Genomic DNA, 140,921 nt, shown 5'->3' with positions numbered 1-140,921 from the left:
ATTCCTGGATCTGTCTGAAACCACATCAGGTGAATGCTCCAAATCAAACCACAGTACAGGCAGCGCTCTGCTATTCCAGGCATGCAAGGTAGGGAAGTTTGGAATGGATTTTTCCTTGCTTTTTCCTCATGGGCAGTGGTGCTGGGTTGATTCCAGGACATCAGAGACCCGTGGGGCTTCCAGCACCTCCTCACCTTTCCAAAGAGAGGGAGCAAAGGCAGATTTGGCAGATTCAGCATGGGGTGAATGTGGTGTCTGTGCCTTCAGTTCAGAGCACAGGCAGTTTCCAGCTCTGTGGTAAGCAGGAAGTACCCAAGGTGTGTTGGGGAGAAAACCAGAGAGAAAAACGCATTTTCTGAACCGAGACACGGAGCACTGGAGTCCTTTGGCGTGAGGGAATGACCGGCTGAATCCTCTGGAGACTGGCAGAGGAAATGTGAATACCAACGATTCCAGAAAGGTTTGCATCAGCCAGGGCTGGCAGGCTGGGATTGAAAAGCTGTGGGGAGTGCTCTAAGGCAGTGTCCTGGTGATACTCCCCTGATCCTTTGGGAACCAGGGTGCTCCATGCACCAGCACGTGGCAGAGCTGCTGCTGCCCATTCCAGCTTGGCCAAAAAATGCACCAAAAATTCCCCTTCATCCACTCCTCAGCCAGCCAGGCACCCCCAGCTCGCTCAGCTGATGCACCCACCTGTCAGTTATGAAAACACCTCTCCAGGTGCAGCAATTCCCCCCACAAACCTTGTCCTGGTGACCAGCCACCGTCCTGGCTCGAGCACAGAGTGGCAGCGTGCACTGGGGAAGGGCTGGGAAGAGCCAGGGCTGGTTTTTTGCCATTCAGGGGGATCCATGCCCATGGTGCCATCCCCCACAGGGCTGTTCTGCCCCACTGAGCAGGGTACAGACTCCTCTGCCACATCCCCGTGGGTTTGTCAGCCTGCAGGGAGCCCACGATGGGGAGGAGGAGGGACAGGCAGGGTGAGGGGACGGGGACACAGCAGGGACAGAGAGCAAGCAGAGCTGCTGAGATCCAGATGGACAAAACCAAAGGGGTTCCTCAGTGAGGGAGGCTGGGCTGGGACATCTGTGTGGCCACAGCTCCTCTGGCAGGAGCTGGCACCTGCTGGCAGGTTCATTTCTCACCTGTACGAGCAGCACTGCCGGGTTTTGTGTGCATGGGCAGCAGGATAAGGGCGTGGTGCCCACCTCTCCCTCCCATGTGCCCTCAGCTCAAGCATCCTCACGTTTTCCAGAGGGATTTTAGTGTCTGCACAATGCCAAATTCCCAAAGTGAGCCAAAGGAAATGCCCTCTGGCCACAAAGCTTTATCCCCTTGTTCAGAACCATCCCAGCTGTCACCTCTTCCATGCCATGGGTGAAACAGATGGAAGTTATCCCTGAAACCAAGCTCTTAGGCAGGATGTTCATTCCTTGGCCTCCTCTTCCTCTTCTTTGCTTTTATATACATTGAAGTGTATATCGATATTTATATTTTTTCCTCTAATACAAGTGAACACAAATGTGATGTGGAGATAAATTCCCTTCTCTAAAATACTTTGTGGTCACAGGGATGCACACGTTTGGATTTACACACCCACAAACATTCCAATATCAAAAAAAGGTGTAGTCCCAAAACTAAGATGCTTTTATAAAAGTTAAAAGGCCAAATTCCTCTATTGGCTTTTATCCTTCTTTAAGAGCAAGGAGATTACCTGAAATCTTGATTTATTTTTTGTATTCTGCCTGAGTTAATTTTAAAATTCCAATCAACAGATGTGAGGAAGAGAGGGGGGAAAAGCTCGTGGGGGGCCAGGTTAGGCTTTGAAAGGAAAATTAGAGAGAATGTTTTCCTTTATAATTATTTTCTCCTTTGGGTTTCAGGTTATCAGACCTGTTATTTAAAGGCTGCTTTCTCCAAATATGTTGACTCCAAAATATGTCCCCTTTAAAAGAGTCAATCCAAGAGATTGGGAGTGGGAGCAGGAAGGGAAAAGGACAGAAACAAACCGCCTAAACCAAGTCCTGATCTCTATTTTTGGGTTGGTTTTGAGCATCTTTCATTATAAGCATCTTATGATTTGGTTCAGCAATCTTGGCTGTTTAGCTCTTCACAAACGGGGATTTGCTGTCCCCACTTCCGAGGGGGAAAAGGAGCAGGGGGTGAAAAAAAAAAAAAAAAAAAAAGAAGAAGAAGAAGAAATAAAAATCCACAGCCTCAGATGTGAGCACTGGCTGTGCTGTAAAACCTCACACAAGCTGCAGCCAGGGCTGTGAATAATCCACACCCGGCCACCGCGGTGCAGAGAGTGCGGGAATCGACACGGGGGAGAACCGACGGACACTGGACTGGGTTGGGCACATCCCATCCACCACAGGGCAGCTGTCACCCACAGACACATGCACACACAGAGCCAGGAGCAGAAAAGAAAGATGCAGGTTCTGGAGAGGACGTGGGAGAAGGCAGAGTGTTCCCTTAAGCATTAGCAAGCCAGGCAGACACTTGGAACTAATCATGGCAATTGCACCCGGATTTAAAAATCAATCAATAAAATGAGCGATGGCAAAGGGAGGAGGGGCTGAAAGGCCTTGGTTGTTGGGCAACAGGAGAGGTGAAAACCATGAGTTTCTTCCTTTTTTTTTTTTTTTTTTTTTTTTTCTGTGTTGACACTTTAAACATACTGTTCCTTAGGACAGATGTAAGGAGCCCGGGAGCCAGGAGGTGGGCAGCAGAAGGAGATGTCGGAATGGTGAGGATAAAGATCTTGTGGGAGGTCTGACAAGGGGGCATAGACATGAGGGATCTTCTCCAGATATCGATCTTCATGTGAGTAACAGCGGGTCAGGTAATCACTCGCATTCGATATCTCTGAGTGACACTTTCCAAAGTTCTGCAAGTAGAGACAAAAGTCAACGGGTGAAAACTCCGGGATCGTCGGCCAGAAAACACACACAGCTCTTCAGTTCCTTGCTGAGACACACAGAGAGCAAGCAGGATGGAATATTAACCAGTTTACCAAGCTCGCTGCTTCAGGAATTGGAAACCCAGGTGATAAATCCTCACACTGCAAAGTTTTTGTCTCACTCCCTGAAATACACAGATCGTTGATGAATATGTATGGATTGGGCACGGTTTGTCCCTTGTCTGTAAATTCTCTGCTCTCTGGACAAAACAAGCAGCCAGCCAAAGGAAGGGCAGTTTATTTTCACGCTTTCTAACTCCTTCCACAACTGAGTTGTGGAAAAGCAGCGCTTGAAGGCATCATTAATCTAAGCCACACCCGTGCTCTTCCGTTTAAAGGGCACATGTGTCCTACCGGGGGCTTGGAATGTAAAATAAGCTTATTTTGCCCGGTGTTTACGTGGCAGACAGGAGTGCTGGGCTTCACCTGTGTGAACAGTTCCCCGGGAAGCCTCGGGGCCGGGTCTGTGAGTCAAATCAACTACAGAGAACAAGAAAACCTCTCTGAAACCCGAGGCTGCTCTGTCCCTCCCGCGGTTTTCCTTCTGCCGGGAGTGTGTGGACGCTTTGCTCTCCTGGGCTTGAGGGAGCATCTCTCCCACAGCCCAGGCCTCCCAGAGGGTGGCAGCAGATGGGAAGGATTCCTCCCTGCTCCCAGAGCCTTTCCTGCTTTGGAAACCCAGCAGGATGGCCCAAGCAGGGTGGACATTTAGCCAGGATGTTTTAAAAAGCGACCTGCGCTCAGGGGCGCTCACCAGGAGAAAATTCCATCTCCAAGAGGGAGCAAACAGCGCTGGAAAATGCTTTGATGCTTGTGGTTTGAGCGGGGGCTGTTTGAAGGAACTTGCCCTTGAGTCCTTCTGTGTTCCCTTTCAAAATCCCAGGAACAGTCAGTTTAGTGGAAAGGACAAGGGTTTGACCCTCAGGAGAAAATGCCTGAAGGAACAGAGCAATCGGCTCAGCTCATCTGCTGCCAGCTCCTGGATGAATATTTCACCAGGATGCTTTTAAAAAAAAAAAATCCTATAGAAAACAAGGTGTCAACAATAATTTATTGATGGCTCAGACAGCTGGGAGAGGCACAAAGGCAATTTTGGGAACAGTCTGGCTGAGCCCAGGGAGGGAATGTTTGCCTGAGCCCCAGGAAAACAGCAGCAATGCTCAGGCCAAACTCATTTTCATTTCCCTTCCACTGGCAAAACTGTTTATCCTACAGATTAAACTTTTAAAAGTCAGTAGTGGAGTTGCTGTGCTGGGATCCTAAATTTGGGTGTGCCATTCCCACAGTTTTTGTCCACTTTAGGCTTTTAATTGCCAAGTGAAAATGTGGGTGAGTGCAGCATTAGAGCTCTTTAACTGGAGGAACCCAAGCCAGGGGCCATGAAAAAACCTCACTAACTCAACCTTAAATAAATATTTGCTGTTCTTCTGACAGCCCCAGCTGATAAAAAAAGAGATAAAAAGGGGGCTCCCAGATAGGGAAAATGGGATGTACAAAGTCCTCTCCTAATACAATCTACTCTCAAGAACTGTCACACTCAACAGAGCCCCTTTCCACACCTGCAAGGGGGAAAAAATCTGTATTTAGCTATGCTCTCCTCCTGCTTTGTAGAGATCATTAATTTTCTGGGTTAAGCTAACTTGAAAGGGAAGTTGTCTTAATTACAGAAATTTAGTGAGACAAAGCAGGCAAGGGGGTTTCTTGTAATTTGTTATCAATTAAGTGGGAGGGGAAGTTTATGTGCTTTTTGAGGACGCAAGAGAAAAGCAGAGGATTTTCCAGTGCTGTGAGCAGGTCTGGCAGGCAGAAAGGTCTCCTTGGAGAGATCCTCAGTTAACACAAGTGGAAGTTGAGCTGGGTGTGATCAGGTGGCAACAAAAGGGGCTGTAAGACACTCTTTTATGGTCTGTCTGTGACAATATACTGGGTCAGGAAAGCGTTTTTCTTCCTGCTTATCTCCCAGTTAATGTGGCCACCAGACAGGTGCCCACAAAACATTGCCAAAGACACCAAGTGCAGCTCTGTCAGCACTTCTGTTTGCACAGGTGAGTGCAAACAAATCCTCCTTTTCTTGCTGGCCCCTGTTTTGTGCTCCTCATAGGCAGGGCAGGGGAGCTGGAGAATGTCAGGGCCAAAGGAAGAGAATTCCCTGTCTCCTTTTACCTTTCCTCAGCACCTGAACTGAGTTGCTTTGCTCCTGCTTTGTTCCCTGAACTCATTTGTAGAGCGGCAAAAGGGAGGAGAACAAAACCAGCCTGGTGTTTTTTAACATATTTAGCAGCCGGTGCCCTTTGACTTCCTTCCCCAGTCCCACTGTGACTTTTCCCCAATCCAATTTATCTTTAACGAAGTTTGAAATTAAATTAGGGATAATGAACTAATTAAATTGAACTGGCACACGATTCCACCACCTTCCCCCACCTGACTTCTCCCACTTGCCTTTGTCTCCAGCATGCCTCCATGCAATTCCTCATTATCTGGGTTACATCCTCCCCTCTCAGTTTTATTTCCAAGAGCTTGATTAAAGGGGATGTCAGCAATCTATCCATTTCAGACAGCCTGGCAGATTACCTTTAAACAGGCTTTATTTGATTGAATTAGGGAGCTTTCATTTCTGCCATGACTTTAACTCAACCCTTCTCCATCCCTCCATTCCCAATTCCATCTTTTCTTCTATTTGCAGAACATCTCTTTGGGTAGCAGGAGGTGTGAGGCAGCTGACCATGTCTTGTACTTTTAATCATCTTGGAATAATGAGTTCTTACTGGTCTGAAAGTGAAAAACTCCTTCTCAGTGACCTGAGGATTTCTTTCCCATAGTTTTTGGGAAATCTGAAGATTTTACAGGTGGGAGTTGGACGGGTAATAGTTTTCTCTGCTTGGCCAAACTCATGGCAAACACATTTTTGCACTTATGGAATGTGTTCACCTGTGTTTTCCTGGCTGGGAAAAACCCCCTGTTGCTCAAAACTCCTGAAATTTTGGGCTGCTGCTACCCTGTTTGTTTTCAATTTTGGGCTGCAGCACAGGCTGATGGCCAGGAAGAAGCAGCTCTGTTGAGTGCCAGCATGACAAAGCCACTGTCACGCTGTGACCAGCCAGGGCAGAGGGTGTTGGGAGACAGAAAATACACCGGGAGCCAAAAGAAGTATTTCCTCCTGGTGTTGGGAGCCTCACATCCTCTCCTCCCCCGGGTCTGAACTCCCTGCTCGGGTATTCCAGCTGTTTTTCCACTTCCTGCTGTGTTTGATGCTTTATCTGTGAGGGAGCTCTTGGATAATCCCTGTCCTGAGTAAAGAACAAGCACTGATGTGTCAGGGATGAGCAGGAACCTGTGGTCCTGAGCTTGGGCTTCTGTGAGGACAAAACTGAGGGCAAGTGGGACAGAGGGACTCGCCCCTGGGTTCAGGAAATAAAAAGATTGAGCTGAAATTCCCAAAATCCAGAGCAAGGACCTATGGTGAGGGATGCATTCAGACACATGCAAGTATTACTTATGCAGAAAACTTGCTCAGAACATCGCATTCCTTCTCACAGCATGCTTTTCTCTTCCCCTGCTGCCTCTGGTACGTACCTGGACGGTGTTCCTACAGCACCTCACTCCATCAATCATCCCAAACATTTTCCTCCTTGCTGTTCCTCTCCCAAATCCTCCTCTCCACCCTTTTGGAGTCAAGGCAGAGCTGATATCCTCATTTAAAAATGGGAAACTAATGAGGAACCACCTCTTTTATTTCTCCTGTAATTTGGAAATGGGAATCTGAACCCTGGTCACTGATTTGTTGTGTTCTTGATCCGAGTCTGAAGGTTTCCAGCTATTGCTGCAACAGGGACAAGAAATTCCCAAGCAAAACTGAGAGCCGGAGTGTGGGGAGATGAAGGGGGAGGAAATAATTAAAAAAGCATAAAAAAAAATTAAATTGCCCTGATCTGTGGTGTGTCTTAGCAGGGAGATTACACCTTCAAAGCGCCATATGACTGGCTTTATTTTTACTTCAGAGAGACTGGGAGGATTTCCAAATTTGGATTTGGAGGATTACTGTCCTTTTGCTGACAATAAAATTCCCCACCCTGGGGAGGACGAGGAGAGACCTCCCAAGATGGATTAGGGAGCTCTTGCCTTGTTTGGAACAGTGGGAGCAGCCCAGGAATCTGTTGGGAATGGGAGGTGAAGACACGAGGGAGATTGGTGGTTTCAACCACCCTTTCCTCAGGGCTGGAATTCTCATCCCAGAGAGGATGCAGGAGGCTGGAAGTTGCTGGGACTCCAGTGACAAACAGCCCCCCACAAGCAAATGGAGAAAAGGAAAAACCAAACCCATCCAAAACTTACTGTCCACTCTCGCTCGTTACGTCTACGAAGACCTTGATCCTCATTCTGGGAGCAGGAGTGGGTGAGACACCGCAAGAGAGAGAGGTTACGGATCTGCTCCGGCCCGGGGCTGCTGCAGACACTCACCTAGGAGGGCTCTGCTACGGCAGGGGAGCTACAGGGCTGCTTCCAGCACGGGAAAACCAGGGAGCACAGGGATAGAGGCAAACCAGAGCAGCCCCCTGCACACCTCGGCCCCAGGTGTGTGTGCTGCACCCTCACCCACAGAGCTCCTCATCCCAGGGAGGCACTAAACAGGATTGCCCAGGGGGGCTTCACCAAAATGCCATTTTCCTCCTGCTTATCCTCCTTTCCTTCCTTCCCAATGCTCCAATGTCCTTCATCTTCTCCAAGCTGTCCCTTTCTGTCCCCAAGCTGCCGCTTCTCTTGAGCCTCCTCTGATCTACCTGGGGTGACCAGGAGGGATTCAAGGACCTGCAAAGCACCTCTCCATTTGCTCTCTGCCTTTTCTTCTCTCCCTTCCCTCTCTCTAAACCCACAGGTCCTCCCTGCTGCTGGAAAGGCAGCAAAATAAAGGGGAAGGAGCAAGGCAGGACCTGGAGTCACCACAACCTCAGGAATACACAGGAGTGAGGGAGAGCTGGAGCCAAGGGGAGGGGCACCAGTGGCATTTCCTTGGCCCAAAACTCTTGGAATCATCCAGCAAAGGTGGGAAAGGAGAGATGTCTCCCTTCCAGGAACCTGGTGGCTTTAATAACTGAGAAAAAGCTGTGATTTATGAGGCAAAGGAACATAGGAAGAGCAGAAGTCACCCCAGTTTTAGTGTTTTTCCACTAAAAAATCACCATTCAAAGGGTTACTGGAGTTGTCCAGAACAACTGAGTCCAAATCACTCCCTGCCACAGCTTGAAAGAGTTTGAAAAAGTCAGGAGAACAGGGCTCAGTCTGTGTCTAGTTTTGAGAAGGAGAACACCAAGGCAAATAATCTCTCCCTCTCTCCCAAGCATCCAAACTTGCCACCTGCCCCAGCCTCACACCACGCCAGCCCTGTCATTGTCACATGCACAGTCCCTGTCTGCCTGTCTCTTATCCACGGAGTCTTTCAGCTGCAGGAACCTTTAGGTGTTCCCATATTCTCTCACATCCTCTCCCACCTTGTTCTTTCACACATGCACATATGCTCCATCTTCTCTAGAGTTACTTCCACATGCACACAAAGCCCTTCTCTTTTTTTTTTTTTAATTTTTCCTTTCAATCATTCCCTTTTCCTTTCCCTCCCCTCCTTGTCCTGGCCTGGAAAAGCCCTCTTAGCATCTCTGACTTCCGATTCCTCACAGGTGCTGCAGAAATTCCCTGAACCGGAGCGGGAACTCCAGACCCACCTGGAGCAGGGGGGACAAACCCCTGCTCTGCCACGAAGCCATGAACCCTCTCCCCTCTCCCACATGCCTGGCTGCAGGAAGCAAAGGGAAACACAGCAAAAAGAGCATGCAGAGAGGCAAGGCAAGGCGAAAGCATTCTGGGCAGCACCCCCAAAAACCAGGGCAGCGGAGAGACAGAGAGAGAGCAGGCAGGGAGGGACAGACGGGACGCAGAGGGAGCGCTGCACAGGGAGGGAGGGATCCAGGGAGGGGAGAGCGGTGCCTTTGAGGGGTGCAGTGAGGAGGAAGGCAGAGTGCCATGTGTACCTTGAGGCCAGAATCTGAGGGGAAAGGGCCTAGAGTGACATGCGCTAGCGTAAGTTGGGCTGGATGGTTGCATACTCGACTAGGTCTCCGCCAGCATGGATGGAGGTCCGAGGGCTGGGTGACGCGGCCAGAGCCGACGTGTCCAGCTCTGCATACTGGACATCACAGTCCTTGTTGCCAGGGTTCTGGAGAGAAGAGAGCAGCAAGGCGGTGGGGGACACGAGGGAGGAGTCGGGAGGAGGTGGGGAGTGAGGACAGAGGGTCCGTGCAGATGGTGAGAGGTGAGACAGGACACGGAGGGGGGGTGTGAAGGGGAAGAAAGAAGAAAAGGGTGAGGAGGGAGGGGAGGAGGAAGAAAAAACAGTTAAAAAAGAGGGAGGTAGGGAGGTAATGAATAATCAGTCAGGTAGAATCCCAAATCAAAGCAAAAGTCCCAAAGGCGCTGCTCCCCCAAATGCAGAGCTGAGTGACCCAGTACTCCCCGCCACTGCCCCTTCCACTGGGGCTGCTCCCAGCAGCATCTCACTGCTCTGATCTTCCACTGAACCCCTCTGGGAGCAGCACTTTCCTTAGCTGGGGCTGGATCAGTGCATTCAATCCTTATTGTGCACTTGAGCTGACTGTTTTAACCCAAGAACTTGGGATTCTTTGCAAACTCAGGTTTTTGGGGAACATGAGTGAAAATCATTGGTTTGAAATTTGGGAAGGAAATACCCAGAGGGAATGGCTTTAATGCCAACACTCCAAAGGCATGGCCACAGGGGAATGACACTGCTTGGCCACCACTGCTGCTCTGCCCCAGTGTGGGGACTGTGGAGTTCTGAAGTGCCTCGTTTAACACAAGGCTTGGCTGCACAGCTTGGCACTGCAGATTAACTCTGCAGCACGATTTTGTCATTGTGGCACGGTCTAAGAGATGCTAAAAGCATCCTCCTTTGGCATGGAAATATTTATGGGTATTTCTCCACTAAGCAGGCTTATCAGCAAGGGCTGCATGAATGGAATATTATCCAATTTGTCTGATCATTCCTACCCAGACATCTTTCATGCAGATAATAATGGGAGAAGCCTGGAAGGCAGGATAGCCCCCAGAGCTTGTGGCTCAGTGGGGAATGTGGATCACCAGCAGGAGCCTTGGTGCCAGCAACCACTGTGTGAGGGGGATCCTGATTTCTTGCCCCGTGGAGTTCCTTTAATCCTCACTTTTGGGGCTGGTTTCAGTGCCAGCATTAGCCAGGCATCTGCAGAGCCTCCCTGAGAGGAGAGAGTTGTCTCTTCCAAACAAAACAGCTTCCAGTCTCTGTCTATCCCCTTTCCAAAATGGCTGCACTGCGTGGCGATGGTGCAAAAGGTGTTTAATTTGGAAGTGCTCCTCTCTTCTCTGTTTGGAAGTGTCCTCAGCCACCGACCAGCTGTGGCTGAGCCATTTTCAGGAGTTGATAGCCCTGTAATGAGCTGGTTGAGTGCCTGTTGCTGGAAGGGGCTGTTCACTCAGTGATTATCTCTGCCTGCTGCGCTGGCCTGTGCCAGGGCTTGGCTCCCTGATCCTGCCCCTCGGCCACAGGGATGAGGGGAATGACGGGGAACGGGGCTGCAGCAGCAATTCCAGTGCTCAGCAAAGCTGGAGGCTGGAGGAGCAGAGGGCTGTAGGTCACCTCTGTCCTGCCCTCGGTGGCCAGATGGCAGTGGCGAGTTGTTGGCATGAAAGCTGCACATCCTACGGAGCCTCTGCTTCGTGTCTGGACCCAGAGTTTGGACATTTCGGAAAATTAGCCATGCCAGCTCCAATCTCAGACCTAAATCTAGGCCTTGCAGAGCTCTTTCCCCCTGAATTTTGTGTCTCAGTACGTCCCCTACCCCTGGAGGAAGCCAGACTAAGTTTTACCTCCTTATTCCTATTCTGTCTACTTTGCCTCACTCCTCTCCTGCTTCCTTCCCACAGGAGGTGTTTTCTCCATGGATTTCCCTTGCTTTCTCCCACTCCTGGGCTCTCTCCTGCTCCTTGCTGCCTGTTTGGAGCAGAATTTATTACAATATCAATAATGTGCTTTGTATACAAGGCCCAGCACTGCCTCACGCAAGCGCTCGGTGTAAATCATCACCATCGGCACCCCGGTAATTGCCCTGCAAACCCAGAGAAATTATTTTGCTGTCTGCAGCAATGAAACTTCCCCTTCTACCTGTGCAAATGGGCCCTGCTGACACGGACACTAATCACAGCTCTGCTCCTACACCCGCTCCTGCCTCCACCTCTCTCTGGCTCCTGCTGCCTCTCACACACACACGGAGCATCCACCTGACACAAAAGCACTGCCAGGGCACACCTGCCTTCACCCACACACCTGAAACACACTCTCCATCCCCTTCCTGCTTTGATATCCTCACTGTTACCCCAGAATTGCTCAGGGAGAAACACTGCAGGCAGCCCCACACCCCTACAGCCACCCCTGCAGCCTCAAGTGTCCACGCTGCTCTCCTTGGGCATTTCGGGGCTGTCAGCTCTGTGTTGGCTTTCCCACAGCCTGCAACACCTAAAAATACACATTTGAATGAAAATACATTCATTCATACTTCTGCTCCCTCCTGCAGGTATCCTGACCCTGCAGACATGCCCCAGCCTCTCCCCTTGTCCTGCTCCCCTGCCAGCACACGTCCCTGCACACCCTCTTGGAGGTTCCTCCTCCACCTGCCTCTTTTATTTTTTCCTGGCACCTCTCCCATTCCCCCCTCCCTCACTCTTTGCCATCTCTAATCGCTCCCTGACTCCCATTCTAGTGCTGTGAAATCGTCAACCCCAGGCAGTGGCTTTCATGCTGCCTCGTGATAAATCTGCTTTATCCCAAATTATGAGGTTTTGCACAATTCATTTAAAGCCGAATGCACCCGCCCCATTTTCCTGCTCCCTTCCACTCTCATCTTCTTCACTGCCCTCCCAAGCCAAATCTGCAGATGAAGTACAGGCAGAACAAGAATATCCTGCCTTTCTGCTGTGCCTTTCCCTCTCAAGGATCCCAGAACCCTGCAGCAGCCGCCTGCATCTGCATTTTGAGCATGGTGGGAGCAAGGCTGTGCCAAAGTGAAGCTGGCAGGGACCAGGGATGTGCTTCCCTCCTCATCCTCCAGCTGACCCAGCCCTCAGGTGAAGGATTGGGCAGGTCTTGCTCCATCCCATGGTGGTTTTGGCAAGCACTGCTGTTCCCTGAGGGTTCCCACTCCTCAGAATCCCACTGTGACATGAAAAGGAGGTTTCTGCAGTGCTTTAAAAGCGCAAAAATAAAGTGATGCAAGTCACTTTTCTCCCCTGCAGGGAGGAAGGCAAAGCTCGTTCCTTTGCAAAGCGTGGCCAGACAACACAACCCACCCCTGGCCTGGCTGTGGCAGCACGTCCTGCCTGTGTGATCTGGGAAAAATCCAGCACAATCAGCACAGCCAAGGACACCCTTCTCTCCCTTGCCAGTCCCAAACTCGAGCAGCCAGCTGCCTGCCCGAAGGATGCAGCGATTTCACAGGGGATGGGAGCAGGCTGCGTCCTGCTGCTGGGGCACAGAGCCAGAGCACGGCGCAGGTCCGTGCTGGCCGCGCCTGGAGCCGCTCCCAGGAGAGCTGAGCCGGGACAGGGAGCAGCCCCAGCTGTGCCAGGCCCCTGCCAAGAGCTGTGGCAGCAGCTGGAGTGCCCCAGACACCAGGTCCCTGCTGCAGAGCCGGTTCTCTGTGAGCCAGGGGAAATGAGAGCTCCACAGCCCATCACCTCCTGGCTGAATCCACGGCGAGGAGCAGCCGGTGCCAGGCGTGGGACATGGAAATGCATCTTCTCCGGCCAGGATTGAGAGCAGCAAACTCTGTTCCCATGGTTACGGAGCAGCAACCCATCAGGCCGCATCTCACATCACTAACTCTGCCACTTAATTAACTGACTGCTCGTTATTTCCCAAAATGAGCTCCTCCATCCTCTTGCTTGCCTGAAATTTAGCTTTCAGATGCTTTTCAAGCAGGGGTCTGGCTCCAACATCCTGTGTTTCATTTAAAACTCAGCAAGGATTAGGAAGAGCTGGGGACCAGCCCCAGGACTGAGGGAGGGCTCCAAGGGGAAGTTTTCCTTTAGGGATGAAGTAAATAGGATCACATCCACCTGGCTCGGCACAGAACTGTGGCTTTTGATTTCCAACGCCCTTGGTGTCTGCCTTGCTTCAGACTGTGCCAGCTAAAGGTCACTGGGCCCTGTCCTTCCATTATCTGCACAGGAACACACATGGCAGGGTCCCAGCGGGATGAACTGGGTTATAATTAGTGGTGTTCATAAAAAATTACTCCAGTCTGGGCTGATATTTGTACACCTATCTCCAGCCAGGGAGTTCACTCTGCTGAAACACCGGGCTGGCTCTGCAGTGCTCTGAACTCCTTGTGAGGAGGAGTCTGGGAGAGACCTGAAGGATTTACATTGGGATATCTTGTCTCCTGTGGATAAAAAACCAGAGCATCCCCAAGCCATGGGGTGAGGGAGGGAAAGGACGCTCTCCCAGGCCTGGGAGGAGGATGGTTTTCTGTTTTCTCATCAAAAACCCACTCTAAACTTACCTGTTTTCTGCTCCCTCTGCATCTAACATTTCCTCACTCCTCGCAAAGCAGCCTTTCCCATGTGACTGCCAGCATCTCCTCCTGACCCTTAAATCTCTCCCCGCTGCTGCTGCCTCACATTAACATCTCCCCATCTGAGGCTGCACAAATCCACACACCAGAAAAAAAAAAAAACCTAACAACAAAAAAAAGGGTTTAAAGAACTTGCTGTTGTCAACTGAGAGTCAAACGCTGGCACGCTCTGCCCTGCAGATAATTGCTTTGTGAAGCTCTCACTGCTGCTTCCCTCTGCTCAACAGGGAGGAGGTGAGGAGCGGCCAGGGTGGGGTAGGTGCAGGGCAGGTAGAGAATTTGGGGTGGGCAGGGCATTCTACCCATAAAGGCCCAGCTCTGGAGCCAACAGACAGCTGAATTAGGGTGAGATCAGAGTGTGGAGGCTGCTTTCCTCCAGGATGGGATAATCCCAGACTGTAAAGACTAAAAAAACTTGCTTTTTTAGGTCCTGTGTGCCGGGTGAGGCTGGGCTGAGGTGCCAGGCAGTGCCACTGTCACCCTGTGCCCCTTACCAGTTTGTCACTGTAGGGAGAGGGCTCAGGGGCTGCCATGTCGTAGTAGGGAGTCTGCAGAGGGAACTTCTGGATCTCCTCCTCGTGTTTCATGTTGTCCAAGTGAACAACCTGGAGTAGAGGGCAGAGAAGAGGGATGGGAAGAGCAAGGATTATCCTCTGGCACAGCTTGGGGCAAGCTCTGCCTCAGGTGACACCACAGCCAAACACCAACTCCTTCAGACTTCAATATCCACCAGAGGGACAGAGCAGAATCCAAATTACTGCTTTTAATTAGTGCCAGACTCTGGGAGTTCTGGGGGGAGAAGTCACAGGGTCATGGAATCATAGAGTCAGAACAGTTTGGGTTGGAAGAGACCTTAAAGACAATTTAATTTGAATCTCCCACCAGTCCAAGTTGCTCAGAGCCTCATCCAACCTTGAAAAATCCTTACTTTCTACTCCTCAAACTCAAGCCATGGACTTCTTTGCCCTTGCAACTGCCATTTCCCAAAATCCAGGCACTGTGGACACTGCTTGGAATCAGTTTTCCATGCCAGAGGCAGGAATTTTTACCTGGATGTCTTCTGGAGTCAGGTGGCTTTTCATGTCCTGTTTCCTCTTTGGTGGAGGGGCAGGTTTGTGGGATGGAGGGAGGTCAATCCTGCAGGGAAAGAAGAGGCTGCTGAGTAGAAAGCAGGAGAAAAAGCTCTGCTGCCTTGATATGCCCAAGGATTTGATTGTGTTTGTCACCAAGCTGCCAATACAATCACATAGATTATCCTCAGGAACTCCCCTCGTGCCCTTTGCCTCTCCCCAGTTATGATTGTTAATGGAAATAAACTCCCTGCTAGCATTCTGTCCCTACTCCAGGCAAATCCCCGTGTCAGATCCCGAGGCTGCAGCTGGGATACCTGCTGGGGAATGGCTGCAGATCCTCCCTTGGGAGGTGGTTTGTGTTTTGGCTGTGAGTTATCACTGTCACCACAAAGTGATAACGAGGTGATGCCCGGCAGCTCCTCTGGGATTGTAGCTCTGCCACGGCTTCCCAGGAGGAATTTGAATCCTCCTCATGGACGTGCTCTGCCAGGCAGGGACATTTATCCCTGACCCTTGCCAAGGATCAGCTTTTACCCCAGAGCACAGGGATTGGCAGCCACGATAATCCAGCCTAGAGACTGTCTCTGCACATTCTGTTCACATGCACAGATGTGTCTAATCCTTTTACAAAACTTATTAAAACTCTGATCCACTAATTAGCTGGCTCCCCCCCTCCCTTCTCTGGGTGCAGACTCCACCAGATCTGACGGAGATGAGCTCCTTCCCTTGGATTCCAGCGTGGGACCGGAATGTGCTGGTGGCAGGGAGGGCAGAACAGGTCCCCGGGGCTCTGTAAAACATTGACTTCATGGCTCTATAGAAAAGAAATGCTATTACCTTCGGGATCAGCCTCCACAATAGAGGCAGCACCTCTGCAGAGCTGGGCATGGTTGTTTTTCTATTCTCAGCTAAAGTGGCTCTTCCCTGAGCCTGGTGGAGGGCCATTGTGGGAAGTGGATTGTCAGAATGCATCTCGATCACAGGCCCGCTGCTGTTGATGCAATTTCACCTTGTGGTGCTGGGTTTTTTTGTTTGTGTGCCTTTCTGCCTCCCCTGCCGCTTCCCCCGCTCCTCTCCCCTGCCTCTCCTGCTATCCTCCAGTGCCCTCTCCCAAATGGGATTAAATGGAGCACAAAATGTGCCCAAGGTGTAATAACAATGAGGTGGGGTGGGTGAACATGAAAGCAACCTCTGGGTGCTGGCCTTTCCGTGCCTCCCTGGCGAGGTGGGAAGGGAGGGAGGGAGGGGGTGAAGAGCTGGTGACAAGATAGAGCTGTTCAGCAGAGCCCGGGGTAAATTCTCCTCAAGAGGTTCCTGCTGCTTAAAGTGACCTCCACACCACTCAGGTCCCTGCCTGGCATCCCTGCTGCCCTGTGCTGGGCAGAGCAGAGCAAGTCCCTGCCCCGTGGTGGCCTCTGTCCCTGCTGTTGACAGAGTTTATGTCACCCCTGGGTGCAAAACTGTGATGCTGGTGGATGTGAAGCCTTTCCAGACTCTTTGGGATGCATTCAAAGGTGCTCAGGGTCTGTCAGAAACCCCTCCCTGATGGCAGGATGTGACTCAGCCTCATTCAGGAGCCTGAAGCCATTGAGAAAGGAGGAGCAGGATCCTCTTTTACCCACAGAGGGGGACAGTGGCGCTGAGCCTGTGCCCCAAGGACGTGCCACAGCAAACCCAGCCCTTGGGGGAGCACCCCTGTGCTCCAGCTTCCACTTCAGGCTTGTGCTAAGAGCTCAGAAACAGCAGAGAGCAGGATGGGAAGCACCAGGAAGCCCCAAGAAAGGGAAGCAGATCAGAGGAACAAGCCAGAAACATCAGGTAAACATTTTGCCTCCAAGTTTTCCCGTTGTGCAGGTGGAGGGAGGGCCAGGGGCGCTGTCCCCCATCCCCAGTGGGGCTGATCCTGCTACTCACAGGTCGGTGTCGGTGTCGGAGCGGTTCTTCTGCTGCCGCCTGTAGACGATGATGACGGTGACGGCCACGCCGATGATGAAGACGGCGGCGATGACGCCTCCCACGATCCCAATGATGCCTCCAGGGGCACTCTGAGGTAGTGGCTTGTCTGCAACACACAGGGAAGCACAGGGGAGAGGGTTAAAACACCAGCAGTGCGGCTGGGGAGGCGCTGGTACCACCAGGAGAAAAGGTCAGGATGAATTCGGCAGCTTTCCCAGGTGTTCCTGTCCAGCAGCTCCATGAAGGGAGCCAGAAATTTGATTGAATATTGAATATCAAATATTGAATATTGAATATTCAGTATTCAATATTGAAATTCACTGCTCAGAGCTCAAGAGGAGCAGAAACTGTGGCCACAGCTGTGTCTCCAAGAATGAAACGCGCCCTCGCTCCGCTGTGCAGTTTCATCTCCAGGTGTTTATTCCTGGATCCGCTTTTCTGCCTTTGTTCAGGCCTCAAAGGAAGAAGGGTTTAGGGAATAGAAGTGCTTCCAGGCATTCATGTGGACCTGCTGCTTGATACTGTTGAAGAATTTTGAAAGCCTTCTGCTGGGCTTTGTCACAGCATCCTCCCTGAATTCCTGGTGCTGCTGGAATGTTCTTAAAACCAGCTAAAGGAGCAATGCTCAGTTGATTGAGGTGGAGCAGAGGTTTTTGCACCCCAAATCATTCCAAAAAAAAGGTGTCCTGACTGCAGGATTTAGGGGAAGGAGGGAGATAGACCCAGTCTTGCATTTCACCCCCTGCTCTGTGACCTGGGCCAGCTCCTTGGTGACAAACACGGGCCTCATCCAAAGGAAACCCATCCCGATGGGAAAGCGCTTTGAAACCTGCGATAAAAGGATTTAATTTGCTCTACCTTCCAACCTAATTAAACTTGAAAACTAGCTAATTGGTACTTTGTACTTACAACTCCGGCAGTGATGAAAGGAGGAGATAATTGGGATGGAGGAAGGAGGAGGAGGAGGAGGAAAAGATATTCAGGGGAGGGGGAAAACAGGGATGAGGGAACAAGGGGCTTTGTAGAATTTGTCTGTCACATCTAATTTTTGTACTTTTCTTAATGCCCTGGCTACTGGCTGCTCCTAGAGACCAGATGGGGCTAATGGATCTTATTCTGCAACAATTTTGGCTTTGGGTACCAGTATCTCCTCTAAACTACCCATCCCCAAGGCCTCGGAATTAGGCCCAATTTCCATGTGCAAAGTAATAAAAGGAAATGTATGTGGCTATAAAACATCTGCACACATTCCCAAACCACACAGGATGACAAATCCAGGACTTTTCAGGGTGAAAAATCTGCTTTTTCCTCCCACCTCACCTCCATGGATCCAGCATTTGCTTATCCTGAAACCCCCCGTGCCAGGTGCAGTCACAAAAGGGCTGCGCTGGATCATTTCCAAGAGAGTATTCCCAGCTCTCCCCTCCCAGCCAGCCTTCCCCAGCTCTCAGATTTGCTGCTGTCATCCAGGAGTGAACTGAGGTGTGCAAACATCTCCCTGGGAGCCCCTCCCTGCTCTGGTCGATCCCAAATTGCACAAAGCACTTGAGCTCCCAGCCCCACGCTGAGGAATTGCTCTGACACCGATGGCCCATTCCCTTTCCCACAAAACTCTGCTTTTCTCCTGCCTGACTTTGACACCCCGGAGCATCCCTGAGTCAGCATCCCACCTTCCCCCTGCCTTCCCCTGCTCCTGAATGAAGAGCTCCGAGCTGTGTGTCGTTGGTGGCAGGATGCTGCAGTCATCAGAACCCGCGGTGGCAGCCACTTCTCTTCCTCATCCCTCCTCCATAAGCCACAACACCTTGTAAATAATATTTGTGCCTCCAGACATCTCTCTCACAGCTGACATCTCGCCATCCAAACCATCCCCCCCAGCCCAGCATTCGGGATTGTGGCTGTGAAGAATGTCCCAGTCGCTTTGGCTGGGGCATTTCCGTGATGAATCGGCCCCTAATGGCTCTGGGGATGGCAGAGAACATCAGCCTCCTGCTGCCGCTGTAAATCAGGTGTGTGTTTTTGGGGGGGAGAAGAGGGTGGAAGGAGAAAGAGGGAAAGGAAATAAATAAAATGGATCTCCAGGAGCTCAGGTGAGGCTGGGTAATAGCAGGAAGGGGCTGAGAAAATTCAGAGAGGGGGAGAAATACAGCAGAAGAGGAAGAGGTGAATACAGAGCGGTGGGTGAAAGCAGTAAGGGGAGGAGGGGAATGCAAGAATTAATAAGCATAAGGAGAATTGCAGATATTTGGGGTGATTATGAGAGTCCCCCCCTCCTTTCCAGGCTCTCTGTGTGAACACCCCGGTGTCAGAGCCCACCCCAGGGCTGTGTGGCCTTGTAGGGACAAGCAGCAGAGCATGGCACAGCCCTGTGACAGCAAACCCTGCCCTGACACGTGCAGCTCTCCTTGCTGAGGACAGTCACAAAGTGTTGGTCGTGTCTTCACAGGGATTCAGGCAGGGAGATGACAGAGGTGACAACACTAATTGCTGGCAAGTGGAGGAAACCCGAGGAGGTGAGGAACATAAATGAGAGAAGAAGGTCCTGAGAGAGCAGGAAAGCACCCAGGATAGAAGAAAATGAGAATTAGTGAGAAACCTTCCTTTATGCTTGCTCTTCCCACTTTCTTTTTTTTCCCCTTTTAAATATATCCACTGTTGATTTCCCCCTGGGGAAGTTGGTACGGTTTGGAGGGCACCACCAGGGCTTTTCTGGAGAGGAGGGTGGCTGCAGAGAGGGGCATTTCAAGTCAAAAAGAACACCAGAAAAGCCTCAGGAGATGCCCAGAAGTGGCAGATGAGGATTCAGTTCCACTGACAGGGTTTTTGGGCAGCCCTGGGAAGATGTTTGCAAGGCTTGTGAATCAGGATCAGAATAAATTGGCAGGACAGCTCAGGGGCCTCCAGACAGGAGTGGGAAAAGGCTTTGCCAATTAAGAATGCAAACCCCCGTGCTCTGTGTCACGCTTGAATAATTTAAAACTCTCCAAAAAAAACCCCAACCAAACCAAAAAAAGAAAAAGTTTGTGTGAAGCAGTTGGCAGTGAGGCAGGTACCAGAGAACCCAGAGGGGCTCAACAAACAGCTCAGCCTTATCTGGATGTCTGAGGGCTGCTGGGAAACTCCTCGTTCCTGCTGGAAGCTGAATTAATTCACAGTATTACAATTAAGGAGAAAAGAAGGGCGTCCCACCCCCAGTCTCTTTCAGAGCTGTTTTGTTCATTACTTTGTTCTCCCACGGCTCTTCTGGAGATGGAGGCAGAAGCAGGAAAGGGAGGGAAGCAGTTATCTCTCCATAAAGCATCATTCCCAGGCACCTGATGCCGCACGCCTTTCCGAAGGGAGCCGCCAGCAGAGGAAGATCTTTGCACCAAGCAGCCCAATTAAACCGTTCTGCGAGGTGCTGATACCGCCATCCAGCAGCCCCAGAGCTCAGCTAAGCCACTTCCAACGCTGCCAGTCACTCCCAGCTCCCAGAGAAGCGAGGGATGCCCGCTGGACACGGCTGTGTGTCCCGGCGGGATGCGCCAGCCTCGGTCGTGCCACCGACCTAATGGCACTGGCCATGACAAACCCTTTGTCCCAACAGCCCAAAGAGCCCCGGGGCTGGTGGCTCTGTCTGTGGCTTGCTGCCAAGAGCCAGGCCAGCCTTTCCCAGCGAGGGACAAAGGGACAGAGCCACCCCGGCGGTGACACAGTGCAGCTGCCGGAGCAGCAGTCAATAATCACCGAGGCACAGCGGGACGAGCAGCTTGCAGGAGAGCAAGAAAGATGTTCCCCACGGCAGCGTGCAGCCAGGCAGAGATGGATCCACTGGAAAGCATCCAGGGAAGGCTATGGCAGAGCGGGAATGACTCACTGGCTCTTGGTGTGGAGGGAGTGATGTGGAGGAATTTGTGAAAGGAGCGGGGAGATGGGCGTCTGTCACACTTCTGGAAGTGAGGTCTTTTTCCTCAGAGTGGCTGGGACATATACTGGGACATTTACAGGGTCATTTACTGGGACATTCACAGGGTCATTTAATGGGACATTTACAGGGTCATTTGGATCATGAAGCAGCCTGGCTGTTCTTGGGATCAGGACTTGAGAGTCGGATATGTTGTATCCCCACCAAGGGTATGGGACTGTCTGGGACTGGCTTTGTAAAGCCGGGCCCCGGCTCATTCTGCACTTTGTGCATCCACAGTGACATCCTGAGCAGGAGGGGAGCAGCAGAGCTGGGCAGGCAGGAGGGCTTCCTCTGGGGGACACAACTGGGTCTCTCACACTGGTATTTTTTCTCTTCTGACTGTGTGCCCTGAATTCAGCTGCCCCAAGGAGAGGCTGAGCCCCATCTCATTGCTGAGGCACTGACCTGCATCCCCCAGGTGAATCTGGGCTGGTTTACAGCAGATCTGAGCACAGCTCACTTGTTCCAAGAGAGCTGCACACCCTTCTCCTGTCTTTGCCTCCTCCTAAATCCAACGTGATCCCTCTGCTTCCCAGCAAGCCACCACTACAACACAGCACCTCTGATCAACCCTCTGCTCCAAGATCTGCCTGCACCCATTGCCAATTCCAAATCAGGGTTCCCTTTACATTTATCACCTCCCCACAGCCAGCAAATCCCCACCTATTTCATGGCTGGCTGGCCAAGGCCCTCAGCACGGGGCTGCCTTGCCCACAGCCATGGGAAGGGGTTGGGATCCTTCTCTTTCCTGCTGAAGCTCCTGTAGCAGCTGGATTTGAGGTAACCTCAGTGCTCACAGCATTTACAGCAAAGCACCCTGTCCCCAGCCAGTGCCAGCCCAAACTGAGCCTGTCCCTGGCCTGGATTGTCACCCTGACCTGCTGGAAAGAGACATTTGCTGGACTCTTTCTGCCTGCTGGTCCTTCAGAGCACGACAATGAGCTCAGATGATGCATATTTATAATACACCCCACCTGACACATTCCAGTGAGCCTGAGACAAGTTCACAGAGCTAAATTAAACCGAGTTGAAAAGCTTGGCAGAACAAATACTTCCCCGGTTTGGTTCTGAAGGCAGGAGCAGGATTGGCTAATTTGAGACACGCTCCAGTAGAACACACACCCCCAGGCACAAGCTGCTTCCCAGCCTTGTTGTGATGCCTTTTGTTTGCAAAGGGTTAATGGGGAGCTGCTCCCAGGAGAGCCTGAGCAGAGCAGGTGGAGCTGACAGGGCAAAGGGGAGGATAAACAGGAGCTTGCAAAGCACTGGGGGTGTTAAAGGGATCTGGAGCCAGGGGGAGGAGAGCCGGGGAGGGTTTCTCCGGGCTGTGTGCTCTCAGTGAATCCCTTCCACGGACAGCCGAGCATCCAGAGGATGAAGGGGATTAAGGAGGGCAAGAAAATGCTGGGAAAGCAGCACCAGTGGCACTGGACCATGAGTGTGTGAGGTTGAAGTGCCTTCAGCGCTTCATCCCCTGAGTCCAAAACCTTCACAGCCCTTGCTTTGGTCCTGGTTTGGAGGGGAGAGGAGAATGGAGCACAGCAGCTCGTTCTGCTCCCACCAAGGCCCCCTCAGGCCCTGCTCCAGATCAGATCCCTCCCTCACTGCAGGTGGAGGTGACCAGGCTGTGCTTCACAGTGAAATCCTGTCCTGTGCCAACACAAACCCACATTCCACATCAATTCGTGGTTTGCAGCACCACTTAACCCCTGGCAGGATCCAGACCCAGCTCTGTCACCAAGTGCTGCTCATCTGGTGGCAGAAAGAGGGGCAGCTGGACCTCAGCTCGGGGAACAGGAGTGATTTGGTTAGGAAAGGTGGCTGGCAGGGTTTTCTGAGCAGGAAGAGTGTCTGGGCTTCACTTGGAGTCAAAAGCATCATGTTAGCAATTTCCATGTGACTTATGTAACCCCAGCAAACTTCTGCACATGCTCAGGGGAGGAGTTTTCACCTGCACAGGGTGTTTTTGATGTGATTTTCAATATTACGATGGAGCTAGCTCAGCTACAGGGTGCATTGAATGCACCTTGAGTGTTTTGCCAAGTTAGCAATGCACACATAGACATCCATCAGCATCTTGATTTAACTCATCCTTAAGGCTTGTTAGTTCCAGGAGGTCCTGGAGTAAGGGATGCTATCTGCTCTCTGTTCTTCTGATAGACAACAACATCTTCATTTACCACATCCTTAAAACTTGTTAGTTCCAGGATGTCCTTGGCTGAGGAATGCTGCCTGTTCCTCTGATTAGGTCTCCTTTCTTCCTGATTAGGCTTGAAAGCCTACAAAGATCAGACAGCAGGGAACATCCTGGCTCGAGATAATCTTGACCTATTCCACATTTTTCAGAACAGTCAGCTAAAGGTTAAACACCAAAATGAAGGCAGAGCTGCTCTTCTGCCGCTGTGCCCTGATACAAGTCAGATGGAATTTTCAGAGTCGTCACAGCCTCTCCCATCGGGGTTTTTGTTGATGTAACTCTCACTTACACAATCAGCCACCACACAGGCGAGTGCCAAGGCATGGCTGAGATCCTGACAATGCCTCATTTCCCTGGAAATCCCCCTCTGCACAGGCTGGGCCCCCAAAATGTGCTGCTCACCTCCCACACTGCGCTGCTGGGCCCTGCAAAGGGGTGCTGGGAGTGTCCTGGTTTGGTCGTGTGTGTGATGGGGGAAAACCAGAGTCCCCAAGGCTGCTTAAACAAACAAATTTCCCGAGCCCTCTGCATTGTCCTTTCTCTCCCTCCCACAAGTGGGAATCCCTCTTTCTCCTCTCTAATTTCCCTCCACTGAAGCCCAGGAATCTGGCTATTCCCTGGGTGCTCAGCTCATTCCCAGGACGGCCATTCCCCTGTCTGGGTACTGACCACAGCACCCCTTGAAGATCCCTGACCACTCTCCTTCCCTCTGTCATTTTTGCCAGCCCAACTGGCACTTTGAGGCTTTTCAAGCCTCTCTCCAGCTTCTGATGCGGTTTTGGGAGAGCCTGGAAGTGCAATGTGTGGATCCAGCCCTCCCTGGGGTGCCGGCTTTGAAGTGGACGCTGGGATGTGCTTGGCTTTTGCGGGGATTTCACACACATTCCAGCCAGGGAATGGCTTTGCCATGCAAGGACCAGTTTGTGCCTCTCCTCCCCTCCCCTGCAGGAGGTTATTTAACCCATCCTTTGTTAAATAACATCTGGTTCAAGAGCTGCTGGCCGCAAAAACATGTCTGGAATGTGGCCCTAGCCCTGATGACCTCTCTTTTTATGCTGCCAGTGGCCACTAACAAGGATGGGGTTTGGATGCAGCAGTGGGAGCAGGGTGCTAACCCCAAGGGATCCAGCAGGGATGAGGATTCTGCAGAACTCTGGTGGGAACTCCAGCACAGATTCCTCTTCCTGGGCTGGTTTTTCTTCTTTGTGCCACTAGCAAAGACGGGGCAAACACGACCTGGCTGCCACTAATCCACCCTAAACTCACCTGCCCTCTCCCCACCTTGCTTGGCCAACCCCACAGACTCCCCCTTCCTCCCACAACCCAGGACCTGCACCACCAGGCACCCCAGCCTGTTTTGGGGGAGAAGATGAGCCCTGGAGAAGAAGGGAAATGTTCTCTGGCATTTCCTCTGCCTTGCAGCCCTTAATTTTAGTTCTGCTTCATTTCCTTGCAGCTTGGCAGAGTAATGAACAATCAAATCCCTTTAGTAATTTATTTCTTCTGCCGCACAGTTTCGAGGAGGTGATGACACTTGAAATTGCCTCTCCTGGAGGGATGGAAGGGCCAGATCCTGCAGCCCATTACACCAGAGTGTGTCTGTCCTGCTCTCAGCAGCCTGCCCAGAGCACAGCGTGCTCCTGAGCCCGTGTTCAGCCAGAGACTCAGCCCTGCTCCCTTGATGAGTCCATTAAGGTCACGCTATTACAAGCAGCCACCAGATGAATTCTGTCAGATAGAAGGCCCAGGAACTGCAGCTCAGACTCTCATCATTTGTGTTAATAGAGTTAATTTGCTCAGCAATCCCCAGCAGCGCTCCTGGGAACGTCTCACTCTGCCTGGCCGTGTGCCCCGGGCCGTGTTTGTCTCCTGTTGCCGGTGGGATGTTTATGGCTGTGTCCTGGATGGCTCCAGAGGATGAGCTCAGCTCCCGTTTGCATCCCTGGGCAGGCACGGCAGGGTGAGGAGGAGCTGCTCTGTTTCCCTGTCACCTGGGCAGAAGTGCATGGGCAGGGAAAAGGGGACAGTGCTCTCGTGTCCCCGGGCAACTGCAGCAGCGAGGAGGGCTCCAGGCTGCTCCTCACACCCCCTTCCTTCTCTCCTCTCCCAAAAACCCCTGAGAGCCACAGCAATCCAGACCAAAAAGTGACTCTCCAGCCTCCTGGAGCAGGGAGGGAGCTGCCAGGTGTGTGAGGATGGAGTTGCTGGATGCTCCCGTGGCTCTGCTGCCTCCCCTCCTGTCCCTCACACACCTTCCAGGACTGTCCCTGTCCCTGTCCTGCTGTCCCCACCTGCCCCCACCCAATCCTGCTCCAGGAGAGGCACCTGGTGCAGAAAACAACTCAGACTTCACATTCCCGACCCTTTTCCTGATTTCTCCCTCCCCTTAAGGGCATTGAAAGGCTTCTGACACACCTTCCCACCTAACTTGTGCCATGGTGGAAGCACCAAGAATCAGCCATGCAGCCTCGTTCAGCCAGGTGCTCCTCACCTTGCACAGGGAGCTTCCCCCTCCTCCAGTATGGATCAAATGGAAAAGCAGGAAAGGGAGCAATCAGTCAGCAGGACAGAGAAGCTGAAGGACAGGCCATGGAGACAAAAGCCAGGCTTACCCTGGGGATACAACAGGAGTAAACAACATCCCTGCACTGCTCCATAGGCACTGCAGCAGGTGGATGTGGTCAAGAGGCCTGTAATGATTCAGAAAAGGCAGAAGATTTGAAAAACTGCTCATGATTTGTCTCTGGAGACTGGCACACATTTGTTTGTGGCTTCTGAAATGACAAAACAATTTCCCTGTGTTTGAGGATGACAAGGCTGAGGAGTTTGCTGGACAGCATCTCCTTGGATACTCCAATTATTATAAGCAAACAGAGGGGTTGAAAGACTCAGCTGAGGAGATTCCTAACTCACTGCTGTTGGTTTTTTACTATTTGTTAAAATAGTTAAATTTGAGAAGGTTAAATTCCAGCAGAATGGAGGAGGGCACAGAGAATGACTCGAATCCCACAGGGTGATTTCCTGGCACCACAGAAAAAGCAAACACAGGCTCCAGTTAATAAAGAATTAAAAGGCAGGAATATAATCAATGCCAGCCTGTGAGGTTCATGGGAAATGGGCCTTGTCAGTCAAACACAATGTCATTTTTTTGCCTGCTAAACCAGTCATGTCATCAAAGCAAGTGTAGAGACGGGATGGAAAATAGATTTAGAGTGTCTGACAGGATTTGGGAGTTGAACACAGAGGCTGCCAGAGCTGGTCAGTCACAAGGTCACCCCCTAACCCAGAACAAACCCTCCTCATCTGTAAATCTCCTTGTCCCCACCCCAATCCCCTGCTGGGTGTCAGCCTCTGGGCTCAGCTGGATGCCAGGAGAGCAGAGGTGACCCCTCTGTGACACAGGGCCTTGAGGAAAGGAGATTCTGGGGATGGGACAGGGGTCTCAGAGCCTCAGTGGAGTGCAGAGCTGCCTCTGCATGTCCCTCCTTTTGGGGACAGGCTCCAACATCCTCCTCTTCGCCTCCCCCCGCTCTGTTGCTCAGGTAACACTTTCAAGGCAGGTCCTCCAAGCAAATTTTTAGGTCAGTTATAATTGGAGAAGCTCACATGGAGCTATAAAACATCAGTTAATATGCTGGAACTATCTAGTTAAATGCCAATTATAAAACCCCATAAGCTCCTCAACTCAAATATATTAATAACATAATTAAACATTTATTGCTTATGCAAATTAAAAGTTCAGTTAATCGGACGTCAACGCAACCCCAGGAAGTGACCATTTAAGTAACTAATTTCTATTTAATTACAATTCCTCCCCTTTGCAAAGCCCCCCATGCCATTATTCCTGGGCAGTGTTTACTCGAGTCACTCTGCCTTGGCATTCCCACCCCATTCCAGATCCATTCATAACCCCAGACAGCTGCAGCATTCAGAGCACAGCTGGCAGCAGCTGGGCTGGGCACACTGGGGCAATTATGGACCTTGGGACGAGCATTTCGGGGTGGGATCAGCTCCCTGGGTGGACAGATCTGTGTGCCAGCAGAAAGCCACTGTCCATTGTTGTGGTCAGTGGGAGGACTGGGAGCTGCAGCAGTGGGAAGAGGCTGGAAATGAAACATTTATTCACCGGGGAATGGAGGGATTTCTGCTGATGAGCAGAGCCATAGGGATGGATTCCCTCCTCCCCTCCCTCCCTCCACGCCACAGGCAATCAGTTAAACCTGACAGGTGTGAAGTTGGCAAATTTCTTTTCCAAACTGTGAGGAAAGCAGGCTGGCAGGAGTTTGGGGGGGACAGGGAGATGAGGGAGAGATGGAAACCTTCCCACACCCTCTCTCAGTGGGATGAGCTGTGGCTCAGGGTGGAGGGAGGGAAGGTGCATCTGGGACTCAGAGGTGAGGCTGGAAAATGACTTGAAACAGGAAAATCAGAATGCCCCTCCTCTCACAGTTCCCTTTGCTCCCTTAGGGTTTGATCCCTAATCACCTCCCAGGATTTAGCCAGCACTGAGTTCCCCAGCAAACCACAGGACAGTGTCTTCTGCACAGAGGCAGAAAAAGACCATTTGCTGTTCACACTCAAACCATTTTCCTCCCAAAATTCCCAGGCAAAACCCTCTGCCTGCTTCCTCCCAGGACCTGGGAAACCAAACCTGTGTTTGGTCCAGCAGTTGTGAAATCTGCGGAGGACGGAGCATCCCTAACTCACCTTGAGCCTGGCTCAGTCAGATGATGCTACATTCACCTCAGCTGCTGAGGTGAAGGGAGCAGCTCGGATGGCAGCTATCCATAAATCACTGCCTTTCAATAATTCAGCCCCTGGAGGGTGATACAACATTTTTAACCCACATTTCAGGTGAAAATATCAGCCTGGCTCTCTGATTTCTGCTGGCTAGGATGTGAGATTCCAGCAGTGCGACACGCATCCATTTTTTTATTCTGCTTTTTTACAGGCTGAGCCTTGTGCTGCAAATATTCTCTAAAGCCAGGCTTCATCTAAACACGTCTGGGAAGGCTGTGAAATGCCTTGTTTGGAGGAGGAGGAGGAGGAGGAGGAGAGAACCAGCCCCCTCCTCCTCCTGCCAGGCACCACTGAGGGCATCTGAGGCTCAACAGCACTTTTGGTGTCACAGGTCCCTCAGCTGGAATCCATTTGCATAAAGCAATTTCCTCCAACAAATATGTTCATACAAATCAAACTCGAGATTGCAAATCATTTGAAAGTGAAAAAAAAACCAAAAAACAAAACCCAGCCCTAATCAAACATATTTGTTGCTACAAGTAATTCATCCTGCACCGTGGGTTTCTCTTGGTTCCATTTATCCAGCAGTAGCTGGAGGAGATTTAATGGGCTGTGTGTGACCTTGGGTGCTCTGAGCTGAGCTGGAGCAGGACTTGCCTCTCACCTCACAAGGAATTTGGGATTGAAGGAACATATTTCAGCGACCTGACCTGTTTCCAGTGCCCCTCACTGGTTTAACATCTCCCAGTCTCTGCCCTCTCCTCTGTCTGCTGCAGCCCTTTGGCTCCTGCACTTCCAGTTCTGATTCTGTGGATCCCTGGGAGATCCCCCTGGGTTTGGGTGTTGTGCAAGGTGTTAATTCCAGGAGCCTGCTGCAGGGATATGGGGCAGCTTCCCTGGAAATTCCCTGATTACCCTGGGCTGTATCTCACCACAAATCCTACTCCAACTCGTTTGTTTGAGCAGAAATAAAACCCCATTGGAGCCAGGAAAGCTGATCTGGGATGCACAGGATGGGAATCTGGCTCTGCACCTCCACCAGGGACAAGGGATCCAAGGGAGAAAGGATCCAAGATCTGTGCCTTGGGGAAGGGATCCAAGATCTGTGACTGGGAGAAGAGATCTGAGCCACGCTGCCATTTTTCCATGGGCTGCAGGCACAATCCCACCCCCAACGTGTTTCTGTTTGGTTCCAAAGAAACCCAATCCTTGTGGGCACTGCATGGGGGGCTGTTCCTGCTGCCTTCAGCCCTCTGCAACCCGAGCTGCTGAGGAGAGGCCCCAGGCCGTGGGTTTTATCCATCATCGCTGAACTCTTAAGGCCTGGCCCAGGAAACCAGAGCAGCATTTCCCAGGGGTTCATCCCAGCCAAGACAGCCCCTGCTGTCCTTCTTCCCAACTCTCCAGTGCTCCTTTTGTCCCTCCCCACCCCCAGACTTGGCTGAAGTGGCTGAGGCAGCTGCTGGGAGCTGGTGCTGTAGGAGCCGTGGTCGCTGCTGAAGGAAAGCTGCTCTTCCAGCAGCTGCCGTGGCCAGCAGGGGAAATGAGAGTGAAAATGAGATAGACACAGCCCAGAGAGTGGTCACAAGTCCCCTTGGTCACCTTGAAGTCTGGCTTCTCTTTCACGAGGAAAGTGTTCCCTGGGCTGTCTGTAATCCCTCCCAAAGCAGAACGACTGAGACCTGGCCCTGTGAGCACAGGAGCTGGGAGGATTCTCCTGCCTGGTACCAGCCTCCTGCTGCCCTGCCACAAGCCCCAGGGTCCAAACCACACCTTCCCAGCCTAATCCTGAGCATCCCCCTCACCCTCCAGCTCAGGGAGAACGGCTCAAATCCGAATTTGGGTCAGCTTCCCTCTCCCTCTGTGCTGGGGAGCACTGGAGTTTGGGTCAGATTTAGGTTCTGGCCTCCAGCTCATCACCCACGTGCTGAATTTGGGTGCAAAAACCCCTTCCCAGGGAGCATCCCACTTTCCCAGAGGAACTGCTGCTATCAGTGCAAGGACAGCACGAACCTTCCCTCTGATCTCCTGCCTGCCTTGTCTCTCCCTCCCTGGCAAAAGCCTGGCCTTGATCTTTGGGAACAAGGCTTCCTCTGTTTGCAGCCAGGAGCTGGGGAAAGGAGAGACAAAGTGTCCTTGCCAAGGCAGGGACAGGGACAGGAACAGGGACAGGGACAGGGCCATGGGGATACACCCTGAGCTCACCCTGAGCCCACAGAGGCTTTTGAAGCACCATTGCCATGGCAGGCACGTGTGGCACTATAAAACATCCTCCAGTGTCCCTGTGTGCTGGCCCTGACACCAGCTAATTCCACATTTCTAGGGAAATATTGACATTTTTCCAATAGCCTGTCCCATCTGCTGCAGCCAGCAGTGAGAACTTCCTCAGCCACAGGCACTTGTCCTAACTTTTCACAGATTTTTTGGATGGATTTTCTGCCCTGTGTTTTTCTAGCCATTTATTTTTAAGCTCAGGTTGACTTTGGGCCTCAGCCAAGGAATTTCACTGTTTACATCAACAAAGGGAAGCGCTCCCAGCCTCCTTTAGCCTGTTCTGGATCTGCTGTCCAAGAATTCCACACAAAACCACGATGCCAGTGGCAAACCCAGTCATTCCCGATCCACCTTCTCCAGCCCGTTGCTGTTTTGGAGAGCTTTTAACCCTTCACCTTCAGCCTTCACCTGCAAGCAGCTGCCAAAATACAAATAATTGGAATTTCTGAAAGATACTGCTTATCCTGGGATATTTCTAACCATTGGAAAACAGGTGCCATTCCTGCTGCTGGGACTCCCCTCACAGCTCCCAGTCACTGAGTGCACGACGACGCAGTTTGGATGCACCAAAAAGAAAGAGAAAGTCTCTTTTTTTTTAAAATTCTTTATTTATAAAAAAGTACATTTTTTTTTTTCCACAGCTCAGCCACTATCGTTTTTTTATACAAGTAAAAGGAAGGGTGATGCAACACCCCACCCACACAAATTATAACCATGAAAATACCTCCCCCACCCCAGGACTCAAAATGAACAAATTACCAAGGATGGAAAACAAACCAAAACAAAATAAAAAATAAAAAATAAAAAAACCAAAATCATAAAAGTCCATTACATTATTTTTATTTTTTATTTTTTACAAAAGCACTTACAACACAGATTACAAAATAAGAAAGAAAAAAAGCAAAGAAATAAAAAAAAAGTGGGGTTGGGGTTGTTTGTTTGTTTGTTCGTCTGCAGTTTTAATTCCACAATTATCATTACAGCCAGAGGACGAAGAAAAAGAGAGATAAAATCACTGGAGCTGAGGAATCATGTTTTAAAAAAAGAGAAAGGCCAAAGAAAAGGAAATCCAGATGCTCAACGAGAGTCCCTCCACCAACAGCAGCGTCTGCCAGCGGAGGATGTGACTCGGTGAGCTCCTTCCATTCACCCCAGGGAATTCCACACGGACCATCCCCTGCTCCCAAAGCCAAGCTCAGCCTCTCGCTGGGGCTTGCCTTTCCTTCCCTTGCTGATGGGCTGAGCCCCCCTGCCCTCGCTCCCCACTCCGGGGTGAGTTTGGGACTGATGGGAGGGACCCAAGGGCTTCACAGCCTCCCCTGTCCCAGGGATCCCCCTGCTCATCCCAAGGAAAAGCCCAAAGTGGCAGCAGTTTCCCTGGGGATGAGGGGGTGGAAGGAGGGCAGGGCGGGCAGGCCGAGGTGTTGTTTCACACCTCATCAATAAAGAACAGGCTGGCAGTGTCCCCTGTCCTCACAGCCTGCATAGACCCACAGTGGAAACTTAAAAGTGGATTTTAACCCTCTGGCAGCCTGGGATCCTCCTGTTCCCACAGTGGGAAATCTCAGAGCCTGCAGGAATGACACATCTGACCCCCACAAGGGCAATGGGGTCTTCCCCTCCATCTACTCTGGTACCCAGACCCCAAAGATGTTTGTGTGTGTGTGTGTGTGTGTGTGCAGAGGGAAGCACTCAGCAGAGCAGCAGCCTCCCTTCCAATCACACTCCCTTCTCTAATTGCCTCAAAATCAATCTTTGGAATCTCTCTCTCCCTAACCCTCCGCGATTTTTGCTGAACTGTTGTTGTGTTTCTTTTTGACTCAACATCAGGAAAATGGTTCCCTTTGTCCCTCATGTCTTTGCAATCAATTTGGTGCAACCATCTCAGTTCGTTGATTTATTTCATGAGGAAATCTTCAGGTTGTTTGTTTCTTTTTTTTTTTTTTTTTTTTTTCCTCCCCTGCTTGAATGAAAATTATTTAACTGGGGAAAAAAAACCCCAACAAACCTGGTAATTAAATAAGGGAAAATAACATCACTAGGGTGAATTGCAATGAATAAAACTAGAGAAAAGCCCCAGCAGGGTGTCTTTGTGCATAAAGCACAGGCTCGTTGTGGGTTGTGATCTGTTTGCTTGCACAGCTCCCTGAATTCACACCGGGAAGGAAACGGGGGATTGGCCCAAATTCACCTGAATTTTGAGTCACTGACCTCTCTCTCACTGCTTCCCCACCCACCCTGAGGTAGCACAAGCTTTGCCATCCAGGATGAGGGTTTGGGAAAGGGAAAAGCACCAGGCTGGTGTCTCTGCTCCCTGGCAAAGCCCAGCTCAGGGATCCCCATGGACAAAAATCCCTGCCAAGGGAGGTGATGAGGCACTGCCAGCCAGGGGGGCACAGCAGTTCGGGACTGGTGTGAGATGGGACATTTCCTGGAGAGCAGCAGCAGCTCACTAGCACCGAGCTGGAAGGGAGGAGAGGGGACAGCTTCCCTCTCCCAACTGGGAGCTGCCACTGCCTCTTTGCCGGGTCCCGGGGGCATTTCCCACCTCCTCAGCACCTCTGATGGAAGCGGGGTGGGAGAAGCGGGGGATTTTTCACTTGAGGCAGCCTGAGGGTCCCAGCCTGTGAGCTGATGTGTGACCCAGAACCTGCCCACTGCGGGAAACTGAGGCACCAAGGGACAGGTGACACCATCAGCTGAGCCAAGAGCTGCCCTGGCAGGCCCTGCACGTGGTTCCTCCCTTTGGCCTCTCTCTTTCTGCTTGATGGTGCTGGAAAAACTCATTAATTCCCTCCAAGGGTTCCCCTCAGAGCAGTTTAACCCAGAGAAGGCAGGGATGCTATTACTGGACCAAACCAGCTCTCGGATGAAGCATCAATCTGATTTTCTTCCCCCACACTTCTTTTTCCTTCCACCTTGCTATGGATTTATGGCTAATCACTTGGCTAATCACCACCCCAGGAGTCTCTTGGCCATCTAGCTGACCCTGCAAGGGACAGCAAGGAGCAAATGACAGCACAGAGGTGGCATTTCTCCGTGGCTTTGGTGATAATTGCACCAGGGGAGCAATGCTGAAGAGCTCAAGGATGAGAGAAATGCAGCACTGAACCTTGAACTCGCAGGGTGCCTCGCTGCTGTGCCGGGCAATGCTGGCTAAGGATCTTCCACTCCAGGTTCTGGATGAAAAATGATCATTTGACCCCTTTTCTGAACCACTCTGAGGAGGTAAGTGGCTGAGCTAAGTCCTAAATTTGGGCTGGTGCAAAAAGGGCAGGAAAAAGTGCTGCAGCCGGAAGGGAATGGTGTACAGGGTCTAGCTTGGAAATTCCACATTGCTCCAGTCTCTCCTTTCCTTTCCCTGGGTTTTTGAGCCCTCACTCAGTGGACAGTGTGTGAATGGGCAATAAATAATCCAAGGAGGCTGCAGCTCCAAAAATGACACCTTCAGAGGCAAACTGATAACTCCCAAAGCAGATTTCTTGGGGTTCCTTTGGTCATCCCCAAACTTGGGAACAGCCCTGATGTCCCCCAGGCCCTTCTGCCCCACTTGCCAGGCTTTGCTCCTTTAGGACACAGAGCTGTGGTGTCAGGGTGGTGGGAATTTGCCAGACCTGAAGGTGCTGAATCACTGCTGGACCCTGCAGATTTTATGGAAGATTGTTTTCCAAAGGCACCTCCTGACAGGGTGTACCTGTGCTGGGGGAAATCTGCAGGGCAGGGTCAGTGCCACTGATCTCACTCGGTGCCTGCTGATGCCTCCCCAGAGTTTGGTGTTGGAGGCACTGTCACCACCCTGTTCCCAGCCTGGCTGTGGCATTCAGATCAAAAGGATTGTTCACTCCAGAGATGGACTTTGTTGGGAATTCTCCCTGCACCACACACTGTGCCCTGATCCAGATTACAGGCTCTCCCTTCGGGGGAATCAAAGCCCTGTGTGTGCTGCTCTCCCGAGGCACTGGAGGGAAGTCATTCCCACCCCTAATCATCGGTAATCTGAGATTTGGAGAGATGTTAAGAGGTTTCATTTCCTTTGTTGGGGCTTTCTTGCTAGCAGGGTGCTCCTGGTGGCAGTGGACAGAGCTGGGATGGTTGAGCCTGAGGGATCCCGAGGGAATCTCTGCCTGCCCTGGCTCTGAGAGGACACAAAGCAGCTTTCCTGGGGCGTGTGGCTGTCGTGCCAGAAGCCAGGAAGCCTGAGGGGCTGGCAGGAACAGCAGAGAGATTACAGCCCTACAATTGGATTGTACCCCACTAATGCAATCAGAGCACACTGGGGATGGCTCAGGCTGAGCTCCCTGTGGTCTGCACCGAGCACCTCGAGGGAAAGGAAAGCTTTGGAGGCCGCCTGGATCAGAGCTCTGACCTTGACTCATCTGCATGGCTCTGCCTCTCCACCCTCCTCCCTTTTTGCAGCAGGATAACCGCTGTGGAACAAAACCCAGCAGGTAAGGCAGGAGGAGAATTAGTCCTGCTATTTTTAGATGTGCATGATAATACAGCTCAGAAAACTGGGGATTTCTTTTCAAACAAAAGATTTATTTATACATCAAATTAAAAAAAAAAAAAATTATAACCCACAAGAAGAAAAATAAGCCCCAACCCAGTGAACCTAATCTGGAGATGGTCGGTGTGAGACAGAGGGCCCTGAAGTCTGGAATCCCATTTATTCACAGAGCAGAGATAGCAGCAATCCAAACCTCCCCAGCACACCGCCGTGGCTCAAGGCAAGGAGGGCGAGATCAATACCCCAGGCTCAATCCCTCCTACCCTGTCTGCCAAGCCTGTGCTCAGGAGAGGATGTGATATCGGAAAAGTGGCAATCAATGCCAGCTACGTGGTGCAGCCACGGGGTTGTTGCTAGGAGAGAGAGAGAGAGAGAGAGAGAAAAGCACCCCCCTGCTCTGACCAGAATAAAAAATAAAGTGTAAACACATGACAATTAAGTCTTAGTGGTATAATAAAATAAAACTCAGGGGCTGGTCCTGCCCTGCCTGGGTGTGCAGAGCAGAGCTGAAGGCAGTGAATGTGTGGAAGCAAAGTGTCCTCAGTTGGTCCCTTCCCCAGTGGATGTGCCCCAGTGAACTGCTCTGTGGCTGGTACCAGTGACAACAACAGCAACAAGAACAAAAAGAGCCAGCCTTTCTCTGAGCCATCACAGGGGGAAAAATGTCACCAATAAATACTCCTTTTCTTTCTTTTAAAAGAACACTCAAACAAAGACAGAAAAATGAAAAGCCAGGCAATAATAAATTGTGGGAGGAAAATGGCAGTTTTGTTTCCCTGCTCTGCTATCAGCCCCTGCACCTGGGGTTTGGTTTAGGGCTTTTTTTTCCCCCCTTTCTCCTCATTTTCCTTTTACTGAGTCATTAAAAACTGTGTGTGGTTCTCTCCAGGTGTGCAGCAGGCAATGGGAATGTCACCCAGACCCCACCAAAAAAGATTAAAAAAAAAAAAAAAAAATTATTGGGGGAAAAAAAACCCCAAAATCCATTCACCTGATAATGGCACCTATGTTTCCATTGCCATAAAACTCTCCTGGCCTCTGTCCTACGGACAGCCCACCTGCCCCCCTCCCAGGGTTAAAAAACAAACAAAGAAGACAACATACAAACAAATTTCCAGTGTTTCAGGGGGAGTGGGAGTGGGAGGAGGAAGCCTCGGGGAGGGAAGGGCACTCTGAGACATGAAGACACAAACAGAGTGTAATATACAGGCTGGGCAACAGTCGTTAAAGCAAAGAGTAAAACACCTAAGCCACCGACCAATACGAACACCACAGAAGGGGACGAAAGTCGTCGAAGAGAGAAATTAAAAAGCCAAACCAAAACCGAGAGAAAATAATTACCCGACCTCCCACCCTCCCGCACGAGCCCCGCCTCCCCCCCCCAGAAAAAACAAAAAACAAAGGATCCGTAAGCAAAGCCGCCCTCCCTCCCCGCCTGCCCCCAGCCCCATCCTGCTGGGAGCATCCAAAAAGTCTGTGCGGGGCCGGGGCGTGCGTGGGTGTGCTCGGAGGGATGCAGGGGAGGGAGGGCATCGCTCGCCAGCGTGTTTGTGTGTGTGTTTGTGTGTGTGTGTGTGTGTGAGTGTGTGAGTGTAGCACGGGGGCGTGGAGCTACACGTACCACTCCTTTTTGGAAATAAAAGACCCGTCGTTCTGCGACACCATGTTCTCGGCCAGGTCGAGCTGCTCGGGGTCGTACTGGAAGCCGAGTGTCCTCTCGTCGTAAGGTTCGGGGTGGGCCTCGCCCTCGTCGACGGTGAAGTAAGGCCTCTTGGCATCCTCCTCGTAGGCTTTGGGGCCGCCCAGCTTGCGCTCTCCTCCTGCATCCTCATCCTCGTCCTCGTAGGTGCTGCCGCCCAAGGGGCCCGGCTTCTTCTCGTCGTCCGAGTCGTCGGGGTACTGCAGGTTCTGGGCCATGGGGGGGTGGTGCTGAGGGATGCCGGCCTTGCTGTAGCCGTTGCCGTACACGTGCTTCTTTGTGCTGTAGTCACCCTTGAAGGTGTGCCGCCGGCGCCGGAGCACCACAAAGAGCACCACGGCCACCAGCAGGACCAGCGAGACGCCTCCCACTATGCCCCCAATCACCGGTGTGGGGATGTTCGGCTGCACCATGGATTTGTGATCATCGATTGGAGACGGGGTGTAGGGAAATTCTGGGTAGGAAAAGACAGATGGAAGGGGGAACAGTGTCAAACCATGCGGAAACGCGCCCTCCCTCCATGCTCTCATTGCCAGTTTGGGGCGGGGGGTGAGGGGGTGGGAAGATGAGGGTAAGGAACAGGGAAGGGAAAAACTGGGGAAAGGGGAAGAGGGGCGTCCTCACAGGGGTCAGCTCTGCCTCAGCAAGGGGAAGGTGCCGTGCCAAGCTGGCCAAGCCTCATGCAGGAGCCCAGCAGGCTGGAAGCAGTGATTTCCCCTCCCCAGCCCTCCAGGTGTCCTCCAGGCGCGCTCAGATCCCACCAGCCCCGTGTCTTGAGTCCGGATGCGCTCCGTTTTACCGGCTGACAGAATTCCAGTTCCAGTTTCCCAGAGAGTGCTCCAGGCAGGGAGCGAGAGCCCAGACCCCGGCTGAGGGTGAGTACTGAGCTGCTCAGAGGTGCCACGCTGCACCCAGCAGCTCTGCAGCCCTGGATCAGAAGCAGTAGAGCCTTGTGATCCCCCACCCAGCCACCCACAGCTGCCCTGTGGCTGCTCAGAGCTGCTCAGAGCCCTGCTGGCTCCTGACCCCTTGTGCTGACCCTGCAGCACAAGGACACAGCCCTCCCACTGCTTCTTTCCCTTCCCTGGCCAGCACAGTGCCACTCCTCCTGCTAATCGCGCTCCTACGCTTACCCTGACCTATTTAAAAAAAAATAAAATAACTCAAAAAGAGGCAGAGGAAAGAGATGAGAAAGCAGCTCTCTTCTCTTTCATGCAGTTCAACACCTACACTTTGGCACAGATAAAGTTTGAGCCAGGACTTCAATCAATCTTCCTGGGCTCAGTTACAGCCCTTGGCCAAGCTCAGAGCCTGTTGAACCCCTGTGTCCAGCAGGCATTAAACACCACATGGGTGTCCCAGCCCTTCACCTGCCCCCAGTTTAGGCAGCAGGCACCTGGTTAATGCCCCTTGTCTTTGCACATGAGGCCTCTCCCAGTGCTTTTCCCATCCCCAAGGCCTTCGTGCCAACCCTGGAGCCTCCTGGCCTTCGCTTTTTTACCCCAGCAGCCAAGGAGAGGTGCAGACCCAGCAGCAAACTCAGCATCCCTGAGCACAGCCAGGGTGGGGTGGTGGGGAAAGAGGGGCTCAAGGGCAGCAGATTCCAAAGGGATGCGAGGCAGTGACTGCTGCCTACCCTCCCTCAATCCCTGCTTAGCCCAGCCACTGAGGGAGAGGGGAGAAAAGTGAAGGCACTGCAACAGCTGCAGGTTTTGGACAAGGGCACTGAATTCGAGCAATTTCTGGCCTGAGCCATAAATGTTTTGGGTTTTTTTTTTTGTGCCTGGAAGATGATTAATCCCTGCCTCTCCTGAAACATCAACCCGACAACAGTGTCTTGCTTTCTGCACTGCTGACTCGCCTGGAGCGAAGCCTCCTGGGGCTGAACCCACACAGAGAGCAGCCCACGGGGCAGAGTGGGCTGGGGGACAGATGGAGGGTCCCTGCTGCAGCCAGGATGAGGAGCAAGATGCCGTGCAGGCAGGAGGGAGGGTTTTTTTTCCCAAAAACACCCTTAGAGAAGCAGCAAGGCCATGTCTGGCAGCACGGGGAGCCGGGGTTGGGTTGCAGAAAGCCAAAGCCACATGTTGCATCAAGAGAAAGCCTGTCCCAGCCAGCTGGTTAATGCAGAACCTCTCTGCAGGGACAGTCACGTCCATCCCCTCGTGGTGCTGCCTGCTGGGGGCTCAGCTTCAACCACACAACATCCAGACCATTCCCTCCACCCCTGCCCAAGCCACCACCCCAGGGCTGCTCCTCGCTGTGCCAGCCTCTGTGGTGCCCAATTCCCAAAGCTGTGCACGAAGCAGGGGAGCACCTGGAGGCTGAGTGGGAGCAGGGGAAGCCCAGAAAGCTGGCTCAGGCCCCAGGAGCTTGATCCTTAATATTCTCACAGCTCTGAAGCCTCCCCACACCCTGCTGTTCCCTACAGCGAGGCTGACTCTGTGCGTGGCCCCACAGTTCCCAAATGCCACCCTGAAAAGCCCCAGACGTGGTGTGCAGCTCCCTCAGACCACACTGATCCCTCTGCCCCCAGCTCTGGAGAGCAGATCTGAGAGGGGAAGTCTGTGCCTGATTTCTAAAGGAGCTTGGCCCACTTTCCTGTTAAAAGCCTCATTAGCAGTCCAGGTTGGATGTGTGAAGAGAAAGAGGGGATCTTTTCCTACCTTTCTCAGGAGATAATTTATTTTTTCCCTGCCCTTTGTGCTGGCCAACCCTGATGTAGCACTCGCCACCCCCGTGCCACCCCCCCAGTACTGCCAACGCCATGGATACGAGTAGGAAAACATCATCCATCCATCCATCCATCCATCCATCCATCCATCCATCCATCCATCCATCCATCATCCATCCATCACTGGTGGACTTCACACCTTGCTCAGACAAGGAACTATTTTCTCCCCTCATCCCATCCCCATCCTCCTCGCTGTGGCCCCGTTCCCCTGCCAGAGAGGACAAACCCAGACTGTGGAAAGGGAGAAAGGAAGAAAGACAGGAGGGAGATCACCCACCAGCAGCCCCAAATCACCCTCAGAGCTTCCTCCCTCCTCATCCTCCCTCCGGAGCCGGACAAGGGGGGCTCTGGGGTGTGGGGGGTGACCCTGGGGTGGGTCAGTGTCCGGGGAGGAGGGGTCCAGCCACCCCAGAGCCCGGCACTGCCACTGGATGGCGGCACAGACCGGCTCTGATGCAGCAGGGTGGGCACTGACCCTCCCTGGGATGGGAGCGCTGCTCCGGGGCAGGGCCGTGCCCTGTGACAGTGCCTCGGTGTCACCTCACTGTCACCTGGCCCCACATCCAGCCCCATTAACCACCCCTGCCAATCCCACTGACTGGGATCCAGCCCTCTGCCCAGCCCATTCTGCATCCGGGGTGCAAGCAGAGCAGCACCAAGGAGAGCTGGGGAAGTGTGGGAAAAGGATCCCCTGTTTTTTGTGTCCAAGGGGGGCGTGAAATCTCTGGAAACCGGTGCGATGGCTGAGCGTGCTCGGGGCCCCCGTGTGAAAAATCCATTAGGAAGAGTCTGGAGAGAATTAAAGGCGCTGTGAAAAGCGGCCTGGAGAAACAGGAGACAGCGGAGCCGAGGGAGGGGGAACAAGCCAGGCTTTAATGCCAGCATGAAAAGCCTCCCCCCGCCTGCCACCCCCCAGCCCTTATAAAAAGAGGGAGTGCTGTATGAATAGGAATTAAAGCAGCAACACTATCTGCCCGTGCCCGGCTCTGCCAGCTGTTACATTCAGCCCAGCTTCCTGTCCCTGTGCCAGCAGCCAGACCTCTGGGACAGCAGCTGGGAGAGCAGGGGGACAGGAGGTCACCCCGGGCACCTGGCCCAGCCCACAGGTTCTCTTTGATCCCTTTGAGAGGCTCCAGGCATCTCCTGCCCTCTTCCTGCAGCACCCCAGGGCTCAGCTGTGAGGCCACAAACTTCCCCAAACCTTCCCCATTGCAGGAGTGGCTTCAAAAGCACAGGTTTTTGAAAATTCACATCTTAATGGCCGTTTTCCAGTAAAAATGAGGCGCATGCAAATCATCTCACCTGTCCATCAATCCTTTATCTGCTGCTTTTTTGAACCTGCTGGCCAATTTTAGTGCTATGCAACAGAAAGAGCTGAAATTATCCCTATCAGAAAGCTCCTGGAGACGGCTGGAGTGGGATCCTTGGCAGAGGTGGGAGCTAAACCTCATTAGACATCAGAGAGCCCAGAGGAACAGGAGGCTGCTCCCAGGGGAGGAAGGGCCCAGATCAGAAAAAGGGTATTTTTAGATGCCCAGTAATTCTTCTGTGATATGCAGATCCAGGGGAAATCAGCTTTCAAAAGCTCTTCTGCTCATCTGCTGGGATATTTTAAAAGACTACTTCCTGTGGACATGTTTTTCCTTTAAGGCCCTTTACCCTCCTTTTCCCCTCAATCCTAAGGACCAAGGGAAAAGCCAGCACCAGCCCAAATTCTCCCTGTAGCCACGGGCACTGAAGAAAATGTCAAACTCCATGAGGAATTAGTTGTTGGACATGTGTCAGCCCAAGCTCTTCCAGAGGAAGAATCTGGATTTCCTTCTACCTTGGAAAAGCTAAACATCCACACAATGTGAACAGCAGCTCCGGGGAGGAACAGGAACCTGAATTCCAACGGATTCATGGGGCTTCCCAGTTCACAGATGGCCTCAGCAAATACAGAAATGACCCTGCAGGGTTTGCTCAGGAGCCAGATTGCTGATGGCAAACTTTCCCTGCCGGAACAGCCCACGCCAAATTGTCCCAGGACTTTGTTCCCGTGTTAAGTTATGTACACGAGGGAAGATAAGGAGAAACCTCGGGACAAAGCCGCAATTTGAGAAGCCCAGAGCACTGCTGACCTTCTCCCTCCCCCCTGCACCTCTGCATGTCCATCTCCAGCTTTCCAAGGGATCCTGCTTTCCTCTCCCTCCCAGGGGTTCCTGCGGGGAGGGTGGGGGTGGAAAAACCACTGGCAACTAATCCAGCAGTTCAGCAGCTGCCACTGGCGTTTCAGAGCGTGACGGCTTTCAGGCCAGATGCCAAACGTGTCTTAGGTTTTAATCTCTCTCTCAGGTCACCTATCCCCTGTCAGTCAAGCCCTGCTCCCGCACAGATGCCACCAGACAGGACGCACAGACAGGACGCACAGCCACTCCGGAAGATTAGCATCAGCCAGACCCCCCCTCGGGGCTTGCTCCTCTTTGCTCCCCCCCAGCCCTGCATCCTCCCACCTAAATCTGCCTGGCTTTGGGAGCACCTGCTGCAGGGCTTGGGATTTAGGACTTCCCAGGAAGGGCTTTCCCGAGTGTGGTGCTGCATGGCAGCGGCTCCAGCGAGCCCCAGGGGCTGTTTGCAGTGACCTTGCCGGGACGAGAGCGCTGCTGGTGTGTAAATAACTCCCTGCTGGAAGCCAAGCAGGGGGGGGTCAGCAACCCCTGCCAGCTTTTCCTCCCCCCCAGCCTGTAGCACATCCAAGGCCAGGGCTGCAAAGCTGCTGGCACAGGCTCTCCCTGCTCCCCCAGCTCTGCCAGTCCCCTTCAAAGGCCCATTTGCCTTTTTTTTCCCTTTCTCCTTCTGCTTCCTCTGGCTGGAGCCAGTGCACGAGTGGCTGAATGTCTCCTGCACAGGGCATGCCCGTGCTCTGCTGCACCCAGAAAATCCATGGGCATTCCCACATGGAAATTCCTGCCCTGTGCAGCAGGCCATCCCTGTGCATGCAGGTTTGGGAAAAACATTTCCACGGCCAGGGTGAAAACTGGGAGTCACAGGTGTGAATATCCATGGATAAAAACAGGATCACACAGGTGAGTGTCCATGGGCAGGATACAAATGGGATCACAGAGGTGTGAATGTCCATGGGCAGGATACAAATGGGATCACAGAGGTGTGAATGTCCATCGGGATCACACACCTGAATGTCCATGGCCAGCTCTCTGTGCAGGAGCACCACACACCTGCAGTCCCTAAGCACAGCTTTTCATTCTGTCACCCACCCGCCCGTAATAAATAGTTACATGTCACACTACATGGCTTGCCTGCGACTGACAAAGGTCCTGCAAGGCAGGAGAAGCTATTATGGGAACAGATTGCCGGAATAAAATATTAAATTTTCACTTATCAATCTCTATAATGCACCATAACTCTCATAGAAGCATTCAGCCTTCTCCCTCTGAACAAATTGCCCTCCCCATCAGGGGGCTGAACCAGCCCTGCACTCTTCCTCTCTGGGGCCTGGAGGGAAGATTTTGGGTGGCAAAAGGGAGGAGAACAGGGAGACAGAAGGGGAAAAAGCTGCTGCAGGGTTTTCTCTGCATCAGTGTTGTGATTTTTTTCTCCCAAGGCTGGCTGCTCACTAGATTGAACTCCATTTATTGCATGCAGCTCTTGAAAGAGGTTTCGTGGTCCACTGACAATCCCTAAATTGCCTGCAAGACCCAAACAAATGTACCTGTAATAGCTGAGCGAGGAGGGCTGAGCCCTCCCCAGCACCAGCCTAATCGCTCCTTAGGGAGAGCTGGATAAACATATTCAGATCCCATGAATTCTTAAAGGATTCTTATTTTTTTTTAAAATGTGGTGCAGGCCTGGCCTGTGGGGTTGGCTGATAATCCCTCCTGGTGGGGCAGCTGTGGGTGTGCTCTTCATTCCCTCTCATTTAACCTCAACCCCACAACCAGCACCTTTGGGAACCAGCTGAGATTACAGGCGGGCAGACACCAACCCTGACCCCAGAAATCCTGCCAGCCCCCACTTCCTCTACCCAGTCCTCTGAAAAAACACCAGGAAAAGAGACGATCCCAAATCCCTGAGCTGGAGCTGCCCAGAAGAGCCTGTGCAGGTGAGCTGGTGCAGCCACCTTCAGTGCCACTGAGGCACATCAAAAACGGGCAGGGAACATGAAGAGAGGGCTGTGCCTGGTGTCCTGACACCTCGAGTGATGTGGGGTGGTTGGACAGACAGAATGACAGCAAGAACCAGACACGGGGGCTATGGAGGGATGGAAAGAGAGAGCCTCTTACTCTCAAAGTCTTCTTCAGTCCCTATTCCACCTCATTCTCTGTGTGTGAGGGCTGAGCTTGGAGGTTTTTAAGCTCTGCTCACTGTTTCAGACGTTCTGGACACTGTTCTGGACACTGCGTGGGATGGATTTCTCTTGCCAAAGGGAGTCAGCTCCGTTTGTACCAGGCACTGCCCCGGGGACACTGAGGTGACAACTCCCCTGGAATGGCCAGCAGCTGATCCTGGCCATGACCTTGCCCTGGTTTTGGGTGGTTGGGCAGGGCTGGGAACAAAGGGCTTTGTTCTTCCAGTGCCTTTGGCTGGCAAAAGAAACAGCCCCCAGAGAAATGCCTGTACCAGGAACAACTCAGCAGGCAGGGATCCAGGACAGGAGGTGTGAATTAAAGGCCTGCTACAGTGATAATGATCATAAATAAATACCGGGTAATTAGCATCTAATTAGCACATCCCATCCATTGACCTCGAAGCACTTGGATAGGGGAAGATTAGCCTGCTTTGCCCACGTTACAGAGAGGGGAGCTGAGGTGCTGAGGGTGCCAAACACAGAGCTGCTGCTAATTTTAGCTGCCCCAGACTCGCCTCTACGCTTGCTCAGCGTTTCCCACCAGAGAAAGCTGATGGAGGGGGCTGGGGTTTCATCACTCTCAGGTCAGAAAATTCCCAAGAACTGAGGCGGCAGGAGAGGCTCTGACTGCCTCGGGCTGGACAGAAGTAGAGGTAACAGCCCTGGGAGCCTGTCCTGTGTTCCCCATGCCTTGGAAGCCCCCAGTGAACCTCATCCAGCTCGCTGCCCATCCTGTCCCGGGCTGTTTGCAGCCCAGAGCTCGCTGCAGTGTGGCTGTGCTCCACCTCACTGCTCCAGGGGGCACTTCCAGCCCTCCTGAGACCCACCAGTCACTGCCTGATAACCCATATTGCTCCTTTTACCCTGAAGGAATGGGTTAAATGCTCCTTTCCTGCTCTCAAAGCACCCACAGGCACTTTTCCCCCTTGGTGATGCCTCACAATGTCGCTCTGGCTTTCAGAAATCAGGCTATTGCCATATGTTATTTCTTCTCTTGAAGCTATTTCTTGACATGACTTTCTCTCCCTGCCACTACCTAGGCTTGCCCACATGTCTTTCCCTCCCTCCTGTGGACACACTGCTTTGCAGGCCGTCAGATTCCTTCTGTCTCCTGTGACATGACAGCACCACTTCCCACTGCCTGCATCCTGGGGTGGGATTCCTTCCTGGAGCCAACAAAGCTCCCCAAGCGCTCCCAGGAATCCGTGGCTGGCAGGTGAGCTGAGTTCACAGAGCCACACTGGAAGGAGCTCAAGTGAAGAATCATGAGAGTTGCCCAACACCAGAAGCAACAAACACCATCCTGAACAAGTGACTCATCCATCTCCTGCCTTTCTGGCAGTCCACATCCTCATCCTAGCCCTTGTTCTGATCAATATCTCCCTGACGTGTCTTTGCTGTTAACACGTGCAACCATCTCTCTAAACCCAAAGCACGAGACAAGGGGGGAACAAATTGAATTGGTGCAAGAAAGGAAAAGACCACGAGAGGAAAGGAGAAAAAACAGTCCAGAGCAAACCAGTACAAAGCCAAGAACTCCGCTGCCCCGTTTGCATCATGAGATTCCCACCTTTGGAAGGAGGCACTGATGACTGAGGACATGGAAGTGGTAGATGCCAACTGCTCACACCTTTGTGTCCCTCCCCACCTCCTTTTCCATGTTCCAGAGCAGCCCAGGTGCTGTCCTACCTGTGACATTGACTTCCACCAAGCCCGAGCGTGTCCCGATGGCGTTGGTGGCCTCGCAGACGTAGGTGCCGGCCACGCTGTAGGACACGGGCCCTTTGAAGTAGATGGTGTTGTTCTGGATCTCCACGCTCCCTGGCAGGGTCCCGTTTGGCCTGGGGGGGACAGAGACCATGGTTGACCCCAGAGGTGACACCCAGCAGCGTGGCAGAGGTGACACCAACGTTCTGGGTCTTGCCCTTGGGCAGGTGCAGGAGCTGGAGGTGCTGGCTGGAAAATCCCGGTTAATGCAGGCAGGAAAGGGACACAGCCTGACCCTGTTCTACCCCAATTTCCTGCCCACTGAACTCTCCTGATCAGCCAGTGTTCATTTCAACTCAAGGAGCTCAAGGACAGCACTGCTGGTTTAGAGCCCTGCCCACGTCAGAACAGTCAGGTAAGTGTGAAACTGGAATAATGCAAAACTAAACCCAGAGATACAGAAAATAAATGAACAAAGGCAGATGAAAAAAAATAAAATAATAATAAAAAAAAGAAGCCCCTGTGTGCTAGGAAAATACACACATGGCCTGGTTATTCTTAATTACTGAAGCAAAGTAAAGTAATTACTTCTCTTAGGCAATTAAAAATTACTCAAGTAATTCCTTCCCCTCCTCCCAACCCAAATGTGCACATATTGTCAGCAATTTATAAGAAACAAAAGGGAATAACGGGGGTATAATTAGGATTGTAAAGTGCCTAAATGCATGTATTTTGCATGTCTACATATGCACATATGTCCAGAAAACACAGTTTTTTCCAGCTCCATCAAGGCAATGATCCCAAAGCTGATGGAAAAACATTTTAACTGTGGTCCTATAGAGCCCTGAGCTGACAAACCCAAGAGCACAGCTCCAAAGGGTGGTGTGGGATGCTCCAGGAGGCTGCTGCCTCCTCTGACAGCTCCCCTGACTGCTGCTCATCACCACCCAAATGGGAGGAGAGGAAAAGCACTGCTGGGTTTTACATTCCAGGCAGGAGCAAAACAGCAGCAGACCCCCAGGAAGGGGAGGAGGCATAGAAATAGCCACAAGTGGCATCTCTTCTGCCTTGGGTGCATTTTTGCCTCTGAGGCTTTCCTGGAAATGTTGTGAGGAACCCAGAGAGCCCCTCAGAGTTTAAGTCAGACTGGCAGAACCAACAGATGGAGAGAGCTGGGGATGGAGAACCAGGAAAAAAGGCAAGAAAAACAATCCTCTTCAGACTTTCACTTTGAACAGTTTGATCTAGGAAGTGGAATGAGACAGAATGTGCTCCTTGCAAAGCCATGTTGAGAGCCTCTCTCCTGATGACAAATGCCAGCTGAAAAGAAGAAAGGATCCATTTGATCTTCCTCTTTTAAAGCTACATGAGTGCATACAGAGAAGAAAGAGCGACAGAGAGAACCACATCAGGTTGTATCAATTCCCACCTGACTGCCCAGACACCCCTCACTCACTTTTCAAGTCCCTTTAGTGTGTTCAGCCAAAAGCTGGAAACCTGAGGACAAGGAATAGCTGCTGTTTAATGTCAGTCACGTGAGGGGCTCCTGGAGCTGATTCCAGGGAAAGGTTGTTCACACACAGACAAATTTTGTGTTATTTGTGCCCCTTCAAAGCAGGGAAATCCTGGGTTCTTTCCCAGCTCTGCTACTGAGGCACTTGGTGGTGCTGGGCACATTAATCACCTTGTCACATCTCAGCTGCCTCACGTCACCAGGGCAGAATATTATCCCAGTGAGGTGAGAAGGGGAAGTTTTCCCTGGATATTGAGGCTGCACTGTGCTGGCAGCCACCTTCACCACAGGCACAGGTTGTACCTTGGAGTGCCACCGCTGACACCAACGGCCCCGAGTGACCAGAGGGTGAGCGAGGTGTCTGCAGAGACTCCCTGTCCCTGCTGGGAGGTGACATTTGCTGCTGGCAGCAGGGGACACTTACAGCTTCCACTCGTAGGTGTGAGCTGGGGGGTTGGCATCAGATTTGCAGATCAGCTTCACATCCTTGCGGTTCAGGAACCAGTTGCCATCAAAGCCCTCGATGGTGACTTCTGGCTCATCTGCAGGGGTGGGGGGAAAGGGAGGAGAGCAGGAGGGGAAAAGGAGAGAGGAAAGGGTTGTGGGAAAGGAAAGGGGAGGAAAAGAAAAGGGAAGAGATGAGGGGGCACGGGTAGGAAAAGGAGAGAGATTAAAAGGAAAGGATTGTGGGAACGGGGAGAAAATGAAATAGGAAGAGATGAGTGGGCAGGAGAAGGAGATATAACATGAGGAGGGAAAGATGATGGGACAAGGAACGTGAGGGAGTGCACAAGAGACACAGTAGGGGAGCAAAAGGGACATGGCAGAGGCAGAGAAAGAAGGTAAGAGAAAACCCACCATTAGTCCAAAGGATCTTTTCACCCTCAAAAACAAGACAGCAGCCCAGCAGCAGCTCCCCTCACAAACCCCTCTTCTCCCAGAGCGTATCCCCCAGCCAGCCCTGAGCAGGGAGCCCTCCCAGCTGTGCCCAGGCCCCCTTACACTGCACGTTGAGGGTGATGCTGTCGGTGAACCTCTCCAGCTGGTAGTTGACCACGCACATGAGCTGCTGGCGGTGCGCCTCGCGGCTGGGCACCAGCCGGTACCGGCTGATCACCGTGATGGTGCCGTTGCTGTTCCGGATCTCCTGGAACTCCGCTTCCCCCTTCAGCTTGGTGTCCCAGGTGACGGTGCTGGGGGGTTTCCCGTTGGAGGAGGTGCAGGTGGCTACCAAGATCTTTTCTGTCCTGCCAGACTTGGCAATTAGCGGCCTCTTGGTGCCCTCCATCCAATTTGTGGGCTTGGCTGCAGGGGAGTGCAGGAAGGAGGAGGAGGAGGAGGAGAAAAGGGTGCAAAGGGATGGTTAGAAAAACGATGCTGCTCTGTTTGCTACATCCCAAGAGCCATCTAACACCACTGAGGCTGAGACAGAGCTTGTGGTGATTGTGCAAATTGCCAGCAATAATTCCCGTGTAATAATTGCTTTATGGCAGTGCCTATGCATCTTGCACCATCTCCCTGCATCATTTATGGGGAAACAATAGTGGAGGTGCCCTAAATGCACAGATATATGAGAAGTCAATACTTTCCTCCCAGTTTCCATCCCTGTGTTAGAAAGGAACTGATATTGGAGAGAAAATGAATCATATAGACCTTGGGTGGGGTCTGTTCCCTCACAGCCCCGAGCTCCAGGGACAAGCTCTGGTTGAGTTTAGGATCAATCTGTTGTTTCTTCTCTCCTGACAGCCCCCAGCTCATTAAAACTCACCACTCCCACAGGGATCTGGTCACTGTTACTGCACCTGCATTAGGAGTGCAGGTGGAGGGAAAAGGGGAACTGAGACCTGGGAAGAAGAAGAGGTGTGACAGCTCAGCTGTCTCAGAACCACCTGCTCTGTGCTCCCTGCTCTTCACCTCTTCCCAGTCAGCTTAAAAATCCACCACAGGTAAAACTTTCACCCCGAATTCACCTTTGCCCTGAGCTCCCAGGACATGAATCTCAGGTTCCTCCAGCTCTGTTGGACTGGAGGTTCACCCTACAGAGCCTGCCCAGAGCCTTACCCAGCACGGTGAGGTTCAGCTGCCCTTCCCGGTTGCCGGTTGGGAAAGTGGCAAACTCACAGATGTAAACCCCCTCATCCTCCAGCTCCAGCCGGGACAGCTGGATGGTGCCATCCTTGAAGGAAGGGTTCCGGAAAGTCACCCTCTCCTTGTAGGGAGACAGGATGGACACACCCATGGCGGGGTTGTAGATGGCCACATTCTGCTTGGTGCCGTTGGTGGCCTTCTGCCACGTCACCTGCGTGATCTTCACATTGGGCAGCGGGTTGGTGAAGCTGCAGTGCAGCACCACGTCGGTGCCGATGAACCCCGAGACGCTGTCATTGACCAAGACAGTCTGAGCTTGCAGCCCTGCAACAAAACAGCAGCAGGTGAGTGTTTGGGTACTGCCCAGCAGCTCCTCTATTTATTGCACTTGTTTCTTATCGGCATGGCTGATACAAGAGCAGTTTGTGGCTACAGGCACCTCCTGCATCCACCTGCAGCTTCATTCTTAGTCATAAACACCTTCCTCCCGCTATGACCAGCCCAGCCTAAGGCTCATCATCATCATCACCCAAAGGCATAGGGCTGGATCAATAACACCTTCCTCCCTTTTGTCTTCAGCTCTGGGTGACACTGAATTGGTTCTGGTAAGTATGCAGGGTGTGTGTGTGTCTGCAGGCATGTGAAAGCCCTGATGTTTATCAGCACAGCAGATCCCAACATATGCTAACACACACTCAGACATCCATTTAATCCCATTGGAGCTGCAGCAGTAATTAAAGGAGCTGCAAAGACTCAGCCCTCATTTCAGGGCAGAAATAATTCCCGTATGAGAACGGCTTTAAGGCACTGCCTCTACACCTTGCACGATCCTCCTGTATCATCCAGATCATTTCTGTGGCCTTTTTATAACCCCAGAAGTAGCTGAATTTAGGAACCTTCCACCTTGATTCTGTGGAAGGTGCTCCTGAGAAGTGGGAGCTGCAGTTCATGACAGCTCTTCTGTCTCAGTTGATTCCTCCCCTGACAGATGGAGAAAAATATCTCCCACCAGACTGACCCTGAAATTCATCTTTTCTGCCACTGTGTCTTTTCCTAATCTGTGTGTTTAGAGATAATGCTCTGGTAATTATACAGCCGGTATTTGTATGATAAATACAATAGAGAGGCAAGGTGGTAAGAACGAGAAAAGCGGGTTTTGCTCCCTGCTTCTGGGAGAATCTGCAATTGGATGGATTCTGGGAGCTGGGGAGGAAAGAAAGGGATAATAAAAAAAAAAGGAAGATGCACAGAGAGTGAAGAACATGAAAGAGTAATGGAACAGAGAGAGGGGCTGGGGAAAGAAAAATGCAGAGCAAGAGAAACAAGACAGCACCTCCTAACAGAAATGTCACCCTACTCTGTTCTTCCAGGGATGAATGGCTCCCTGTCCAAGGCTAAAATAAACTCCTGTGTTGGTCCCCGTGGCAGATGTGCCCTGGGACTTCTCCAAGAGTCTCCTTCCTGCAGTTTCACACACACACAAGTGCAGGCAGACAAAACTCTCCTCCACCCACCCACACTCCACACTGCCCCCTCACTCCCTGCCTGTTGTTCCCAGCCTTATCCTAATCCCCACATCTCATCCACGCCTCTTCTTGCTCCCTTCTCCTTCCTGTGACCCCGAGGACAAGCCCCAACAACCCAGCCCGGCCACGAGACGCCACCAGCTGACCACAGCCATCAGCAGTTCTGACCGAAACTCGGGCTCCAGAGCTTTGTGTGAACTTGCCCCCTGTTCCCCGAGCCAAGCCCCACACCCCAGCACTGCAGCTGGGTGCTCAGGAATGTTTTCCAGAGCTTCTTACAGCCACAGCAAAGCGCTGGTGCCCTCATGTGCCTGCACGCACCGAGCCACCGTGTCCTCTGGGGCTGGCAGGGTGCACCCTTCCCCTCCCAGCACAGCCAGCACCATTTTCCCCACGGTTTTCCCTCCCCAAAGCAGAGGGTAGGCATGTGGAGAGGCATGAGGCTCGGAGAGAGCCACATGTGGACCATGTTTGCCCTCTGGAGAAGGATGTCCCAGCAGCAGGACACAGCGAAGGACTTTTCTGCGGCCTGTGCCCACAACATCCTCCCTGATGAAACGAGGGCACGGGCTGGGTTTAGATGAGGCCACACTGGATCTGAGGGAAGAATGGGTGGACAGGGGAGGGGGGAGATGTCTCCACCACACTGTGCAGCATATGCTGCTCCTTCCACCCCGGAGGTGAGCGAGCCTCTCGCAGCATTGCCCACACCCGCCGAGGTGAGGAACAGCTTTGCCAAGCAGTCTGGCTCAGAAGGCTCCAGAGCCTCCCAGAGCGTGTGGGAGCTTGCTGGGGAGACTTCAATCACGTAGCCAGGGCCTTGGGAACGGCCCAGCTGGGTGGGTGTGCTCAGCACTCCCTCCTTCTCCCAGGGCCGGGGGAGCGCGGAGTCATCAGCGCCTCTTCCACCGAGGGCTCGTGTCCCCAGCGGGGCCTGCCCGGGGCTGGGGCGCTGGCACAGCTGGCTCTGCTCCCCACAACAGCTGGCTCTGCTCCCCACAACAGCTGGCTCTGCTCCCCACAAGCTCCCTGACCCCCCGTGGGGCCCTTTGAAGCAGGATTTCCACACCCCAACAAAGCGGCCCCGTCCGCCACCGCAGGAAGTCACGGCTCAGCGGTGCCAGGGCGGCAGCAGAGGAGCCCAGCTGCAGGGAGGAGAGGGTGCAAGGCCACCAGAGTCACCCCTGCAGGGCTGGCAGTCCCTTGTGGCACCTCTGGATGAGCACTGCCAGCCTGAAGGCCGCCACTGATGGGCAACCAAGATGTGCCCCTTCAATGAAGATAAAGTCAATCAAGCTAGAGCCATTCCAGCAGGGAATGTGATGGATAGCACAGGGGAGGTCAGTCCAGTCCCTCACTCCATCCATCATTACTGTGCCCTTGCCTTACGCTGTGATTTCCCTGCAAATTAATGAACTCACTCTTTTAAAAATCAAGTTATTTATCTTGACCTTGAGCAGCAGCAACAACTCCCAGTTCCACCCTCCCCCTGCCATGGGTTCCGTGTATCAATACAGGCTGGGTGTGGACGTAAACTGGATAAAAAGTGGATTTTGGAACTGATAAACCTGATCCTGATCCTGAATGGTCCTGCAGAACCTTCCTGTGCCCAGGCATAAAGAGCCAGATTTTTTGGCCAGGGAAAAAGCTGGTGCCAGTTGAGTGAGGACAGCTTGCCAAAAGCCAAATGCTGCCAAAGCTGGGATTCAGGCCCTTACACGCAGCAGCTTTGACAAAAACACATTCCAAACTTTCTCAAGGCTCCAGGTGAAAAGGGAAAACAAAAAAATAACACCCAGCAGAAGAAATAACAAAACAAAACAAACAAAAAAATACTCTGAAAAACCCCAAACACAGCGCGGAAATCGCGTTTCCTTTCCAGGTGCCTGAACAACTCTTTTGCAAGACAGGAAAAACTCTTTCTGTTCCACTCACCCAAGCCTTAAATCAGGAAAATAACGCACCTGTTCTGCTCCAGGAGCACCCACACCTCAATGCAGTGATGAGGAAAGGGGACAGATGGAAGAAAGGGGTTTGGGAAGTTGCTGGATCAGCTTCCCATCCTAAATCAGAAGCCAGAGGGCAAATTTGGCTGCTGCCACGCTCTGGGGAGTGCTTGTTTGCAAGGTGACTGAGCTGGGCTGGCGGGCCTTCCCTCACCCCGTTACACACTCAATAATTCATCAGGGCAAATGCATAGATAATTGATGGCAATGAGCACGCACGGCCGGCAGAGGAGGAGAAAATAAAATCACTAATCAGCCTCTGGAGGGGTTTGAACATATTCAACTGGATGTGTGTGTGTGTGAAGTGCTGGGATTCGCCGCGTTTCTCCTTTGCTGAACCATCCGTGCGGTTGGTAGGGCAGGGAAAAAGCTTGGGATGGATCCTGCTGTTTTTACACCCCGTGCCAGATCTCCCAGTGCCCACCAATCCATGCTGACACCTCCCAGGGGCAGCCAGCACCCGGGCAAGGATTAGCTGGATAGGTTGCAGCTTGCCCACTTGCGTTTTATTCATTAGTTTTGTGGTGTTATTTTTTGTCAGGGACCAAAAAGGGCCCAGCCGTGCGCCAAAGACATGTTGGTGCCAGGACCTCATTAGTGCAGACCTTGAAGGTCCTACTCCTCCACCTGGGCCTCTGAAGTGGTTTGTGTTGATGCCTTTCCCCACGATCCCAAGCCCAGATATTCACCGAGGCCTCGGGGGCACAGCTCGGGGTGCCCTGGGGCACACGGGCTGGGAAGGAAGGCCTGCCCTCCCTGGGTGTCAGGGGCATCGGGGACGGAGCACAAGTGCCAGGTGGTGGCTCTTGGGCCAGAAAATCCTTTCTCCTAAAAGCCCAGCAGGTGCTGTTCCAGCGAGGCTCCCACACTCGCAAATCAGGTTCTTGCTCCCCCACACAGAAAGCTCTGGAAATGATCTCCAGGCTCTGGGTGAGCTCTGTCACAACCTCACTCAATGCCTCTTTGTTAAGAGCCATGTGAACTCCACTCTGCTTTGCACAACTTTGCTTCTGCTGAGCCTCTCACCAATTTCTCTCCCTCCTGTTCTCTGATACTCATCTCCCCCCAAGGGCACTGAAACAGCCCTTGGCAGGAGTGTGATGAGCCACTCTTCGGTGTGGCAATATCATGACTGATGCAGATGTCACAGGGATCGCTCCCGATAGTCTCAGTCCCAGCAGCTTTGTCCCAGAAGGACAAATCAATGCATCACACTTCAACCTGCACAAACTGCCACAAAAAGCTCCTGGTTTTGTGACAGCACCGTGGCCACGGGCAGTGATGTCCCATCCATGGTCCCGTGTCTCTCACAGACACTGCAGATTTTCCATGAGGGAAAAGTGGGATGGAACAGGAACCCAAAACCTTCCACTTGGCGGCACTTAAAAATTTCTCTCCTGGTGTTTCTGAACTCACCTTCCCAAAGGAAAACAAGAAACACAACTCTTGTGGGGCAGAGCCTCCAACAGCCCAAAGAAACATCCCAGGTGTGTCAGGCAGGGTGGGAAACACGGGAAAGAGGATCTCAAACCCCAGCAGGGGAATTTCAGGTGGCAAGAAGCAAAGGTGTGAGGTGGCGCTTGGCCAGGAGGTTGGGGTTAGTACCTCTGCTCTTGCCAGGGAGGCTTTGCATTGATTGCCAGGCATTTAAATCAGGATTCTGCTGCTCTTCCAAGAGCACAGGGCCTGCCTCGCCCTGCTGGGAGCCCATTGCAATGAAGGAGTGGGTTCCAGTGAGTCAGTGGGCTCCACTGAGTCACCCCCAGGCCCTTCCTGTGGCAGCAGACTTTCACTGGAGGTGTCCCTGTCATCCAGTGATTCACTCCTGCACAGCCTGAGCACCACAGGGATTGTAAAACTTGAGTTTCCAACACAAGGGGAGGGGGAGCCTTAGAAGGAAGATGAGAGAGATGTGGCAAGATTATAGCTCCAGGTGACATGGCTGCACATGAAAGGCCTGAGATAACACTGGGATGGGGTGGGGGCACCCCAAGAGAGAAACTGCACGCCCAGACATCCCTTCCCCCTTCCCAGTGGGAGCTGGGAGAGATTTATGGGAGCTGCCGGGAAATGGCAGCGTTGTACAATGGCCCGCCTGGCCCTCAGCCAAATAAATCCCTCTCAAACAAGAAAGGACTGGGCTGGGCTGTGGATTGCACATGGGAAACACGGGGCCCTCTCCTCGAGGTCACTGGTTCAGACCCAGATCCAGCCCATGGCAGCAGAGCAGGGATGGTTTTATCCCAGGACCAGTCAATGGCTTGTATCGAGTGAGGTCTCCAGCCAGGCCACCATTGGCTGCCTTTGGGTAAAGCCTTCTCCTGCCTGTGCAGGATTTCCTCTCTGGATAAATGGAGCACAAAGCAGCCTCAGGAGCCCCTTGAATGAAAGCTCTTCCCCAAAGGGCCTGATCCATCAATGCTCCACTTATTCCCTGTTACAGTTTGGGAAATCTGGTCACTGAGCCACCGCTGGGGCTCACACACAGGCCCCGAGCAAGAGCAAGGCCGTGCTCTTGTCCCAGTGCTCCTGGAGCAAGAGATGAAAGAAAAGCAGAGGCCAGGGTGGGATGGGCCACAGATTGGTGACCACTGGACCAGACCATGAGTTTCTCAACTTTGCAAACATCCCCAGCTGCATCCAGCCAGGAAAAGGGCTGCAGAGCAGAGGAATGGGATGGGAACAGCAGCCTGCCTCTGCTCCCAGCTCTCACTCCCTCCTGTTCCTTCCCTGCCTTTCTCACAGCTGCTTTGCTTCACCCCCCAAGTCACGGGGAGGGGAACATGCCCCATGGCAAAAGCAGGGAGGCTGGCAGAGCAGGGCTCCTGCAGAAAGAGCTGACACAGCACTGGGAAAGGCCTTCCTGCAATAAAGCTGGGAAAGCCCATGCTCAGCAACAAAGCACAAAGGCTGCCGTCCCCGCCGCACTCAGCTAATCCTGGCACCCAGCTCCAGTTCCCACACACCTGAGCACACGCCAGGCTGCCCCGTGCCCCTGCCTGGCCTGCCCCAGTGCACTTGGCCCATTTCCCCCTCTCCTTTTGGGCTGGACGTGACTCCAGCTCCTTCCTCAGCTCTTTTCCTCCTGTGTGCTCTCGCTCCCACCTGTCCAGCGCCCTGTTTCACAACTCCAATCTCCTTTCTCCTGCAGTTTCCATGTCACATCTCCTTCTCTCCCCACTGCCTGTCTCCAGGATTTCCTGTCCAGCTGGTCAATGCTTGTGCCTTTCTTTGATTTGCCCTCCTTCCCTTGTAGCCTTAAAAATCTTCCCACCCTTCTTGTGTCTCTACCACCTCACTCCAGCCCAGTCACTCGCCTCTTCTCATCCCCAGCCACTATTCCACCAGTGGATATGTCCAGGATGACATTCTGCACTAGGAAAAGCAGGCATGTGGCCAGGCAAAGACAAAGAACCAAAAATCCAAGACTCTTCTCTCCAGAATCATCTCGTTGCCTGCCAGCAAAGAAAAAAACAAGGTCTTTTTGCTTACCAATTCTAACCTGTAAGCAAAAGAAAAGGGACCACAAGCAGAGCCAATGCTTATTTGGTGGTTGGGTGGGGAAGAAAAGCTGGAAAATCAAGTGTGGAGGAAGGGAAAGAAGCTGGAGCTTTGAGAAGATGGAAGCTAATTAAGCTGAGACTGTCCTGAGACCTTATCTTGATGGGCTGAGTCCCCAAATGCACAGGAGTGTTTGCTCTGCTCTGCCTCTTTCCTGGACTTCCTTGTTGCCTTGGATGTTGTACAAGGAGTTCTGGTCCAGTGCTAAATCTCCTCGCTATTAGAGCTCTCCAGGTGCTAAGGAGGGATTTAATGAGGAGCTGTGAAGAGGGGATCAAGATAGTAACCCATGGAGAGCCTCATTTCCGAACCGAGGGAGCTTGAGACTGAAGAGATTCGACAAAAACAAAAATAAACTTGATGGCACAGAAAAAAAAAATGAGAGAACATCAGATCCTTCCTTCCCTGGCTGGTCTGTGGGCTCGGAGCTGGAGCAGGAAATGGGGGAGCTCTCAGGGCTGGAGTAGGGATTGACTCACTCACCTCCACAATGGGAACGGGACAAAGCCGAAACTCTGCTGACTCAGGCGTGACTTCAGCGCCAGGGTTAATAACTGGCAGCCTCCTCTGGCTGGCCCCAGCAGCCAATTCCCTCTGTCCCCACTCAAACCAAGCCTCTTTCATCAGGAGAGATGCCCGGTCACAGGAAATTATCAAAGATCCAAACGCTGGTCTTCTGTCCAAAACGTGGTGAAAAATGCATCCCTGCCAAACCACGCTGGTGCTGGCCAGCCCTGTAATTTTCATGGAGAAGATCAAAACTCCGGCTTTCCTATAGCTGAAATGCATGTTTAACAGTCACAGCTTTCTGCCTGTGGTTTTGCTCTCCTCCCATTATCTCTCAGGATATAACATATTGCTGATATCTCACTATCTCCTGAAGTTAAAAAGAAATGTTTCCTCCTCTTGCAAGCAGGAATGCCACGCTCTGTTCTTCTGTAATTTGTTTCGAAAGATAGAAACAAGCAAGTTTTTTTGTAACCAGGAGAATGTGATATATGTTCTGGTGGCTGACAAGTAGGGAAAAGCTTTGCAAACAAGACAAATGCAAACATGGCACCAACAGATGCAATGGACAGACACCCTTCGCTGGCTCCCTGCCTGTGATTTCTCTTTTAATGTGTTTTTATCTTGCCCCAGAGATATCTCTGCAGGGAAGTGGGAAAGGCTCAGACCTCCCAACTTTCTCTGGGTTGTTTAAGGATTCCTGCCCGTGAACAACAGCCCAGAAAGAACAGTGAGTACAAATAACCCTAGATTCACTGCTCTGATGGATTTCCAGCCTGCTGCTGCTCAGCTTTCTTATCATCAGGCCCCAGTGCAAGGAATTTCTACAAATTTCACTTCTGCCCGGGTTTAGGATCTCCACAGAGCAGAGGCAGACACAGCTCTGGTCCTACCCGGGCCCCATCTGCGGGAATCACTCTGCATATTTATGGCAAAAGCTTTGCATCTTCAAAAGGCTCTTCAAACAGCAACTAATTAATCCTCCAACACCCTGAGAGGCAGGAAAGCTTTATTACCCCTGCTTTCAGGGGTGGGGAAACCAGAGGTGCTGAATGACAAAGAGATGTGCCCAAGGCCACCCAGACAAGCACCGGCAATCTCAGCTGGTTGGAGGCGGGGATCTGCAGAGGATGGTGGCAATTCTCACCTGAGGAAGGAGGGATGGAGGCATTTGTGGGGAGGCCCTGCAGCCCCACCCACCACAATGCAAATGGCAAAGTCACCCTCGTTTCCACGGCTGAGGAAACCGAGGGAAATGAAGTGCAAAATCCATTTAACAGGCAGAGGGTGGAAACCTAAACATTGCCCAGCCAAGAGCTCCACTAAAGGTCCCCAAAATGTGGCTTAAATTTTCCCCAACCATGAGCAAACTGCTTGCAACCAAATCTCTGAGATTTTGTGCTAAAAACATGCCAGAAATTAGGAAAGACTTTGAGGCTGGGGGTGAGTGTCCCACTCACCCTCTGAGCAAAGCCAGCCCCACATTTCTGAAATATTCCACATACTGAAAAAGAGCGGGGTTAGATTAGATTTTAGGAAGAAATTCTTTACTCTGAGAGACTGGCACAGGTTTCCCAGAGAAGCTGTGGCTGCCCCATCCCTGGAATTACCAAGGACAGGTTGGACAGGACTTGGAGCAACCTGGAATTGTGAAAAGTGTCCCTGCCCATGCAACGGGATGAGCTTTGAGGTCCTTTTAACCCAAACCGTTCTGTGACCCCCACGGGTGGAGATGCAGCTCTCCCATCCATTCAGTTCCCAGCCTCCATCCAGGCTGTCTGAGGAATGATTGCTGAGCTTAGAGGGGCCTGCAAGAGCCAGCACTGTAAACAAGTGACAAGACCACCCATTAAAGGCAGGCTGAGCATGGGAAGGGGGGAGGAAAGCAGGGAGGGAGGGTCAGAGCCCAGCAGGGAGACCTCCCAGCACGGGTCACACTCCCCAGCCCGTCCTCTGGGGTGCCTGGGCTTTGCTTTCCTGGGAGACCAACACAGGCACAGCCACTCCTGCCTGCCCAGAAAGGTGAGGGCAACCAGCAAGGGCTCAGAGAGACAGAGAGCTTCAGCCCAGAGCAGAGGGCAGGAGGAGCAGGGAATTCTGCAGATAAAAAGATGATTTGTCCTGCAGAGAAGGGTTCACAAATTCCCATAACCCTTTGGACACCTCTCAGTGGGAACATTACTCCTTCTGCTGAGTTCACTGGGGACTTTGAAGCTGTATCTCCTTAGTGATTGTAATGCACTCAGGGACAGGGGTGAGCTTCCAGGAAGAGAAATTAAAGATTTCTCCATGCCTGATTATCCCATTCTCCAGCCAGGTGGCTTTGTGCTTCCAGGTAGCCCCAGGGAGGAGCTGGGCTGTGCTACAACACTTCAGGGGAATTTGATGACAAATGTCCCTCGGGAGGTGGAGTGACACCAGTGCTGAGAGCCTCAGTGCCCAGGGACAAAGGTGGCCCTTCAAACACTGGGCTGCTTTTGGGGGCCTCTCTCAGGATGTTTCACTTTTATCCCAGACCTGCCCGAGCAGGAAGCTTGGGATGCCAGCAGCTCTGACAGGCCTGAATCCCTGTGGAATCACACATCTGCCCTAAAACTCTTCCCCAAGTCTTGATTCACGAGAGACAAGCCAGGACCAAAAAGCAATCAGCTCCCCATGGAGATCCATGAGCAGGCAGCAGGATGGAGCAAGCCAAGAGCCAACACCCCATTCCCAGCCCTGTGCCAGAGAAACCAGGCCTGGATTCTCAGGGTTAAACAGCTCAGTTGGCCTTAATTGACAGATTTTATTGACTTTCACGGTGATTTCATTGACTTTTGCCCAACTACATCAGCACCAGGCTCCCTGTTTCTTTCTCAGGGAGCAACAAGCCACGTGCAGAAGGATGTGGATGCCAGATGGATTTTCCTGTGCCACTGGGGAGAACTCCAGGGATTCATCCTGGTCTTCCAAAGACCAGGAGGTCAACTGCTCTCAGGGGACTCTTGTGTGCTTTGTCCCAGCTCAAACTGGGGGCTGCCACAAAAATGGAAAGCATGTTATGAAAAAATAACCTAAGCTGGTGGAAAATTTTCCAGCACAGCATATTTTTCTGATGGAAAGTGTCACTTAGCCCAAGCCAAAACCATCTACTGGAACATGCTGATTTTGGCAAAATCTGATTAAAAAAAAACAACAAAAAAAAACCACACCAAAAAAAAGCGCCCTTTTGATAAGTTTGAAATGTTTTTTCCTTGTGGACTTTCCATTTCTTTTAAATGGCATTATGGTAAAACACCAACCAGGAGTGCAGCCAGGATGGGATGCTTTGGTTGCCATGGAATGGGGACATTTTTGCATGAAGCCAGGCCAAAGTTTTCTTTTGAAATTTCCTTTCTGTGGAAGTTTTCAAATGACAGCCTCAAAGCAGAAGGAGAACTGCCTCTGAAACGCCCAACATCCCCACTCTGCCAGCCCATCCCGCGTTAGTCATCCCCACAGCTGACCTTTCCAACAGCTCTCACCCCCAAACACAAATCACCTCCCTGTGTCTCTCCCCACCTTCACTTTCCACAGCCCACTCCGGGCTCTGATCCATCTGGATTCATCCTCTCCTGGGTTTCATCCCACCCTGTCCCTGGGTTAGGAGTTTTCTGGGGGCTTGGGCCAGCCCTCCAAGCTGTGTGGGACCCACAGCCCCGCTCCAGCACCTCTCCCTCTGGATTCCCTGTCTATTCCTCCTTCCTGACAGACGGATTTGCTCCCACCCTGCACCTGCCTGGTGTGCCCACCTCCTCCTCCTCCGTCTGCTGCTTGTGCCTTTCCACTCTCTAACAACTCCAGGGGAGGCTGGCTGAGAGAACTCCTGTTCCTTTCAGATTTGGGGGCAAAAAAGAGGGAGAGACGGGGAGAGAGAGAGAGCACAAACCAGACTATTACATTTTTTAGCAGACATGACAATATGGACACAGTTCCTCCAGAACATTGTGCATATTTTAAGACAAACTTTACCCCAAAAATGTCAGGCAGCTCTCCTGGTGGGAGGAAGAATGAAGGAATGAAAGGGTCCTCCAGGTTTCCAGCAGAACTTTTATCTTGGAAAAGCTGGAAACTCCTGAGCACCTTCCCCAGCACAGCAAGCCGCTTGCCTGCTGCCTCCCCCAAGGGCTGGAGCGAGGATGGATGCTCCAAAATATCACATTTCCCACAGAAACAGTTCTGTCCTCCATCCAGAGTGCCCAGGGTGGGGGAAATGGCTCTGGAGACAAAACACTGGAGGCAGAAGGAGGGAGGCTTGGAAGGGAGATGGGCTGGGCTTTGCAAGGAGTGATTGTGGACTCTCCATCCCTGGAAATGTCCAAGGTGAGGTTGGATGGGACTTAGGGGAAGCTGTTCCTGCCTGTGACAGGGTATGGAATTAAATGGTTTTTAAGGTCCTTTCCAACCCAGAGCATGCTGTGACTCCATGTCTTGACCTCCCATGCCAGGACCATCACTCAGGTGAGGATAGAAAGGAGGAACTGTGCAGAAAGAATCCCTGGGAGACAAAAACTCCTCCCTGTGGTCCTGATGCTCCACAGAAGGATGGGACCAGCCTGGCTGTGGCTCCCCTTGGTGCTCCACCACCTCTGGACTTGGCAGCTGGGCTGGGGGTGCTCCCAGGCTGCACAGCAGCTCGAGTGTCACTTGTTTGTCACCCCTGCTCAAACTAAGAACTGCTCAGAACCATCTTTACTTGTTGCTTAGGGACCAGAGTGACAGAGAGAACACAGCTGGATACTTGGCTACCTAGGGAGATGGATGGGAGGTTATAAATAGCTAATGGCAAAAGGAAAGAGGACAAAAAGTCCCATTTCCAATCTGGTAAAAAACTGACCAGAATAGTAGTGGAGGAAGACTTCCAGAAATAAGCACATGGGTATTAAACAAATGAAAAATGAATTAAAAGAGAAGAGATGGAAAAGAGACTAAAAGGAAATTTTGAAACTGTATGAACAGTGATTGTCCCATCCTGGAAAAAGAGTTGATGTCACCTGGGTGCCACAAAACGTTACTGGAGGGTCACTGGAGGTAACTTCAGCGTGACAAGAGGCAGGGGAGAAGGAAGATAAGTATGCAGATAAATGTCATTAACCCCTGTTAGTGCAGGGCTTAGAGGCTTCAAAGGCTCAGTCTGCAGTGAAGGGTGGCGATCTCAGGGACTGTGAATGGTTTGTCTGTAAAAACTCTGAGAGGAGCCATATATAACAAAACAAAAGTTTGCTCCAGGATTGAGAACCTCCTGTTTGTGATGCTGTCACAACACCAGGGCTGCGACAGCCACAGGGAACACTCAGCAGATCAGGAAGGGGGAGAGGAGATCAGTCCAAGTGTGCCAAGATGGGTTCTGCATCTGAGGTCATCCTGTGCCCTGACCCACGGGGATGGAGCAAACAGAGCAGGGAGGATGAGAAGGATGTGCCCCAAAGGGAAAGGAAGAGCCTCCATTTAGGGGAGGGACACACCTTCCTCAGGACAGATCCCATCAGAGAGAAACAACAGCCCTGAAAAGGAAAAGAACAGGCTCTTGTCGGGGTGAGCTGAGAGGCTGTTCCCAGCCCTGTGGGCTATCCAGGCTCGACAAACACCGACACAGGGACTGGCATATTTCACTGTGGATGTCCCCAAGAGAGGGACTCAGACAGGGAAGCAACACAAAGCCCAAGAGGAAGAGGAAGTTTACAGCTGTCCTCAGAAAAGTCAGCGTGGCCTTTCCTCTCAGAGCTTCCACATCCCTTGGGAAAGCACAACTCATCTGCAAGTCTGCACAGCGCCCTGTGGGAGTTGGAACCTCGGGCCTGACAACTCAGTGGCAAAGTGTGAATCCAAAGTAATTGCACTGTTTGCTCTGGGAATACTCCAGATCCACTTGGCATAACAGAGAGACACTCAGAATTCTCTCCTTGTAGGATCTACAAACTCCCTGTTCTTTCACATCCCTAGGATTTTCTCTTCTCCCATGCCTTCCTTCTTTCCATTGCCCTGATTATAGAAAAAGACATTTGAGTTTCTGCCTGTGTAATGAAACCTTTTTATGCTCCAAACCTGCCTTGCAGAGAGGGGATTCTCTGGAGCAGACAGTGAGGGCAGGGCCCCCTGGGCATAAAGAAAACGATCTGCAGGCAGCTGCTGGGGCTGCAGGGTTAAGCCATTTTAATTACCTGCAAGCCCAGCACCAGCCAAGGAATGGCCAATGTGCAAAGCAAGCCCTGCTGTCCCAGCAGGGCTGGGATGCCTCACCAGGCTCCTGCTGATCCTCTGTTAGATTAAATTCTTTGGTGAGAGCTGCCCTACAGTTTTATGGCAGTGGGGATAACTTCCCTGCACCCACGTTTGGGTGTTTGGTTGGGGCAATTGCAAACCTCCCACCTGGATGACATCACTGAGAAATGCAAGGGACTTCAGCAAGGTTCGAAGCTGTTGCTTTTCCATTCCTACCACAGCAGAGAGGCAGATCCCTTGTCTCCATCTGTCCCCATCCTACCAAGCCCTTCCCAACTCCCAGCAGTTCTCCTCCTATCCCTACATCTTCCCCAGATGCCCACAGCAAACCCAAGGGAAGTAAAATGGTGTTTGGGTGTGTTTAAATGTGGGCAGAGGGAAGGGAAGGAACAGATCTTTCCCAAGGGACTCAGATGGGAGTCAGGGCTGAGCAGCAGCTCTTCCCAAGCAGGGACAGCCATTTGGGTCACCCTGGCTTTGTGTGAAGGCATCTGAGGCTATGGCAGGGCTCCTTCCCACCAGGAATGTGGCAAACTGTGCTGTCAGAAACTGCTGCATGTGCCCAACTCCCCTCTGCCTCTTTCCCAAGCACTCCACAGGGCAGCTCAAGGTGATCCAGGGAATCCTGTCCCATCCCAGCTGGCAGTGGCTCTGCTGCACAGACCTTGGTTCCCTGCCTCCATCCCTTCTCCCCCACGCCTGCAGGTACTGGGAAAGCCACAGCTGGGTCCCACGGGACTCAGGGTCCCCATTCCTCCCATTTCCCTTGCCCTGGTGCATGGGAAGCCGCACCCTGACCTCCTCCAGCTCCAACTTGCTCTCTCAAATTGGGCCGGTTTTGGGCAGGACGTGCCGGGACCTGCCGCCTCCTCCCCAAGCCTTTGAAGGCAGCCACGTAGGCAGCTGCACCCGCAGACTTTCGTGTGGAAAAGCCACAAACCCGTGAGTCACCTGGCTCCAGCCCGTGAAGGTTCCTGTTCCCTCTCTCGGTGGGACAGACGGGCCCAGGACAACAGGACTCCCTTCTCAGTAATCCTGGGAAGGCAGGCTGCTGTGCCAGGCTCGGGAGCAGGATTTTGGACCTCAGGGTGGGAGAAGGGGAGGCTTTTGTGCAGCCTGCTGTGAGAAGGGGACGAGGGACAGGCATTCCTGGTGCCACAGCAGATAACCAGAGCAGACAACTCCCTGCAGGGCAAGCCCCAAGTCAGGGGGGTCTGGGGTTCTTCAGCCTCAGCAAAGGAATCTGCCTGGTTGGGGGATTCTCCATGCTCAGCACTGACCCATTTCCCCTTTCCCCTCTGCCCCTCAAATCCATTTCCATCCCATTGAGATGCTCTCCACGGAGGGCTGAGGGTGAGCTGGGTGTGGGAAGGAGCCACCTGGCAGGCAGGGCCCCGAGCAGGGTGTGGGCACAGGGAACATTTCGGGGAAGAGGAAACACGTGCTGCACTCCGAGCACACACGGCCGCTTCCAGGGCTCGGAACAAAACGCTCCTGGATTTCCGCAGCCCCGGCTCCCAATCCCCCACCAAGGCCATTTTCTCAGCCAAAGGGACAATGGAGACCTGACATAAACAATCCCATAGGATCAGCATATGGATAGCCAGCCCGCCCCCACTGCTGCCTCGCCTTCCCCTCAGCCGAGCTGAGGCCAGCAAGACACAATGTGTAATTAGGTTAATGAGCTAAGCACGGATTTTAATTGGGATTCCCCGATTTACTGGTCTATCTCCTCCTTTTGTTTTATTGCTGGTGCAGGTTCCTAAAAGCTGCCCTTCCTAAAGGCCCTGATATTAGAAAGGTCTTACGGGTCTTTAATTGTATTTAATCATTGAGGTAATTAATGATCCTTGAGCAAAATGAAGATTGCATCTAGAGTAGTTCCAGTCTTGCCCTTCAGCATCTGTTGTGTCTGGGCACAGGAATTCTGCAGGCATGCAGGAGAGGGGTTCACACAGAGCGAGACAAAAGGATGGAAGAGAGAGGAGGGCGGTGGGAAGAGAAGGGATTGGGGGAGAAAAAGCACATTTGAAATGGAGAAGAAGCTGAGTAGAAGAGAGGGAAGCGGGGAAAGGGAAACAATGCCATTCCTTCTCCTCACAGACAGGAGCCATTCAATTCCAGAGCCCAGAGTGCTGGCTCAGGGGGGATCGCTGGTTGTTCCATGGCCCCACACTGGACAGCCTTGACCAGCACTCTGTGCTCAGACAACTCCCATGAGACAAACACCTACTCCTGCTGCTCCCCTTTTCCATTCCTTGCTTCCCTCTGGCACCGTTTCACACCCCTTTTTTCTCAGGGAGACATTCTCAAAGTTCAAAACCTTGAGCTGGAACAGGGGAGAGGGGGAGTGATGGGCAGCAAGTCCCAGCACGTCCCCTCTCTCCCAGGCCACAAACCGTGCACCTCCCATCCCTGCTCCCAACCCCTCCGCTTCTCCCCGAGCACAAACAAAGCCTGTCCAACCAGAACCGGGGCTGCCTGCTCCAGCTTGCCCCAGAAAAGCAGATTTAGTGAGAAATGTCACAGGCAAAGCAGCAGGGACGTGGAATCAGCCCCTGCATCTTGGGACGTATCAGAGCTGTCCTGGACAAGGGGATGTGTGAGCGGGGAGCTGGAGGGGGCTGTGCTGGCTTGTTGAGGAATGTCCCCTGGCTCCCAGCCCCAGTGACAAGGGAAGGTTCAGCTCAGGAAAAGCACTGCCCTCCCCTCCTCCAGCCCCAGCACAATTGCACATGAAGCAGCCTGGTAGTGGGGTGATATTTGGGACTGCACGTGTCCTCCCCAAAGGAAAAACCCAGCTGCCGCAGCAGATCCACTCTTCTCATTCCTATTCTGGTGGGCTCTCTGTGCTAGAGCAGGAGTGAAAGGTCCTGGCATGGTGCTGGAATGAGCCTGCTTTTATTCTGTCATTGAAAATGAGCCCCAGCGTGGCTCCAGATAGGGTTCTGATAAGCTCTGTGAGCTGGGACTTGCACAGAGGAGTTGTTGGGCTGGGCTGGCATTTCCAGCTGCCCATAAACTGAGCTCCTCCAGCTTCGGGCAGCCTGGAGTCAGGGCTAAGGGTTGGGGGCAGAGTTCCTCTCCAGATACCGAAGGGCCAGTTTTTCCTGGAAACCTGGGGCTCTGTCACCATGGGAAAGGCCCTGCACAGAGCCAGTCCTGCCTGGGAACCTGCCCCTTCCCACTCTGGAACAAGCTGCCTCCCCAGGCAGGTTTCAGCTTGCTTGGGCCGTCAGCTTGGCGGATCTCATTTCTGGTGTTTTCTTCTCCTTTATTGCCTCCTTATCTGCCCCAGGGCAGAGAAGGCTGCCTCCTCCTTTAGAGCATTAGCAGCCCTGCCAATTTTCCCCACTTGGAATATTTCATGCACAGGCCCTTCTTTCTCCCACGCTGCCTCCCCATCCACCTTCCCCATCCCATGTCCGGCTGTGGCTCCTGTGGCAGTGGGTGCCTCCAGGTGCTGGCACAGCTCAGGTGCTGCCCCTGAAGCTCCCTGGGCTTCACCCACAGCACAGCAGAGCAAATGGGAACACGAGATGGGAGCCACAGGGAGAGTGACACCCCAAAAATGGGGGACACGGAGCGAGCCAGCACAGAGGGGACAGGAGGGGAGGAAGTCACAGGCCTGTCCACAGGGATGGGCCTGGAAAAGGGGCATTGCAGTGGGGAATAAAGGGCTGGAAGATTGGGAAAGCCTGGCTAGAGATGCTGGGTTTGGTCCTGCTGCCACAAAACCCTCATGCTGGCAGAGCAGGGTCCAGCCTCCCTCCCAAGGCTGATCTCCACAGCCCCCGATCCTGGGAATGGCTAAGCTGATTGCAACAGCCCCAGAGATCTGCATCGAGCCTCTCCTCCCTCCCAGCACACCAGATCAGGCCCTCTGATTGTGTCATTTATTCCCCCATAAACAAAGCAGCCAAAGGAGAAACCCAGCCCAGAAATGAGAAACCTTCCTGGAGACGCAGCTGGGCTGGGCAGGAGGAGCAGAGCAGGGATGAGGCTCCCCAGCCTGACCTCGCTTGAGCTGGAGCTGCCTTGGGCTGGGGGCACAGCAGCATCATCTACAGCCAGTGCCTGGGTGGCAAAGACCCCTGGAGGGTCCATCCTGCCCCACAGGTCCTTAGAAAAGCACCTGGAAGAGAACACAGCCAGCCCTCGTGTTCAGGGCAGGAGCTGATCCTGTCTTGCCACAGCAGGGAGCAGCTGCCCCTTCCAGGCACGTTCCCTGCTGTCCATTCTTCCCTGCTGCCACTACCAAGAACTTCTCCTGGGCAGGCCCGAGGTCCAAACCCAAAATCTGCAGCAGTGGGGCTCAAATCCTGCTGCCTGCTCTCAGGGGTTGTGTTCTATCCCATCAGGGAGCAACTTCCAACAGCTCACACCCTCCCGTGGGGATGCTGCTGGGCTCCAAGATTCCCGCCGGTCCCTTCCAGCTCAGGATATGCTGTGATTCCACGAGTGCTGTGACTCGATGAGCAGCCACAGCTGGGATCCCCCAGAGGCACTGAAAACTGTCCCCTGCCCCAAGGGGAGCCTGGAGCTGTCCCTGGAGCTGCTCAGCCTGGCTCTGGTGCCTTCTCCCCAGGGCTGGAGCGTGAGGGTGATTTCCCTCTCGCGTGTCCCAGCAAAGCACTGGCTCCTCTGTCTCTCAGCTCTGCCTTCCCAGGAGGAAGGGGAAGAGGCAGAGTGGCAGGCTCAGAGACAGCACAGACAGACTCGCACTTCCCATCTCTTTTCCCTTTCTCCCACCCTCCACACCACCTCTGGCTCTGCCTTTCTGGCACCTCTGCACGCAACAGCATTGCTCTGCCGTGCCAGGGAGAGCAGCCTGACAAATTCACAGCAGCGAAATTCAGTGTACAGGGAGCCAGGGCTGTGGGAAGGGGAGGGCAGGGGGGACTCACTTGGCCCTGTCACACTGCAGAAACACTTCCCTGTCACCCTTGCCTCGAAAGCTCTGCACTTCACAAACATGAATGCAAAGACATCTAGCGACTGGAAGCACCACAACAGGAATTTTTAGCTACAAAACAGCAAAAAAGCCCCAACTGTCCTTGCTTGGAGCTGCCAGATGAGGAAGAATCAGGCCAAAGCATTCACAGAAACTGTTTGAAAACTCCTCTTGATCCACTGCCTTTGTTTATTTACAGAGGTGGAAACAGAGCAAAGGATCTTGAGGGAGGCAGAGAAGTCACTGGCTGAATGCACAGCCTATGAAACCTCGCCAAGTCACTGAGAAACCTCTGAACCGCCACTCAGATAGATTTTAAATGGAGTCCCAGGCCTTCCTACACTGAGGATGATGAAGAATAAAATGAACTGAGAGCTTTTCAACGCACACACTGAGGACAAATGGCTTTTTAATTGATAATGCCAGGAGCTGGAGCCAGGGGATTCATCAGCATGCTTTGGCACCTCTCAGGACTGCAGGATTCCACCCATACTTGTGCTAAATGACACATTAACAGGAGCAGGAGTGCAAGAGGAGTGCAAGGACTCACAGCAGCTCAAAGAACTCCAGAAGCTGCTGCCAGAATTCATCTCTCAGAGTCCACCTACAGAGAGCAAGTCCTGCAGTGCAGACAGCAGCTCTCAGCCAGGTTGTTTGGCTTGGATTGTCCCCTGCAACACCAGGGCTGCTGTCCCAGGGGCAGGGATTACCTGCAGTGAGGACAGGAGATGATGGTTCAGCTTCAGCCCCATCCTCCTGCCCTGTCTCGTGCCCAGATCTGGGAGGCTGTGATGCCCTTGTGCCCTGTCCAGCCTGGCTCTGCTCTCCATCCCCCTCAGGAAGCTCTTCCCAGCCTTGCTCTCACAGTTATGTGGCTCCTGGGACCATGTGGGAGCCCAGGCAAGGAGATGAATCTTGGAGAGACAGTAATTACTTCTGTCAGATTAATAAATTAACAGATCTCCCATTTATTCTCCAAATTTAATTTCCAATCCTTGCGTTTTCTCTTCCTGTCATGCAAACTCACCATGAAAAAATACGGGAAGGCACAAGAGAAGCAGGAAAGGGGAGAAGGAGGCTTCAAGAAAGGGCCACCTTCCCCACTGTGAAGGTGTTAAGCATCTCCAAGCCACTGAAACAGCTCCTAAAGTTGCAGAAAGGTGAGAGGAGGAGGAGAAACTCTGCCTGCACAATGAGCAGCCCCCCTTGGTGGAAAAATCCAGCTCACAGTGCAGACATCTTCATCTTGGCTCTCTGCAGTCACTGCAAAGTCAATGAAGAGAAATTCCTAATTCAGGCACTCTGCATAAGAAATCCACCTTGGGCTGGATAATTCTGGAAGTGCCTATTTTTTCCCTCGGACACGAGGGAGTCTGGATGATTTGCTGCATTTTCTTCCTTTGTTTCAAAGCAGGGTCTTGCAGGGAACTCTCTCAGTGAAATCAAATTCTCACTGACCTGGACAAGAGGGAGAGCTCTGCTCATCCAGAGACTTCCCCAACCACTGCTAAAATCTCTTGTACAGAAGACCTCAGCCTCTGTTTTCTCAAAGAGCTGCTGAGCTGGAGAACTCATTTCAGGAGAGCCTTTTCTCTTCAGAAATGACTTCTGAAGTGCTGCTCTCCGTTAGTGGGTCTTACCCAGGACAGGCACAAGGGAAACATCAGCTGAGCCTGCCTCCTCCTCCTTGGCACCACTGGTTCTTGCCCAAATTTCTGAGCAGGACTTGTCTTTCCCCTTCTCCCTTTGCAAATTCCCCCCTCTGAGAGAAAAGTGACACCGGCTGCAGATCGGATTTCGGGCTCATCACTTAAAGATGATGCGTTTTGGCCCAATGCTCAGCCCAGCCTTGGTAAAATGATGCTTGGTCCCACCTCCTCCTGCCCTCCTGGACCTGTCTGAGGCAGAGGCAGTGGAAACCCAGCTGGGTTTGTTGCAGGGGAGGAGGCACTGCAAGGACCTGCCCCTGTTTCCCAGCTCAGCAGAGCTCAAGTGGAGCATCCATGTAGAAATAATAGGAAGGAGAGGAAAATTAGGATCCTACTGTGGGCCATCAGGTCTTTTCCACTCCTTTCCCACTCATACATCCCTGGATGACCCTGGATTCCCTGCCTCGCTTGCAATTTCTTGCTGGCAAACACACAGGCAGGAGGATGAGAGGCTTCTTGCCAAGAAATAGGTGTTCAGAGCAGGAACAGGAGCAGAGACATCAGAGAAGCCAATAGAATCAACCTCTCCTTCCCAAAGCATTCCTCTCCTGCACATCCCAGACAGCAGGATGCTCACCTGTGCAGGTGCAGTGCTAAGCCAGCGTTTTTCCTTGTTATTTTGGGGAGCCAGAAGGCAAATCCCCCAAGGATGGCCGCAACCCACGGCCACATTCCGGGCACAGAAGGTAAAAAAAAAAAAAAAAAAAAAAAGAAGCCAGAACAAAAGGCAGCAGCGGCTCCCTGCCCCCTCCCTGCAGATGTCCTCTGGCTGCTGCCTAATCCGGCCGGGCAGCCAGGCAGCAGTGTCACCCCGCGGGGGGACAGCGCTGTCCCCTCCCCAGCGCCCCGCACCGAGGGGGGGTCAGCGGGGCCGGGGGCGGCTCATCCCCGCTCCGCCGAGAGCAGGAACAAAGCGCCGGGGCCGGGAATTCAGCGCAACCAACAGCATTTCCATGCTAATGAGCGCTCCCGGTTCCATCCTGCCGCCCGTGGCAAATTGGAGCGAAAATCCAGGCTTGAGAGGATGCAACTTTTATGTCCGATGAGCGTCGCTGGGCTCCAACACCAATCCTCTCCCTCGGTTTATTTTTAATTGACTCCTACTAAGCCGGAGTGCATTTTCATCCGTTCCAAATGGAGCAGCTGTTGAAACTGAAAATCAGCAGCAGAAAGTGCGGACGTTTCTATTTTGCGGTGTTCACTCCTCAGCGCTCCATTTCCAAACCTCAGCAGCCTGCCCAGAACAAAGGATGCCTTGGTGCAGAGCATTAACCCCCTCCTGAAACCTCTGAATCCCCATCCTGCAACCCCTACATCCCCAAACTGCAACCTCTGCACCCCAGTCCTGCATCCCTCACCTCCCCATCCTGCATTCCTCACGTCCTCATCATCCTGTACCATTCACATCCCCATCCTATCCACTCTTATATCCCTACCCTGCACCCCCAACACCCCATCCTGCATCTCAAATATCCCCATTTTGCAGAATCTGTATCCCCATCTTGCATTCCTCACATCCCCACCCTTCATTCTTCGTATCCTCATCCTGCACCCCTCAAATCCCCATCCTGCATCCCTATCCTGCAGCCCCTGCATCCCCATCTCGCACCCCGTCCATCCTCATCCTCTAAAACCTGCATCCCCAGCCTGTTTCCTTCACATCTCCATCCTGCAGTGCCAGGTCTGTGGATTATTACCCCTCCCTGGATCCTGCACCAAGTGTCACCAGCACAGTGGAAAAGCTCTGTCCCCCAGGCAGGGAGTGCTTCAATCCACAGGGTCAGTGCAGTTATCCTGTGCACAACACAAACCCCAGCACCTCAGAGACAAGCCCTGGCAAGGCTCTGGCCCCTGGAGTGGACAGCTGGACTCCAGGAGCTCATCCCAAGGCTGGGATTTAGCAGGCAGGATGTTGGGATCAGGCACTAGAGTTGACAAGCTGGAGCTTGGTGCTGCTCACGAATAAGCTGTGCCCTCCTCCACGAGGCAAACACCAGCTGGCCAAGTCCTGGCCATCCCAGGGCTCAGTCCCAAGGGATAATAATCCACAGACCTGGCACTAGAGAATACACTGGAGAGCCCTGGACATTGCCAAATCCCTGCACCGAGCCAGAGTCAACATGGAAATGCTGCAAATGGGAGCACCTGGGACGCAGCCTGGGAGCTGGGACAGGGTTCCTCAAGCAGGGATTGAGCTCTGGGGTCTGGCTGGCTCTGAGGACACTCAGAATTCACTCCCAGCAAAGAGGGGAACAGCCAGTTCCTAGGGGTGTGTGCCAGTGTTTCTGCAGGTAGCCTGGCCATGGCATCCAGCTGCAGGTGCCTGCTGGAGAGGCTTCCGTATGTGGCAAGATAAGGAAATAAAAGCTCAACTTCCCTCCCTCAGGAGTTTGCAACAGGGTTTCTACAGGAGCAGGTGTCCAGGGCTGGATCCCTAATCCCACCAAAGCCAGAGGTGTAGGAAGGATATCCTTCTCTCCTTGTTTTCCTTGGAGAGCAGAATCCAAACCCCAAGAAAAGGAGCAGGAGGAGGGGGAGTGGATGCAGGTAACACTTTGCTGGCACATGTCAGCAGGGCTTCCTCTGAAAATAACATTTCACACCAGGGCCATGCTGAGTGCCAGTCAGTTCAGGTGCTTTGCCATGTATCAGGATTGCTGGGAGCTGAGGTGTTCAGAAAATCTGTCTCTGACCAGTGTGCTCCAATCTTAAAATAATTGATTAATTAAAAGCTGACCCTGAGCATTTTTTTCAAGGTCTGTCCCGAGCTCTAAACCTCGAAAAAGCCATTTTTATCTTTTGCCAACCAAACAAATCCAGTTCAGACCTCTGATTAAATATTAACAACTTTGCACAGACCACAAGCAAGCTCCACAGCTATTTATTGCTCCAAAGGCAGCTGCAGCAAGAAACACAGAACAAAACAAACAAAAACCAGCCAGGAACGAACGGTGTCATCCACATCAACAAGCTCCCCTTGTGTGCTTGAGTCAGCTCGGAGCCAGGGGGCATTTCAAGCACGTTTCACTGGGCTCAGAGCTCGAGGACCTGGTGCTGTTGGAGCTCTCCCAGCTCCAGATGCCTCCCAGCACCCCTTTCTGGAGTGCTCCATGTGCTGCTGATGTCAGTGGTCCTCACTTTGGATCTCACTGCAAAACCCCTGTGACGCCTGAAGAGCTGGGTGAGGGGGAACTGGTGACGGGCTGGATTTGTCACCCTTTCATGCCCAGTTTGGGGCTGGCAGAGGCCTGGCAGTGACATTTAGGGACACAGAGATGGGATGAGGGTGTGCAGGAGGCACTGAGGCCACCAGCAACCACAGGGGTCAATGTTTGTCCCTGTGCAGTCACAGCCAGGTGTGGGACAGCACTGGAACCAAGGTCAAAACAACATCCCCAATGTGACCCCACCTTTGTACACCCCCTACATCCATCAAGGCTTTTCCCCAGCATCATTCCATCCCCTGGAGCAACAGGACAAAAGGGGATTGTTCCCCATCGTACTCCTAATCATTATTGGAAATAAAAAAGCAGCTGTGCCTGTGTTTGGGCGCTGAGCCAGGCTGGGATCCCCCTCCCCACCTGATTTCCCAGGCACGGGCTCAGGTTTCTGACGCACAGGATCAAATAACCCATCACTCAGGGCAAGATATTATCCCCTATTACCAATTCCATGCAAACAGCTCTGCTCTTCCCAGGATTAAAAGCCAATTAAAGAACCTTGCTTTTCAAGGGGAGAGGAAGATGAGAGGAGGGTTTTTTTTTTTTTTTTTTTGTGGGGGTTTTGTTGGTGTCTGGCAGGTAGGAAATATCCCCCATAAGGATTATCTATGAGTTCTTTTCAGATCACATTGATTTTGCTCAGAACCATTTGGGACTCGTGTCTCCAGAGGAAAAAGAGAAACACAAAGAGTACAACAACAAAATCCCCACAAGCCGTGCCCTAAAAAGGAAAAAGAAAGAAATTTTATTTGCAGGAGGATCAATGGTGTTTGCTGAAGTCAGCAATTGGTGTTTTGGGTTTCAAAGCTTTCTCAGGGCAAGGGAGCCTTACTCTCAAGGTGAAGAGCAAGCTCATAAATCTGGGAGAAGCTTCAAGCCCAGAATCTGCTGATTCCCCACTGCAGGGCGGGCAGAGCCAACAGGAAAAGGGCATTTGCTCTGCAAACAAGGAGCAGGATGAGCGCTTGTAAATCGCTGCTCACAAGGGAACAGGTGACATTCAGCCCTGCTGCACTCAGATCTGGGATAAAGGGGAACACAAAGGTGACTTTAAGCCGGCTCTGCACTCACAGGGGCCATGTGAGCACCTGGCTCCTCGTCTCAGCTCTGATGCTGGGAAAACAAAGCTTGTCTTCAACATGGACCCTGGCCCCAAAGACTAAAATCATGGAATGGGTTGGAAGGGAACTTAAAGGTCAACTTCCCCCTCCCCTGCCATGGACAGGAAGAACTTCCAGGTTGTTCAGAGATGTGTCCAGGGCATGGGGAAAGCCAGAGATGGGAAAACCTCCAGTTGGGACTGCAGCCAGCACAGCCAGACTCCACCACAAAAGTGCACAGGGACAACTTGCCCCATCGATCCCTCTTCCCCAGATTTAGAAGGAACAAACAAAAAGCCTCATCATCAAAACCCCCAGACTGCCTTTGCAGCAAGTCTCCTACCCAAAAGGGGCCCTGGGTTTAGGATCACAGGATCATTTAGGGTTGGAAAAGCCCTCCAAGATCATCAAGTCCAATCTTTGCACAAACACCCCCCGATCACTAAACCACAGAGCTTCCCCAGCCTGCTTCTGTTGCCCCCCTGACTCTCCCAGCCCCAGTATCACCAGTTTGAAACCAGCTCCTGCCACTCAGAGCAGCCTTCTGGTGCCAGGGGAAGGGAGCAGGGGTGTTGAGCTCCTGCCAGTAGGTGCTTAGCACACCCACCTGCCTCAGCCGGCAGGTATGTGACCCCTCAAGGTCCCCTGCAAACCCGAATTATCTTCTGTTTCTATCAGGATGCTAAACTAGCACAAAAACATGTCTGTCTTTCTGTCAATCTGTCACTTCGTGTTCACTTCCCTTTCGTCTGTCAAACGTTAGCCCAGATCTCACTGTCAACAACAGATATTTATTTGTTGTTTCCTCTTTTGTTTGCTTTTTTTTTCCAGGCCATTTCCACTTGAGATACACCCAGGCAGGCAGAGCCATACGCACACAAATAACAGGGCACCATTTTCACTCTATTCCAGGCTTTTCTTACTGGAAAAAATGGGAGTAACTCGCTCTGACAAGTGACTCTTTGCATTAAAACCAAGCTCCAGGCTCCTCCTGGCCACACACCTGGGCAAGGTGAGTGGATCTGGGCTGGGCAGAGATGATCTTTAAGGTCCTTCCAACCCAAACCAGTCTGGGATTCCATGGGAATGGCCCCAGGGCCGGGGGAGAGGCAGAGCCCCCTGTCAGAGCATCCTGGCTGCTTGTGGCCATGCCAGGGGAGCAGGAGAGCTCCCAGACCTCACCTGCACAGCTCCAGACCTCACCTGAACAGCTCCAGACCTCACCTGCACAGCCCCAGACCTCACCTGGCTGCTGCCACACACCTGGATGGGAGACCCAACCTGGAGGGGAAGGGAAAAGCAGAGAGCAGGAGGAGCCTGGGGGCAGCGGGGGGGGGGGGGGGGGGGGGGCACAGGGAGGAGCCAGAAGGATCCCCTCCTCTTCCTCTTCAGTTCCTCCCAGGATTAAAAAAAAAAAAATAGAGGAATATTTTTCCTGCCTGGATTCCTTTTTCCCGGCGTCCCTGGCCCATGTGAAGCCACCCCATTGCCATGGCAACGGGCCGAAGGAACAGATGGGCCTGGCAGGAAAATCCCCCTTCGAGGGGAATGCTCAGGGCCACACACACCCTGGGGACAGGGACGTCACCCCCTCCCCTCATCCTCCTGGATGTGGAAACCTTGGGGTGGTTTTGCAGGAAGAAGGGACAGGAATGCTCCCCTCCCACGGGGCCTGGACGGTGTGAGATCCACCTGGCTTTGGGAAAATCCACATTTTGTCAGACATCTGGAGCATCTCCCTGCCCGCCTCCAGCAAACCTCACCCCTAAACCAGGGCATTGCACAACAGGACGGGCACGGGGGACAGAATTCCCATCCCTGGAGTGAGTGGGCACAGGGCTCAGCTGTCCCAGCCTTGCTGGCTTTCCCAGACGGATTCATCCGACCAGACTGGGCTGAGGAGCTGGGTGGGTGAAGATAAAACTCAGCCACTAATCTCCCTGTGGATTAACCATCCACGTGGGGCCGTGGTGTGGGGCTTTGGAGCAGGCAAACAACAGCTGAGCCCTCCTGGAGATCCCACAGCTCCTCTGGAATATCTGTCAGGAGCAGCCAGGCCTGTCCTGGGCACCCAGAGAGAAGAGGGTGTTCTTTCACCTCATCTTTCACCTCATCTTTCACCTCCTCTTTCCTCACCCTGTTTGCAAACGGAGCTGCAAACCTGATGCAGCTTGTTGTGCTCAGCCCCAGAACTGGTTCCCTTTTTGGGGGAAAACAGCAAGAGTGAAGCTACACTTCAAAGCCTCCAAAGCTGTCTGGGCCTGCACAGGTGGAGGACTCTGTGGGGAAACACAAGCTGAAGGCATCAAGAAACTCTGCTGCAAGAAAAGGAAAAATAAAAAGAAATGGCTGCTCCTTTAGGACTTTACCACAGGCTGGCTCAGCTGCTCGAGCCCGTTTTCTCCTGAAAAACCCAAAGCAACGCTCGCTCTCCAGAGCCAGTTTTGGAGCTGTTACCACCATTATCCCAACTTCCCTCGCTCCACACAAATCCCTGTGGATTGTGGCTGAGCTCTGCGGCCCTGTCCCCATTCCCACAGGGCCCAGACAGCTTCTTTCCTTGCCCACAGAGTCCCTGGGAGATTCTGGGACCGGGAAGCCGCATTCCTCAGGGCTCAGGAGCCAGAGGAGGCTGAGGATGGGGAGCAGGGTGGGAGATGTTGGCACTGGGAGGCTGCAGGGAGCCGAACCCCTCCTGCCTTCCCTGCCCTTCCCTGCCAGGCTGCTCCCTCCCCATGGCCCTGGCACGCTCTCAGGGGTGCTGGGTGCTGGCCTGGGGGCCCAGCCCGGCCCAACCGGCTCCCAGCCCACACCGTGGGAAGCTCAGGAGCCCGTCCTGCCTCTCAGGTGTGGCCCTTGGCCCGCGGGCTCCCGCCCGGAGAGCGCTCCGCTGCCAGCTTGGAACGGAGCAGAGACAAGGGCAGCAAAGCCTCCCGGGCTGGATGGCAGCACCAGCACCCCTTTTGGGGGCTTCCTCTCCTTCACAGGGGGTTGCCAGATATTTTTTTTTTTCTGCTGGTGTCTGGAATGCCAGGGCTTTTCTCTGCAGAGCAGGTTGGGTGCAGGAGCAGCCGTGCCCGCCTGCCCCACACCCTCCCCCTGCCCCACCAGCCCACCTCCTTCCTTCCCTCTGCTCCCTTTCCTGGATCAAAGCTGCCTCCCCCTCCCTGTATTGCAAACATTCAGCTCTGAGATAAGAAGCTCTCCAGCAGCACTTTATTAATCCCACAGGAGGCAGAAAGAAGCAGAGTGAAAGGGTTTAGTGTGGCCAGGACAGAGACTAATGTTCCACGAAACACCTTTGCAAAAGAGAGCCACGTCTTTTTCCCAGAAAGTCTCCTGGGAAGCTTGGGTAATAATTAACAATTATCGAACTTTAAACCCTCCATCTCTCTCTCTGTCTGTGTCCTGACCAGGATTTTGTAATAACTCCCCCAGTCTGGAACACTCCCAGCCCGGGGTGCTGGGGTGCATTGGGGCTGCAGGGTGAGGAGGAGGAGGATGCAGACAGACTCCGTGGGCAGGCAGGAGGCAGCTGCTGACTCTGCTGCTTCCCTGCTTCTCCACTGAGCTTGGATGTGAACCTCCCTTCCTTCCTCCAATGAATCCTGCAGCTCCTTTGGCCACAGAATGAAGTGGCTCTTTGTGGTTCTTCCTGGGGAAGTTTCTCCCAGCCTTGGAATGCCGTAGACTCTTGCATATGGCTGAAATCGTCATCTACCCAGGAGAGAGACTGCAGAGCTTTTCCAGCACAGAGACACTCGTTTAAACCCATCTGCTGTCTGAGGCAGCCACAATCGGTGCCACGTGAGGCTCACACTGGGACAAGTTGGGTGGCACAGTGGGCCTGGGCTCCATCCCTACCTGCTGGAAGCACCACAGAGTTTTGGAAGTGCTTCCTCAGTGTTTCTGTTGTCTGCATCCTACCACGGGGCAAGTCAGTGTCAGGAATCCTGCTCACAGCCGTGTAGGGAGTTTTTGGGAGAAGCAAAACTCACTACTGCTGTCATGGTAAGGCATCCTTCCTGCCTCAGGACCCAGGGCAGACCCAAGGATGGGGCAGGATGTGAACACCTGACAGTCATTCCTGGTGCACTGTCCAGCAAAGAGCCAGGCTGTGGGAGGGAAGGAACAAGGAAGTGCAGAGATGTCCAGCCCACACCTCTCACCCACCTGCAACCCCTCTTCTGGAAACCAGAGGTGACCCAAATGCAAGACTCAGAGCAAGAAGTCAAGAGACCTTTGAACTCAAGCAGGCAGGGAAGCCAATGGACCATGTTCACCCAATTCCATGATTTCAACCCCACATCCCACACCCAGAGCAGCCAGAAACTTGCACTGACAGAATATTTGTACGTGGATCCATGCAAAAGCATTTCCTGCCTTCTAAACTCCCTGGGCAAGGAGCCGCCTGCTTCTGGCTGCTGTGAAAAAATGACCAAATAAAAGGGAGTCACCTTTCCCTGTGCTCTGCAAATGTCTCCTGCCTGGATCGGGGAGGATCAGGTGTGCAAGGCACCCTGCAGACACGGGGCAGTGTGGGCAGAGCAGAGAGGGACAGCTCCCAGCAGCTCCTGACAAGGAAAGGCACACAGAGGTGAAGTGAGCTGGCCAAGGATATTCCAGGGAGCTCGTGGCAAAGCCAGGAAACGCTGCCAGCCCTTCTGAGCTCAGCCTGCCTTTGCCATCACCTCCAGGCCATTCTTTCCCTGTAAGTAAAAGCTGATTCACGCCTGGTAGGAGTTGGTGTGAGGCAGCAGATATTCCTATTTCCAGTGAGGTACTGTAAGGTACTCCACGGGCATGGCAGCATTTGAAATGTCAAGAATACAAAAAAAAAATATATGTACTTAAAGAGAATGATTTGAGCCTTTTATTTCCAAAGTGAGGTTAGAGGCAGTGAAAGGTCTCAGATCAATACCAGCAAAACTGCAAATTGGAGTCCTCCCCTTTGCCACAGAGAGGGGACAGCTGAGACAGCATCTGCACAAACAGCCTGCCCACAGCCCCTGCCAGCCTGCCTCAGCTCTGACCTTGAGGAGCTGCCTCCAAGTGGGAAAGGCAAACTCCCCCTTCCCTTCCAGCCCTGGGCTTCTGTTCCCTGGATGCTGATTTATTTAACTTGAGTACATTCTGTCTAGGGAAGAACCTGAGTCTTGAGAAACTCACTCCACGTGCACACCAAGGAGAAGCCTGCTTCATCCTGCTTCATCCTGCAGGTACAGAGAAACCCCAAGGGGGTTTTGCAGCACAGATTTTGAGGTAAATCCAGAAGAGAGCTTAAGTCCCAGGCTGGCTGTGGCATTTTGGAAGGTGAAATGCAGTTGCCTGCTCAAGTGCTCCATTACAAACAGACTTTTCTTCCCCTCCCTGCCCCACAGCTGTCCCTGTGCTCAGCCCCGTGCCCCAGGGACCCCAGGAAAGGTTGTCCCCATCCAAAGTTGGGATCAATACAGCTGTCAGACTCTGGCCACACTACCCCTGCTAATTGGAATTACAATAGGCAGACTGCAGCTTTCACTCCATCTCTCTGTCACTTGTCATAATGTAATCAAAATCTCTCTCTCTCTCTTTATCACCGAGTGTGACAGGAGCAGAGGCAGCCACGAGACTACAGATTCCTTCAGATCTCACTGGGGCTGGGGAGCTCTGCCCCAGGGCTGTGAAAAGAGCCCCTCACTGCCAAAACTCCACCTTTTGGAGTAGCAGGAACATGGGAGAGGTGGCCTGAACCCCCCAAGGGGCTGGGCAGAGCAGGGAGAAAGAGCCGGGGATGTGGGCAGGGGGTGCAGCACCAGGGTGTGACCAGAGGCAGCCACAGGTTGGTTGTGGAGGTGGGAAGGAGCCTCCCTCCTCTTCCTCGCTGCCTCCTGTCATCCCAGGCTCCTGCCTCACCTCAGCCACGGGTTTTGCCAGAGCCAAGAGCGAGCAGGGGATCACTGGATGAGGCATGAGGCAGCTTGGCAGGGGCACAGGGCACTGAGCAGGACTCAGAGCCAAAGCTCTCCTCACACAGGAGCCCGTGCACATCTCCTTCCCCCTGCTCTGAGGGCTTGGCCAATTTACAGAGCCAGGGTGATCCATCCTGGGCAAATGGTGCAGCATCCGTGATTTGTTGGCCATTATTAAACAGCAGTAATGCAGGGCTGAATTACCCAGAGGAGGGAGGGATCAGCAGCCTGGACGTACCCAGCTCCCCTGAGAGTGGCCATAAACAAAACTTAAATAATTAGAGTGCTCGGGTGGAGATGCAGCCTCTAAGTATTCTTAGGCTTGCGCAAATACGGGAAATAAATTCTTGGAAGGTGCCAGGCTGGATGGGGCAGAGGGAGGCTCATTTTCCAGATCACTTGAGAGCAGCCGTTATAAATCTCAGTGAAAGATGCACCTCCCCAGGCTGGCGATATTTTTAAACTCTGAGAGAGAGAGAGAGAGAGAGAGGGGGGAGAGAAAAAACACATTTTAGTATTTACACCACAGGCGAAATGGGTATTTAAAAATCAGGGTACATTTTCCAAAGTCTGTTCCTGCCACGCCAACAAATAAAGAATTTTCTTTCTATAGTGTGCTAGCTGGCAATATTAGCCCCAGAGAATTCACTGCTACCACCATCATTCTGTTGTGAGCTGAGAAATCAAACTCCCAGAAGGACTGGGGGAGTCAGGGGATAAAGGTTCTTTCACTGGCAAATTGTTACTGCAGCTCCGAACTGAATCAGCAGCAAATGCAAATCCTTGGAATCCTGAGGGGTGACTCCTGCCCTGTCCCTGCTTGCTTGGTGTCTGGGATGATGTCCCAGGGGAGTGTCCCTGCCCTGGTGAGGCCAGCTGAGCTCTGGAGCTGGGAATCCATGGATCAGCCTGGGCAGGATCACCAGGCCAGTTGGTCAGTGCTGGAGTGGGCACACGTGAGCTGCTTTTTGGGTGGACATCCAGGAAATCTTGTCAAGAGCTGACTGATCAGGGGTTGAATGAGGCTGCAGGTGACAGGATGTGAGAGCTCCCAGCCTGGCTCTCTGAGAACCCCAAATAAGGCACTGCCTTTCCCTGCAGCCACTGCAGCCTTCCTTTTCCTCAGTCCTGCTGCTCTTTCCCTCCTCGTGCACAGAGAACATTCCCCCTTTTACGAGCTCTGCTCTCTTCAAGCCTTTCTCCCTCCCTCCCACCCCTCCCCAGGACTGCTGCCATCCTCCAAAGGATCCCATCCAGCTCCTATCAAAGGGATACACGAGCACACCCATCAGGCATCACAGCATCCAGCAAATCCCCAAACAAGCCTCCTTGAAAGATCAGAGCACTGTAATCACTCCCTGTGCCACGAGATCCCAACAAACCCTCCCCCACTTTCCCTGGGTTCTCGAGCACGAGGTAAATTTGGCAAAGCTCAGCCCCATCACTGGGAAAAGTCTCTTCAAAAAACTCACACACAGAGAGCTCCTGGCCTTTCCTGCTCCCATGGCAGCACCCAGATACTGGGGGGCTGAACTGGAGTAAAGAGATCCAAGACTGCCCTTTCCCCTCAGCACCTTGCACAAGAAAATAAACTCACCATTCCCAAGTACAACATCCAGCACTCCATCGAGCCTAGCAGAGCCAAGAGGGGTCCTGTATCCAATGGAAACTGGCAGCTGATATGAATTACAGCATGGCAGGGATGCTGCTATGCAACACATCCCTGATCCTCAGCGGCCATAAATGGGCACAGCCTTGGTCCTGCCCCGTATCCAGAGACGTCCCTTCCTCCAGCAGGGTCCCCAGACACTCTGTTGGTGCAGCTGACCAGGGGAAGAGCCCAAAGAGGCCCAGGATTGAGCAGATTGTGCAGTTATCTGCACCAACTCTGCTGCTGACTCCTGTTCCAGCCCTTAAAACAACATTACTGCTCACACTGCCTTGGCTAAGTGAGGAGACAGGCAAGAAAAAGGAAACACAACCCCTCCAGAATAGGGGAGATCTTCTTGTGTGTTCTTACAGCCCCTAAACTGACCTGGATTACCTGTCCTTAACATTTCCTCAAGTTTTGGCACCCCCAGGTTAGGAAGGCCATCAGCACTGGTGGGAACAAGACTCTGGGCTTGCCTCTAAGGGGTCTCTGCTGATTTGTGTAGCCCAAGAAAAGTCAGAGTAAAGCCCCTTGGATGCCTCTTCCTAAGAAAAATGTAGCCAGAGCTTGATGCAGGTAATTCTCCAGTGAGAAGTGTCCTCCTGACTGCAAGCTTTGTAGGGTGATATTTCTGGGAGAGGTTTCAAGGCAAGGGGAACCTCCACCAGGGCTGTGGGTTTGGGTGAGTTATGACTCCACAGAACTGGTAACTCGTTAACTCATAACTGATAACTCATCCAGCAGCAGGCTCGAGCTGGGCTGCTCAAGGACACGGCAGGGTTCATCCCTCCCTTGCTGCTCTCTCCTGCCCTGAGTGCCACAGCTCCTCACGCAGGGCAGCAAAACCATCCCGTGCCAAGCTGCTCTGCAGGGAAATCAGGAACAGGAAGTGACAGAAAATCTGACCTTTCTCCTCCTTACTTCTCCTGTTAAACTCTGCCCTGGGTCTGTGACTTCTGCCCAGCAGGGACCATTTGTAACCCTTGGCTTTGCCAGGACACTCAGCCCAACAACCTCTAATTACAGCTCTCTGCTCCTGAGTCACACCAGCCTCTTGTACACATCAGCATCAGACCCTGAGCCCACAGCCAGAACTCTGCCCCCAAACCGTGCCCTTGGGCTGTGAAAATGGTCAGTGGGAAACTGCTCAAGCAGCATTTCTCTTGGTACAGAGGGTGTGCACAGGGGAAGGGAGGGATGGATCTTCCATGAGAAAAGCAAAATAGTCTCAAAATCAGCCTGATCACAGGTAGGGAGAGAACTGCTGGGAAGAGGTGGAGGCTGAGTCCTCTTGCCTAACCAGGCTTGGGAGTACCTGCTGTCTCTCAGCCAGGTGGTCCATCTGGTGCCTGCCGCTGCTCCAAGGCAGGGATGTGATTTGCAGGTCCTGGACCACATCTGGAGCATCCTTGCATGGTTGGGAGCAGATGGAAGCACTTTGCTGTTTCCTGCAGCTAGAAAGGCAAATAGGCTGGGATGGAGGACAGAAAACCCCCTCTTTGCTTTAACTCCCAGGGAGGAGAATCACACTGATCTTGCATCTCTTGGGCTCTCCTCCCTGCACACCTGGAGGCTGAAGTGCTGTCCACCAGCCCCCAACTGGTCTGGCTCAGAGCCAGGGAGGGCAGGCCTGCAGCAGAGAGAGGCACAGTTGGGTGGATAATGCTTAGAAATGCTTCCCTCTTGCATCACACCAATAATGTCAAGGCAGGATTATAAACCTCCTGCAGGGACTGCTTTGTGGTGGGAGAATGGAGAAGAGATGTTCATCAGGTTTGGTCAGTTCCTCCCACCCATCCCCAGCACCCCACAAAGCTGCTGACATGACAAGAGACCGCTGGCCAGGCCCTCTGTGCTTTCCTAGCATGGCCCTCCTGTCCCTCTGAGCTGGAGACAGTATGGAACTGAAGCTGTCTCCCCTTTTCATGGCCAGGAGCTGCTGTTTGTGTTCCCTGGGACTGTGGGAATGGCTGTAGTCGGTGCCCAGATGGGGACAAACACTCAGTGGGCAGCAGGAACTGAGCTCCACGCGTGTCCCCAAGTGCCTGTGGAAGCTGGGACACAGCACAGAGCAGCAAATTTCACTTCCCATTTCTCCATGTGACAGAGGGGAAACTCTCCAACTCTTCCTCCTCCTACGAGCGGCCCTTTAGCATTTGAGCATTTTCTTCTGCTACAGAGCCAAAGGGTTCTCCTTGAAAACCCTGTGTGTGTGCTGGGATGTGCCTCAATCCAGCCTGGACTAATCCTTCACTGGGAGAAGCCAGGGAAAATGTGCACCTGGGAGAACATCCATGGCTTAACAGCAGCCAGGAGGAAATGTGTCATGAGACATCTCATTCCTTAAACAAACCTTCACCTGAAATGCTGCTCTGGGGTTCAGGAGCTCGGAATTCTCCGTGCTGGGATGCCTGAGCTCTGGTAATTAACACAAAGAGGTGTCTCCAATGCAAACTGGGTCCCTGCACCAGCTCACCCTTCAGCAGAGCTGCCCTGATTTAATCTGACGTTATTTGAAAAAGCAAGATCTCCAGGGGTTGTGAGATTGGAGTACCTTTCTTTGTCCCTCCCTCATTTGTTTCTGCTTTTTTGCACTGATAAGCCTGGCTGGCCTGTGAAAGGGACTGAGCAAGAGCCACTAGCACCTCGGGCAAGGATGTTGCAAGACTCAAACTCTTCCTCAGCCACCCTGAGGACTGTGGCTGTCCTGAGCACCAGCCAACTCACCCCTGCAGCTCTCAGGCACAGCTCAACTCCAGCTCTTCCAAAAATTTTTGGCTTGGAGCAAACCAGTCTGGTGGAAGGTGTCCCTGCCCAAGGCAGGGGTTTGGAAGATGATCTTTAAGGTGCCTTCCAATCCAAATGATCCTGGATTCTGTGATTAAAACCCCTTTTTCCTGCAGTGCTCACCCCCATCCCTGTCTGCTGGCAGTGCTCTGTAACTCCCCAGGGGAAAGAGCCTCCCCCTGGGTCGGGGTGGCCACTTGCTGCTGTCCCCCCAGGCTGTCCCCAGCCCGAGTGGCACTAGCAGAGGGCACGAGGTGCCAGTGGCAGCCAGGCCTGGGAAGCAGGTCAGGGACAACCAGCTCTTCTGGTTCCTTCCATGATTCAGCCGAGGTGTGAGCCCTGCTCAAAGGAGCCCTGTGGTGCCTCCCTTTAAGCTTGGCTTTTGTGGCTGGTCCAGCTGCAGCCCAGAGCAGGGGTGATGCAAGGAGAGATGTGCCAGGCTCTGCCAGCATCTCCTCGGCCTCCAGCTCATCCCAAGCATTGGCTGTGCTGCTGGATGTGCCCCTGGAATCTGGGAGCTCCTGCCTGCTGAATGCTGCCGGTTCAGGGAGCAAACAGCATCTCTGCCATGGGGCAGACACCCTCCTGCTCGTGGGCTGAGCTGCCTCTGCCCCAGCCTGGCGCCTCACCCACGCTGACACACTCAGCAGCTCCTCAATGCACGCCAGGGTAGAACCCGACCGGTCGGTTTAAGTGAAGTTTAATGAGAAAAAAATCAGCCAAAGATACACTTTTGCCTCCTGAAATAGCCTGATGCAGCTGTTTGTGAGTTTTGGGAGGAGGCAGGTGGCGGAGGAAGAAAAAATAACAACCAAGAACTCAACCCAAAGGCTGAACGAGACTCTGGCAACTATTTTGCATTTTGGAAGTTACTTTGCGATATTAAAGCAGCTCTAGGAAGTACAAGATGGAGCAGATCCTGCAGTGACACGCTCTGGCTCTTGCCAGCACTCCAGAGAGCTGTTGTACCTCCCCAAAATGAACCCTCCCTCCAGCTGCAGCCAAGTTTGACCTCAGCCCCGCAGGTCACCATGGCTCAGTCAATGCTCCTTTCAAGCGCAGCGCTGGAAAAACCCTGTGTCAAAGCAGCTCCAGCCACCTCTGCAGCTCTCCCCTGTGGAGCATCTCAAAGCACTTTGCAAAGCGTTCCCAGGCCCCTCTGGGAGATGAGGAGGTAGCCCAGCAATAGCAGAGAGGAATTTGTCTGCAGCCAGCGTTTGGGAGCAGAGGCCCAGATGTGCAGAGGCAGGACCAGGCACAGACGATGCCTCTGCTCTGTGTGGCTGCATCTCAAGCTGCAGGAGCTCCACGGCGGGGATAAACAGACAGATTGTTAAGGCTTGTAAAGCATAAATTTAACTGCAAGTGTTCTTAACCTCTGCAGATCAGCTGCCTGGGATCTCTCCTCCCCTTCCCCCACGGCTTTCCAGCAACCCCTGTTGATATCAATATCTTGAATGGAGCTTGAGCTGATACCTGGTTCCAAATGGATGGGCATGGAAGGCTGCAGGAGCCATGAATTGAATCCGTTCTGGACGATTGAACTGCTCACATTAAAGATAATTTGTAAAGCAGATTTTTATACGAGACTCCTTACAGCTTTTACAGCGGCGGAACTTTTATTTCCGTATCAGAGAGAAAAAAAAAGCTAACATTATCTGAAGGGGGAGGTGGGTGGGAACAGAATGAAATGGCATTGATCAGCTGGACATGAAAGGTTTTCCAGAGAGCAGGCACTGCTCTGATCCTTCTTGGATGTTGGGTATGAAACCACGTTTTCCAACAAGTCCACAGTTACTAATTCACTTGTAGTAGAGGATCCTGAGTTTCCTCTCCTTGTTAAGAAAGCCTGTCTGTACTCAAAGCTTAAATACAGCTTTATATATGTTTATATATATATATGATTTTTGGCACAATGCATTGTGAACTTGAGGAACTACTTGCCTCAGGAAGGCATCCAGACCTGGGGTCTGGTGAAGGCTCGCTGCTTCCCTGCAGCTCTGTGTCCCATCCACAGCACCCAAATGAACAAAATAAATGAATGAATAAATATTTAATATACAGGATCAGACACTCCTGCAGCTGCGGTGCATCCACCACTAAACTGGTCGGGCCGAGAGTCTCGCCCACACAGGCTGCAGGGCACCGGAGCTCAGGGCCAAGGTTTGGGAAGGATTATCCTCCTGGAACACTGCGGAGCTGGCTGTACCCCGGGCTTGGCAAGGCACCATGAGATGCACCACTGGCTTATCCTGGCAGAGCTGTCAGCGGGACAGTGCAAGACAAAGTGCCACGCTACCGCAGTGGCAGGAGACGAGCCCGCCTGACTGCTGGCAGCACAGCCCTAAGAACAGCCAAAAATAGGAGAAGTGCGGGGGGAAAAGTCTCTCTTGGCAGGACAAGGTGAGATGCCAGGCTGTGTCAGGGTCACTGCGTGTCTCCTTGGTGAAAGCAATTCCCAGGGGAGCACAGAGTCCTTTTGGTTCAGCCAACACGGTGACCACAGCGTTACTGCCCCTCCGGTGCCTTTCCCCTGGCTGTGGGGAGGGGTTCCTGCGCGGGGCTGCCCGGTGGGAGGATGAGGAGGGAAGGCCGGGTGAAGAACAGCATGGAAAGTTCTGAGACTCCTTGTGAGGAGCCAGAGCACAGGCAGGCACCTGCCTGCAAGCACAGAGGAGTGCAGGGAGCCCGAGGCTGTCCCTTCCGTCACCTCTTTTTGCAATGCACAGCAGATCCCTTTGTCCTGGGAACACCGAGGTGCACCCAGCCCTGCTTTCTCATCGCCCAGTTAACCTTTTCCCTCTCACAGCCTCCCTGGTTTCTGGATCACCACCCCCTCCCATTTAATCTCTGTCCTCATCCATTTTAACCGGACCATCCAGCTGTGATCTGTTGATCTCCCGTGTCCTGATGTTATCAATCCCTGTCTTTGCCAGCGCCAGGCAACTCTGGGCCCTGCCATTTGCTCTGATGGCCCAGACCCCGCTCACCGCGGCCACATCTCAGAGTCACAGCCCAGCCAGCCCGGTGCTGCTCCGGGACGCTGCCCCAGCCCCGATATCGGAGGGGCGGACGCAATTCCAGCCTGCCTTCACCGCAGCTTGTGTCCAGCCGCAGATCCCAGCGCTGCTGCAGGCACAGGCTGAATCCGCTCGTGTGCCCGCTGCCAGCGCTCCAGCCCCAGCCACCAGCAGCCGAGCCCCAAAAAGGCAAAACATTGCTCTGTTTGCATCTCTCAGTTCATTCACAAGCTGTAAACGCAGACTGCCGATCCCCTTTCCATGGCTCCGACTCCCGGAAAGCCCTCCAGGATGGCATTAACCCGTTCTGCACTGGAGCAGAATAAATGAGTCCCCGCAGGGCACTCGCCAAAGTGGGTCACCCTCCCGCTTCCCAGCGCTGGGCTGGAGCCCGGGGAAGGTCCCAGCCCAGGGAAGGGACACACGGACTGCTCTGCCACCGCTCGGGTGGCTCCAACCAGCTGGGCAGCAGTCGCTGCACATCTCTGCCCATCTCCTCCGCCCCAGAGATGGATCAGAACCCAAGGGATGGATCGGAACCAAAGCGATGAATAAGATGCCATCAGGCAGCCAAGCTCAAAGGCAGTGAAAGGAAGCGCTGAAAGCTGGGAGCGGTTCAGCCCCTCCGCAAAAGAGCCCGTGGGAAGTGTGTGCGGAGAGGAGCGGGGATTTCGGGGATGCTGGAGAGCCGAAACCCTCCAGCTCTCCTCCCGAAACATCTGCGCTCCGTGCCCAGCCTCGTGGCTGCCTTTCCGGGGAAGCCTGGCTGCCGCGTCTCGCTAGACGCTGCTCGATCCAAAAATCAAACAAACGGCCTCAGCTCGCAGGGCTCCGGAGCCCGCTGCCTGCAGCTGCTTCCAAAACAAACGAGCGTGTTGTTCCGAGCCGAGCCGACGCTGAAACCGGCCCCGGCTCTCTCCCACCATCGCACAGATGCTCCCACACCTGCTCCAGACCCGGGCGCACACCCCAAAACGCCGATCCCACCCTTCCCCGCACTCCCCGCACCCCTTTTCCCCCCGCACACCCCCTCCAGGGCTGCCTCCAGCCCAGCGCCCTCCGGGGACCGGCTCACCTGGTAGGAGCGCGGCTGCCAGGATGCAAACTCCGATAGTCCACCACGATGCACGGCAACTTGTCTGCAACCGTGAAGCCATGAGAGTTCCTTAAGAGCGATGGGCAGGGGTCGGTCTGGCAGCGCCGCGGGGCCCCCCACCCTCCCAGCCCCCGGTGATGCTCAGGTCTGCTTGAAAAAAAAAAAAAATTTTTTTTTTTCAAAAAATAAAAAAATAAAAATATGATCGTAGGTGCGTGAGGACAAAGAGGCGGCGGGAGGGCGGGAGGGCTCCGGGGGGAGCTCCGTTCATCCGCGGGGCCCCTCTGGGCGGGCGCGGGGCGCTCCGGCCGCGGGGCAGCGAGGGCGCTTCCTTCCGCAGAGCCCGGGCGAGTGACGAGGGAAGGGGTGGAGGGAGGGGGGTAAAAAATGCGATTAAAAAAAAAAATAATAAAAAATCTGAGGGAAAAAAATATCAACCAAAAGCAACCCCAGACGAAAAAGAAAGCGGGGAGGCAAAACAAATAAAGAGCGGCGAGGCAGAGCCCTCCGCGGGCTGCGGCGGTGCCGTGGCTCCGGCGGCGGGGCTCGGCAGCCCCCGCCCGCTGCCCGCCCTGCGCTGGGGCCCCGGCGGCGCTCAGGCGGTGCCGGTGCGGGGCCGGGCGCGGCGCTCCATGGCCGGGCGGGGGGCGCGGGGCCGGGCCGGCCGCGGGGCGGGGGTGCCCGGGTGCGGTGCCCGGGTGCGGTGCCCGGTGCGGGGCTCGGCGGCCGCGCTCGCACTCACGCACACACTGTCGGGCGGGGCCTGCCCGTGATGTCAGCGCTCGGCGGAAGGAGGGCGCAGCGTTAACCCTTCGCCCGGCGGCTCCCGGGGATGCGCGGCGAGGGCGGGACGGGTGGCCGGGCTCGCCGCCCGCCCCTCCGGATGTTGGCAGCTGGCGGCAGCTGGGCTTTGTTCGCCGTGTCCGGCCGCGCCGCGCAGCCCCGGGCGCCTCGCCGCGGGCCGGCCGAGCTGCTCCCGCCTCGCCGCCCGGGGCTTGCGGACTTGAGGTTGGTCCCGAATTCCCCTTCGGACGCCGGAGAGCCCGGGCCGCGGGTCTGGCAGTGCCCGACACCCCCGGCTCCCAGACTGAACATGTTTTTCACCCCGCGCGTTGTGAAATACGTGGAAGCTAAAGCGGCAATCCGAAACGCCTGGGATGTGGCTACACAGCGTTTTCCTGGGGCCTGCTGAAAGAAGGAGCTTGTTCTGGCCACCCTCTGTGCGCGCTGATAAGCGAGGGGATTCAGAACTGGCACAAGAGCTGATGCGCAGGAGGAGGGGGCAGCGGTTTCGCTGTGCTTTGTAGCAGCCTTTATTATGTGGACACAGCCACAGCCTTTGTGGATCCCTCGCTAAGGAGGTGTTTAGCCTGCTAATGCCGGCTCCTGAGCTGCCCTGGCCTCTGCAAGGATGCTGAACCCCAAACAAAGATGTGAACAACAATGACAACAACCAACAACAAAGTCATGTTGATTTCAAGCTCCATTAGAACAACACAGGAACAAATCAATGCCTGGCAGGCAGAAAAGGACGGAATCAGTGGGGAAGGATACCACACATAGTGGGAAAGGGAAAGAGGGGGGCAGCCAGCAGCTATAAAAAGATACCCCTAAGGACCCCTTCAGCAATCTCCTCCTCCTTTTAATTCCTTTAGAAGTTAATTCCTGTTCAAGGGAAGGATGGGCAGCTCTGTAACAAAGCGGATTAGCCAGATACAAGGTTTGTTCCGAAATAACAAAAGTTATTACGTAGTAATGAGGTTTAGTTAATAGATTCGCAGACTGTAAGGCCGCTGGGATTCCTTTGGACATCCTGCCTGTGGAGCTGAGGCTGCTGAACTGATGATTTCTGCCTCCTGCCCCTTCGCTAAAGCTGCAGACCTGAGCTTAGGAGTGCAACCCCCCATCCTTGTGGACAGGCAGGCTGTGGGGAGTTCCCAGCACCCTTGTTGCTGGTTGGTTTTCCTGCCCGTGGAGTGTTTGTCTATCTAATTTCAGTTTTAATCCATAAAATCTCATTATTTCCTTTCCCAACTCCATTAAAGAGATACCTCCAATGAGACATTGTTCCCCTGGGCAGGTCTCTCTGAGTTACCATGGAGTTCCCCACAATAACAATGCTCCAGCTTACATTATTCCCGGTGTTACCTTCCGCTTCCTCCCCTTTTTTCTGTTGTCACTGCACCTGAGCTGATGTCCCTGAGATCTGTGGGGCAGCCACACCTCAACCCTCCTCCTTTCGCCTTCCTGCCTTTCAGGTGGCATTTCAGCCTGGGGGAAAATTCACATTTCCCTTCAAGAATCTGGGGAGTTTTGATAGAGCCTTGGGGCCTTGGCCTCCGAAATCATAGACCTCAACCATGTGAGACAAAAATGTAAATCCATTTAGCAGCAGCAGCAGCAGCAGCAGTGGACCATTAGCCCTGGTGCATCAGGCCTGACTTACTGAGCCAGAATGTATTATTTTCATGATCCTGCACAAAGCAAAACCCATCACATTTGGCACAGTTCTGGCTGTTAACTTCTAAGATTTATTACACAGTGCCATGGGGCCCCTGTTCTGCAGCATTTTGTGAGTCCAAAATTTCCGTGAAGCCCAAGGGGACTTGTGCATGAGCAGGAGAGGCAGGAGCAGAACGCTTTGGTTTGGCAGTTTTTTGTTATTTCTGGGGGGGGGGAAGATCATAATATGTAACACATTTAATTGCATCATTTGTATTTTGTTTTTAATTTGGGGAGGTCTCTGTGTCCCTGTCCTCTGAGGGGCTGGAGGAGCTGCCTTCTGTTTTGCTAGATCAGCTGGTTGAGCCCATTTTTTTACTCCCTTGTTCTACCCCACACAACAGTGGGTGCTTAGAAATCATCGCAGCCAGAGGCGTGGAGAAGGAGCCCTGACAGTGATGCCTACAATGAAAAGACAGAGGATTTCAAGGTTCCTACTGCAGGAACACATGAACCACAGTGAGACTCAGAAATCCCTTCCATAAATCTATAAATGTGTTCCAGTAGAAACAAAGAGAGAGAAAAAACAACCCACCTACTGCCTCAGATAGGACTGGGCTGTGAAGAATCCCACCTTCTCCAAGGAAAATAATTTTTAATACTGCGATATTTACCCTCTCTTGGGTTTTAGGGGTGGTAAAAGTCTCATTTTAGGTGGTAAGTAGCCACCAAAACAGAGATCCAAAGCCTTTCCTGTGCACCCCTGTGAAATCTGGTTTAGGTACAAACACTGGAAGTGGTGTAGGAACTTGGCCCACACTTACATAAGTTGTCACGCCAATATTGCTCTTGAAAATTGCCATTAGAGCATGAAACAACATTTGGCTGGAAAAAAAAAAAAAAAAGAAAAACTAAATAAAACAACAGGCTCACAGCGTTTTGTCCTCCCAGCATTTTGGCTGCTCTGCCAGCCCCGGGGTTTTCTGCTGATGCTGCCATGTGAGGTAACGTCTCCTCAGCAACCTGCTGGAATGGGACCTTCCCAAACCCTTCCCACTGGAAAACGTGGTCGTTGGGATGGGGTTGGGATGGGGTTGGTGGGGACACAACTCCTTTGGATGAGGGGCTGGTGAGGGTTCTGCACTGGCACAACTCCTCTGGATGGGATCTTCCCTGGCGAGCTGATGCACATCCTTCCCCAGGGCAGAACAGCTCCTGGAGTCAGGCTTGTCCAAAACTTTCTAAAGTGGCTCCTGTTTGCTGTGGAATGAGCACAAAACCAGGGTTGGGCTGATGGATGATCCTCAGGGGAGCCAGGAGTTCTCCCAGGGTCTTCCCAAGCAGTGGCTTCTTCCCGGTGGCTCCCTGCCACTTGAAAGGCTCAGTGGGATGGACACCTTCTCTGAGATTTTTACAGTTATAACCACCAGAAAGCCTTGGAAGGAGGGGAGCAGGAAGGGGGAAGGGATTGCTCTTTAAAGCATTCCTCGGTGGGGTTTTTCAGCTGCTTTTGTTTGCTGCAGAGCCCACAGCAGAGAGCTGTCACTCCGAGCTGGGAGCGCGTTTGACACTCCTGTCTCTGCCGTGTACCTGGTGTGTATTTGCTGCAGTGCTGATTACATTAACTCCTGTGTTTATAAACATTTGGAATCAGTGCAGAAGGCTGCGCTCGATGGAATTTTAAAGCCGGCATCGGTTTTATTTTTGCTTTTTCATCTGTAAACACACATAATGCGTCTGCAGCGCAGCCTGTGTTGGGGGAACAGAGGTGCAAAGGACTTCCTGAGCTGGTTCCGTGCTTGGCTTCACTTCTGAGCTCTCCTGATCCAGCCTCCTACATGAACTCACATATACACACCCCACATACACCTCACAGGCAGCTCACACTCCCTCAGACCTCCGTGCACAGTCCTATTTTAAAAGGCAATTCAGCGCTGATAGTCGTTCGTGCCCCGCTGTTCTCTGGATAGGGCCAGCGGTTAGAGGAGGAATTAAGTCTGAACTGGGGAGAAAATTGCCTCCCAGTTAATGGGAGCTGATGGGAGCTGCGAGCAGGCTGCAAACAGCAGTGGGAGCTTTTTCTGAGCCCCTCTGCTGAAGGGTTTGTAAGAGCCTGGCTGTGGAGCTGAGTGAGTGCCTTAACCCTGGCCATCCCCACAGCACCCCCTTGTGAGGCAGGAATTAAACCGTAATCCTCATTATACACGGAGAAAAGAAGACGGGAGATTAGGAATCCCAGCCTTGCAGGAAGCAGGGTGAGTTCTGCTATGGATTTCCAGTGGAAAGCAGCTGGAATTGCAAGGCTGGCGGGCTTGGGGGGACCCGCGGTTTGCAAATGCCCTACAAGGGCTGGAGTGAGTGGCTTTCACAGGCTGGGGAGGAATTTGAGCTGGAATTTGGGGTCTTGCATGGATAAGAGTGATGCAAGCACCAGCCATAGCCTGCTCAGAGCACTGGCCCAAGGTTTGGCCAGCAGTGCTGGGCACTCCAGTGCTTTGTGCGGGCTCTGTGTCAGCCTGTTCCCATCAGCAGAGAATAACTCCTTCATCAAAGCTATGAAATGCCGCAGAGAAGGAGCTGCTGTCTTCCCAGAAGGAGCTGATACGGAAGAAGGGATTAAAAGGTTTCTCTTACATGCACACAAAGCACTGGGGATGGTGTGTGCGTGTCCATGGAGGGCCAGAGCCAGGCAGCAGATGAGGCACAGCATCCACAGGGACCCTGTGGCACAGGGAAAGGGAAACCAGAGGAGAAATAAAGAATGAAATCAGCAGAAACACTTCAAAGGGCATTGCTGATGAGGTCCAGCAAGGGGAATTCTCTCTCAGCTCCAAGATCCGAACCCAGGCACGGACACAGCTCGTTTGGAGGCAGCAGTTACTGTATTAGAAAATAGCATTTATTATTGAACAGCACTGGGTCCTGCTGTCCCCAGGGCCTTGGCAGTGCCCAGGCAAGGAAGGCAGGACAGAGTCCCAAACCAAATCTGGGAGCAGCCTCCTGACGGAGGGTGTTAGGAGCTGCTGTGCAGCCATCCATGAGGGAGAACTCACAGAGAGGATTTCTCCTGCCCTGGAAATTCACTGACACGCTCTGCTTTGGATTTGAATTGGGATCAGAACTTGCTGCAAATTTACAAGTGGAAATAAGCCTTTTGCTTTTAGTGGTTGGACAAATAGGCTTCTCTTCCTGCATAAGCTGTTCTGGGGCCTGATCTCTGGGTCACACAGGGAGGTTTTGCAGGCTGGCGTGGCAGTGGCACCAGAGGGTGAATTTGATGCTGTGGCAGCAGAGTTGCTGTGATCGGGGAGCTGTGGTCCTGCAGCCACCCCACACGTGAGGGGCACAGGGTAAAGCCACTGTCACCCTCTGGAGACCTTGGAGTTGGACCAGGTGTAATCCTGCAGCAACTCCAATGCATTAACTTTAGCAAATCCATGCCAGACATGGGAATTTTGGTGTAATCCTGGAGTGAGTTGAGCACAATCGCTGCTGTGAGCACGGGGCAGCCCCAGTGACAGGGAGGGACTGCCCCACTCAGTCCTTGCCATTGTTTCTGATTATCTTTTATCTTCCTTTCTTCCAGCCGTGTCATTAATGTCTGGCTGTCCCAAAGAACCAGAAGCCTCTGCCCCATCCACTGGGCCAGGTGGGACACAGGAATCAGCACATCCCAGAGATGCTGATTTATCATCCCCAAGGTTGTCAGCTTTAATACTTGATAAACAGGGTGCTAAAGGCTGAGTTTACCTTGTCTGCATCCATGGATCTCCTGTGGGGAGGTTTCCTGTGCATGTTTCTCCTCCACCCAGGAAGGGAAGGGGTTTTATTTGGAACAATGCAGTGTGAGCCCAGAGTAATCCCCCTCCCAGCCTGTTTTGTGAATGCCAACTGGGCCTGCCTGATGTCTATTCAGGGGGATTTTGCTGAGGTCTGAGGAGTTATCAATGGGAATTTGGAGACACTCCAAGGGGAATGTTTCCATCAGCCTGGAGTGACTGCAGAGGGGGCAGTGGGACGAGGTGACTGCTCTGTCCCAGAGGACAAACATCTCCTCACAGGCCAGTTCCCTCCTCCTTGCTCATTGTGGGAGGATTGTTCTCCTCCATCTGTGAGTTTCTGCTTTCTTCTGCAGATGCTGGAGGGAGGAGGTCACCTAGGAAATCCCGAGACCTTTCCAAAGGCCCTGGGTGGCTCTGCCCATCTCCCTGGGATGAGCACTCCCCAAACTTTCCACCAGCCAACAGGCTCTGCTCCTAACTCTTATTTTCTGTTTGGGTTTATTTGTGATGGAAAAAAAAAATACTGCGGGAAAAAAGAAATCAGTGTATCAATGGTACTTTAGAGCCTTCCCATGAGGAAGAAGGATTGGATTTTGGGGAGACATATTTATTTGCCCTCCCTCCTAAACATGACTCTATTTCTATGTGCCAGGAGCCCCTGCCACCCTGGGCACCCACTAAGAGCTGTAAAGTGACTTAATGAGTCATCTCTTCCCAAGCGGGGACAAAAAAATGTCACATTAAATTTCTGTTTGCAAATTTTTCAAATGCGTGGCTCCAGCTCTCTGACACAAAATGAGCTCACAGTGGAAACTGTCTGCAGGGCTGCATTTCCAGGGGGTTTTAGTGGGGATTCTGTGACGTTTCTGGGTTCCAAATCCCATTCTCATTGGGAGACAGCTAAGCCAGCACCTACACAGAGTTTGACAGTGGTAAAATTCAATGTTTTCTACAGATTTGTGTCAAGGAGAAAACTTTCAGCCACAGAAAGAGACCCTTGAGTTCAGCCAGTATTTTTGACACCTGTTTTCCCCTGGAATTTTCTATGTTCAAGGCCAGGTTGGGCTTGGTCACAATAAAAATTTTACCCTGATACAAGAAATTGGGACAAGAATTCAGATCTCCCAATGCCTGTCTGTGGTATCTGTCCTACCTCTCCAGATCTGAGCCTGAGCCTTCCTCATCTCCTGCCTCAGTTTACCACCAAACATGGGAAGTTTGGAGGCCAAAAACCTTTCAGTCATTTAAGCCAGAGCTGGGATAAATGAGTAACTGGTTTCCATCTGGAGCATTATGGGGAATTTGGAGCTCTGTGGAGGTGAAGTGTTGGAGATGGATAATGGCAGGGATAAGCTGTTAAGGGCTTTTTGTCCTTCTGTGGGCAGCAAAAGTCTCTTTTCTCTTTCAAGATAACCTGAGAGGAGCAGGGCTGTGGGCTCACTCCATTTGTCAAGTGATTCTTTTAAATGTATTTAAATACTTTTACAGCCTCTGTTAATGAAACTTTGGTGACCCCGGGGTTCCTGAGGGAATCCATCTGCATCTAAGTGATGGAAAATGAACTCGTTAATGGCTGGGCCCTGCTTTGTCGATATAGGATATCGATCCCTGGTGATGAAGGGCTGGATGGGAAGGGGCTTGGCTAAATGGGCTTTATCCTCGGGATGAGCAGGGCTGGGTGGGCAGTGATTGATGAAGGATAGCTGGGAAAACACCTCATTTTCCCTGCTAACTGCGGGGATTTAGGAGCTGCCAAACTGAGGCTGCGGTGCCTGAAGGACACGGGGAAGGGCTGCTCAGGATCTGATTGCAATCTCTGTCTGCTGCTTCTGCACTGCCTGGCTCCAGGAGAGCTCCTCACATGACTTTTCCAGAAACTTTGGGTGTCCCAGCTTCCCCCTCTGTGGAGGAGAGATCTCTCCCAAACCACCCAGCCCAGCAAATCTCATTTCCTCTTGTCACAGCTGATGCAGCAGGGCAGGGAGATTAGATATGGATAAGGCAGGAGATAAAGGCTGGCACTTCCAGAAAGCCATGGGGGCCTGGATCCCCTGGGAAGTGCTCTGAAGAGTTTGGAATGTTTCTCATCACCTGATGGGAGTTATTCTGGGGGAAGGGCTTGTCCTGAGCTTATGGGTTAACAAACCCCTCAAGTCTCTTTCCTTTTGCCCATCACTGAAGGGGAAAAAAGGAGAAAATCATACCTGAAAATTTGGGAATCTGCTGCAGGAAGTGGGAATTCCCTGTGTGGCTGTGCCAACAGATTGCACAACGGGAAAAGAATGTGATGGGGGAGGGTTAGAAAAGGGAATAGGGAACAAAACCCATATTTTTGGTGCATTTTGGGTGCTAACCTCCTATAAACACCGGCAAAAAATGGTGTTGGGTCTTTAAAGAGCACTGATCCAGCCTTTCATCTCTCCCACAGGGCAAAACACGGCCCAGGGAGCTGGGAACAGAGCCCCAGACAGAGTAAATTGGTCGTGTTCCGTCGGTATCCGCGGCATGATGCTGATTTTCATTACAGCCAGATCAGAACAGCACGGCTGGCTGGGCTTCACTCAGGGTCCCTCTGCCTCAGGGAGATCCCCCTCATTTAAAGGGATTGCAGGGAAAAAAGGCAAGTTTGGAAAAGTCAGCAAAACCTTTCTGGCTCTGAAGCAGCTTTGGATGCCTGCAAAGGGCTTTGGGATCTGCAGTGGGCAGAGCTGAGCAGCTCTGGGAGGGTGGGATGGTGCTGAGGACTTCAGGGATTCCCACGTGCCCTGGGGCACATCCTCAGCTGATAAAAGCTTCGAGAACTCGGCTGCTTTATGGCCACCGAAGATCAGCTGCAGCAGGCCCACAGGAGAGCACTTGCTGAACACTCTGCTCCCTCTCCTCTCTCTCCACTCGCCTTCAGTCACTAAAATCTGCTTCATTAACAAACTCTCCTTAATCACTGCTCCTGAGCAGCCGAGCCCACTGGGGCTCTGTGTGGAGCTCCTTCCCAAGGATTTTTCCAGCCAATATAACACACACTTTAATGACTTTGCTTCTCCTTAGCCAGTTGTTGGAGGAGGTGGAGCAGTGGCTCTGCACAGTGGCTGAATGTTAGCTGTGAATCTGCTGACACCCTGAGCAACCAGACATCTTCTTTTCCTGGAAAGGGGGGATGTCTTTTAGCTAAAAAATTAAGGAAATTTGAGTCAGGGAGTTGGTGGAGGTGATGCTCCGGCTTTTAGTGCTGCCATGGAAAAAGTATAAGGGTCTTTAAGGATTTCAATTTTGTATCTTCAAAGGAAAAACTCTTCCAGAAAATACTAATCTGGAAGCGATTAGACTGTGGCTGTGCCATGAGGGAGGGAAAGACAGGCATGGAAAAGAGCAGGTTCAGGCCTGGAATGATGCTCAGGATTTGTGCTCAGCAGCGTCTGTCGATGCCGGGCCTGCACCCCACGGGTGACAGAGCCCCTCTCCAGCCCTGGATCCGACACGCAGAGCATCACCAGAGCTGTTCTATTCCCATCCTGGCGTGGAGCCATCTGTGTGAGACTGAGTCAGAGTCTCCCCCTCACCGCCCCTTCCAGCAGCACCTTTGCTGTGGGGAGCCGGGGGGAGCAGCCCCGCCAGCCTCACATCCCGTGGGCGGCTTGTTTTCCATCCTCCCCACCCTCCCGCTGCTGAGGAGCCCTATTTTTCTCCCCTTCCATGCACAGAAATAGCTCGTGCTTGTCGTAAATCACCTCGGCTGCAGATGGTGAGTCACTGGTTGATCAAAGGCGAGACCCTTTTCTGGGCCTGGGAGGAAGAGTAGATGCTTCAATAAATCATTAGGAATCAGCAGCAAAGAGTTTCCCTTGGGTCTGAGGAGAAAACCTCACCGCCCCCTCCTTCGTCCCCGCGCCCCTGGCGTAAATCACCAATTTTAGTGTCATGAGTGGGGACACCTGATTTAGGATCCCTGTCATAGCCGTTCCTGGGCGTTGGGCAGGGTTTGCTGCCCTAACCATCAAACCTGGACAGCAGCAAGGACAGGCACTGTGGCCGAGGGGGATGGATGTGCCAGGAGCAGGGAAGGAGAAGGGACAGAGTGTTGGCATGTGCCACTCGGCGGCAGAAAACGAGAGGAGAAATGCAGAGTCCAGCGGGATCGGCATCAGCGGGGCACGGGTGTGACAGGAGCTGGCATGGAGGTGACAGCAGCGGGCAGGCACGGGGAGGGGATGTGCCAGCCTGTGACATAACTGCCAGGATCCAGGATAACACCCAGGGCACCTGTGGCAGGGTGGGGATGAGACCAGCAGCACCATGGCAGCGGGGAGAGGAGGAATCCTTCATCCCTCTCATCCGTCATCTCTCATCCTTCATCCCTCATCCCTCATCCCTCATCCCTCATCCTTCATCCCTCTCATCCCTCATCCCTCATCCCTCATCCTTCATCCCTCATCCCAAACCTTTCCTCTGCCAGCCTGGCTGCAGTTCCCCGCCCGGGAGGGAGGATGGGTCACACAGGAGCAGAGGATGTGGCCCGGGAGAAGGGAAAGACCTGGAGTTGTTCCTGTACCCTGAACGCTCCTTCCCTCTCCTGCCTGTCCCCAGCCAGACTCTCCGGGAAGGAAGAGACATCAACGGCTCTTGAGGCAGAGACTCCGTGGAAAGCCGAGAAGATGAAGGCTTTGCCATCTGTGAACAAGTTGTTCTGATTGAATTAGAGAACATTTAACATTTACAGATAATTAGAAACAGCCACCCATTACAAAGGCAGCGGAGGGAAGGGGAGCTTTTGAAAGGCGATTGGAAGCTCCTTGACACATCAGCCAGGGGAGCTTTTCAGACACAACTTCTGAGCCTTTCCAGATGCTTTGTGCTCCTTACATTCCCGAATCTTGGGAACCAAGAATCTCTCCCTGTCTCTCCCTTCTGTCCTCTCCATTACTTTTAACTGCCTTTTGCCTTTTTCTCCCAGCCAGCACTCAGCCAGCTCATCTCTGGGAGGTTTTAGCAGGGTTTCCTCTTTGGTCCCATACTGGGATGTCAGCTGTGAAGCAAAAGGGAAAGAAATTTGCTTTTCTGTTCCATTACTGTCACAATTCCTTTGGTCTGGAGTTGGGCTGTGCAGCCATGGGGAGGGACGGCCTTGAATGCAGAGGCTCCTGTGCTATCCTGACCTCTGCAGGAGAGACCTGGACCTAAAGCTGGTTAGTATTTTATTCAACCTCTATTACAGAGCAAGATGAATACCTTTATAATAGAAAAAAAATATCTTTTTTGTTGTATATTAAAAAAAAAATATAGTAAAATATGTAAAATACTCTCGTTTATGCCCAAAAATAAACTCTTTTTATCCTTGTGCTTCCTTAATATGTTTTTACATCAACAGTATTAAGAAAAGCACGTTTGCCATCCTTTTCTTTTAAGCGCCAAAGAAGCTCAAATTCCCCAAAACACAAAAAGAGATGATTTCCATCCCAAATTTCCTCTGAAAAAGAACTGGCATTTCTCAAGCAGCTCGAGCAGTAATTGCCTCACAGCAGTGCTGGTAATTTCCCCGCATCTGCTGCAGAGAGATACCCAAGGGGTGAAGCCATAAAGCCGCAGGTGCCCTCTGGCTGGAAGGAGCCTCAGTGATGGCTTTTGGGCAGCACATCCAAGGCTTGGCCTCTGCTCCCAGAGCCGTGGGCAATTCCAGGAGCAGAGCCATGGCATCCCAATGGGATTGCTGTGCCTTGCGGGGAGGAGAGGGAATGGATAGGTTCTGTTCTTTTAGAAGGAAATGAAAGCCTAGAGAAGTCCTGGATGCCCTGGAGGTGTTCAGATCCAGGGTTGGACAGGGTTTGGAGTAACCTGGGACAGTGGAAGGTGTCTCTGCCCATGGCAGGGGTGGAACAAAATGATCTTCAAGCTCCTGTCAACCCCAACCCATCCCTAGCGCCTGTGAAATGGCAAACCGAGGATTTTCCCACCAAAAATATCTCAGAAATCCTGTCTGGGACATTGATACCGACATGGGCACAGCTCATACCCCGTGCCTGTCCCCCAGTTTGCCAGGCTGTCCGCAGCAGGCGATGCGCAGGACCCTGACAGACATCTAGTGGCATTTCCTCTAACTACAGCACGTGTGGCTGCCCAGGGGTGCCCGGAGCTGGGGGGCACGGGGGCAATTCAGAAATGAACATCAGCCATCGGTCCAGGGAGCTCTGAGCTCTGCTCGGGAAAGGAGAACGGGAGAAATCCCTGTTCCAGCAGGGCTGGTCCTTGGACAGCCAGGCTGGATCAGCCTGCACATCCCAGCCTGGTGCCACCGATACCGGCAGCTGGTGCTGGGCTAGGGAGGGGATGGTGGGCAGGGCATGGATGGTGGGCACAGGGAGGGGATGGATGGATGGATGGATGGATGGATGGATGGATGGATGGATGGATGGCACAGGGAGGGGACGGATGGATGGTGGGCACAGGGAGGGGATGGATGGTGGGCACCGCATCCCCGCCGCTCCCCGGGGCCGCTCCGCACGTGCCCGCACCCCGGCTGCGAGCATGAGAAAATGCCTCCAAGGGGGTGTCAGACACAGTTACAGTGAAACACGATATTTATAACAAAGTGTGGGGGAAGGTGTCACATCACATTACGCTGATGCTCTGGCGCCCGAGACGCGGGGACGGCGCTGCGGAGCGGGGATGTGGGGAGCGCCAGCAGGCAGCGGGAGGAGCTGGCTCTGCGAACGCTGATTCCTCGCTGGAGGCCACCCCGAGCAGGCTTTTTCCCGGGGCAGGGGGGCAGAGCAGGTCTCTCATGAGTGCTGGAATCGCCCGGTGGTGTCACTCGGCTCTGGGAGTCACCGTGGCTTTCCCATGGGGAAAAATAAACTCCAGGTACCTCCAGTGACCTTAAACACTGCTCCACTGTAGTTTTTCTGCACGGGCATATCCCACTCGTCAGCTGGTTTAGGAGCACAGCCTTGCTGATAAACCTCGCCTTACCAAGCTGAGATTAAGCGCTGTAATCTTTTGAATAAACAGTTCTTTGGAAAAAGCTGTGTCCCTGCGCGCAGCTGGGATTGCACAACTCCCTCCCGGAGTCCGGGACTTTGAGAGTGCCCCGCTCTTCCCAAAGAAGCCAAGGGCCAGGTCTCAGAGCTGCAGTTTCCCTGGATCCTACGTGGAAATTCCCTCACGTGTTGCAGCGAGACTGGTGGGAGCTCCTACACACATACACACGAATATTTCTGTGCATTCATCTCCTGCTCTTCCCCCTGCCCTGGCAACGGCACAGTAAGCCGTGGATGCAGTGCAGCACTACCATCCCAGCCTTCTCTCAGGGCTGATTTCCCGGGAAGAGCTTTTGGCTGCTGCCTTTTCCCTTTGCTCAAACACGGGAGCATCTCCGGAGGGAGCGCACGGGCGGGCGGAGCTGCTGCTCCTGCCCTGAAGCCGTGGTGGCAGGTCCGGGCTGTCCCCACGGTGCGTGGCTCTGTCCCCACGAGTCCAGGCTCAGGGAATGTGCAGCTGAGCCCTTTCACCCCTCTCTGCTGTGCCCTGTGCTCGCCTGTGACCGCCTCAGATCCAGCCACGCTGCCCCGCAGTCCCTCGAGGGCCAGCTCAGCCTCTGCCCACCCCAGCCCAGCTCTTCCCCATCTCTCCCCCCATGCAGTTTCCTTTTCGGGGACTCAGCTGCTCAGTGCCTGCAGGGATCGATGTTCTCTCCCAGGGTGGTTTGAGGTCAGTTTGAGCATCACAGCTCTGTCCAGAAGTGGAGACCTCATCACTGCTGGCGTGCCGGTGCCAGCTTTGATTCTCCTGGGAGTGCCACTGACTGCTGTCGCTGGAGTGCCAGCGTGGCTCGGGTGACCTTGGCCCCGTTGCCTGCCCTTCTGAGGCTGCTTCCAAGTGCCTGCAGCGCTGCAGCCGCAGTGCCTGGGTGGGGATGGCAGCGGTGGCTGCAGGAGGGAGGCTGGGCTCTCCCTGGGAGGGAACATTCCCTGGGAAAGGCACCAGCTCCTGCCCGCTCTGCGAGGAGAAAGCAAATATTAATTTTCCCGTGGAAAATGTGCACTTGACCTCAGCCCTAGGCTGAGCCAACCCTGAACTCTGTGAGGTTCCACTGTCACTGGTGATCATCAGCAGGTGAGGGTGACAACAGCATATTGAGGAGAGATGCCCTCGTTAAGTTGTCACTCCAGGCTGGGCTCCTTCACTCCAGGCATGAAAAAGAGGCAGGAAAAAAGAGGGATAAGAGCAAGGCTGGCATTTAGACCCCAGAGGGAAAAGGCTGGAGCACCTTGACAGGTGTGGTCTATGGTTAGTGGTAAACTTTGGCTGCTTTGGGGAGGGAAAAGTGCTGGAAATGTTCAAGAAGAGCCTTTCAGGAGGTTGTAGACTGTGTTATTGTATAGGGGCGTGCTGGGTGCATTTTATTTGTGTTCTATGGCCTGGGTAACACATCCCTGTTATTGCCATGGCCTGGGTAACACATCCCTGTTATTTCCAGAAGAGGAGTGCACAGGCCAGCTGTGAGGATGCTGGAGTGTGACAACCCAGGGAAATCCATCCGCGCTGAGAACATTTCCCAGCGGGATCACAGAGGGACACGGAGTTCAAGCACAGCCAGGGGTCCCTGCTGGCTCCCTGCACACCCCACAGGGCGGGTGACACACGTGGTGACAGGGCTGTCTGAGCACAGACGTCACCTCTGAGGAGGGGTGGCTGTGTCCCTGCCCGGGCCCATGGCACAAGCTCCGCTCCAGCACGGTTGAAGGGAGGTCGTCCTCGTCCCGCTCCATGTGGTGACTAAGGCAGCCTGGCATTTACCCAGGGTTTATTTGGACACTCCAAAGCCAGCTGCACACATTTTTTTTTTTCATTTGCTTTTTGTCTGACTTCATGCCCTTTTGGTGATTGCTTATAAACTCAGAGTGGAGAAGGGACCGACGGGGAAGGAGGCTCGTGCAGCATCCACCAGAGGCAGACAGACCAAGAGGGAATCAAGCTGAGAAAGGAAAAAAACCCAACCCCTCATGAATTATCTGTCCTGGAAACAGCGTGTTCTTTTTACAATTCCCTTTGACTGTTTAGGGAAAGATTTATCCTCTCCTTTCTCTGACAGCAGAGTTTGCAGTGCTCCTGTTAACTTCGGGCCAGCCTGGATTAACTGTGCATCCTCAGTGTCTGATTAGCTCTATTTGCTGTGTTTTTATTGACCTATGCAAGAGGAAAATCTAGGTCAGGCCAGGCTGATGAGGCTGGAGCTGGCTCTGTAATATAAATCAGTACAAACGAGGCCATCCAGCCGCTGAGCCATCAAATCCCGCTCTGGGGTGGGTCGCCTCCAAAGTGTCCAGGGGACATAATTAGGAACTTTCCCAAGCTGTCAATCAGACAGGGAGCCTGCTTTGGAGGTGGAGGGCGGGGAGGGATTTTTTAGGAGCTGCTCCTTGTTTCTGGGTGAGGTGCATTTTATCAGCGAGTGGCTGCAGCGAAGGGATGGCTGCAAATAGAAACGGCCCCTGCCTGGCTGTGGCTCCGTGTTTCTGTGCACAGAGGAGGCACAGAGACAGCTGAAGGAAGCCTGCAGGGCTGAAATGAGTTTTTCTACGGAAGCAGGAGGGGAGGGCAGAATCTTTTACCCGGCTCCCTCGCTCACAGACCTTATTGATGGCTTTTGCCATGCACAGCCAAGGGGGAAGCAGTGGAGACTGTGTGCTCCTGGCAGTCCTGAATCTCCTCTAACATTGCCACTCCTGGTTTGGCTGGATCAGAGCAGGGAGCAGGCTGTGACCCGATCTGCAGCTGTGTTAGTCACCCTGCTCTGGGGGGGAAGAGCAGGCGGTGATGTCTGTGACAGGCTGATTTCAGCTGCCTCACAAAACCCCTCCACCGCGGGAATCGCTCTTTGCAGGGAGACAAAGGTGTCTGGTGCTGGAAGTTTCCAGGCTGGGAAGCAGGGAGCAGCCTCAGCTGGTGCTGTCTGGGGTGTGTGATGTGCTGGGAGTGCGATGTCACACAGCATTAGCTTCACTTTCAGCGGGGCCGAGGCGCAGCCACGGCTCAGGGGACCACGAAGCCACCCAGGGTGGGGACAGGGGAGCGGCACGGCCCCACACAGGGGTCACACCCCAAAGTGGGCACCCAGAGAGGGGGTGCTGTGGGCACAGAGGGCAGGACAGGCTCTCCCAGCTGTCAGGGCTCCCCTGGGGCTGTCAGAAGGCACTTCTGGCTTGGCCTCAGCTCAGCAGAGCAGCAGGCGCGGGAGGCGAGCTCAGGTCAGCGTCACGTTGTGCCGCCAAGAGCCACACATGTGATGGCCTGGCAGCTCCCTGGCCACAGGGAGGTGGCCCTGGAGAAGGTCACCTGGCTGGGGAAGCTGTTTGGGATGTGCCTGTGGAGGAGCAGGGGTTTGGGCAGAGCCGTGCAGGGTGAGCTGGGAGCAGAGCAGGGAGTGTTCAGTGCACAGGGAGAGGCAGAGCTCCCGCTGACTGTGGGAATGGCACAGATTTCAGTGAACCTGCAGTCCTTTCCCACCTGCAGGAGGGAGATTGGAATGTATTGGATTCTGGAGGGATTTTGGAGCATATGGAGCAGGGGCACCTTCAGTGGGAGTGTCAGGAAATGCCCTTTTAGGAGCAGGGAGGACCCACCAGCGTTTGCACAGCTTCACACCCAGGTACAGCAGCTGTCCAGTGCTCTTCTTCTGGGGAAAACCTGGTCAGGAAAACAAGAGGAACATCAGCTTTCATGGAGAGAAAGAGAGAGAGAGAGAGAGACCTGCAGGAGATGCAGGGTATCCTGCACTGAACCAGAGTCCACTTTCAAGGAGATCCTTCCCTGGGTGGGATCCAGGGCACCCTGCAGCCCCCGGGGTGAGGATGGCCCTGCCTCCCCCAGGCATTGACATTCCCTGCACACGCTGCTCCTGCCTCCCCTGCTTTATGGCTGTGATTTACTGACGTCACAGGCGCAGCATCACGGAATTGAATTTACGGGAGGCTGAATTTATGATTAGAGAAATTAACCCTTCGCCACTCTGGGCCTCCCCCAGCCCCTTCAGTGTGCACCTCGCTCTGCTCTGCTGCGCTCTGACAGAGACACCCGAATTCCTGCAGGATAGCTGCTCCCCTGGAATGAAGGGAGCAAGGAAAGGCTTCTGTGGGAATCTGGGCATCCAAAGTTCCTGGGCTCTGTCCACAGACCTGCAAGCTGGCACTGCAGCCGCTCCATCAGGCTCCTGTCTGCTCGTTCCATGTTAACAGTCCTCTCCATAATGATGTATTCCCACTTCTGGGTGATTTCCAAAGCATTCCCAGCAGGTATTTCTCAGCCTCGCCATCCCCTGCCCCTCCCCTCCGAATTTTGCCCTCTCTCCAGCTGAATTATTGGATAAACTGCAAGACACAGAAGCCAAACAAAGAAGGAAGGGGAGCAGAAATGAGAGACAATTTACAGGTCACAAGCCAAACTCGCTACAGGACGCAGCTCCGTGGCTGAGTTTGTGGCTGAGGGGTGTTGGAATGTCTCCATCCTCAGGAGCTAATTTGGGACATCCTCTGCTCCCTTGCCTGGGGAGGAAATGGCTCCTGTACAGCAGGCACTTGTCTGTGACAGATCTCTTGTAAACAGCATAATAGCTCCGTGTCAGACACACCGAAGACATCTTTATCAGGGGCTCTGCCAAAGCCCCAGGGGAAGCTGGAGGACAGAGCGTGGTCAGCGGGGATTTTTCGGGCACAGGCTGGCTGAGATTCCGGCTGCACGGAGCCCTGGCCGAGCCAAAGGCTGGGGCAGAGCTGGCTGTTAATAAAAAAGGGAGGTGTGTGTTGTACCTGCAGCATCACACAGCAGAGCAGCTTTGCCCAGGCACGAAAGGAAAGATGATATCAAAACTGGTAGGAGAGCAGGATGGAGAGAGGATCTCCTGCTCTGGGGGAAGGTCAAAGCCTTTTTTTTTTTTCCCAAATAAAAATCCTGGCGTTTTTCGTCAATCATCAAAACCCATTTTTATCTAGGCTTCATCACAATGATTCATTTGGGCCTTTTAATATTTTTTTTTCCTACTCCTGTACATGTATTCACCACCCTTCCCTTCATACCTACAGTCCCCAAAATCCGAGTTTCAAATCTGGAACAAAAGAGCTGCTGTGTTTCTTTCTCTCTGGGATTGCTGTTGAGTGAGGGGCATCTGTCTTGCCTTCAAATGAACCTTTTGGGATTTCTCTTTCTGCTGGAGGCTGAAACCAGAACAATTTCTGTGGGCATCAGCATTCCTCTGGTGATGTGATTTTTTTTCCCTCTTCTTTCAGCCTCTGAAAACCCACACCCCTATGTCTGTGAGTCCGTCCATCCATCCATCCATCCATCCATCCATCCATCCATCCATCCATCCATCCATCCATCCATCCCATTCCCATCCTTCCCTGTGTTCCAGAGCAGCCCCTGGCTACCCCAACACGTTCTGAGCTGCAGAAATCCTGCTCAAGGTGGAGAAACTGCAGCAGCAGAAGGAGCCCTTACAGCAAATAGTCTGTTTATTGATATTTTATTATGCTGTTTAGCAGGACCCTGGTGCCTGTAATAAAGCATTAAGGAAGTGTAGCAGCACATTCTCATTGATCCCTTTCAGTGCTGTGATATTTCTGGGAGGACCAGGGACAAAGAAAAGGAATAATTTTGCTCCCCTCCCCTGTGCTGAGCTGCTGATGGCAAAATGCCCTGGGAGCCTGAGGATTAGTTAGATTTAATGTGACCCCCAACTGAATAATCACAAACCACATGGTAAATTTGGGAAGCTTTGGGGGTTTTTGATCTGTAGAACTGCACAGTGAGGGATCTGGAGAAATCCATGGTGAGTCAGGAGAGCTCAGATCTGCCCAGCCTGGCATTTCCTGGCTGAGGATGGAAATGCTCTGGGATGGTCCAGATGAGCTGGAAATCCCTCTGTGTGCGACAGAAAGGTTGGAGGTGTTGTCTGCTCTGGGGGTTTCAGCACAGGGAACAATCCCTGAGCTCTGTGCCTGGCAGGCACCTGTCCCCCAAGAACACTGGAATTTATCTGGCACCAAAACTGGGAAAGAAACTCTTAGGTTAAAGCTCAAGGAAAGCTTTAATGCATCCAATCTTGTTTTTGAGACCTCCCTTCTCCTCCTGGGCTGTGCTTTAAGAGCAGAACCTGCTCCCAGGTGAGCTCCAAAGGGCAGCTTTTATTCCTGCATCCTTCCTGGAGCTGCTGGTTCTCACCCCTGGGAAGAGCTCGGAGCCTCTGGCTCTGCCATCCTTATGCAGGCACATAATTCAGTCTGGAATGGAGGTTTTATTCTTGTAAACATTGTATTTATTATTAAAAGAATACATATATATAGGCTGGCGAATTCATATTGCACCAAAAAAAAAGTCATAAAGCTCCCACTAAAGAGGCAGGAAAATGCTGTGAGGAGAACAAAGCAGGAATTCATCACTGGGTTTGGGCAATCTCAAAGCCAGGCATGGCATATTGTAAATAAAATACACAGCACTCCTTTCACCACAAATGTACCCTCAATCAGGGAAAAAAATACAAATAATTCGAGGTCTGATCCGTTCCTCAATCAGGATGTGACTTATGCTCAGGAATCAGAGAGATAAAAAATGGGGGCAATTTCTAAATCACTCCAGTCTCCAAATGCTGGGTCTTCCGCTGCTGTTGGAGGGAGGAGCTTTGGGAATGAGCAGAGGAATTTGGAATGCCTCAAATTTTGAGGTTTTATCCCTTAATTCTTAAATTCCAGCGCCCCAAAAAATCAAGGCAGCCAATATTGCTCATCTTTTCTGTACAATTTTACGAAGTTCCCCACACAAACCCTTTTACCTTTATGGGATGATTCAACTCTTGCCCTGCTTGGTGCAGGCTGAAAAATTCCAGGATGAGTTTAAACCAAGAATTTCATGCCTGAGGTCCTTTTAAAGGATCTTTCAGAGGGATTAAGGAAAGCAAAGCTCACTAATATCAGGCTTTAATTTGCCACGCTGGCTCCACGCTGCCGCTGGTGGATTTGTGGGGTCTGCAAATGAAGGTGAAAGCTTTGTAGCCACTAAAAGCCCAGTGGCAGTGACTTGTGGAGATCCTGGCAGGGTGTAAAATCCCTGGATGTGGGAATTTCAGCCCTGTTTTAAAATACTGACCAGACAGAACCCGGCCCTGTGTGCCAGAACCTCCCAACAATGCCGCAATGCAGAATTATTCGATGTTTTAATGCATCTGATACAGTTTCAGAGCTATTTAAGTCCAGCTTAACTTGTTCTTGATCCCTTAATTGTATCATTAGGAGCACTTCCAAATCAGTTCTGTAAAATATCTCACTCCTGAGTTTGAGGAGAGCCATTATCCAAGTTTTGATCCATTTCCCTGATAAGAGTGATTAAGTTTTGTGAGGCACTGCTTCCTGGGGATGCTGAGGAGGTCGGAGAGAGTCTGTGCCTTTGGGTGACAATCTCTTTGGGTGACAATCTCTTCGGGTGACAATCTCCTCAGGTGACATCCAGGTGCTGCTCTGTGGTTTTGAACACTCCGGGGGTGCTTTGGTGGCTGTACCAGCCTGGTGCGGCACATCCACAGTTACCAGTGGGGGTAACTCATGCTTTGTATGGGGAATATTGGGAGTTTTATCCAAATTCCACCGTTTTATCTAAACTGCCGCGGCTCGGGGCGCTGTGCAGGCACCCCGAGGATGAGGATGAGCGGCAGGAATGTCATTGCATCCCTCGTACAGCTGGGGGCTCCGAGGCACGGCAGCACCGGCAGCTCTGCCCTGCTGACCGCATCCTCCCCCATCCCTGCGCCTTCTCCTGCTCCCCATCAGCCGCTACTCCTGGAGAAAATTCCCAGGATTCAGCAGAGGGGAAAATTAAAATAACAATTTAAAAAAGAGGAAAAACGCTCTTGCAGACTGCTCCATTGCGGGTTGTATTTAATTTTGGATCCAGTGTAGATCCTGGTGTGCACAGATAACAAACTCCAGCCTGGAAAGAGTCTCCAAATCTGATGGACTCCACAAACCGGGAGCACAGCATCCTCTGTCTGCCGGGGAATTTCAGATTTATGCCATTTCCTGCTTTCCAGCAGCCTCTGTGTCCTCACCCAGGAGGAGCAGCTGAGGTCAGCCCAAGCTCATTACTCTGCCAGGAGTTTATGATTTCTTTGTTATGGAGGTTCAATACTGATTGATTTAAAAATAAACTTTTTTTTTTTGGGGGGGGGGGGGTGCAATTTAATAAACTCACTTTATTGTTCAGGCTTTGATGTTATTTTCCATGTGATCAGCATAAAGCTTTTCCCTTGATTCCCCCACCACTGGATTTTAGACCTTGAGGTCTTTCTCTCCCCCTCCCCTGATTAAAAGCTGGGCATGGACTAAAGCTCAGCTCAGGCTCAGGTCTAGGGGCCACTTTTGAAGTTGTAATTCAGGAATTCAGCCAGCCCAACTCACTTTTTAACCACAGCCTGTATTTTCCCAGGTATTTTTGGTTAGAATCAATGAATTTCAAGTCTTTTTTAATGAGGATTAACAGATGGGAAATTTCAAGTGCTTGAGCATCACGGTGCCATTTGGATAATAATTGGGGCCATTCCCCAGGGATGTCTAAGAACCAGCTTGGCAAAGAGGGATCTTTTAAAGGAAACTTTATCCACTTTGCACGAGCTGTGAAACAGGAACTTCTCCCAGACTGGGACACCACCAGGATATTCATTGAGCATTCCAAGCCCCTTCCCACTTTTTGGGATGTTCTGCTTGAGCTGGAGCTTTTTGTTAGCTTTTATTTTTGATTATTTGGGGTTTTTTTTTGGGTAAGGTTTTGGTTTGCAGTTGCACCTCGCTGTGCCTGTAGCTTCCAGGTGATTTTTCCATCTGCTCTGCCTCCCTTGACCTCAGAGCTGCGGAATAAGGTGGGAAAACTTTCTGTCTGTGCTTTTTGTGCCTCCCTGCATCCTGGAGTGCCAGGGGAAGGAGGAAAAAATCCCTCGGGGGTGGGGGGAGATGAGTGTGTTTTAAAGAGCAGTGATATCTGTCAATGAGACAGCTCTGGAGTTCATTTCCAGCTCTGCCTCCTCCTCCTCCTGGCCCAGAAATGTCGACACAGCACTTTTCTCTCTCTTGGGTTGTTTATTGAGGGTTTTTTTTTTTAATGCTTCCAATGTGTCTAGGGGGATGTGTTGAGGAAAGGACAAGGAAAATTAAGGAGAGCTCGGAAGTCTGTGCAGCCCCTCCCTGGGTTTGTCAGTGGTGGATGAGTTCATTTTACCCAGGCTGGGCCACAGGAGCTGCTCAAATCCACCCAGGAGTGGCCGTGTGCTAATTTGGCATTTGCAAATGAATTGTCCCTGCTTAATTAATTAATTATTAAAATAATTAAGTTGTCCCTGTGAGGCTCGGGAAGGTCAGGCAGGGCACTGAGGATGTCCCAGAGCAGCTTTTTGGGAGGTGCTGGAAGCAGCCAGGCTGTCACAGGGAATAAACCAGCGGATTTTATTTGGTATAAAACATAAAAGAGGAGTTTTGATATTCCCTGGCAGCACCTGAGTCACTTGGTGCATTCCTGAGTTTTTTTCCCCCCTGATCCCATTCCAGATGTTTTTTCCCCGGGTTCCATTCCCGATGTTTCCCCCTGTCCTGCCTTTTCACACCTGCTGCTCTCTAACCCTGCCCGTACCACAAATCTCCATTAGCACCTAATTTTTGGGGCATCACCACGGAAATTTGGCCCCTCTCCCTAATTACTGAGAAGTTCTTAATTATTCCTGCCCTGAAACTGGGCTGAATTTACCCGAACCAGGAATTTCGTCCTCGTGTGAGCCCATTTGGGGTCGCGTTCTGTGAAAGATTAATGAGGGGAGCCTTGGTTTTGGGGGCTGAATGTGAGTTCCTAAAAGGAGCATTTTGCACCTCTAGATACCCTGGATATATCGATATGTAACAAAGATTGGTAAAAAATGAAGATTTACTTTAATAAAAGGAGTAAACTGTCTCACACAGCAGCACAAAAAGCTGAAAATCTCCTCAGGAGCAGCCGAATTTTGGAGCTCCAGCAACTGATGGGTCATTGTTTCCCCACTCTGCTAAAAAATATTTAAAGAGTGGGTTTTTTGAGGACTTTTTTTGTCTGGCCTGATGTGTTTTTGGGGGAAATGATGTTTCTGTGTGTCGGAAATTCCCTGGAAAGGCTTTTTTTTCAGCACCTTTATTTTGTTTGAGCACCTGTTGTTTATTGCTGCTGCCAACCCCATCCATCAAACGGCACCGGGAGCTCCGGGAATGTTTCCTCACCTGCTCCAAATAATTTGGAATCCTCGGGAATCGCTGATGAAAAAGCTGAAAAATTTAAGTTTGAGCCACTGGGTTTATCCAAGGGTGATTGAAAACGCTGCTTGCTTCAAGTTAGAAAAAACTTCCCTTATTTCTGCAAAATTATGGATCCAAATCAACACCCAGAACTCCTTTCTGGAGCAGAATTTGCGTTCAAAAGCTGTTGTTTCGGTGGAAATAAGTTGATTTATGCCAGCTGAAGTTGTGTTTCTAAAACTGCTTGAAGCTTAGCGTTCCTCTCTCAGCATCTCTGCGAGATAAGGATTTATTGCAGCTGTTGGAGAAATGCAAATTTTTTATTTTTTTTTCCTCTCCACGAAATATGTCTCCTCATAAAAATGCTTCTTTGGTGTGTGAAAATATTTCATGAGCATCTTTAAGGTTTTGATGGGAGATGGGATCCCAGAAAGCAAAACAGTTTTTCTCTTTTTTGAGCTTTCTTTTTTAGAATGCTGGGGTGGTTTTTTTTTTGGCTTTTTTTTTTTTTTTTTTTGCTCACGGTCTCAATTATTTACATTTTCCCTGAAGATAAAAAAGTGTGATAAATGAAAGCAGGCAAGTTTCTCATGCACACAGAAAATGGTGTTTGGGGAGAGTGAAGAAATTGCAGTGTATTATGGTGTTTCAGGCAGCTCCAGTGACAAGCTTGGGCTCAAAATAAGAAAATCCTGGGTTCAATTTTTATTTGGCAGATTTCTTCTTTTTTTTTTTTTTTTTTTGCCTTTTATCAGCTCCTGCAAAGCAGTCCATGCTTAAAGTGTAGAATCAATACCCAGGAAGGGTCAAGCAGCTTACAATTCATTACATGTGTGTGTTTCTGTCTGACAATGCAATTCTTGTTTCTCATTTTTCACATCAACTTCTTCTCGGGGAGGAAAAAAAAAAACCCTAAACCAATAAAAGAAAGGAGAGAAAAGCAGGAATAGACAAAAAACCAGAGAGATTTACCCGAGTCATGAAGTGAAATGGAAGCTGACAGGTTTCCTAATGTTACATGCCCAGAACAAAAAGGATTCCTCACTCTGCTCCTCTGAAAGTGCTCGAGAATCCTTTGTGTGGAGCCTCAGCTCCAGGATTCCTCCATAATTCCTTCAAAAATGTGCCTGAGATGCTCCCTGGCCTGGCAGGAATTATTCAGCAGATCAAATTCGAGCAGCAGTGAATCCTTGGGATCTTTTCCCGGTTTTGTCACTGAATGTGTCCAAATTCCCCCAGGCAAACCAAATTCTTCTGCATTTTTTCCAGAGTTTCTTTTTTTCCCCTTGTTGTGTGGGGCAAGAGTGGAGGCAGCTTTGGGAAGGGTCAGGATTTGAAACTGTTGAGGGTGTCCCTGTTGGGGAGGGACCTCTCTGATGATCCAATTTACCACAAGTTTCAACCTAATTCAGGATTTCCCCAGGTCCAGACACGTTTGCAGGTGCCCTTGGAGGTCCCAACCATCTCCACTCAGCTGTGTCCAGCTGGGAGCTGCAAATCCAGGGATAAACCATAATTTATCCCTGGATAAACCAGCAGTTGGAACTGGTTTTCCTGGTGCTGAGGTGGCAGAGGCTGTGTGAGCCTGGTGGGATGTCCCTCCCTTCCCCTCCCTCACTGGAGGGGGTGGAAATTGCAAAATAAAGTCAAAAATACATCAGGAGAGGTCCAGGGTTGTCTCCTGTAGTTCCCTGCTCTCGCTGATAGAGCCCCCATGGATATCTTGGCTGGAATCTCCCAGTGAAAAGCTCATGGATTAAAGGGGGAATCTGGGGGTCTGCTCCAGAGGGGGTTTTTGGGGCTGCTTGATCACAGCCACATGTCTGGGAGGGCTTGGTGACCAAAACTTCCACCCCTGTGAAGCTCAGGTGGATGATTTTTGCACAGGATCATCCTGAAGGTTGTTTCAAGGCAGGCCACATTTACACTGGGGGTTTTTTGGGTGGGTGAAGGAAGACCAAAAGGAAATTTGGCTTTTGCAGTGTATTAAATGCAGCCCCTCTTTGGGGCTCCTGAGGTTTCAGGGCTCCTCTGCAGCAGAAGGAGGAATCAGTGCCATCAGCTTTTCTTCTTTCCCACTTTTCCTCCCATCTTGAACTCACAGGAGATGTTTGGTCATGGAAAAGTGGGGCTGGTGAGACTTGGGGATCATCTAATCCATCCCCTGATCCCCTCTCCAACTGATTTTATCGCACTAACCCTGATGGAAGTCCCTAAAATCCACCTCCAACAAGGATTCTGTGCACTCAGCTGTCTGTTATTTACCCTCAGCATTAGAAGTTTATCCTAAGAAGAAATTCAAACCTCTCTTTTCCCATCTCCTCCCCTGCAGCTTCACCCTGTTTCCCCCTGTCCTGCCCTCCCATGGCCTGAAGGATAATTGCCCTCTTCTCAGAACAACCTTTTACATAAGAGAAATCTGCTCTATCTCCAGTTCAGAAAACTCTTCCCCAGGCTGGGAAAGGTCAGATTAAATTGCCTTTCTTTGAGGCTTGGCTTTCCTAAGCCTCTCCTCCATCTCCTGCATGTGCTGAGTGTTGATACAGAGCCTGAGGTGGGCTTTTTGTCCACCAGAATCCCACTAAACAATTGAATTCCCACCTCCTGCTGGGGCAGGATGGCAAAAATCAGGACTCTAAAAGTCAGAGTAAGCCCATACCTTCCTGCCAAAACCACAAACTGTTTGTTTTCCATGGCAGAGCTGTTGGCTTTGGCTGGGGGGGACCTGCCACTGTCACCAGCCCCTTCCCAGCTGTCTTTGGACACAGAATGTGTTTCCCAGTGGGATCTGCTTACACAGCTCGTGCCCTCCCAGGCTCCACCAGAGCAGTTTGTTCTCCCTGCCAGCCAAAGCTGTGCTGGAAATCAGTGGAATCCTTTATCCCAGGAAACTCTGGGTCTGGTTTTATGCCTCGAGCTTCTCCACAGTGAGATGCAATCCCTGTCAGTGCTGACAGCTCCAGCTCTCCAAATTAGCTGGGAAAACATGCAGGAATAAACCACCCGTGCATCTCCTCCCCGGAGCCTGGCGTGGCTCTCCTGTCATGTTTTCCCCCAGCACCTGATGTTTGCAAGTCTCTGCTTTAAGTCAGATCAGCTCCAGGAACAGAGCACACGAGAGCTACAACTTTCTCTCCCTCCCTCCCCTCAGCCTGAGTGTTTAATTTGCTCCTGAATCTGCCTGAGCAATTTTTTGAGAGCACAGTTTATATTTGCCTATGCAAATCAGCTGAGCAAATATGCTGAGGAGCTCCAAAGATAGATCAGGACGTTTCAGCACATGCCCAGCCCAAAGGAAAATCATCCCAGGCCATTTTGCTGTGTGTTAACCCTTCTGCCTTCACTGATTTGGGTTTTTTTTTGGCAGGGAGATGCTGTCCAACCTCTTGTGAGCCCGTGGTGTGTTCTGCACCAGGAGCACACACACAGTTGTGTATTCAGAAATCAGTTGTCTTTCTTTCATGTCCTTTTATTGCAGAACAAGCAGTTCCAGGAGCTGCAGGAGCTTTCCTTCAGTGATTTATAGTGGAATCTCTGGTGCCTCGTAAAATTCTGCTCTTCTGAAGCTCTGGGCATGGTTGGGGTGTTCACAGAAATCCTCTTCCCTCTGGATGTCTCTGAGCTGGGCTCAGCTGTTGCCTTTTCTTTAGGGGCAGAGAAAGAATTTGACCTTTCTCCTTGAATTCCCTCCAGCAGTTATAAAACAGCAAAAAACCCCGAATTTTCCTTGAAACTGGTGGATGGCTGAGGTGGGTTCCAACATCTCCTGAAGAATGCTGGGCTCCAAATTCGATTTGCCCTCCCTGCAAGGGGGGAATGAGCTGCTTGTCATCCGGTGGGGCTGGCAAACAGCTCCTGCAGAACGAGCTGCTCAGCCGGAAACATTCCGGAACAGCACGGCCACGCTCCTCTGGAACACAAGTGACTTCACTGGAGAGTGATTACTCCACTTTGGAAGAATGCTAATTACTTTGGAGAGGGTTTTTATTCTGGAATAAAGACCTGCTGTCGCAGTGTCCTTTGGGAGGCGTGAGGGAATCGTTTCTCCACCTCCAGCTGTTTTCCTCTTGGAGATGAGGGCTGGAAAGGCAGGGGCTGTTGTGGTGCTGAGCCTGGGGATGGAAATGGGGTTTCAGGGATGTTTTATGGCAGGGTTGATTTAACCTCAGAGCGTGTGGAAGGTGACACAGCTCCTCAGTGCTGTTTTTAGCTGAGTTTCCTCAAGAAATGAGCCTTACATAAGCAGTGTCTGTGCCCATAACTTCTGCACCATTAGCTCACTGTGGCCGTGCTTAGCACAGCACAGGAGGGTCAGGGGTTGGGGTTGCACGTGTTTGGGTGCTCAGGGGGATCCTGTGCAGAGGGAGAGGCTGCAGGATGTCTTTATCCTGATAAAACATGGAATTACCTGTGGAATGGGATGGCTGAACATGCTTCTCCTCGAAAGGAAAGCTCTCAAACAGCAAAGCCACACCCCCAGCACTGATTTCTGTGTCCACAATTTTATTCTCGGTGATTTTAAGCTTCAGCAGCCCCTCAAACTCTTCTCTCAGACTGAGCTGGAGCCAGCTCTGAGGAGGAAGAGCTGTTGCTCATCCTCTCCTCTTCCTATTTTGCTGTCCCAGCCCAGCTGGGAGCCAGAACTTTTCCCTTGCTTTGTTCTCTTGTGGATCTGCAAAAGGGGAAGAGAACTCTGCAGCAGAGCCCCCCAGACAGAGTCAGATGCCAGCTCGGGGTGGTCGTGGTGGTTCTGCAAATGTTTCCCTGTGCTTGCAGCCAAAAGCAATCTCACTTTGCCAGACAGTGGAATCAAAACCCTTCCTCCTCAGCTCTGCACTGGATGGAAGGTGAGGGACAGCTCTTGCTCCTCTGAATTATCCAAATCCATTGCCCAAATGAACATTTTGGGTTGAGATTCGGTATTTTTCACACCACTGCCTGAGGGAGGCAGCTCCTCTGATTACTCTGATCTGCTCACCAGGGTTAGAAGGGGAAGAAGAGGTGAGGAAAGTTCTGCTGCCTGTCCTGGGTCTGCTCTGGGGTGGGGATTGCTCCTCACCTCCTGCTCCTGGCTAACTGTGTGGATAACGTGCTCCATGAACACCTTCTCCTGGTGTTTGGGCATTTTAATGAGTTCTCTCTGAGCAGAACGTGGATCCATCTGCTGTGGTGCTGCAGAATGGCTCAAAGGGGGAAGAGATTACTGGAAAATGGGAAAATCATCCCTGCTGGGGCATGGGGGCCACTCCTTGGCATGGTGTGCACCCGGAGTGGAGTGGTTTGGGGGAAAAGGAGCTGTTTTTGTGTCCCATCCTCATTCTCTGAGAAACCCCAGCTCAGGCAGGGCTGCAGGCAGGTTTGTTGTCATTGCCAGGGGTTTGTCCTCCTGCTGAGGGGGACTTCAGCTCTTCTTGCTCCTGATTGTGCCCCAGCAGAGTCAAATTTGGGGCAGAGGAGCCTGAATGCCCTGAGATCACCCTGTCCCCAGCCAGACCAGGGCAGGTGACACCTCTTGTGCTACTCCAGCCCGGCCTGGTGCCAGGACAGCTGAGCCAAAGGGCTCTTGGAGGTGTCAGAGTGACCCTGCAGAGCTCTCTGCCTGTCCCCAGTGTCCCCACTGCTCCCTGCTGGTGCCTGGTGACAGCCAAACGCCTGCTGGAAGGGCTGGCACCTTCCATGGCTCTGGGATGTGTTCCCAGATCCAGGCACAGCAGGGAGGATTTTTTTGTTTGTTTTTTTTGTCTTCTTTTTCTTGCATGTGTCAACATTAGAAAGCAAAAACCAGACAGGGAAACATTGAAGAATCTCTCGCCCAGCCCAGCTCTCGTGCTTTTATTTGTCAACACTTATTTTTGTTTCCTGACACAAAGTGGAAACATTTGGTCAGTGTTTTGGCTCGTGTCCCTGCTGTTTTCCCTGTCTCCTGCAGTGTCACTTGGAAGGACATTCCAGGCTTTATTTTTTGTCATTCCTGACAGGCATGAAGCTGTAAAATATTTGGGTGGGGGCTAGCAGTGTTTTAATCCCAGGAGATGTTTTTTTTTCCTGGCTCCAGGGCTGCCCTTTGGGTGAAGGAATGTTCTCCAAACCTTCTGCAGAGCTGCTAAGAGCCAGGGCAGGCTGGATCCAGGTGATGTGAATCCCTGTGCTTGTTCCTGCTCCCAAACTGCTCTTCCATGCCTGTTTTCAGGCAGTTGAAGCTGAAAGAATTGGTTTTGAGCAGAGGCTTGGAGCCTGCCTGCTCGAGGGAACTTCACTGTACCCTTGAAGAATTACCTAATGTGGTGAGATTCACTTGTCTGGTTACCTAAGTGCTTTGTTCCTGCTTTTCCAGAGTGGAATTGCTGACTCCCATCAATGTGTGCTCTGAAATGGTGTTTCCTGGAATCTGCATCCCTTCCCAAATGCCAGAACTCCATTAGAGCAGAGCAGAGGACATTAAAAAAGCCCCTCAGTTTAACACTTTCACCTGCAGGGTTGATAAAAATTCCATCCCTGCCCCAGAACTTCCTCTGTGACATCTGCACCATTCCATTCCTCCCACAAACCAGCCACAAGGATCCTTCCTGCTCTGGCTGCCTGCTTAAAGCCCCTCAGGGCAGCTGCTGCCTGGATATTTACTCCAGCCAGGTAGGAAATGTAGATCCTAAAATAATACAAATAATAAGGCTTTTTCTTTGCAGGCCTGGGTGTGCATCCTTTATTTTTTTTTTTTAAAAGATAAAGAGCAGAACTTCAGTGTTTTAAGGGACTTTTTGTAGCCAGCAAGCTCCCTGCAGGGCCAGGTGTTTGGATTCACCAGGCTCTGTGGGCTGGGATTGTCTCCTGGGGTGAGGATCTGGAGGATGCTGCAGCCAGCCAGGGAGTTGTGCTGTCTGTACAAACTTTCCAGGAGGCTTTGAGGGTTTTTCCTTTTGTTCAGAGTGCTTTGAATGTGGTTGTTCATGATATGAATGATGCTCTGTGTGTGTATATATATAGATATAGATATTATATATATGGGATTTTTTTTTTTTTTGTGGTAGGACAAAATATATATGGGATATTATATTATATATATGGGATTTTTTTTTTTGTGTGTGCTTCTACTGATGGTGATTTCATATAAATTTATTTTATATATTTATGTATTATTTTTATATATTTCTAGATCACATATAAAATATGTATTTATATAACTATATATTTAACACATTTATATATTTATATAGTTATATAGTTATTGATATTTATATGGTTATTGATACTTAGTTATTGATATTTTCCACGAGGTTGGGATTTTTTTGGGACATTACCTGTGGTCCTCCCTAGGTGAGAAGGCACTGACTGGCTCAGCTTCTCCAGAACTCTGGCACTGCTCTTCCCTGCCCTTGAAAGCAAGGGGAGATGAAGAGACAGTGCCTGGCTGGCCACCAGAATCAGTGCTTTTCATTAAAAGTCTGTGAAAAGCCTTGCTGTTTTTCAGCAGTGATTAAATGAAAATACATGTACACGCCAGAGACCCGATGTCAGCCCTGTGGGCAACACAGCCCGAGATGAGAGACTGAAGAAATAAGAAATTGTCACTGATGTTATGAATTCGCTGTGCCCCCAGGTCTGAGGGTTTTCCTTGATGACAATTCTTTAATATGGTGCATCGAAATCGCTTTGAGGCCAAGAATTCCGAGTGCAAAAGGGGGGATTTGCCACCAGGAGGGAAGGGAGGGATTCCTTTAAAACAGCTGTAAAAAGTAAACTGGGGGGAGCCTGAAAAGCACTTCAGGGCTCTCCTGCCTGCTGATGTCGGGCAATGACCAAAACCCTTGGGGGTGTGGATTAATCTGCATTTTTAGCCCCTGGGGGTCAGGAAGGAACAGGAAGATTTTTGGGGCAGCAAAACGCTGGATTTGTCTCCTCACACCTGGAGGTGTTGCAGTTTTTTGACCCCTTTGCTGCCCTCAAGATAAGAATCGGAGATGCTCAACAAGTGCCTGCTGAGATATTGTCCCAGAAGTATTCAGTGCACCTCAGCAAGCTGCAAATGCAGGTCAGGGCTCAGGGGGGAGGCAGGTGTTCCTCAGTGGAGCTTTTTCAGCCAGCACAGAATTCTCTTCTCCCCCCCCCCGTTTTACAGCTCACCTTCAAATTCTCCTCAGAGAGCAGAGCACAGGCACAAAGGCAGCTCAGGAAGGGCAAAGACATCCTTGTCAAAATCCTTGGTGTCAAAAATAGCTGCCTGAGACATTCCTCCTCCTGCTGCTTTCAGCTGAATTATGATCATGACTCGCTGTCCTCGGGTTTTTGCAGCACGGTGTCCTTCCCTCCACAGCATCTCCCAGCCCTGGGTAGCTGCAGGGCCCAATCCCTTCCTCTCATGTCACACATCACAGGCAGCGAGGCTGCAGAGCCAGGGCTGCCAGATCAAAGGGCTCCTGATGGATGTGGAACCAGTGGCTTCATTAGTGCCGGCCTTGCAGGCTCCCCAAAGCTCCTTGAGGCAGGGGAGGAGGAGCGTGGGGTCACTGCTGCTGGAGGAAAGGGGACAGGGCTGTTTGGGGTGTGCAGCTGCCCAATCCCAGCCCCTCACAAGCGAATTTGAGCAGCTCCTCCTTGGCTTTATGTTCATTTCAGGGCAGAGCTGGTGGTTGTCTTTTCAGCTCCTCCCTCGCTTTCCCTCTTCTGCACCTCCTTGAATCTTCGGGGTGAGTTCCTCCCAAACTTGATCCCATTTTATCCTCCCCTTTCTGAACCAAAAGCTGGGTTTGCAGACCCTCAGGTGCTGAAAGCAGAATTTCTCTTCTTTTCCTTTGCTCCTTCGCACAATTCTGCCCCTGACTCTCACAGAGGGTGCCAGGTCACGCCACGGGGAGCGACACAGGTTGAGCTCACCTGGATTATCCTCCCGTGTGCTCCTGGTGCATCCTCACCATCGATCCCGAGCTCCCAGTGCAGCATTTGGAGCCTGAGGATTTATTTTGCTCACTAACCAGCCTCACAGACACAGACAGCCACACAGTGTTGTCTTTGTGCCTGCAAATGCAGGAATTCTGCAGCTGGGAATTAAAAGCTTAGAGGGAAGTGGAATTATTTGTAAATAAATAACTCTTACAAACCTTGATGTACAGCATTAGAGGAGAGGGCTGAGGAGAGCAGAAACCATTCTGGGAGACGTGGAATAAATGCAGGAGAACAAGGGCTGGGTTTCAGTGCTGTCACAAGGAACTTGTCTGGCCTCTAAAAGGCCCCGACAGTTTGTGATAAGGGATGAGATCTTTTTCTGCTGGCAGCGAAGAAATATTGGCAATAAAAATGCTTCAGCTGCTTTTAGACTCTGTCCCGTGATTTGATTAATTTCCTAGATTCTATTTATTTTTCGTGATGAATTGGAAATCCCACTTTGCATTGATTTTGTCAGTTAAGAGGGGGCAATACCTGCAGGAAAAAGCCAGCTCATGGCAGCAATGTGAGTTCCTCACACCTGCTTCAGTCTTGCTTCCCTACCCCACACCCCAGACCTGGAAACCATCAAATCCCCACTCCAAAGCACCTTCAGCTCAATTTGCCTCCAGTTTTACATCCCCAGAGCCTTTGGTCAATACGTTTTCCTCTGCCCACCCCCCAAATAAATTTGCCTCCAATTAAATCCTTGGGAAACATCCCGATAAAATTGCTGTAGTTCCTGTTTGGCTTCTCAGGGAGGGGAGATGAAGATTTCTTTTTAAAAACCTCATGCAAATGTGCAGCTTTTGCTGCTGTTCAATAAAGTTGATCATTTTAGTGAGGAAGTATCAATGCAATTTTCCACACCACTGACTTAAAGATTGGCTCTGGGTGTAAATGCAGCCATTCCTTTTTCTCTCATTTGTGTGGGGAGCAAACAAAAGGGAAGAAAATCTTCTGTTGCCTCCCTGATAAACGTTATTATATCCTAAATAAATCTCTGAAATTCTGCCCCAGAATAGGCAGCACCACTGCATTTTTGCAGGTCCTTATTCCATCTGTGCCTCAGCTGAATGCAGAACTCGGGAATGTCTTTCCAGCCCATTACATTTCCCAGTGAAAAATGTGAGAATTACTTCTGATGTTCGTGGGAAGCCATCAGGATGTAAAACACCTGAAAATGAAATATTAACTTTGCCACCCAAGCCAGTAATGGCTGTTATGTTTTGCATTATAACACATTAAGGTGAAGTTCCTGCCTAAGAAAGAAATAAATAAAAAATCCCCCAGCTCCCATCCCAGGGATGACAGGCTGATGGGAGAGGATAAAATTGGAAAGTTGGGGGGGGGGAAAAATATAATATATTCACAGTTTAGATGACAGTGAATATAAAGACAGACTGAGCTTAAGTGGAAGTTGCAAAATATCCTTGGGAAGTCTTATTCCCTCCAGATTGCTGCCAGATATCCTGGAAAGTGTGTATTGGTAGCAGAAGAAAAGCAAAACCTTATGGATTGAGGAAGTAAAAGCATCTCCGTTGCTGTTTAGTTCGTGGAATTGACAGAAAAGCTCAATATTTGTCCCTTTTTGGAGCAGTTTCCTGGCTGTGTTCATCAGGGTGGGTGAACACAGCTCCAGATCCCTGCGCCTCAAGAGTGGCTCTTCCTCCAGGGCAGGAGGCTTGGTTTGCTTTTAATTCTGTGGGAAAATTTTGGGGTTTTTTAGGCTTTTTTACCCTTTTACTGTGCTGTGGTGGGACTTGCTCTGAGCCAGAACCTGCAGACAGCAAAAACACCTTGAGAGACTTAGAGGAGAATGGATAAAAAATGCTTTAATTCACTGGTTTTCCTTCACTGTCCCTTCACTTTTTGCTCCAAAAACCTCCTTTCATCCCTTAGGAACGAAAATAATTGGGAAAAAACCCCCTCCAATCCTTTTCCTGCTTTGTCCCCTCCAAAAAAATCTGAATTTTCCTTCCCTAACGCTGCTCATTTCAATGTGAAAAGGGGAAATTCTGGGTCATTAGCACTGATTGTCTCATTTTGGAGCCCATTTTAGGGTTATTTGTTTGGACTTTCTTCTGTTTGGGGTTCTTTGCTACGCCTTGAGAGAGAACTTCTCACTTTTTTTCCTTAGAAATAAAAAGTTTGAGGCCAGATTTTGTGGTTAGCAGATGCCAACAGGAATCCTCTGCTCTAAAGAGCCTTTAGAGAAATCGGTTTTACTCCAGGTCTGCTAATTAAACAGTCTGGAGACTTCAAGGGCCAGCAGAGAAGGGGAAAAAAGGTGATAAAAACAATGCAGCTGATAATATTTAGGTTTCAAAATGTTCTCCAGCGAGTTACAGGGGCACGGGGTGTTCTAAACGAGCTCAGATGAAAAATTATGGATAAATGGCAAGCAGTGGATAACGAGGGGCAATTTTTTTAATGTTTTCTAGGGTGGAAGTTTTTGTTTTAAAGCAATTTTCCTGTCAGGAGTTAAAGCAGGCTGGGAGTTTTAATGGGAATATTCCTGGCAGGGATTTCTCTCCCTGGAGGTGCCACACTTGGTGTTTTTCCCACTTTTAGGGACTCCCCAGTGGGTTCATCTCTGCCCTCCCCTCTGGTGCAGGTGATTTTTGTCACTGAGGGCAGGGTTGAGGATTCTTTTGGAGCAGAATGTGGGAATGGGTGTCCAGGGAGGGAATTTTGGCTGGATTTTCCATCCTAGGACGCTGCTGGAATGACGGATTTGGCTTCTTTTGGTGCTCAGTGGGGTTTGCTGCTGTCCCTCTTCATCTCCCAGGGCTGTGCTGGGCTCTCTGCCTTCCCAGGAAGAGGATTTGGGATCCCTGATGGATTTCCCTGGAAATCTGCACCTCTCTGAGCAGTGGGATGTTCTCTGCCCTCCCCTGAGCCCAGCCAGTGCAGGTGATTATTGTCACCGAGGGCAAGGGTGAGGATTCTTTTGGAAAGCTTTGGCAGTTCCCTGGAGCAGAATGTGGGAATGGGTGTCCAGGGAGGGAATTTTGGCTGGATTTTCCATCCTAGGACGCCTCTGGAATGACGGATTTGGCTTCTTTTGGTGCTCAGTGGGGTTTGCTGCTGTCCCTCTTCATCTCCCAGGGCTCTCTGCCCACCCAGCTGCTCTCTCCCTCCCTGGGGAGAGGATTTGGGATCCCTGATGGATATTTCTGGAAATCTGCACCTCTCTGAGCAGGGGGATATGTTCTCCCCTGCTGCTGCAGGTGATTGTTGTCATCCAGGGCAGGGGTGAGGATTATTGCCACAGCTCCAGCTCTCAGCCTGTGACCTCCCCTCCCTCCTGCACCCCCAGGCAGATGCTGAGGGATGGATTTGTTAATCCCAGCCTGGAAAGTGCTGTTTGAACCAAAAGCATCATCCAGAATTCCACTGGAGGCCTTCCCAGGCCACGCTTTGCTTGCAGCACGCTCAGAAATTAATTTTTATTTGCAGGCTCGTGGGGGAAGAGTGATACAAAGCAAACAGGGAAGTGCAGACAGAAAATGCATTAGAAATGTTTGGAAAAGGCACTCCAAGGTCTCCCCAGGCTGGTCAGAGAGGAAAGTTTTCCAGGTAAAGAGTCCCACACAGGGATGGCTCTGAGGATTAATATTTAGGAGGAAAGCAATCAATTATGATGAATAGCAAATTATTTTCCAAGCGTTTTGTGCTATTAAGGACACAAAAAGCAGAAGAGGAGATAACCATCCCTATTAATAATGATTAATCCACCCCTGTCAGCAGCTGGATCCTCACTACCTGCCTGAACCCGAGCCTGGCTCTGTAATTTAACACTCAGAATCCAGCACAGTCTGTATTTATCACCATTATTTTGTTGTTCTTCGTTTTGACAAACATCATCAGTGAGTGTTTGTAGCTTCTCACTCAGGTGTGGTGGTACAGGCTGAGCCACACGTGGTGCTCTGCCAGGGGTTTGACATGATTTATCTGGGATAATAACAACAATATTCCTCACCTGGAATAATCAAAATATTCCGTGCCTGGGATTTGAGGTGCCTTTAAAAGCTGTGCCATCCCCAGGGCTGAGAGGGAGGCAGCACTGACACATTCTGTGCTAAAAATCAAATTATTATTGAGACCTCTTAATCTCTGCAGCAAGAACAACATGCTCTGGCTGATTGCTTCCAAGGAGAAAACTGAATTTCTTTTTTATTTTTTTTTTAATGTGTATTGGGATTTTTGGAGCATGCAGGAGATGTCAGAACAAGGGGATGACAATCCAGCAAGGGAGAAGTGAGGACAGGGAGCTGTCCAAGAAATTGACCATTTCTGCTTTTAATAACTTATTTATCCACACGTCAAATGCTGTTTAATGGGAATCTGTAAGTTTATTATGGTAGATTTTGCTGATTTTTTTTGTGTGTGTAAGTGGTGGGTGATTCCTTTCTCCTTTATCCCTTTAAATCTTGGTTTTGGTGGATGGGTCTGGGTTTTAAGCTTGGCTTTTTGGTTCTCACAGCAAACTCTTGGCTTCAGGGTGCCTCTCTGAAGTGTACCAGGCAAAGCTTTGCTCTGTGATAAGGGAAAAATAAAAACTAGGTTTTATTTAGAATGGGTTTGAGGAGAGGGAGAACTCCTGACTCCTTCAGGAAGAGTAGAATTACACAGGCTTTTAAAGAGTGTAATTAAGGATCTGCTTGTTCTAGGTGAAGCTTCCTTGCCCCAGTGTAGTAATTAATAATTATCCATAGAGAAAATTAACCCAAGCCAGGCAAAACCTTTGGAATGATTTGAGGTCATTTGAGGCTAAATTGCTAAAATTGGCCACAGACACCACTCCCTCTTGGGGTCTAAAAATGCCTCTCCCCACCCTCAGCCCCATCTGAGATGTGACTCAGAAGTGACAGGGATGTGTGGATTCATTGGCAGCAGCACAGCCAGGAAGAGCTCCAAAGGCAACAGCTCCAGCTCTCAGCCCAGAATCCCTGAAGAAATGAGGGATCATCCACTTGGGAAAGGTTCTGCAGGAATCAGGGCCCTTGGAATGATGTTGGTGATGTCCTAGCACGTTATCAGTTCGGAATTTTGTTGAGTTTGACTCCAACCCCTTTCCTTCCATCCCTGGTAATTCCTCACGTGGAATGTATTGATTCCATTTGCTGGAGCGTTCGTTCCCTTAAATATTTTTTCCATAATGTGAGGTTGAACATGTTCCTAATGGCTCCTGCAAGCCCTGTGTTTCAGTGGCACCAATAAAGTAATTTGGTTTAAATTGAATTGGACTCAGCCAAACAGAGAGTGGAAATTGAGAAAGGGAGCAGAGAAGTGCAGGGTTCTACTGGAGGGGAAGGAAAGCAAAGGGAGAGAGTTGGGTGGGTTTTTTCTTTCCTAAAGGAGGGAAAAAATGGGGGAAAAATCAAGAAGTGACAAAAGCAAAGTGGGGAAATATCCAGTGGTGATATTCTTGGCTGTTGGGAATGCTGTGCTGGGGTCAGAGTGCACAAATGTGAGGATGCTGTTTGGAGCACATAACCCCAGTGCCTGGCAAAGAAAATGGGAATTTTCCATCTGGATTTCGCCCTCAAAGGGGAATTTCCCAGTTCACCAGCTGATTTCCAGCCTTTGAAAGGAGAGGGGACATGGTGACAATTTTCCATTGCTCTGTGCAGCGAAGTGAGAGCAGCCCTTCCATCCAGCTGTTTCCTAGGATGTCTCCACGTGTTTCCTAGGATGTCTCCACGTGTTTCCTAGGATGTCTCCAGGTGTTCTAGCATCTTTCTTGACCTAGAGATGAAGCTTTTAATGTTCAGTATCATTTCTCCAGGTCTGTAGGAGCACTGAAGTGATTCCAAGCCAGAGGAAACTGAGCTGTGCTCCCATTCCCTCTCCAAAGGGTCCCTCTCCATCCTTTCCCCCTTTAGGCCACAGCTGAGTCAGACCACTCTGTACATTTTATTTCCTTCCATTCTCTGTTCATTTTACATTTTTATTTATTTTTTTAAAATAGAAATCTTATTTTAACTTTGATCTGATTTTCCTGTCTAATTGACAGGGAGTCAATTATCCCCCTGAATACGACTGTCACACACTCAGCAGTGGGAATTGTCAGGTGTCTCTTTTGGGGGGGTGGGAAATGAATGTCACCTCTCCATCCTTCCCTTCCTCCATTCCCTTTGGGTTTGTTTTCCCTCTCAGGTTTGTTTTATCGATTTGATTTGAAAATGGGGAAGTAAAACAAGGAAATGTTGGATAATGAGGGGGCAGGAAAGGGTGAGGTGAATTTTAATGGACTCCCTTTAGGAGGGGCTGTTGATGCCTGTCAGGTTCCCACCAGATTGGGGACGTTTCCTTCTCTTTTGGCTCTTTCCTGTAAAATTATTGGGAAATTCTGTCCTTAGGAGTGAAAGGGGTTTTTGAGGAGCACCTAAAGCAGCCAGGAGCTGTTTGGGTCCCGGCCATCCCTGATGTGCAGGGATGAATATTGCAGGGATGATTCTTTTAGGATGAATAATGGCTGGAAAACTCCCTTTATCCAGCCCTTCCTGCTCCTGTGTGCCTCGAATCCAGTGCCTTCTTTATGGAGTGGGGGGCCTGGAGCGCAGCATCCTTATCCCCACGGGAATCTGGAGACGAAGCCACAAAGAGCCCAGAAATTGCCATTGTCCCTTCATTTTGCTTCCTGGAGGGCACTTAATGGCATCTTGATATTTCAAAGCCAGGCAGGAGCTGAAGCTCCTCGGTTTTTCTTGCGGGGTTCCTGACATTTGGGAGAGCTGTGATGGGATAAATGCTCCCTGGAGGAGCTGATGAGGTGTGAGGAGCTCCAGCTATGAGATCAGGGCAGGGCTAACAGAGCTAATGATGACTGAGAGAGATGCTGGGCTGGGAAAAAGGGGATCAGGCTCAGGGGAAGGGAATCAGCTTCTGTTCTCACCCTGTGGGAATGGGAATTTTGCTGGCTGCTTCCACTGAACCCACCTAGAACGGCATCTCACCAAGGGATCTCTGCTCCTGGATGCTGTTTCAGGGGTTGAGCCTTAAAAAGGACACAAAGGTGGCTCAAAGACACAGGAATGAGCACTGAAATCTGTGCAAGGGCCGTGGCTTCAGTGCTCCTGACGTTTCCATATGCCTGGTAATTAAATTGTGAGTCAAGGGAAGGAGCCCAGCTCCTCTAATAGCAGGGAAAAGGAGGCAGTCGTGGAACTTCCATCTGTCTGCAAAGATCCTTTATGGGGCAGATCCATCAGCAGCCCTGAGCCATGTGCCAGGCTCAATTAGACTAAACAGGATCAAAGGGCAGCCTGGGTAATAAATATCCCTGCAGAACCAAGCTGGAGTCTTCCCACTCACTGCTGGAGAGATAATAATCATTAGTGAGTGGAGCGAGATCCACATCCAGAGGAAGCTGGGCTTGGGAAGGGGGTGATGTTTTATTAGGGAGTAAAAATCCACATCTCCTTTCCCTAGGATTGCAGCAGGCTGCTCTTATTCCCTGGGCTGCTTTTTGGAGTTTGTACCCAGCCCTACATCGATTGTGGAGAGGTGGCCCAGGTAATTGGGAAGTGTTTAAAATGTACACGGGGTAATTGAGAGCTGCTGTAAAACCCTGGGCCAGGCTCAGAACCTCCTCTCCTCTAATGAGGCAGAAGGTGGACAGAGATTGGGTCTGACTTGCAGGGAATTGCTTTGCTCTCCTGTTTTTAGAGCCCTCTGTGTGCTCATGGAAAACCTTCCAGCAAAACTTTTGTGACACATTTCCTATAGGAAACGGAACAGTGATTGTTTCTGGGAAAAATAAAAAAGCTGAACTAAAGCCTCTTCTGCCCCAGCAGCAAATAAAGAGAGCATCAAAATATTTTAGTATCAGAAAGGCTTGTTTTCCATCAGATTTCCTCCTGCCCTTGCAAAATGATGCAGCAACAAAAAGTACCTAAAGGAAAGGGGGATTTTCAGGAGCCTGTTGTGTTCCCTGAGCGTGGATTCAACGATCCAGCTGCTTGGGAAATGCAGTTTTGCTGGAATTGTTACCAAGGGAAGCCTTGCTGGGATGTTTCAGTGCCTGCTCTGGTTTCATCCTTCCCTAGGAGTGACTTTCAGGAAGAGTTCAGTGACTACTGAGGCAGAAAATCAACTGACCCCTCTTGTCAGCAGCTTTTTCTCTCAGGGGCAGGGTGAGGCTTCTCCAGGGCAGTCCAGGGGATGAGGCAGAGCCTGTCTTGCCCCAAAAAGTCAAAACTCCTTTTCTGGGCAAAGCCTGCCTTGGTGAAGTGCTGTGTTGAGCATTGTAGGCCGGCCTGCAGGGAGGGCTTTAGGCCGGCCTGAAGAGGGGCTTAGATCAACCTGAACTGTTCCTAGACTGGGCTGAGATGGGGTTTAGACTGGCCTGAAGAGGGGTTTAGGCTGGTTTACAGTGGGGGTTTTAGATAAACCTGAGCTGTTGTTAGACCGGCCTGAAGCGGGGCTTTAGCCTTGCCTGAGGTGTGTTGTTGTTAGACCCTGCCTGGAGCTTTAGACCAGCCTAACACCATCCCAGCTCTTCTCTCTTCATCCCTTGGCTGAAAAATCCCCCAAACCAGTGGCAGGTTGGAAAAGAGGGAATTCTTTTGGGGGTCAGCGTGGTTTTTAGGAGCAGCTGATTGTGTTGACCATAAATCTTTTTCGCTGCTGCATCTCTTTGTTTTTCTGGGGGGTGAGTTACCCCCCAACTCCATAACCTGGGGAAATTTTCTCCTTCTCTTCTTTTCTCCCTCCCCAGAACAATTTGAAGGCAATAAAACAAAACACAAACTCTGCAAGTGAGCACCAAACTGTTCCCTCTCGCTTTGCTGTGCTCAGGATCCCCCCCTGTGCCCATCTGCTGCCTTTTGGCTGGGCCTGAGCTCTGCTCTGTCAGCAAAATACCAGAATTAACAAATCCCAGCCTTGATTTAGTGCTCTGGGAAGTGACCACGATATCAGACAGTGAATAGATCCCAACCTTTGCTAAAGGGCAAGCGAGTTCTGCCTCTGAGAGCACAATTTATTGATTCAGCACGCTCCTCTCTGACACTCACTTGTCTGAACCTCCCATTTTTCACCTTTTCTTAGCAATTTATTCGCACAGAGCCTTTTCTCCCCACCCAAATAATCACATTAAAAGCAATGCTGAGGATGCTTTAAACCTATACAGTTTACAGTAAATGAAAATATTTACCTGGTGTTGCTGCTTCCTGTAAATATTGTGGGGTTTGGTGCATTTTTTCCCGGGGTGTTATCGCTGTTTTGGAGCTCTGCCTGTCAAGTTGGAGCACATTTGCATAGGGATTTGCTAATTGACAGCTTTTGAGCTGCTAGGGAACAAGAAAAGAACTTCTTTCTCCCCGTGTCACCAGCAGTGCACTTTATTTTCTTACATGCAGTTCAAAAGATCTTTTTTATTTATGAATTTAAAATTCAGTCGTTCATTTCCTTGGATTAAACACTGCTGGTTATCCTGAAATAATTAATTTTCTAGTGGTATTTTGTATTTCTGTCAGAAAACTTCCCCATCCTGGTACAAACACAGGATTACAGAGGCTATTTAGGAATTTTGGGGTTGGTTTTTCCTCCAGCTTCACACTGGAAAATAAAAATATAACTCTAAATCCTCACTTGTAGTGAATTTCCCCAAAAAAAACATCCTTAAACCCCTCCTCATGTGTAGCATTTCTCCTCCTCTGCCTGCCAGATGTTGATGGTCATTCAGAAATGGATTTGAGGGAGGCAAAATAAATCAGCAGCACCCAGTGAGTGTTTACCCAGCAGCTGTAAATTTTAATTACTTCCCTATTTTGATGTCCTTGTTGGGGTTCTTTATTTAATTGGAGTTACCTTGTCTCAGTGCTTTCTGCTAAAAAGGAATCCTGGTCTTCAGGGTATTCCTGCTTTATGACAAAGGAAAACAAATTAAAATGAATATAATTACGGGAAGGGAGGAAGAACTTAAAAGAAAAATAAACACCCCCAAAATCCCAGCATCACTCAAACGATGGCCCAGGGCAGAATTTCGAGATAAAATCAAAAAAACAAACCCAGCTTGGTCAAATGTTTTTCCTCCTCATGGTTATGTAATTTCTCCTGGTCTTTTGCTGAATAATGAATCATCACAAAAATATTGTAATTTTTTTAATTTCCTTTTTGAATAAAAGTGTGAGCTCTGATGAGTTTAGGAAATATTTTGTCCCTAAACTAGGAAGAATGGTTTCCTTTTAGGGTTTTAGTTCCCTTTTTTGAGCTTGGTTTGGTGGTTTTTATTATTTTTTTTCTTACTCTGGATGATTCTTGTCCCAGCTGTTGGTGAAAAGAGATGTTCAGGATTCTGGATTCCCTCCCAGGATCTCCACACTGAAGAATTTTGGGTGCTTTATCCCTCTTTTTGTGAATAGTTGGAAATACCTGATTTAATTATTTTACTCTCATAATTATACCTGCTATAAGGAAGGGTGGGGAATGTTCAATATTATCCCCTGATATAATTTAGAATCAGGAATATAATTTGACTTGACTAAAACAATTCCTGAGCTTTGGCAAGTTGGTTTAATGATTTTCAGCAGCGAAAAAAAATAGGAAAAAGAATTTCTTAGGTGCTTCAGTTTTGGCTGGCATGTTAAACAAATGGAGCTCAAATTCCAGAGCTCTTTTTTCCCATATTAAACCTCTTTTAGGAGGAATTCAGGCTTTGAATTAGGAGTGACCAGTGACAGGGATCAGGGGGATGAGCTCTGCCTGTTCCTGGGAAATTCCCAGGTTTTATTTCCCTCCCTGGGATTATTCCCCGTGGCTGTTCCTGCCTCCAAAGGTTTGGGGAATACTGATGCTCCTGCTTCCCCTGCTGGCAAGAGCGATGGCTGGGAATGTAAATCCTGAGCTGGAAACTTGGGAATTCCCAGAGGGCAAATCCTCCCCTCCTCCTGCGCTGCTCTGGGGACACGGCAGATCCCAAACTCTATTTACACCCCCAATTTTTGAAGGCTCTCAGAGCAAATCCTTCCCCAGCTTGAGGATTTGAGATTTTTCCAAAGGGCTGACGTGGCTCCTATAGAATAATAAGGATGCCATGGGGGAGCAGGACTTGCAGGGGGAGTTTTGGGGGGAATTGGAGCTGGAAAACAGAGCCTCCCGAGGCAGATCACAGCAGATTTGTGTTGCTTGGCAGCTCTTTCAGCGAGTCCCAGACTCTGGGGTGCTGTCTCTGCAGCCTGCTGTGTGCTCAGACTGCTCTGCTGGATTGCTGAGCCCTGGATTCCTGACAGGCACACGGCGAAAGGGAAATTAACAGTGGATAAAGTGAATTAAAGGTAATAAAAATAAAAATAAGGCTGGATAATCTGTCTCTTCCAGCCCAGCCTTGCAGTTTGGGGAATATCCTGGGTGGACAGGGGTTGGGTGATGCAGGAGGCCTTGGGGAGGAGAGCCTGGAGTGTTGGTGCTGAGAGGTTTTGGCTCAGGGACACCCAGAGATGGTGGAGATGCTCCGGGCACTGAGCTCAGGTGTGCAGCAGCTGGAGTTGGGAAGTCGAGGTTGTCTTGGTGAGAAGAATTTTGAGGTGGAACTGATCCCTGCATGGATAGGATGTGAGTGGGTGCTGCCTGTCCATGAAGCCAGAGAGGAAAGCAGTGAAGTGACTTGTGATTCCTGTGGTCATCCAGGAATTGGGAGAGGGGCTGGAAGCCTTGAGCCATCCCTGTGTTGGAAAATGTCCAACAAAGCCCTTCAGGATCTTTGCTCCTTTCCCCTCCTGCCTTTGACCTCTCCCCCAAAGCTGGAAAATGTTTCTCTACTTGTGCTTTCCACCTTTTCATTTACCCCTAAACAGGACCTGCTTCAAATCCTCTCGTTTTTTATCCAGCACAAATTTTGGAGCCCCTGGGTCAGTCCCACTCCTGCCACTGCCTCAAACCCTGCATTTGACCAAAGCATTTCTCTGCTGTTTTGCCTGGGACCTCTCCTGAAACAGTCCCACAGATTCTCCAGGGCTTTGGGGGTTTGATTTGTGAGTGTTTTTAACAAAACCTGACCTTTGGAGTTATGGATTTGAAGAGCCAAGCCATGAGAGCCTGACAGCTCGAATAATCCAAGCCACACTTTTCCCCAGAGCTCAGGAGGGAACGCTTCTTTCCCTCCTCCATAAAAGCAGGAGCTCTCAAACCACCTCCTGTAGCCTGTAATTTTGCACCTATCTTCTCTGTGCTTCGGCTGGGATTTATGGCACGGTATAAGTTTATTTTGGATAGCATCTTTCACACAAACACTGCCACTTGAAGGCTTTTCAGAGGAAGGTAAAAGCGAAGCAGCACAGAGTACAAATTAGGGAGAGCAGTGCCTTGGAGGTGTGGGCTGGGGAATGCATTTGAGGCTGGAGGAGAGAGGGAAAATGCTGGAGCATGGGAGAAGTGATATATTGAATTTGGAGGGGTTTCAAATGAGCAGGACAGCTGTGGAGCTGTGTGAGAGAAACTGGGGGTGAAGGTGTGTGCTTGGTGGAGGGGTTTAAGGATGGATGACAGCATTCCTGAGAAAGGGAGCAGTGAGGAAACTGGAATAGAAAACTGGAATAAAAATCTGGTGGAGGCACACTTTCACCAGCTGCTTGTCTGGTGATGGAGAGGAGTTGGAGCTGAAGCTCCTCCAAGTGTGGTGTCTGTTCCTCAGTGACAGCTCTGATTTGCAATTTCCTGCTAAAACAGGCTGTGGATGCTGCTCCAGCCTCCAAGCAGGACTGCTGGAATATCTGTCATGTGCCTGGTGCCACTGGCACAGGAAAATGAGGGAGTTGTGGGCTCCAAAGGAGGAGCTGTCACCGCTGTCACAGCGAGCTGGCTCCTCTCTGCAGGGACAAAGCCTTGCTGAGAGCTCAAACATCTCCGAGCCCATCACAGCAGAAAGCTCTGAGTGAAGCCCCTCACACCCCATAAAACCTCTGGATTAGGGAGCAGGAACTCTGCTCTTTAGGGATGCTGTCCTGGCTGGGGTGAAGATGTCCTGGTGCCAAGGCTTTGATCTCTCACAAGCTCAGGGATGAGAAGGAAGGTGTGAAAGGCCACAAAAAGCCCAGAGGCATCACCCCAAGGATGGATCTGTCCTGGAGAATGTGTGAAAGGGCACGAAAAGCCCAGAGGCATGGCCCCAAGGATGGATCTGTCCTGGAGAATGTGTGAAAGGGCACGAAAAGCCCAGAGGCATGGCCCCAAGGATGGATCTGTCCTCCTGGGGCTGCTCTGTGTGCCTGAGCCAAGTGGCAGCGCACAAATGTAAAATAATGAGGCAGCAGCCCGGAGTGTCTGGAGCAGGCGGGGAGGAATGAAGATGGATGAGTGTAGCTAAGAGACAATTTGAAAAGGGATAAATACAGGCAACAAGTTATTCACCGCGGCAATTTGTAAGGAGTGCTAAAAACCTTCAGACAGGATTGTTTCACGTCGCCTGGCTCTCTATTTGCAGCCTGACAGGTCTCATGTAAATGGTGCTGATGGATGGCTGCAAAGCAGAGCCCTGGAGCTGCTCCTCTGCTCTCCATCAGCTCGACTCCTCCCGTGCTGCTGGGCTTTGGGGGCAGCCCCAAGGCATGGCAAAGTGGGAAAAACCTGATCCAGGTGCAGAGGAACAGTGGGAAGGGGCAGGGATACTGAGCGGGTTCCATGGGACAGGGGGAAGCTGCTGAAAGGGAATTTGGTTGGGATTTAGTGGCCTGAAACTAAAGGAGGAGATGGAGAATTTCCCCACAAAGTGGAATGATTGAGAAGTTGTCCAGAGAAGCTGTGGCTGCCCCATTCCTTGGAAATGTCCAAGGCCAGGTTGGACAGGGCTTGGAGCAAGCTGGGGTTGTGGAAGGTGTTCTTAGGGAGGGGACAAATGGGATTTTAAGATCCTTTTCAGCTCAGGCCATTTTATGATTCTGTGATTCTTCACTTGGTACCACTTCTCCTTCATCATGGTTATAACCTGGACTGACCTTCCTACATCATATCCTGGGATTGACAGGATTCCAGGGAATACCATGATGGCTACAGCAGCTGGGGGAAAAAACCCAAATTAATCTATGCATGAAGATATAATTACATTAAACTCAGCATTTATTTTCCTTTCTAAGGAAGGAGAGGGAATTGCTGCAAGCAGCAAGAACAGGCAGGAACTTTGTGAAAGAAAGATGCAGAGAATTTGAAATTGGTGTTTTATTGGAAGGCTTTGAGCCAAGTGAGGCCAGGTAGAAGAGGCATTTCCATCCTGCAGGATTAACAGAGAAAAACAAGTGGAGGGACAGGAAACAATCAAAGCAAGCTCAGCTTATCCCCATTTCTTTTTCAAACATCTTACCTAGAGGTGTTTCAAATGTGATAACTTTATATTGCATGTGCAGCCCTGTGGGGATGTGGGTATTGGGATGAGATTTATTCCTGTGCCTCCTGCCCACCCTCCCCTGAGTTCTTTGTGATCTGTTTTGCCTCAAAATGGAACTTTCATCCCCTGCAAAGCCACAGGCAGGTGCCTTTTGCCAGACTGAGCCCATAAAGGGTGGCTGGGAGAGGACAGGGTTCTCCTGGAGCGACTCTTCCCTGCAATACTCCAGCAGAGAGAGGGTTTGGAGGAGGGATTGCCAGTTCCCTCTGGAGGTGTGCTGGCCAAGCAGAGGTGACCACCTTTGTCCCTCTGTCTGGAGCATTGTCCAGCAGTGCTGAATTCCCCTGAACCGAGAGGGTTTTTGGCTGGGAACAATCAAGGAGATCACACCAGCTCCAGGATTGTTCCCCAAGTGCTTCACTGACCTTGTTCCCAAAATTTGCTTTTAGTGTGGATTTTCCTTCTGCATCCAGGGCCAGCAGGGTGAGATGTCCTGGGACAGTGAGGTCACTGCCAGTCAGGGCTGTTTGCCCTTTGCCAGAGCTGTGCATTCCCTCTGGAATCATCTGCCTGTGACTCAGCATTCCAGGGATTTGTGGCCCTTCCCTCTCTGCTGCAGCATCTGATGCTCTGGGGAGAGCAGCCAGGTGCCCAGGTGTACATCAGACCTCTCCAGCAGCTGCCTCCTCTCTTCCCTGACAAGAAATTCCAGGCAGCCTCTGGATTTAGAGGCCAAGGTGAGCTGTAAATCTCAGGGCTGGCATCGCTGAGGAGCTTCAACCCAACTGGAAAGCTCAATTTAGGAGCCTTCCACTTGTAAAAAGCAGCAGTGCTGCAGAACTTTCAGGTTGAAAACCAGTTAGAAGCAGATCTGCAGCAAAGAATTTCTGCAGAAATCTGAAAATTTCAGGTTTATCCTTTGCCTTGAGTTAATTCTAGGTATAATTCTAGGAAGGACAATGTTCTCAGCTGAACTGATTTATTTGTGTGTGTTCATGTCTTTAATTCATCTGAACTCTCCAATTAATTCTGATTTTAGATCCATTTCCACCTTGTTCTCAGCCAACCCATCTTCAAACCTTCTCTTCAAGGAGTATGAGGGTTTGGATAATAATTCATGTGATGCTTTACTTTGTCCCAGCTGGATTTTCTGCCTGTGCAAGGAAGAGCTGTGAGATTTTTGGGTCCAGGGGAGTCATTCCTGGGGGATTTCTGGAATGTGGCACAGCACGTGGAAACTGCACTTCCGAAGGTCACTTTATTTCTGCCAAATAACTTAAAATGTGCTTTTATGCAGCATTTTGGTTTAGGAGTGGAAGATTTTTGAGCTCCCCTGCTGGGATCACTCATGAATATTAAATTAAATGAAGAGTGAGGGAGGGTTGGCCCTCGAGTTGTGGCTCTGGCTCCTCTGCCTGCTGATGTTGACAGCCTGGGGAAGAAGGAACCTGCCAGAAACCATGGATTGTGCTGATGGTTTGAGGCTGGGAAATGAAACTGGGAAGAGAAATATCCATGCTGGCTCTGGCCCTTCCATAATTATGGAATTACCAGCATGGAACATGAGGAGAATGGATGAGAAACTGGGAATTACATCCCTCTGAACTGGGAATTATATCCCCCTGAACTGGGAATTATATCCCTCTGCTAAGCAGCTGATTTGAGCCATCCTATTCCATGACTGGATTGCAGACACATCCAGCCTTTTTGGGACATAAATCTAAAATCTGATCAGTTTTCTCCTCTGGCTCCACCTGCTTGACTTCACCATTGCAAAGTGCAAAGTCCTTTCCTCATCCCATGGTTGATCTTCTTCCAGTCACTCCCATTAATTGCATGATCTCAAGAATATAATTTTAGGCCTCAAGCAATGAAAATCAGGTTTTATCCCATAAAACCTCCTCAGTGCAGGGGACAGGAGCTGCCCTTGCCTGGAATTCTCTTGCAAAGGTCCTTTCCTATATCTGATACTCCCATACTTTGCTTATTAATCCTCTTTTTATTTTTCTCCTTTTTCCCTTCTAACCTTGTGTCCTAATCCCAGAAAAATTCTAGGACTGGTACAACTATGCAACTTTTGGAGCCTAAATCCAAAAAAACTTTCGCTGTGAAGTCCTGCTTTTTCCTGGAGATGTATTTTCTTATCATTTTTATGGAAAAAATCTTCAAGTTGCCTTTTTTTTTTTTTTTTTTTGCTTTGTTTTTTTTACCAGGAATCTTTGCCATCCTGTCAGTAGAGAGAGGAGCAGACCCAGGGGAGAGTTTTTTATCTGGAAGAGAGCACGTGGTGGAAATAAGTGATGCTGGAGCCTTGCAGCCCCTGTGTCACAGCAAGCAAATTGACCTTGTGCTTAAATGGTTATTGTGGGCATTCCGAGGGGGATATTGGCTGCAAATGTGTGACTGACATAGTTAAAATGTAGTCCCTGCCTGGGTTTTTATTCCTGGGAATGGTTCAGATCAGCACGGGAGTGGCAGGAGGGGGAGGAAGCTGCAGCTCCTCCTTGCCTCAGTCTTTACCACTACGATTAATTTTCATTACAGAGGAAATGAAATTCAGCCCAGGAGACCCTCTTTGATTCCCAGGGAGGAAAGTGTCTTGCTTTTATGGCAGGAAACTACACTTTAAACTGCTTTTAGATCCCCTTGCAGGCTGGTTTACACTTCAAGCCCCGGTTTGTCAGCTGGCAGGTACCTGCTGCTTCCCCTGGGCACCCTTCTCTGTCTGCCTTTGGTTTCCTCCTCTCCGTGCTCCAGGGCACCAGGCAGCTTCTAATTAATCAGGGTCAGGAAGAAAATTTCCCCGGGGAAAAGTTGTTTTCTCTCCACCTGCTTGCAAGGCTTTCTGAGCCTGCCAGTAGAGCTGCTGGGCAGAGAGGGTAGATGATGGTAAATGCCTAAACCAGCCTGAAAATGTCAGGGCTTGAGCTCTTCCCAACATCCCCTGGAATTTTGTGGCTTTCCCTGCTGCTTCTGAGCTAACTAGAGATGTGTTGGAGTCAGCTCTGGTCACTGGGAAATATTGGCTGGAGGGGGAATAAGTTGCCAGTGGAGATTTGGAGGAGTTTCTGTGGAAGGTTTGTGGAATTCCATCCTGCTGGTGAACATGGAATTCCCAATAACAGCGCTCCAGGTGCAGGCAGGACCGAGGGGGGAACTCAGGGATGATGGGTCTGGTTTTAGTTTACATTTTGGTGATCACCAGGGCAGGCTGAGAGAGAGAACAGCAAATCTTTTATCCTTTAGAGGAAAAGGGTTGAGCTTATCTGCTGATGCTTCCCATGCTCAATTTGCCCATCTCTTGGGGTATAAAAACATTTCTCTCCTGTCTGGGGCACTCACAGAGCTCAAAACCTTCAGCTGAGCAGCTGCTCCCAAGAATCTGGAGGTGCTGCTCCCTCTGAGAGTAACAAACTCTTAATTTTCAGTGCCATCTGCATAAAGGGCATTTTCTATGCTGGAAAATCTCACTGAGGTGGGCAACAGGGAGGAGAAAATAGGGTTATTGTGGGTTTTTTACCAATAGGATGACTTCTCTCTGCCAAAGTGCCTCTGTGGCTGTGAGATGAGCACAGATCTCTGGTGTCCCCAGGAAGATTTTTAACCCTCTGGTTGTTTTCTGCCAGTACAGAAAATTTTATTCCTCAGCACCTGGTGACTTCCCTGAGTCAATCTTCTCTAATCCTAAAAATGAAAAAAGGTAACAATGACAGTTTTCCTCTCTCAGGTTCCAAAAATAAGGAGCTCAAGTGTTCAAAGAGCTGCTCTCATGCCCCACATCCCCCCGTTGCTGAGGACAGGGTGTTTCAAGGACTTTTCTGCTGGAATTAATCCCAAATTTATCCTTCAAACACTTCCCAAGAAGCAGCTTATTTGGAGGCAGAGGTTGGGAGAAGCTCAAAAAGGAATTTTATAGAATTAAAATTTGCTTTCCCCCTCAAACAGCAGCTGCCCCAAGCTCTGCATCAGCTCAGGGACAGACCTTGCAGAACTCCAGCTTTTTGGAATCCATCCCAATCCACCCATTTCCCTCCTTTCCCTTTTGGATTCCAGCAGAGTCAGCACCTTCACCCAGCTGATTCTGGTGCTGATGCCTTTGAGGGTCAAGCTTTGCTTTTTCTGTTTGTTGTCTCATCCCTGTTGGCACAGAATTTTGGATACTGCAACGTCTCCAGTTGGGATTTATTTTTTGTTGGCTTGGGCAGGTTCCCATTGCGATGGTGATGCAGCAGGAGAGGAGCTGCAGTGATTTGGAGCTCCAGGGCAGGCTGTCTCCAGGTTTTGTGGATGGCTGAGTGGTTTCCAGGAGGGAATGGACTGGCTCAGGTGGACAGAGATGATCCCACTCAGGGATGGGTGGGGTATGGGGAGTGAGGAGGATAAATGAAGGGAGAGCTGCTGTTATAAAACAGGAACTTTTTAAATCCAGCAGTCAGCAAAGGCACTGCCAGCTAAAAACCCAAAATGAGGCACCTCTGGCTTCTATCCTAGTGAAAAAAAAAACAACTTTCTGTGCCCTTTTCCTGGGGTCCTTTTCCAGTTCACAGAATCCTAAAATGGTTTGGATTGAAAGGGACCTTAAAGCTCCTCCAGTTCCATGGGCAGGGACAGCTCCCACTGTCCCAACCTGGCTTTGGGCACTCCCAGGGATGGGAAATCCACCCCCAGATCTTGCCTAGGTGTGATCCAGGCTGTGGAATGTGCCCTGGGAAGGGAAAGAGCTCAGAGGATTTCTTGTGAGAGCTTCCCTGGCCCAGCTCTGACTGACAGCTGCAGCGAGGTGAAATCTCATCTCCCTGATATTAAACTTAACCTTTATGGGTTTCACTTTAAGCAGCTGTGGAATTACACTGCCTGTCCTTTAATCATGGGAGGGCTTTTAAGAGAAGGGGTTTTTGTTTAAAGCTTCACTCAGATTTACTGGAGATGGGAGGGAGAGGGCACAGGAGGAGGGGAAAAGGGAGGTGATGGAGCCAGTGACAAAAGCAGGGAGTTTTCAGGGGCAGGGCTGCATTAATTTGAGCCAGGAGAACACTGGAACATTCCCTCTGGGAATTTGCCACGTTTAGAAAGGGAATTATCTGTTTCTTCCCATCTTGGGGAGAATAAGATAGACATTTGCTGCTCCAGGCTTAGAAAATATTCAGGGAAGCAAAGCAGAGCTGATACAAGTCAGTACAGAATAATCTGGAATAGTTGTGCCTTCTGTCCTTCCTCTTCAGGCCCAAATACTCCCCTCAAACTCCTCTCTTTTGCCCCAGTGCATGAAGCTGCCCCCCACACACAAATAATTGATCAAATCCTCCCCCAGTTGGGCGAGCTGAGGAAAAAACCCAAGCCATGAGAATTGGTCCCCTCTGAGCATCATTGCAGTGTCCCCATTTCCTGCACTGGAGCCCATTATCTTTAATTAACACTCCTAAATTCCCTTTTCTCTCCTTCCCAGACCGGTTAATAATTCTTGGATCTCATTAATGTTTTTATTTTTCCTCAGCAAATTCACATTTTCTTTCCAAGTCCGACTTTCTAACAAATAATGAGTCTAATTTATGCCTGTAAAAACGAGCTGACCTTCTCAGCTTTATATTGCAATTTAAAATAAAATAAAAAGGGAGGAGAGGAGTGCTGGAAAGTGACTCCAGAAGTGGCTGTACAAGCACTCGTTTGCCTCATCAGTTCTTGGATTTTTGCATCAATTGGCTGATTTTGGCCCCTCTGGAGTTGGGAACAAAATGTCCCTGCAGCAGCAGCCCCACCGTGAGTCAGCAGCATCTGTCACCACGTCCCCACCTGGCCAAAGTCCCCACTCTGCCTTTGGAGGACGAGGCAGGAGCTGCCAGGGCTCAGCACAGAGAGCAGGGATGTGTTATCAGGGGAGGATGTATTATTAGAGGCTCAAAACTTGAAATACCACACCTTTAAATAGCTGTGAGGTGAGCGGAGGGAGGGCTTGGGCCACCCCACCTGCGCTGTCCTCAGCCAACCCTCAGCATCTGCAGGTGAGACTGCAGAGAAATGGTGATGGAAAGCCTGGAGCTGAAGGAGGTGGAAGTGATTTTTTTCCTGGAGATTTTAAGTGTGGAGGAATGCAGGGAATGCCCTCAGTGCTTGAGATACAGAAATTCTGAATTTTGTGTGTGTAGTGGTTTAGATTTGCCAATTTTGTTTTCGTGGCCAATGCAGCAAATAAATGTCATGGTTTTAAAGCAGTAACTAAAAAATTACTGGAAAACTTACTTATTTCTTGCTGTGAGATATGGATTAGAACAAGAGCAAAACAGGCTTGAAACTTAAAAGGAATAAAGAAAGTTTATTAAGAAAACTACAAGAATAATACTCCCATCAGCCACCAGCAGCTTCAACTTCAACTTCCTTAGCTCCCAAATCTATCTTAAAGGTAAAGTCACCCCATGACAGTGTGCTGGGTAGGGAG

The 140,921-nt window shown here is 51.4% G+C and overlaps 2 protein-coding genes across 2 annotated transcripts in view; both read right to left on the bottom strand.

Moving 5' to 3' along the window:
* The window catches only part of LOC131588204 (uncharacterized), an 18,510-nt gene extending 1,047 nt beyond the window's left edge, over window positions 1-17,463 (bottom strand). Inside the window, exons 1-5 of the mRNA XM_058856849.1 lie at window positions 17,391-17,463; window positions 16,617-16,764; window positions 14,679-14,766; window positions 14,124-14,234; window positions 1-2,890 (exon numbers count right to left, since the gene is read on the bottom strand). The exon at window positions 1-2,890 is cut by the window's left edge and continues 1,047 nt beyond it. Coding sequence (XP_058712832.1) covers window positions 2,672-2,890; window positions 14,124-14,234; window positions 14,679-14,766; window positions 16,617-16,764; window positions 17,391-17,463 — 639 coding nt within the window. The 3' untranslated portion in view covers window positions 1-2,671. The remainder of the gene's footprint in view (window positions 2,891-14,123; window positions 14,235-14,678; window positions 14,767-16,616; window positions 16,765-17,390) is intronic.
* An 18,421-nt stretch (window positions 17,464-35,884) lies between these two features.
* NECTIN1 (nectin cell adhesion molecule 1) lies at window positions 35,885-87,893 on the bottom strand. Its single transcript, XM_058856936.1, has 6 exons — window positions 87,717-87,893; window positions 48,382-48,732; window positions 47,323-47,625; window positions 46,745-46,862; window positions 44,790-44,941; window positions 35,885-36,475 (listed from the first exon to the last, which is right to left on the bottom strand). Exons 1-6 carry the CDS (start codon window positions 87,796-87,798, stop codon window positions 35,934-35,936), a joined length of 1,548 nt encoding a protein of 515 aa, XP_058712919.1. The 5' UTR covers window positions 87,799-87,893; the 3' UTR covers window positions 35,885-35,933.
* Between the last annotated feature and the right edge of the window lie 53,028 nt (window positions 87,894-140,921).

This window comes from Poecile atricapillus, chromosome 25 (genome assembly GCF_030490865.1).
Source record: "Poecile atricapillus isolate bPoeAtr1 chromosome 25, bPoeAtr1.hap1, whole genome shotgun sequence".
Lineage (NCBI taxonomy): Eukaryota > Metazoa > Chordata > Aves > Passeriformes > Paridae > Poecile > Poecile atricapillus.
Note: the sequence above shows the minus strand (reverse complement) of the source record. Positions and strands in the feature narration are given on the sequence as shown.

What these genes read in the sequence shown, in the direction of transcription:
- NECTIN1 (XM_058856936.1), bottom strand. Translation starts at nt 87,798, where the DNA reads ATGGCTTCACGGTTGCAGACAAGTTGCCGTGCATCGTGGTGGACTATC. An exon ending in GGCAGCCGCGCTCCTACCAG is followed by an intron (nt 48,733 to 87,716) that starts GTGAGCCGGTCC and finishes GTTTTGTTGCAG; the next exon opens with GGCTGCAAGCTCAGACTGTC. An exon ending in CACACCTACGAGTGGAAGCT is followed by an intron (nt 44,942 to 46,744) that starts GTAAGTGTCCCC and finishes TGTCCCCCCCAG; the next exon opens with GCCAAACGGGACCCTGCCAG.